Source organism: Solanum lycopersicum, chromosome 10 (assembly GCF_036512215.1).
Source record: "Solanum lycopersicum chromosome 10, SLM_r2.1".
In the NCBI taxonomy this organism is placed as follows: domain Eukaryota; kingdom Viridiplantae; phylum Streptophyta; class Magnoliopsida; order Solanales; family Solanaceae; genus Solanum; species Solanum lycopersicum.
In genome coordinates, this window is record NC_090809.1 from 62,649,774 (window position 1) to 62,760,412 (window position 110,639).

Consider the following 110,639-nt stretch of genomic DNA (forward strand, 5'->3'; position numbering starts at 1 on the left):
AATTATCTCTTATTCATTTGATTAAATGTTGTTGTTTCCTTTTTGTTCTTGTTTTATAAATGATAATGACATTAATATATATTTATAAGCTTGACATATAAAACATTCAATTATTTGGCTTAATTAAATATATAAATGTTATAGTAGTTATTATAACTAGTAATTATGGAACAAGATCCATGTCCTATGAATAATAATATTTTTCCTAAGTCTGTCGGTTCTAATTAAATAATGTACAAAATCTTCTTTGATAATTCAGGTCATTTATTATATATTTTGTAATCGAATTAGGTAAAAGGTGTTTAATTTAGAACTAAAATGCAATACCAAATATCGGAAAAGATTAGTCATTGACTTTTTTTTTTTATTGACAAAAGGATAAAAATTTGCTATAAAATGGACTATTTATTTATGAACTTCTTACCTACTTTTTTCAGGCTCAATATCGGAGATTATCTAATCAGAATTCAAAATTCAAAATTCAAAAAGATTCATGTTAAACGTATAGAATATTATTTATTAAAAAAGTAACTTCATTGTTATAATTTAAATCTAAATCTCACTACAAAATTCACCACTTTATCACCACAACTTTTGATGAAACTATATTTATACTTTGCTTGGTTACATGTCATTTTTAAATTGTATCGTACTATATCAAATAGTATATTTTGTGGTAATTACATAATGTCAAAAAAAAAATCAAAAAGATAAACACACCAGAAAAATAGATTCGAAGTAGATTTACTATAGAAAAAAAGTAAAAAATAAATAATTATTAAATAGTAAGTAAAACAAAATAAAAAAAACTAATCATACGATCATACATTCGTACTAAATCAGTCATTACGTAAAATAAAAAATCATGTTATTATCTAGCATGCAATAAATTTGATGATACAAATTAAGTTTAACTTATCATCAAAGCAAACATTATATTTAAATAAAAATATCGCAATATAACAAGTACCACAGGTCATTTAAACATTTTTAAAAAAAACCAAGCTTAAACAAGTGTCATAAGAACTATATAGCTTCACCCCTAATATGCATACGTGTGTTGAAATGTGCATTACTTACAATTTATTTATTTAAATTTTTTTTGCATTATCAAATTAAGCTTACGGTCAATAGAAATCCTAATCTGATAACTCAAAATGCAAAAAAGAAAATTAAAAATAACCGACTAAAATACATTGTATTTTTGTTATAAAAAAAAAGGTATTGCATTTAGATAAAATTTAAAAAGTTGGATGATTTAACATCTCAACTATATAGTCAGATTTTTTTATTTATCTAACAAAAAAAAAGAAAAGAATGAGCGGTCAGTTTGCAAACGTGTAGCCTTAAGGACCGAACACCATAAAACTAACATGTGCCCTTGGAAGCTCGTCTAATCATATCTGATATTCGTATTAAAATTTAATTAACTATAAATTTATATATGTATATTAAATATTGTCGCTCTTATTTCTTTTATCGCAAGTACGAAGCATAACAACAATGTTTGTATAACTTAATTTTTAAGAAAACAATCCAATAAAAATAAAAGAGTTTCAGTCATTCATCACAATTCATTTTAATTTATGTGTGTTAAAAGTTAGTAAGGAAAATAATATTTCTTTTTATATATATATATATCAATAAACATAATTATTAGTAGTAAATTAAGGTATCGATTTAAAAATCTATTCATAAGTAGGGATATTAAATGAGCTTGTTAAGTTAAATTTGAGTGAGTTGAAACAAATTGAAATAATTAATGAGTGGGTTAGTGATGCACACAATATTAATTGAAACAAAAATGTGCTAAAAAGCGGGCCCTAATTTAGTTTTTTCGTTTGTTCTTGTATGATTTTATCGTACTTAATAAAATTATTATTTTTTATTATTATTTAAAATATAATATCAAATAAAAAACTATTTTTTAAAAATATTTTGATAAAATTTCTGATTAATCAATTTTTTTATTGCAGATTAATTTAATTTTGTAAGAACTGATTTTGTTGTTGGGAAAACGCGGACAAGCACAAAAGTATATATGGTAAAAGTATTGGAAATAAAATGAGAAAATAACGACACCAATAATTTTACGTGAAAACCCTTCTGAATAAGGGAAAAAACCACGGGCCAAGAGGAGCAACTGATATTACTATAGTAAGGAATTTTACACTGTGTAGTCACGAATACAACACTCAAAGTGACTACTACACACTCAAAAAGAACAACACTCTTTTGGTTTTCGTCTTACTAAAATATCGCTCACACTCTATTTTTCTTCACAAACTATTTTCTTATATAGTCTATGGAATACCTCACTTTGCTCTCAAAATGGTTAGTCTCTCTAACTTGGTGTGTTCTACAAATGAGCAAGAATGCTCTATTTATAGAAGGATAAAATCATATCTATGTCACTAATAACATATATAAACATAGCAAAGTCAAAAATGGTTGCAAATCTTATCAATTTGCCAACTATCAAATCTTTTCTTTTCAACTCCAATTACTATTTATTTTTAACAATTGCTTGTACCAATTGAATAGCTAAAGTTGACAAAAATAATGGGATGGATTCAACATTTGTCTCCTATTTATGAGCTCGCAGAACTCGACAATTTTGCCATAAATTTTGCACTTTTTTTCTTTAAAATGTACAAATAATTAATCCCCTAATAATTTTTTTTCAAAATTCATAAAGATAAAATCTTAAATAAAAATATACGTAATTTTTAATAAAAAATATATATTATAATAACATGGAAGTGATGAAATTGTTCTTAATATTTTAATTTTTTGGGGGCAGGTAGGATTTTGGGGATGTGGTTGGTTGGTTCAAAATACCCCAAACAGACATGGAATTGATGTCTCATCTAACTTGACCCTTCCTAAATTCCCTTAGCAAATTCCATTACTTCTTTGAATAGTTTAAAAGTTTGATATTGACGAAATTAAGATTTAAAATTTATAAATATAATTTTATTAAATTTTGAACTGGAAATAAAGAGTGTCGTATTTAAAAAATCATTGGAGATTTACTTTTAAAATGTGTTTGATGGATAGGAAGTGTATATTTAAAACAACTGTTCAATTAACTTATCGTGTCAAATAAATATTACTGAAATTAGAAATTGAGATTTAGCTCACTGGGTGATTATTGTGTTTATTGTACCTTCATGATATAGGAGAAAATTAAAATTCTATGTAGCAAAAAAAATAGTTCCAGCTTCATTTAAATTTCTCCTAAAAAGTGATTGAATAAAATAAGCAAAAAAATTGAAAAAAAAAAAAGGAAAAACAAAAGTAATAGTAGTTAATTTGTATTTTGTACATATGAATGGTCATTATATTCTCATTCAAAATAATATGGGCACCATTCAACAATTAGTCAATGTATGTTTTATCTATCTTAGCTAATAATCTAGGCTAATAAGTAGATTTTCAATCTAATAAACAGTTAGGCTATATTGAGTCAGAATTTTTAGCAAAGAGATTCAAAATATGAAAAAGTAAATAAATGAAATAATAAAAGAGAATTCAATATTTATTATATATACGTGAAAAATAATTAAATCATGTATAAATAATATATTATTTCCCGTTGAAGTGATTGAGATGAAATTCCTCGATCCTACCTAACTCCATTGTTGGTTACCGATATCTGTAGTAGGGACATGGTTAAATTCCCTCTATCCTTAATCGAAGGTCTCAATTTTAGCTCCTAGGAATGTAAAAAATTATATTGAGAGCGTCACACTAAAAGATAAGCCTCTTACACTGTGCTAATTCAAATTAATCGAACCTCAATATAAATACCGAAACTAAATATACAAGAAAAATAATTGGCTATGTTAAATGCTCTTATCATTTATAAGTTACTCTCTTTAGTTAAACCATTTTCAAATACAGTTTGAGTTTACCAAGGAGTTCCCATATCTACCTCAGATAAGAAACATTGAACCTAATTAAACTCAATAATCATCATTGTTAAACAAGTTTAATTAATCATGAAAAAGACACATAACATTTTTAGTAAGTAACAAAAACAAAAAGAGATGGTTGCATGTCTATTTATCAGAAGACTTGTCAATTTTTTTCTTAAATAACTAGAAGAATAATATTGTGGAAAAGTTAATTTCATGGTATATTAGATTTTATCTTTGATTTTTTTTAAGTGTAAATGATCAAAGTCATGGTTTGTTCCACCCACTCCCCCATCTGCCCCAACCCCTTTCAAAGAAAAAAAAAAGATACATTTTGAATATGGTTCTATAAAATAATATTTCTTTTGAAAAAACATCTTATCAAGTAAAAAAAAAGAAGAGCTATAAAAAATACACAATCGAAAAAAATTAATGAGAAAAATGATCTCGTTTGATCACTTACAATTTATACAAGGAAAAACGATTCTTAAGAAAAGTTAACGTATTATATCTACTATTTTCAAATTGCATTTTATTATCGAGTTATGTAACTCAAATAATATTTTTACGTTGCAAGAAGAAGGAAACGAATTGAAAGTCACTTGACTATAAAAAAAAAAAAGGACTGACAAACGAAATTCAAAGTTGCTCAAGACATCATCAGCCCTTGACACAATGATTAGGTCAAACAAAGCTATATTATTTTCGAATCATTTTTAAAGCTCTCAAAATATTAAGAAGTCCGTTTGAATCTATTTCCATTGCAAATAAAACGGCACATAGGGAATATATATAAATAAATCACGAAATCAATCTTCTTAAAAATAATGACAATCTTTTACGAGAGATCATCTTTTTTCAGGCCAACTAGTTTTTTATTTCTAATCGACTCAACTATTTCTTTATCAATTTATTTGAATTAAATATTATATTTTATCTAAATGTTTTTTCTACTTTAGAAAATGTAATATATAGAAATTAAAAACAACATATCGGTAAACTAAAAAAAAAAACTGAGATATACATTGTTATATACCATCTGACACTTGGTCCAGAATTTTATTTAATAAGGCTAATAATCACCTAGACAGAAGTAGATTTTCAGTCAAGGAAAATAATTTGTAAATGTGGAGACTCTCTTTATAAGTAGGTTATATATATATATATATATATATAAAATCATATGTACATAACATAAATTTTTGATAACGAATATTTTATTGATTACTCTAGACTATATGAAGCTATGTACCAGTTCGATTTGAATATCTATACCAAATCAATATACATATGTTATATGTTTAGATATAAAGTTTTTTAATTTCACTTATAATTCATTAATATATACTTTTATGAAATTATTCTTGTTCTTATATGAATGATGGACTAAACTAAAATTCCTTTAAAAGGAAAAGATCGAAGTTATACGTTTTTGAGAATTTATTTATTTTAATCAAAATTTAATACATATAAAAAAATTTATAATTAATTAATTATGATTTGAGTTACACTATCATAAAAATCATAAATTTTATATTCTGAATTGCCTCATTGTATAACATAATTTTAGGATATTAATGAACTTTTAATTTTATTTTTTCTCCGAATTAATGAACTTTATATGTTATGTTATAAAATAACTATTGAATTGGATCTTTTCATAAAAAGACTATTAACTAGCCTATTAGCTAATAACCAGCGTCCATAAACTGGTCAAGAGTCACAAAAATAGTTTGTTAATTTGTTATTTATCAAAATGATTATTCTTCAAGTTTACATCCTGCAGGTGGTATATAATTTGAAACATTCCTTAAATTAAAAGAATTCGATGGAATAAAATATTAATATTACTAATAGTACATAGATGTTTTTATAGCAATTATATATTTGAAACTAATTTTAAAAGTGTTTACCCTTAAAACGGTATAGTTAAATTTAAAGAAGTGAAATATATATCAAGATAATATAAAGATACAAATAATAGAATCAAGTAATCACAATAACGAAATAGAAAAATAAGTTGAGCTTGTATACCGTCGTAGCTGGTTGATAATAAATATTATTGAAAAAGCCAAATGTTATTGTATTTTAAAAAACTATAGAGCTTTTAATTACGATGTTTCTTTATAATGCTATGGAATAAATAGAGATCTAAATCAATTGCCTTACAATAAATAGGTAATGAATTGGAATGAGTTGAATTATAATCCATATTTTAGCTAATTTCAATTAAATTTGTTTCAAGCTCAAATAACTTTTAGTTAAGTTAATGACCACCCCCACCTATTAATTATCTCAGTTCATTTTAGGCATAATATATAAATATGTTAGCCTCATTTTATATTTATGCCCTTCAATTTTGGGTGTACACAAGTAGACAATTATACTTGCATAAAATTAAACAAGTAGACACAAACGTTCTACATTGCATCCTAAATGGAAATTTGTGTCCTACGTGTATTATGACACGTAGGACTCGTGTATCTACTTGTGCACATTTAAAATCGGAAGACATAAATGTAAAATGAATCTAAATTGAAGGGTATATTTATGTATAATGCCTTCATTTTAATACGTCCAAAGTCATCCCAAACCGCCATTTGGCACCTATATATTGATATTTTTAATTCATTGGTTATGTGAAGTGAAGAATAGTTGGTGAAGCTGTTTGGGCTTTTCTTTTAATTGGGCCTAAGGCCCATATATTAGTAAGAATGTGAGCCCAAAAATAAGGTCCAAAAAGAATAAAAAAGAAATTGGGAAACAAAAATGGAGATGCGGGGTATCGATCCCCGTACCTCTCGCATGCTAAGCGAGCGCTCTACCATCGACACTTTTAGAAATTATCGACAAAGACCATTTTGTAAGGCTAAATACTTCTGGATGACCAATATCAAAATAATACCGTAAGGGAAAGGCGAGAAGAAACCTCCATCGACGAATGAAATAAAACATAAGAGGGTAGGCATTTTGGTTTATATGTTAATAATGAAGCGTTATTATGTAGTCAATTATAATACGGGAATTGTTATGTGGAGTTTATTCATGATATAGATTTAAGAAAAAATTTAACAAAAGCAATTTGAAGAAAGGGGGAAAAAGTTAGGAAATTGAAATGAAAATTAACGAAAAACATTTGACGATAAAATAGTAAGAATAACATATGTAAAAAGAATAATAAGAAGAAGAAATAAGGTAATGAGAAAGAATAATGTTAAGGAAGAGAGAAAGGAGATAAGATGGTGTAAATTAGATAAGATAATAATAACATAATACTTGTAATATCGATAGGGGGAGATAAAACAAATATTATGTTTTAAGTTAGAATTATATCTCTCGACTAAAATAAAACATTATTCAATTATATATTTAAAATTATTTTTTAAAACGCTAAAAATATATGATATCATATATAATTATCTCTCCTCCTTGTGACTATGACATAAACACACTTATCCTTCACATAATTAAATTTGATTTTAGGTCACGAAATTAATTGAGCAGCCACATCTAGAAGAACTCAAATATATTCTAACCATATCATATATGATTGACCAAAAACATGGAAGCAATTTTGCCTTTTTCATCCTTCTAGTTTTGTCATATCCATAAATGTCCACAATTGACCCAAAGTCCAAAACACAGAGAATTGATCATGTTCCCTCTTTGAATTAAATAATATCATCTTCGATTTATTTTTCGATTTATTTTAGTTGATCTTTATATAAAAATATTTCATTTTACTAGTATAAGTATATAATTAAAAGGGATTTTTTTAATACTAAATTTTACACTTCCTCTATTTTTTTTTTTTATAAAAATAGTTTATTTTACTTGTATATTTAATAAGTTAAAAAGGATTTTTTTTTCTATACTAAATTTAATACTTCTTCTATCTTATATAAGTTGAAATTTTGGTTTTTTTTCATTGTTTTAAGTTTAAGAAAGATATTTGATCTTTTTTCTATATTTATCCTTTCTATTAATGAATTTGACATGTTCTAAGCGATTACTACTCGCAAAGTTATATTTATAATTTCATAAAAGACAATAATAAAATATATAATTTAAATTATGCCATTAATTATTTTTCTTAATAAATATGTATTTCCTCACAAGTACGTACTAATTAAAGAATGACATCCAAATCCGACCTAGACTAATAGTTGCTTTTGTTCTTTTTTTTTTCTTCTTAAGTTAGATTAAATTGCGAAAGTTTAATTTATACTATGATTAGCCACTTCAATTAGTATTTGATATTAAGTCAAATAACAAAAGAAAATAGCAATAGACCAAATAGGTTGCAAAACAACAAAATATCATATCATTGATACTGCATGATGATGTATTAGTGATAATTTATCCAAAAAATTAAAAATTAATCTTATCTTTAATTTTATAAATTATTTTTAAATATTGGCCAAGCCACTTGTGTAGCGTAAAGCAAAGAAACAAGTTTTGTGGACATGATTTATCATTGACTTACAATATTTGTGAAAATCAAAGAAACAAGTTTTATGGACATAATTTATCATTGAAAAATATTAAACTAAACATAATCACACAAGCAATAAGGGTTGCCGACGCCCGGACCCCGTAGCCAAAATTGAATCATAGAATTTTAAATCGTAGGATAATAATATCAAGTGTTAAGTAATTAAGTTTCAAATTTAATTTCATACATATTCTATTAAATTTTTTTATAAAAAAAATTTCGTATTTTAAACTAATGTTACTATGTTTGGTCGAATCTATAAGATGATTTATAGCTCCCCCCTACATAGGAAAGGCGATTTCTGATGAACCCTTGCGCCTTAGATTAGAGGAAATTATTTTTCGAAACAATTTTTAAAGAAATATAAATGTTAAAAGTTATAACGAAAATATTGAAGAAAAAAAATATGACATAATATATAAACATGACCCTTAACGTGGTGTCAAATGATAACTATGGGCTTTAATTTTGGGTGTGCATAAGCATACACTTAAAATTGTATAAAATTGAGCAAATGGACATATTCGTCCTACACGCCATAATACACATAGGATGTCATGCAGAACGAATGTGTCAATTTTATACAACTTTAAGGGTCTACTTGTGCACCCCTAAAATTAATGATCATAATTACTACTTGACGTCAAATTAAGAGTCATGTATTATCTGAAATAAATTTGTAAAAACAACCAAAATAAAAGAAAACTTAATTAAAATATAAGATAATGTTAGTAGAACAAAAGTTTTTACCACTTAATCATCGATTTGCACGTTCTCTATACGTCTCCTTAAATCTATCACCATCAATCTCTTAGGCCACCTACTCTTCACATATCGAAATAAAGGGCAATTAAGATAAAAGATAATTCAAAAGTGTACATACACCCTATATATGCCAAATTAAAGGGCTATGAGGTCAATGGGAGCAATAAATAATAACATTATAAATAAGAGCTTCTATCACATAATTTATTGCAAATCAAATTAGTCAACAACAACAAAAAAAAAAAAAACTAACAGAAAGATGGAATGGGAATTGAGCTATCTGTTTTTTTCTTCAATCATCCTGTTATCAATTTTCATCCTATTTTTTTCTAAGAAAAATAGTACTTACAATTTACCTCCAGGGCCACCTGGATTACCAGTTTTTGGTAACATGTTTGAACTAGGAACAGAGCGCTACAAAAAAATGGCAGCTCTAAAACAGAAATATGGCCCTGTTTTGGGGTTAAAAGTTGGCACCTCAACAAATATTATGGTTGTTCAAACAGCTCAGGCTGCTGCAGAGTTATTCAAAAACCATGATACTTCCTTCGCGGATCGACCACTGGTCGATGTGAATTCAGCACATAATTACTATCAAGGATCTCCGGCTTTAGCTCGATACGGCCCCTTTTGGAGGTTTCAAAGACGGATATGTACTGTGGAAATGTTTGTACACAAAAAGATCAGTGAAACAGTGCGAGTAAGGCGAAAATGTGTGGATGATATGTTGAAATGGATAGAAAAAGCAGGGTGTTCTGCTGAAAAAGGAAGTGGAATTGAGGTAACGCGTTTTGTGTTCCTAGCATCGTTTAATATGCTGGGGAATTTGATTCTATCGAAAGATTTGGCTGATCCTGAATCCGAGGAGGCCTCGGAGTTCTTCCATGCTATGAAGGGAATCATGGAGTGGTCAGGTGTTGCTAATGTTTCTGATGTATTTCCGTTTCTTAGAAAGTTCGATTTACAAAGTTTGAGGAAGAAGATGACGCGAGACATGGGGAAGGCCATGGAGATCATGTCTATGTTACTCAAAGAACGAAAGAAAGGTATGGAGAAAATGAAAGATTTTTTGGATGTGTTGCTTGAATTTGAAGGCACTGGAAAAGATGAACCAGCTAAATTATCAGAACATGAGATTAAAGTATTCATACTGGTAAGTTTTTTTTTTCGGCTTCTCTTAAATCATTTTCATTACAATCAGAATGAAATTAAGTATGTTGTATATGTATGAAACAACAGGAAATGTTTCTAGCTGGTACAGAGACGACAAGCAGTAGCGTTGAATGGGCACTAACAGAGCTTTTGCGCCATCCACAAGCAATGGCTGAAGTGAAAACAGAGATATCAAAAGCAGTAGGATCAAACAACAAGTTTGAAGAAAGTGATATCGAAAATCTTCCTTATATGCAAGCTGTAATCAAAGAATCACTTCGTTTACATCCTCCTCTCCCTTTCTTGATCCCAAGAGAGACAATTCAAGACACTAAGTTCATGGGGTACGACGTGCTAAAAGGGACTCAAGTCCTCGTAAATGCCTGGGCAATTGGAAGAGATCCTGAATGTTGGGACGACCCTATGAGTTTCAAGCCTGAGAGGTTTCTTGGCTCGAAAATAGATGTAAAGGGTCAGCATTATGAGCTAATTCCATTTGGTGCAGGACGAAGAATGTGTGTTGGTTTGCCTTTAGGCCATCGAATGATGCATTTCGCTCTTGGATCGTTGCTTCATGAATTCGATTGGGAGCTTCCAGATGGTGTGTCTCCTAAATCTATTAATATGGATGAAAGCATGGGAGTAACAGCTAGAAAACGCGACTCTTTGAAAGTGATTCCAAAAAAGGTTTGACGACTTACTGGATAGTTGTTACATATTATTTCATAATATATCGTTTTAATATATATAATGTTTCGATACATAACATTGTTTTCCCATTATCACATACAATAGGTAACGTATAACTTATCTGGATATAGTTGTTACGGCCAGAAAACGCGACTCTTTGAAAATATTATCAAAAGAATGCTATATATAGTTATTGTATATCGTTTTATAATATATCATATTATTTTAATAAAAATAATGTTTGAATAGATTATATCATTTCTCCAGTTACATCGTGCTTCCAACATGACCAACGTTTTCAAGCCCTTCTAATATTTCCCCATTTAGAAAAAAAAAAAAGTAAATGCTATTCCCTCCGTCCACTTTTATTTGTCATGTTGCGCTTTTTGAAAGTCAATTTGATTAATTTTTAAAGTTGAATCAGATTACATTAATTAGATATTTTAAACGAAAAGTTTAGATATTCAAAAACTATATAAAAAGTACTATAAATTGCAATTTTTTGCGTATCAATATGATGAAAAAATATATCTTAAAATGTTAGTCAAAATTCTTAAAATTTGACTCTATAAATAGAAACCATGACAAATAATATCGGACGGAGGGAGTAAGAACCTGTTTGGCTCAGCTTAAAAGCTTGTCAAACTGACTTAGTATTAAACATCTAGAATGATACTAATTTTAGAAATATTCAATCTCATTCTCAAAGAAGTCCCGCTCCGACCGCCCGACGAATCATCTACTTAAAAAGACCTACTCTAATCTTTTATCTGTGAAAAGATGTCGTTTACATGCTTACTTACTAAAGTACGAAAAAGAAATAGTGGTGGAACCATGCATTCAATGTGTTTGAACTTTGGCAATTTTGATGGAAAATATATTTATGGGTGTGACAGAATTAAAAGGGAAAAAGCAGATTTTGCTTGGACTTTCTTTTAGAAGGAAAATGACAAGAAAACATAAATTTAACCATGTTTGGCTAGGTTTTAATGTAAAATTTTAAAAAAGTTATTATTAAAATGAAAATAATATTTAAAAGTTGGTGCAACGCTGGCCATGAATAAAATTTGGAGGTATCTTTAACTTTATATTGAATATTTAGAATGAAAATATATTTTTATTATTTTCAAATAAGGTTGAAATGAAAAAGATATTTACTCAAAGAGAAGTAAAAACATTATTTATTATATTATTTTCTATCTCCTTATCTTAATCATAGTTTTATTGATAAAATAATACGGATATACATGGTAAAATAATCAATTGAGGGAGGATTAATTATAAAAATTAAAACTTAATTTGATGCATCATAATTAATTAGTTCAATAGATAAGATTTGTTCTACATATTATTAATTACGTGTTCAATATTAATTAAATCACACATTAAATAAAATAAAAAAGTCTTTAACATTTACTCACTAGTTGTTCCATCTCCTTGTAAAGATTCATAGATCCTGATGGATATTCACATTTCGATATTATGTTAGTACATATATAAATTAATTATGATTAAATGATAAAAAAAATTATATGATCACTATGAGTGTGCAAATTATTTATTCATCTCTATGAAGTTGTATTATTACGAAGTTAAGTAACGCATAACTAGGAAATGTACTAATTTTCGCGATAAATTTGAAAATGGTGAGTTAATTAACTAGTGGTATTAATCTATAAGTTTAAAATTTTAATATATGAATCTCTCCAAATTATTAACTTCTTTAAAGATTTAGTAAATTTACATTTAGTACAAGAACTACAAATACTTAGTAGTATTACAAAGAAAAATATATAAACGTACATCATTAGAAAGTCTCAAATACTTGTTGGCTCGATAAGATTTATTTGAAGTAAATTGTTTATTATTCGAGCAACTCTCTCTTGTTGTTAATATATAACTAGGATAAATAGTAAGCCTTTTTTGGTATGACTTTCAAAGAGTCGCGTTTTCTTGCTGTTACTCCCATGCTTTCATCCATATTGATAGATTTAGGAGACACACCATCAGGAAGCTCCCATTCGAATTCATGAAGTAACGATCCCAGAGCGAAATGCATCATTCGATGACCTAAAGGCAAACCAACACACATTCTTCGTCCTGCACCAAATGGAATTAGCTCATAATGCTGACCCTTTACATCTATTTTCGAGCCAAGAAACCTCTCAGGCTTGAAACTCATAGGGTCGTCCCAACATTCAGGATCTCTTCCAATTGCCCAGGCATTTACGAGGACTTGAGTCCCTTTTAGCACGTCGTACCCCATGAACTTAGTGTCATGAATCGTCTCTCTTGGGATCAAGAAAGGGAGAGGAGGATGTAAACGGAGTGATTCTTTGATTACAGCTTGCATATAAGGAAGATTTTCGATATCACTTTCTTCAAACTTGTTGTTTGATCCTACTGCTTTTGATATCTCTGTTTTCACTTCAGCCATTGCTTGTGGATGGCGCAAAAGCTCTGTTAGTGCCCATTCAACGCTACTGCTTGTCGTCTCTGAACCAGCTAGAAACATTTCCTGTTGTTTCATACATATGGAACATGAGTTTCAGTATAAACAATTTGATGTTTCGAACAAATGTATAGTCCACCACGTTCACACTAGATCTCAAATATGAAAGAATTTACTAACGATAAATGAATACTTACCACTATTAATACTTTGATCTCATGTTCTGATAATTTAGCTGGTTCATCTTTTCCAGTGCCTTCGAATTCAAGCAACACATCCAAAAAATCTTTCATTTTCTCCATACCTTTCTTTCGTTCTTTGAGTAACATAGACATGATCTCCATGGCCTTCCCCATGTCTCGCGTCATCTTCTTCCTCAAACTTTGTAAATCGAACTTTCTAAGAAACGGAAATATATCAGAAACATTAGCAATACCTGACCACTCCATGATTCCCTTCATAGCATGGAAGAACTCCGAGGCCTCCTCGGATTCAGGATCAGCCAAATCTTTCGATAGAATCAAATTCCCCAGCATATTAAACGATGCTAGGAACACAAAACGTGTTACCTCAATTCCATTTCCTTTTTCAGCAGAATTCACTGTTTTCTCTATCCATTTCAACATATTATCCACACATTTTCGCCTTATTGGCACTGTTTCACTGATTTTTTTGTGTACAAACATTTCCACAGTACATATCCGCCTTTGAAATCGCCAAAAGGAGCCATATCTGCCTACAGCCAGAGACCCTTGAAAGTAATTATGTGCCTGATTTACATCAACGATTGGTCGATCCGCGAAGGACGTATCATGATTCTTAAATAATTCTGCAGCAGCCTCAGCTGTTTGAACAACCATAATGTTTGTTGAGGGGCCAAGTTTTAACCCCAAAACAGGGCCATATTTCTGTTTTAGAGCTGACATTTTTTTGTAAGGCTCTTTTCCAAGTTCAAACATGTTACCAAAAATTGGTAATCCAGGCGGCCCTGGAGGTAAATTGTAACAACATTTACTACTCTTTTTCTGAGAAAAAAATAGGATCAAAATTGGTAAAAAGATGATTGCAGAGAAAAATAGATAGCTCCATTCCCATTCCATTTTTTTCTTTTTGGTTGACTTTACTGTTTTGCTGCAAATTGTGTCATGATAAGCTCTTATTTATAATTATTTCTCATAACTTGGCATTATTTATTCAATGGACCCTGATTTTTATATTGTGTCGGCTCTAACTTATACAAACTTTGAAATTTAACGGGTCAAGTGGAACTAACCCTTCATTTAAAGGACCCTTAAAACAGCCAACCGAACCCTCTACGTGGGTTGCAGTCTTGCAGTCACAATATATTGACGATTCTAGTAATTTGATAACCTGTACCCTGAATGAGTGGGCGTTATTATAGCAAAATAGTCGAATATAAGGAGTAATGAATGTTAAAGAAAGACAAAAATCTTATATTGATAATGAGATGGGTGGATAGATATAAGACTTGGACGATACTTCTCTCTTTGAACTAGTTTTTTGAGGTGAGTTAGATCTAAAATCTAATTTCATGATATGATAATAGGGTCATGGCACCCAATGTTGGGTCCCTCCAAAAATATTCCATGCACCACATGCTAATTAAGCACCGGACGTGACAGGTGGACTCCTTATAAGACTTGGACGATCCTCTTTCCTTTGAGTTAGTTTCGGGGAGTGAGTTAGGTCAAAAACCTGATTTCACAACGAATACCGTTGTTCAAATGTGTGTTGAATATATTTACATTTGGGGTGTGAGTTAAGCATAAGATCTAATTTCACAATGAATATAGTAGTTCAAATGTGTATTGAACATATTTACTTTTAGGGTATGAATTAGGCGTAAGACCTAATTTCACAACGAATACTGTAGTTTAAATGTGTATTGAATATATTTAAAAATTAGAATAGATAAAAGTTTTAATATTGGCACCGTGTCCAGCTCTCCAATCATATGCCCCTTCTGTTCGAATTTAATTTCAAATAAAATTTCTATTTTTACTTGTTATTTTTGATAAATTGAAGAAAAAATTATTTTTTTCTTATAATACTCTTTACTTATTAATATACAGATAAAATAGTAAATTTATTATATTAATTATTATTTTATTAATAAATATATCAAGTCAAAAGTTAACAAGTAAATTTGAGCCAACTAGATAATGACTTCTATTTTATTTTTATTTTTTAAAAAGAGAAAATTGTATATAATAACAAACTAATAACTTAAAATAAATGAAGTACTTAGAGTTTGATTTAATTGTGCTACATAGCAAAAGTTTGCAAAAAATTGTCGCTCTCCACTCTCTTCCAATCTCTCGCTCGCTTCCTCACTTTTTATACAAATACAAGTGTATAAAAATTGTTTCTAATTGTATAAAACAGAGAAAATTGTATAAATACATATATTTTTGTTCCCCTCTTCCAGATCTCGCTCACCACTCTCCCAAATCTCGCTCGCCACTCTCGCCACTCTCCCAAATCTCGCTCGCCTTCCTCACTTATACAAACAGAAGCGAAATGTATAAATTGTGTTTCTGTTTGTATAAAGCGTGAGAAAATTGTTATACACATGCAAGTACATATACTTTCGTCCTATACACTTATAATTATACAATAAAAATACTCCCCTACCCAGTTTCTTTTGTCTTTCTCTCTTTCTCGTTTTATACAATTTTCAAATTGTATCTAATTTCTCTCTTTCTCGTTTTATACAATTCGATTCAATTTTATATTCATTGTTAAGTCTCTTTTGTCTTTTTATCTTTCTCATTTTATACAAATTCAAATTGTATATAATTGTTCTATACACTTATAATAATACAATTTGTTTTATACACTTCGTTTTTATACTGTTCTCTACCCAAATGTCTTTCTCTTTCTTGTTTTATACACTTCGTTTTATACAAATTGCTTTAACTGTATATGTATCGCGAATTATACAATTTCTATATTTGCTATGAAGCGCAATTATACAAACTTTGATATAGTATATAAATATAAATTTTTTATTTGCTATACGTGAAAATTATCCTTTTAAAAGATCAAACTGAAGGCCCATTTGGCTTGGATTTTTAGAAAACTCAGCCAATTTAGCTTGTATAATCATGTTAGTTTAACGTTTTCAGTGGCTCGTTAATATTGTTAAAAGTCAATGATAAATTATGTCCACAAAACTTGTTTCTTTGCTTTATTGTATACTATATATATGTGCAAATTACTTTGTCCATTTCCTATTATTTATCTCATATGATAACAAACAGTAGTTACTATTCGTTAAGAAAATACACTAATGAGATTGTAAAATATTCTAAAATTAAATGTAGTGGAGAACACTTATTTTAATTTAATGATATTAGACTAATACTATTTGAGAGATTTTTGGGTTCAAATTTAGATCTAGAAATTTTTTTTTTTCGAAATTGTTTCTTTTCTTAAATGGACATCACGTGATGTAAATTTAAATTAATTTCGAATAAAAAATAAGAAATTTTAAAAATTATGTAGCAAAGAGCAAGTTGATCTTCTAGAAGTCGCACATCCGACCTAAAAATAAAATAGGATAAGCTGTAGAGGTACTAATAAAAAGGACAAAAAGTAAATTATGATTATAAAAATAATAATGATAAAATAGAAAAAAAATATTAAGATAGTGACGTGATCATGCTAAATGATCGTTATATAAAATAAGTCTTACCATTATTTAATGATGAATTTAAATGATACAATATAATAAATTTAAGTAACAATCAAACAAGATTTTAGTAACTAGTACCTCCTCCATACAAAGTTTGTATAATATCACATACAAAGTTTTTTCCTATTTGGTTAAGGTAAATTTTTTCCTATTTTATTAAGTTTTAAGTACAATTTTTTCCTATGTTGGACACGATAAATCTTAATTCTTATAATATAATATTTAGATATACTTTATATATTTGATTAATTAAATTTTTTAGTTTAATTATCAAATAATAAAATAATTTATTGTAAATTGTTTATATCAATATACTAATTAAGGATAATATTTATATATACACACTATCTATATAATATATGTTAAAAATTATATAAAAATATATGTTTGACTAAGTAGCAAGTTTATTGATATTTCACGATTACTTTAAAAGAAAAATGTACTTTTTTTTTAATTTAGTTTTTGTCAAGTAAATTCAATGTGAATCAAATAATCCCCCTTTCTTCACAAAATAACGAGACTCACAGTTGAACAGTATTGACAGTGCTATAATCGAGAAGAAGAAGAAGAATTGGGGATAATGGCGATGGAGAGAGGTGAGCTGATTTACAAAATTTACAGAGCCCTAACCTATGGATTATCGCCGCTGATTCAGCTGCACCTGCGGTGGCGCAAATTCCGTGGCCTGGAACATCCTCTCCGCTGGCGCGAGCGTCTCGGAGTCCCTTCTCTTTCTCGGCCCCCTGGCCCTCTCTTCTGGTTCCACGCTGTCTCCCTTGGTAACTCTTCTTCTCTCTTCCGTATTTTTTTGGCCATGTCTTAATACTAACACACACACACACTTACATCTTCTTTGGATTGTTGTTACTTATTACATCGCATCGTGTTTTTAGTTTAAATACAATAATTGTAACTTAAATTTTATTATATCCTCTTGTTTAAGCCATTGCTACTAACTACAAGAAGTGTCAATTTATATAAGGATCCATTTGACGTAATCACGTTGTTACCTTACTCGTTTTCCTCATTTTGTGTTTATTTACTACTTAATAAGCCTATTTATCCTTTATTCTACTTATTTATAGTAGCTTAACCTATATCCTACTTTCCATGTAGGATTTATTCTTCAAATTGTTGATGTCTGACATTATGTGTCAATATCATTGTATTTATCGAAGCAATAAAATACGATACATTATGAAACTATATGTAACAACCATCCAAATATAGTGTTACTCTAGGCGCACAAGCAGAGAGAGACTCATAATGTATGCATATTAGAATTAGAGAGTAAGAATATATACATAAGACGTATTATTATTATTTTTGTGTGTATTTGTAGATATAAACTCTCTTCCCCCAAAGACACACACATATTACTTTTGTTATTGTGTAGGTATTTGTAATTTATACAATTGTATATTGTGCAATTGTTGTTCAAGTTGTTGATCGAACTATCCCTTTGTCTTAATTTATGTGATACCTTGTGAATTTGCACCAAGTTTATGATAGACTTTTGAAATTTGAGATCTAAAACAAAGGTACCCTTTGTGTGGCAATAAATCATTTCTTTAAAGGAAGGGTGAATATGAATTTTAAAGTTAAATTATATCTAATTATAGAAAAATGACATTCTTATTGGGATGGACTAAAAAAGAAAGTATGTCACATGGATTGGGACAAATAGTATTTCTTACTTTTTTTTATATGAAATTGTTATCGGTTATTTAATTTGTTTGTTAAAATGCGGAATTAGGTGAAGGAATGTGTGCGATTCCTGTGATTAAATGCTGCATAGAGAGGAGGCCTGATGTAGCTGTCTTGATGACCACAACCACCACATCAGCATTGTGAGTCTCAATTGTAATTCAAAGTTTCTTGAAGTGTTTGGTGAAAAAAAAAATTGTGGTATGATGTAGCGAGAAAACTTAGTATTTGCAATTATAGTTTAGTTTTCTACTGCAGAAAATGGAAGGTAGTGTTTGGGAAATATATAAAAAGATGTGGTTCTGCAATTATGGAGGAAAATTAATGGCACAAGATATCCTTGATATTAAAAATCTAGCTTAGTGTATTAATTGTTGACACAAGAAAAGAAAGACCTGTTTGAGAGTGCATTTACGTTGTTGATAGTAGTGGAATGCAAGTTATGTTCAAGATTCCTTTTAGTGCCCAATAGAAACAGCAGGCATATCTAACTTATTGGATCAAAAAAATGCAGGCATAATCAACTACTTTGTGATGAGAAACAGAAGATTTGTCTTAGATCAGTTAATACAAAATAAATAGATTTTACTTTGCAGTATGCAATTTACTTTAACTTGTTTACTGATGTGGATATTCCAATTTTGTCATTTTAACAACTTCCGTCAGATTCATGTGGGTGTTATTTTCACTTCTCATTTCACGCCCTGCTGAAAAGCTAATTCATATTTAATACCTAGTTTGTTTGTATTTTTCTTACAGTGAGGTAATAAAGCACCAGCTTCCAAATAATGTCCTTTATCAGGTGCTTGTTCAATTCCTTAAGACTGATGCACAACTTACATTTTGCTTGATTGACGTCACTAAGTTGAGTTATCTGATAAGACACCAACTTCCCTTTCAATGTACTACTGTTTCAATTTCGACTTTTGCAAGTGAAATCTAAAAACAGGAGATCACACCTCACCTTTTTATTTTTCAGAGTTCTTATGATGTTCTGGCATTTCTTTTTGTGCACGAATTTTTCTTCTGAATATTTTGTCTTCTGACCTGCCTGTTTCCACTTATAATACTGATTTACTTTTTCTTTTAACCCAAAATTACTCTTACCGATTTATATTTTATACATGGCTTTCTCAACAAAGTTAGAAGATAGAGAAGGAGTGTCTCTAACATGTTTACAAATTTACCAGTTTTCTCCAGTTGACACTCCTGGCGCCATTGATGCTTTCCTTTGTTACTGGAAGCCAAGTGCAATCATGTTAATGGAAAGTGAACTTTGGCCAAACCTGATTATAGGTGCTGCAAAAAATCAGGTAGGTAGACATCTTTTCTGATTGCTTATGAACTGAGAGATGCCTGTTATTGTAACTTTTAGTATCTTGACTAAAGGCTTATATTTTCTACTAAGGATTTTATGCGAATTTCACTTAATTTTTCATGAGAACACTATTTCGTGTAACCACTGTTATCGTCCAGACACCCTATTTTGTGGTTTAGCATCCATCTTGTTCTTTTTTCGTTTTAATTCTCATTGTATTCACTTGTATGTCACTGTATTAGGTTTGTTTCTCTGCTTATGCTCATTCATTATGCTACTCAGATTGCACTTGCATTGCTTAATGCTCGAATATCTGCAAAATCTTATGACAGTTGGTCTCAGCCATTTGTTAATTCTCTGACATTATTAATGCTCTCCAAATTCTTGCTGATTCTTCCACTGGTACGCATCTCATATATTTTCATTGAAGTGTCTGGATTTTAAAGACATCATTTTACCTTTAATGTTCTGATTTTTATTTCTTTAAAGAGTACTACCCAGGCAATTCGCTTTCAACTGCTGCAGTGTCCACCTTTCATCATAAATTTTTGTGGTGACCTAAAGTATGGTATGGTCAAAAACAAAGACTTATTAGCTTGCATGATACGATAGAACTACTAGTACTCGCAGTAACTTCATTTATATATTCCTTTAGGAATATGGTTGCATTTTCCACTGCTTACCAGAGAGCAGACATTGATTGTACCCTTCTTCTCACTTCCTTGTTATTTTCCCTTTAGCTGTAGGGAACATTGACACAAATGAAGGGGATCAAAGAGCGCTGGAAGAGTTGCAGGTACAGCTTATGAACAGAAAGATTTGGATGGCATCTTCTATTCATAAGGGTGAAGAAAAAGGTAGTTGCTTTTGCTATATAATGTATGTCAGTATATTAAAGACCTCTCATGGAGATGAAGAAATGAAAAGAATCTCGAACCTGAAGCAAGGGTGTTAGATAAGAGAGTCATGAAGGCCCTTTCTTTCTGTTACTTTATACCATATTGATAGTTTAAGCTTGAATTTTTGCAGGCATGTGTGTGAACAAACTTTTTTCTGTGTATGTGATTTTTTTACCTCCCTTACAATTTTTTCTAAGTTGTTCAAGAGAGGTGGAGAGGGTACTGGACCCTTAAACTCCCTCTTTATGACGTTTATTTGGTTGAATGGGTCTAGACTGTGGGAAGAGAAAACTTCTGAAGTCTGTTCGTCATACAATCACGGTTCAAGTTTAAAAGAAACTGTGTTCTGTCTATATGCTTCTTTTTAACTTACCTTGCAATTTTCTCTAAGTTGTTCAAGAGAGTTTAAGAGGGTACTGGTCAAACATTATTTATGACTTATATTTGGTTGAATGAATGTAGGACTGAGTGAAGAAAAAACTTCCAAAGTTTGTTTGTCATACAATCACTGTTCAAGTAAAAAAATAATAAAAATAGTGATTCAGCTTGACCTTGTATTCCCACTTAAGCTAACAAAGCTTAAGCCATGTGCACTTTGTTCCTTTCCAATTTAACATATGCTAGTTTTTTCCACTTCTAACTTGTTAAAAAGGAACTTTTTTCTACTTCTCTATATTTTTCTAAAAAGATGCATGTATTGATTGTGTGTTTTAAGGTAATTGGTGTTTGTTAAGTGGAAAGGGATCAGAAAGGGAAAGGGAAGAGGGGTTTCCCGTATGACCTGAGTAAGCTTCTGCTCTTGGGATAGAGTAGAAAAGCACTAAATAGAATGTACCTCATGGGCTGATGACATTGAATATAACTAAAGTTACTCTGTGCTGCTGATTGAATTTGTAATAACATTTATATGCAGTCATGTTAGGAGTACACAGCGCTTTAAAGCAAGTACATCCGGATATCATCACCATCATTGTGCCTCGGCATCCTCAGCATGGAAAACAAATTGCTTTGGTATGATTCATGTTCTCGCCTATTAGTATTTATTTATTGTCCTTCTCATATTGCCCTAACTTCTCTATCTTAAAAGCTAAAACCAAATCATTAAGTTTATTGAACCATGATCACACTCAAGTGCTTCTTCAAACTGTTAAGTGAACTTTTGAATAATCTTGATCTGTTCTTTATGCTTGTATTCATCCTCATTCTCATGTCCTCCCAGTGGGCAGTGGAGGAAATAGTTGGATGGGTTCCTGATATTGCATTATAGTTCAAGAGCAAGAAATTTGTCAAGTCAACATAAAAATACTTGAAAACAGCCATATTTTGTTAGAAAATTGAGAACAGCATGCATTTTGACCGTAAACCGTATGATTTAGTGGAATCATGATCCCAAGTTGCTAATAGGGAAGTCCATCGCCCAACAGGTTCAAACTAGACTAGGAAAACTGATGTTATACTCTTTGAGATGTATGGCTAAGGAAAGGCTTGTCAGATGGCTGTAGCTTTTCCATCTTCAGGGAATAATTACGTTGAAGCTCTTATGTGGTCTCATTGGAACTGAGAAAGGAAGGGATAATTGTTGGTCACAGAGATAGTAGAAGAAATTCCACCAAGATCAGGCAATTTTCAGCCACATTTGAACTCAAAAATGTTCCCACAGAACCCAAAAAACTAGGTTTCCTCAAAGTGCAGTCAAGCCCATTAAAGTATCTGACATACATTTAAACGCTACCAGTGACCACATGTTTTACATTCATAATGAGCCTTCCATTTCACCACTTTCTTGTCATTAAAAATGTCCTCAGGATTGATGTCAAAAGAGGCCTTTATCGCATAACATGGAACTTGTAAATTACTTCCTCTATCAAGACTGGATTTATGTTGTCTTCCTCAACTATGCAGGAATTGGAGAAAGATGGAGTAAGGGTAGCATTACGGTCTCGTCACGATAAGATAATGCCAGGGACAAACATATACGTGGTTGACACATTAGGTTAACCTCTTTGGCCTTATGATAATTCCTCAAGCTAGCTGACTCAGATTTTCAGTTTAGATCTGTTTAAGCTTTACATTCCATCTCTTTTCTAAAAAGTTAGTAGGTTATTATTTTCCTGTAGGTGAAATTGTCGAATGATCTCCATCACACGTTTTTTGTTAATTCTAACAAACTAAGATTAGCTAGAGAGAAAATCGGAAAGAGTTTAGAGTTTGTTGCTTATATGCTTTGTTCTAGTTATGGATCAAATTGCCTAGAATGACTAGGGTGCGGTGCATACCAATTAATGATCTCGTCTCTCTCTTCTTGCTTAAACTTTTTCAAGGCGTAGATCCACATACTTCAACAAGGTACAAAAAGAAGTTTCACTTCTTGCAAAATTTCCCTGAGTTCCACCTATAGAGAAGATCTAGCTTGCACATGAGAGCAGGTTGAAAATTTAACCCCCAAAGAAGCTATACCTTCATAAGAACTAAATCTTATTTGTTGAGCCACAATCCACACCATATAATAACTTTCTTATATGTATAAGATATTTGCCTAGAGAAGCTAGACGATTAAGTACAGTAAATTTTAACGGATGAAATACATCCTTTTGTTATTAGCGAGGTCATTGATATTTCTTATTATTTTGCTCTGTAGGTGAATTACAAAAGTTTTACAGACTAACACCAATTGCTGTGATTGGAGGTTCATTTCTACCAGGTTCAGCTGGTCATAATATTTCAGAAGCCGCTGCAGCAGGCTGTGCTATTTTAACAGGTCAATTCCGTTTCCATCTTTTAGATAGAACTTGGATCCAGTCTGCAGCTAGGCTGGGATCAAGGCTTCTTTCATTTGTTTCTTTGGAGTGATTGATTAGTTTGTAGTAAAATTTCATGTTTGATTCTCATCTGGTGCATATTTATATTTATCAGTTTTTTCTATTGGTTCAATTATCAGGTCCTTATATCGGTCATTTCTCTCATATGGCAACACAGATGCAACGCTTGAATCCTCTGTCAGTATTACAGGTCTGGATACTTTGATCTATACACACTCGGCTGGTGTGCATTGGACATTTGTGAATGCATTCATAATGTGCTATTTATGCTTTTTATTGCAAGAGAAGGATGACACAAATATTTTAGGAAGGGATTAGTTCAACATGTGCAAAAAACTCTTTTATTTATGTAGTCAATTTCAAGGTCAATTATGAATTATGAGAGGATCCTTGAATGTTGCATACACAAACCCTAAATTGGAGAAAGGCAGATAACTAACCTATTTTGGAGAAAAAGAAGACTCAACGTTGTTTATAACCGAAAAAATGAGAAGGTGCAACAGCAACATAACACTTGGCATTTTGAGCTTGACATTTTCTTGTTCAATAGCTCTTATTGAATGATTGGAAATGAAGAGATAAAGCTAGTCAAGACTCTTATAATAATAACTGTTCAGTGAATAGCCTTTGACTGCAAATTTTGGATGCATTAGCTCCCTGTCTTTCTCCTACAATGCGTATCTAATGTACTGGAGTTAACTATCTTTGGTACAAATTAGCATTTCAAGGTGCCTTAGATGAAATTACTTACTTCATAAAGAAAAGGTCAATAGCCTTTGGCCGATTAAAGTTTCAAGAACCAGGTTGTTATCTTCTGCAGAATTTCTAAATATTTTTGATAGCATAGACCATAGTATTGTAATAGTGAAGTATCCATATAAGGTATGTCAGATATATAAGTTGATACAGTGCCTTTTAATTTTCAGCAGTACAATCGTTACTAGAAAGATAAACCAACTACAGTGGTAGAAGCTTATGCACTTACAAGTCTGAAGGGTTGAAAGTACTCTTATCACAGAGGCATCAGCATATTTCAGTGTTTACTCTGGATTACTTTGTATATTATTTTTTGTCTCCCTTTTTGAGATCCTTGTCTGGCTCCTTTGCTCTGGCAGGTTTCTGGATATATTCTTGTTGAAGCTCTCAGCAACCTTCTTAGTGATGCAAAACTTTTGGAAGAACGCCAAGAAGCTGCTAAGCAAGCTTATCATTCTCTGTCTTGTGGGATCACTGAAAATGTTTGGAGCTTTTTAGACTTCCACATTTTTCGGGTTGCACTGGCAAACAAAGGTTTGATGCTGTGAATCCTTTCTTCAGATCATTCCCATCTATGATTGGACTGTGGTCATGTTAAAAAAAGCATTCACGAGTTCCTGCATCAATATCATGAGATCTTGAACAGAAAGAAAAATGTGAAGAATGTGAATGTTGTTCCCTCCTTCCCCTGTATATCAGGTTCTCATCTATTAATTTTTTCATTAATGTTATGAGAAACATCCCCGGATCATTGCACGCTAGATTCAGTCTTGCAATACCTCATTAATATCTGGTTGTCCCCAGTATAAATCACATTCTCCACTGTTTATTTTCATTAATGTGGTCTTCATCTAAACAGAATTCATTAACGTGACGAGAAATGTCCTCGGCCCATTGCATGCTAGATTCTGTCTGGAATTACCTCATTAGATATCTGGTTGCCCTCTGTTAATTCCTCAGCTGTTAGCTTGCTTGCTTGCCTGAAATTTCTGCAGGAACTACTGTAATGCATTTCTTTTGAATCCCACCTACACCCTTACTTGGCTAATACTCTGGACGAGTTGGATTTCCCTTGCTTCTTTTTTATAGTTCGCGGCAGTTTAATATCTACTTTTTTGCTTTCTCAGATTGTCCTTAGTGAGATTTGCCTCCCAAGATGGTTTAGGAGTAAAGAGCAGCCTAAGAGGACAAGGATTTTTCAAGGGAGACCTCGAATGGAAGTGGTATCATAAGGTATCAGGTATTGCAGATGCATTAATCATATCATTAGCTGTACTTTGGGTAGTGTTAGGTAACACCTTAGTACACCATTTGATTAAGAACTCTTTTCGCATAAACTCAATAGAGAACAATTTTGTTTGTTAGGAAGTCAAAGCTTGTTCTGCGACAAGCGACACAAAGATCTCCCACAGAATGAAGTATTCCTGGTTTAGGGATCAGTATTTGCTATTATGTTCATTATATCACATTACTACTATTAAGTTACCATAATTTAGTGTAGAAGAAGGATCTAACTGACTTCTTTAAATTATCATTGATTCAGTCCAGTGACAACAATGCTTGATTTGCTCGAGGTGATGTTACTGCTGCAATACTAACTGTTAAGGCATGTAAGAGGAATAGCTGCAATCTCCTGAGTGAGATTGCTCAAAGATTGAAATGAAGAACTTGATAATCTGAATGGAGTGCATTTGCGCTTTTGTTGATTGGACGCGATTCTTTGAAATCTCTGGACCGATTTGCTGACTAAAGTTATTTACATCTTGCATGGCTTATTGGCTTATTCTCTAGCTGCGTCAAGCAACTTTCTGAGCTTCGCGATGGTTTCAGCTTCTATTGGGATCCATCTATACATCTTTAATCAGAAATCTATTCTGGAATCACTGCCTCGAATGCTGACTGTTGTTGCTGTGGTAACAGGTAAATCCAGTCATAATATTCATCGTAGAGGCGACCTAGGTGAAAGTTTTCCAGAAATTTGTTCAGTTCACAATTTGTTACAGTTATGGCGAACTATGGCTGGGAAATGAACAATGACAACATTGACTAATGCTGAGAAGTATACAGTGTTCGACATACAAAATGCAGATTAAATTTAACTAGAACAACTGTGTTTTTTTGGGGTATAATCCTGGTATTGGGGCCAATTTGTGTGCATCACTACTAATTCACGAGTACTTACTATCTTCCACCAGAGCAGTTGTTTCTTTTAATGTCGTTACTTATTATTTTGCTTGTGGAAATGTTTATCCCTTTGAGAAGTTTCCTTTCTCGTCTTTTAGTTTAACCATTTGGAATTAAATCCATTCACTCAACTAATTCAAATTCGTATCATATAAGATCATATAAAGCAAAAACGTTGTCCATGGGAATTCCTCCGTCACCCAAGATCTTGACATTCATCGAAGATAAAAATAAAAATACATTTTATTTAATATAAGAATATGTTCGAATGTTAAATGATTATTGTTGAATGTATGCTATGTATAATTAAAGGGCTGTTTTTATATAGTTGTCTTTTGTATTCCCTAATAGCCACCACCTTAAATAAAAGATTATATAATATGAAATGACCAAAATCCAAAAAAATACGACCTTCCCCACTACAATAATTTTTTTCAAAATAATAATTACGACAAAATTAGGTATACATAACTATTTTTAACTATTTGGAATTTGTGGTATTTGTCGTACGGAGCAAATTTAAGATTTGATTTTATGGGTTTGATTCTTCAAGTTTTTATTATTAAATTTACCTTAAAAGTATAGAGTTCCTATTTATTATATCTTGAGATTTTAATAATCTTTTGCAAGTTATGTTTCATATTAAAAATACTGATTTCAAATAAACGTGAGTGATAGAATTAAGATTTGGTCGAAGTGATAAAATCAAAACGGTAATGCAAAAATAAGTCTATTGTCTTATATTCTATAAAATAAATTTTTACACTATAATCATTAATATTGTAACAAATAACCTGTCTTCTTTTTAAAATTACAATTTCACATTTTATTTCCATATCAAAACATCTTTAGAAGGATTTGAACCAAGTTTTAGTATCATGTGAAACTTATAAAAAAATCAAAAAAAGGCTTAGTACTAATTCTTTTCAAACCACTTTGAACAATTTAGAATATATTTTATTAAATTGACCTAATAATGTTGGGGGATGATGGCAAGATTAGAGCAGCAAAGCTTTGACTCATTGTATTATTGTACCTGCAGACTATATAATATATATAATTTTCTCTTTTGTCCTTTTTAACGATTAAAGTTTAATTTTTAGCTCTGTCACTTTTTAAAATATTGAAGACTCACTTTTTTTTATTTATAATTGATTTAGCTGAATAAACATGAAAAATATCGTAGTTGAATTTTGTTGAACTTGATTGTTGAAAGAAGACAAATATGTGGTCATCTGTCAAGTGATTTATGAATGTTTGGATTGCGTCTAACGTGAATAATTGTCATTTAAAGTTATTCATATCAATTTTGAAGCAAAAACATATTAAAACTACGTAGTAAGTTTATGTTAATAGATAAATTATGAAAATTCATCAAAAACTATGACATAGACAATGATTTAGTATAGTTGAAATTTTGCGCAAATTTCGGCGAGTGCGTCAAATCAAGCAAATTTTTACTTACAAGAAAAGTATAAATATATCCTGAATTATCGTAAATTATATGCAAATGTTCTTCATCATATTTTTGAGACATTGATGTCTTTATTGTCCAAAAACTAAAGCATATATACCATTTATATAAACGGACATACATGTATCATAATCTTATCCACCGATCCGATATTTATTAAAATCAAATCGATGAATAAGATTGTGTCACATGTCCCTATTTAATCTTCCGTTAGAGAGAATGACATATACTCTAGATTTTAGACGACAGAAACATCAATACCTCAAAAATGTAACAAAAAATATCTATATACCATTTACGATAGTTCAATATTCGTCATTTTCCCCCTTCTATTATAGTGCAAATGCTCAAAGGACACAAAATTATACCTTTTGGCAGAAGGCAACAAATACTTTATGAAAAGACCATAAGTTGATCGTGACACTATGTTACAAAAAGAAATAATATATATTTGTAGGCATAGCCCAAAAAGAAAAAGGACAGGCCAACAGGATAATTCTGCCCATTGATTATTTCAACATAAATTAAACTTATTTGAATACGTAATATAGCATAAATTAAACTCATTTTAACCAAAGTGTTTTAAGTTATTGTATATATAGATTTGAAATACAATATTTACATATTTTAAATTTCTTAATACAAATTCTGATCTCGTCACAATAATATTATTATTCTTTTTTTTGTGTGTTTTTATTTTTCAATAGCCAAATAATTCTAACTTGTTGCTCCAAAATATATGATTTTTCTAGAAAAAATTTCATTCGGTGTTGAGAGTCCATGTTAAAATTGTGTCCAAAGCCTATATTAAAATTTTGACTAAATTCGAATCACGCACTGTAAGGTTCATTCGATAATTGCATTTTCAACATTAATTTTCTCCATTCTTAAAATTTAAATTCGAGATATCTGATTAAAGCTGAAGCATTTCCACGAGTAGACGACGTTGGTTTATTTTTACTTTTTGGGTCTCTAGGTGACCACATGTTCCTTCTAGAACATGTTCTATAGTACGATAGGTCCCATGCTTCACTGCTTACGCCCTCCTTTTTTTCCCAATAAACACATATTTTCGATAAATTGTATTTTTTGTGGTTTTCTATATTATAGTATTCATATTTTAAATTGATTTGACTCTCGTAAATAAAGTGTTTTTTTAATAATTAAGATGGTTTTTACTTCATAATTTTTTATTTTTATTTCATATTTATTTATATAATATTATTTTATCAAATATGAAGTTTAGAAGAAAACAATAATATTTAAAATTCATATAGATTTTAAATATTTTTATGATTATTAATCGCTTTACAAAGAGTACAGGAAAAAAAATTAAGATTTTAACTTTAGAAAAATGATTATTTTTTTTAAAATAACAGTATGCTAAATTAGGATGAATGGATATCTACACTTTTAACTTGCGCTTTAAAAAATAATTTTGTCTTTTAATTTTAAACTACAGATATTTTAATCAATAGATGTTTAGCAATCTTAAAGGAAATTTACTTGTTAATATAAATTAATTTTTGGATATGTACACTAAATGTGTGCTTTATATATATAAAAATTAATTAGGATGATTAATTTTTGTATTGTTATTGATGTCATGTAATTTAATACTTTCTTTTTTATTCCTTTTTAAATCACTTTTGCCATACGTCACCCATCTTTCGTCTATATACCCAAAAATGTTCAACCTTATAAAAAATGATATTTATGTAATTACATAGTTTTAAGTAATAGTATCTAATATTTCTTGTATATACACTTATATTAAATTTATCATACATTAATGTTGCTTTACTTCTTTATCTATAATCATCTTTCGTATTGATAGTGCAATTACATTTGTTTAATAATGTCATATTTTCACAATTTTTTTAAATCTATCTCTATGAAAATACTAACATAAAAATTCATATTATATACATTTACAAACTCAAAAAGTACTTGAAATAAATATAAAAAGTTATCATCTTAGCTTAATAAATTATACATTATAATTACTATTCTAAAAAACTACACTAATTTTCAAACAACCTCTCAAAATACACAACAATTTTTTTATATTTATATTTATCAAGGGACCAGTCAATGGTTGGAAATAGATCCACAGAATATAACAAGACCAAAAAAACATATTTTTTTTTCTAAACTAACAACTAAAAACAAATTACTTGAAAAGAGGATTAAAAATAGCTATAGTCATAACATGTTTCTTGTTCACATTTAATTGTCACGATTTTCTTTGTAAAATTATAAAAATTTTAACTAATTTTTTTTATGTATTTTTTCGTTATATTAGTATGTAAATAAATTATAACTTATAAAACCTTTTATATAATTTTTAAATATTTAAAATATAAAATTAAAATAATTTAACTTTTTTATTGAACATTAATCAAATTATGTTTTGAAAAATATAATACGATAAATAAAAGTGGACGGAGAAATAGTTTTCAAACTTTCAACAAATTTCTTGAGGGAAAAGAAAACATAAGCACTTCACTTTATTCACAGCCCATTACAAAAAGAATCAAACCCTCAAAACACCAAAAAAGACTCCTTCAAACTACTAGCAAAGCACATTCTCTTCCCTTTTTCCACTTCTCTCTGTGAAGTTGTTCACTTTTCTTCATCTGGGTCTTTGATTAATTCAGCAAACATGCATTCAAATCACTTACTTCTTGAAGAACCCATCAGGATGGCCTCAATTTTAGAGCCATCTAAAGCTGTGAGTAACAAAAAGATTGAATCTTTTTGATGTATTCTACTGTTAGATCTATGTTTGCATGTGGGTTTGGTATTTATGTTTGATGGGGTTTGTTTGTTTTTGAATCTTGCAGAATTTTTTTCCGGCTATGACTAAGATTGTTGGGACTTTGGGTCCTAAATCTCGATCTGTTGAGGCTATTTCGGCTTGTCTTAAAGCTGGAATGTCTGGTAAATCTTGAAATTTTGTTACTTATTTGGTTTTTGGTTATTGGGTTTATAGTTGTATATGTATTGATTGATAATTTGTTTGTTGGTAGTGGCAAGATTTGATTTTTCATGGGGTGATTCAGAGTATCACCAGGAGACTTTGGAGAACTTGAAGGCATCTATTAAAGCTACTAAGAAGCTCTGTGCTGTATGTATCACAATTTGTTTTTTTGTCCTTTTTTTTCTGATGTAATTAATGCCTTTTTGTTTGCTTTAAAGTTTTTAACTTGCCTTTGTTTTTTGTTGAGTTTTTTGGACTCGTGGTTGTTTATACATATCTCCTGTGTGGAGAGTGGGTCAGGGGCATATGTATTAGACATGTACTGTTATGCTAAAGTCTGTACTTCTTGTTACCAATAGAGATATTGGATGACTTTTCCGAAAAGGTTTTAGTCACATTGTAAGAAAGGAACTAGCTTTTTTGACTTGTCTCTCATGGTTTTCATCCCACTTCATCGACTACTTAATCACACAATTGATGATTGACCCTTGTGTCGTATGGGTCTTAAGTTCTGGGATCTGCCTCTCATCAGTGGGTTACTAATCATAAAACACATGTCCAGAAACTTAATGCTGTCTTGAAGCATGCCGCAGTGGGTGGCGGGAGGGAGGGGTTAGGCAATTTGTAAATTTTGTTGTTTTCTTTGTCTTTGTTGAGGTGTCAGTTGGAATCATGGACTGGACTTAACAAATATTATTAGGGGTTATGTGAGTTACAAGCACAACAACACAACCAGTGTAATCCCAGAAGTGGGGTCTGGGGAGGGTATAGTGTGTGCAGACCTTACTCTATTTTAAAGTAGATACTATAGAAAGCATGACAAAGTAAAGCATGATTGTGTGAGAATCGAAGTTTCAGAGAGTAGAGACAGTGGAAGGGTTATGCAAATTAATGTGTAAGGAAGCTTTAGATGTAGATTGTGTGTCTCTACTCCAACTCAGCCGTACAGCCTCTGAATTCAAACTTATGATGGCAATGTAATCGGATATGTTGAGCATGTCCAATATAAAGGTACTAAAAATACATGCTGTTTTCTTTCTGTTCAGGTCATGCTAGATACCGTGGGTGCTGAGTTGCAGGTTGTCAACAAACGTGAGACACCTATTTCACTTAAGGAAGATGCAATTGTTACTCTGACTCCTCATCAAGGTCAAGAAGCATCTAATGAAGTGTTGCCAATTAACTTTGGCGGATTAGCCAAGGTCCGGTCCACATCTCTTGTCTTTATGTTTCCCTTTTAGACAGTATATGTTTGTAAATTAAGTTCATATGGAAGTTTGTTAAGTAATCTTTTTATAAAAGGAACCAAATGCAGCAATTTTTTGCCAATGCAATTTAAAATTTGGTGGAGAGGACAAGATATCGACATTGGGATAAGTGTATTTATTCAGGCAACTCCATGGTAATAATGTTTTGTTTGTTAATTTTGCTTGCAGGCTGTAAAGAAGGGAGACACCATTTTTGTTGGTCAGTACCTCTTCACCGGAAGCGAAACAACATCTGTTTGGCTGGAGGTATGAATTAGATGTTCTTCCCCCTCTGGCATTTGGTGAAATTTGGTTGGTAGTAGTAGATAAATTAATATCCATGTAAGATTTAACATTTTTTTTTGCTTAGCTAACTTTATAACTTATCATTATTCATACGATGTTTGCTTCCAATGTTTCTTTTTCACACAACTGTATGAGTTATGTGGGAGTGTATGTGTTATCTTATGTAGTTAGAATGTGGAATATGAGGGTACACGTATTAAACAACTGAGTGTCAAAATAACCTTTCATGTAGTAATCAATATTTTATTATGTTAAAAAAAATATTTGAAATGTGCACTGTGTTCCAATGACCCTCATGGATAAAGGCTATCAAAGAAAAGAAGAAAGAAAATTGATTGATACGTTTGTAATTGTACAATCTCTGGACTAAGAAAAGCAGTGTAAATTCATTTTTTAAACTGTTAACTAAATATTTCTGATGTGGCTTCACAGGTAGACCAAGTGAGTGGGGATGATGTCATTTGCGTGGTAAAGAACTCTGCCACTTTAGCTGGGTCATTGTTCACCCTGCATGCTTCTCAGGTTCATATTGATATGCCTACCCTCACGGATAAAGACAAAGAGGTAAGTTACTCAAAGTTCATAACAATTGATAAGAGCTATTTTTATATCACTTTTGTACATAATGAAGCTCAACTTGCATAATTAAAGATAATTTTCTCTGAGAACTTGGTGCTTAAGATAACTATAACTGCTTGCTCTTGAGTATATGTGGTTTTTGAATGTCAATGTCGATTGGATATATGGTTATTGGGACTTGTAATCGGCATATATGAGTTGTAACATAGTTTCGTTCTTGTTTCCTGCAAAACATTGACTGATATAGCCCAGGAGTAGGCACAAACCACCCGTACTACAGTTTCCTGCAAAACATTGACTGATATAGCCCAGGAGTAGGCACAAACCACCCGTACTACACTGTAACCCATACCTAGGTTAGGTAAAGCTAGCTTTGTTGGTTACTCCCTTATACCAAATGGATTTCCACATTAGCTTTCTGGTCATTCTAGAGTAATACCATTTATATAACATTTTAACTATTGTATATGTTATACTTTGCAAGTGTAAGTTGGGTGCATAACACACCAAAACTAAAAAGAGTGGGTCCCACTTTATTACTTTATTATCATTGTTCATACAGGGGTTTGCCTTGAGAAAGCTACTTTTTGCAACCTTTGTGGTTATCTTTGTAGGAACCCTTCTAAATATATGTCGAACTTTTGGTTATTTAATTTTGTTCAGGTTATAAGCACATGGGGTGTTCAAAACAAGATAGACTTTATTTCACTATCATATACAAGGCATGCTGAGGATGTCCGTGAGGTATGTACTTTCATTACTTCCCGTTTTCTCTTTTTAGATTCTTTTACTGGCATTGACAATTTGCATTTGTCTCGAGTACTGGACTGTTACAATGTGAAATTGACTTCATTCCTTTTGCTAAAATTCAGGCCCGTGAGTTCTTATCTAAGCTGGGTGATCTAAGTCAGACACAGATATTTGCTAAAATTGAAAATGTTGAGGTTAGTTGATACACTTGTATATTTAGTGAGGTTCATTGTTTCTATTTATGTTGAATATCATGAACCATGCAAGGGCATGACATTTAACTTTCTGCCTTTCCCTCTGTAATCTATATAGGGTTTGACTCATTTTGATGAGATTCTCAAGGAGGCTGATGGGATCATCCTTTCTCGTGGAAACCTCGGTATTGATCTACCACCAGAGAAGGTAACTATCTTCTCAACAGTCGGTGTTTACATGTTTGATTAGTGGGTTGGCTGGTCAGACAAGTTCCATTTCTGATTGACATTATAAGCATGTAAAAAGTGTTCTTCTAGATAATAGATATCCTTTATGGTTAATTATTTCCTTAATATTTTGAGTTTTGAGTGCGCCCAGGTTGAATTTTAAACAATATATTGATTGATTTCAAGCTGTGTACATACACTATTTCTGCTACTAAGATATAATTCAATTGCAAAATTTGTGTGCTATAGTTTTTTGTTGCTATGCTAATATCAGGCAGTTTGCAGGTGTTCTTGTTCCAGAAGGCTGCTGTTCACAAGTGTAACATGGCTGGCAAGCCAGCTGTAGTAACACGTGTTGTTGATAGTATGACTGACAATCTCAGGCCTACTCGTGCTGAAGCAACAGATGTTGCAAATGCTGTCTTGGATGGTAATCTACTTAGGCACTTTTTATTGCGATGGATTGATGTCCTCCTTTTACATCTAATCAGCCATGATAACATTGGTTTTACCATTTTAATACTTAATTGAGACAACTCTCAATTATCCACTGGGTTTTGATTTGTGCACCACTTGCCCTTGGGATTTCTCGATTATCAAAAAAGTAAAAGAAAGTTAGTTGAGAAAACTTGATTTCCTTATGAGAGTTTAACATTTAACACTTTCAGGAACTGATGCTATTCTTCTTGGTGCTGAGACTCTGCGTGGATTATACCCAGTCGAGACTATTTCTACTGTTGGCAAGATTTGTGCCGAGGTAATTTTTTCTGAAGTCTTGTTAGTTTAGGAAATTGTCTCCACACTATCTTTTAAAGAACGTATGGTAAGGCCTTAAATAGAATTGAATCAAAATAACTACATCTCAAATTCATATGACATTTTAAGAACATTCAGCTTGTTTTCTGCTTTAATTAGCTTTCTTGGGGTCAAAAATATTTGCTGTCATCAACTCTTAATATTGTTGCTTTTAGCTCTGAAAGGACATTCTCAGTGTGGTCTTTTGTTGCTAATGGCATGTTTACTGTTGGCATTAACTTTGGAGGGGCGATGGCTCCTGCCTTAGCTCATCATTTTCTGGCTAGCAGGACTAATCAGCAATAAATTTCCATGCAGGCAGGGAAGGTCTTCAACCAAGACCTATACTTCAAGAAAACAGTCAAATTTGTTGGAGAGCCCATGACACATCTGGAAGCAATTGCCTCATCTGCGGTATTTTTTAAATACAATGCCTTGAATCTTGATGGAAAAAGATATATTTCCAGAATTTGAAATCCTTCTTCTTGTGAGTCTGTGTTTACCACAATAACCCTGTAATCCTTTATCCTCTAGGTAAGAGCTGCCATCAAGGTGAAAGCATCAGTAATTATTTGTTTCACTTCATCTGGAAGGGCAGCAAGGTAGTATTATTTGCTATTACTGTACTTTGTTGGTACATTTGAGTGTCTCTCTTTGTAAGAGTTGTTATTTATGTTCATTACACAGGTTGATAGCTAAATATAGGCCAACTATGCCAGTATTGTCGGTTGTCATTCCTCGACTCAAGACAAATCAACTGAAGTGGAGTTTTAGCGGTGCATTTGAGGTACGGGTCTAAAACTCAAAAATTTCTTTAGTTATCGAATCCAACCCATTGGCCAGTTCTTATTAAATTTCTTCATGCTCAGGCAAGGCAATCTCTAATTGTCCGAGGTCTTTTCCCAATGCTAGCTGATCCTCGACATCCTGTAAGTTAATCTCATCAATTTGGTATTTCATGTTCAGTTGAATGCTGAATGTTCCTTTTGTTCCTTGTCTAATCAACTGATTTACTCTCTTCATAGGCTGAATCTAATAATGCAACTAATGAGTCGGTACTGAAGGTTGCTCTTGATCATGGAAAAGCATCAGGAGTTATTAAATCACACGATCGTGTTGTCGTTTGCCAGAAAGTTGGAGATGCATCAGTTGTTAAGATTATTGAACTTGAAGATTAGGGTGTTATAGGCTGCCTTTGTCAGCATTTATTTTGTCTTACCTTTTCTTTTGCGATGTGATGGAGTGTTAAAGCCATCACATTAAGGTTTTGGTAACTCTGATATGTGATATGGTACAGTCATAAACCGGGCGATTATTCTTTGTTGATAGAACTAGCAGTACTGGAAACTATTGAAATTAGTTTAATGGCTCCTCGTTGTGTTCATCGATAGGAGTCGGTGCTCAGTAGTTCTTCCAACTGCTTTTTCTAATGCATTGTGTTATAGACATGTCTGTAACTAATTTTTGTTCTGTTTCAGAACTTAACTCAACAGATGAAACACCACCAATGCCCATTTAAATATCAATAATAAAACCATGAAAAGTATGTTTGTGCTTTCTAGCCAATTTGAAATAGATCTTCATTTTCTATTGTGGTGGCATTTCTTCAAACCTTTGAGAGAAGGGCCCTATCTTGTATTTGTTGGTTCCCATGGTGATAGGCTTCGTTTCTACGACTTCCTTGCCTTCTCAGTTGTTGAAAGACTTAGAGTGATCGATGATCATCACATATTTGTTCTGTAACTCCTCGCAAATCATGTCATTCACTTGTCACCATTGATTGATGACTCCAATACTCTTTAAGGTATAGAGAACTTGCTTGTTCCCCAATCATTTAGGTGGTTAGTTACAACGTGTACTATCATGTCCTCTACATTTGAGAAGAAATTACTTAGGTAACTCAATTTTTGGTGTAGTATGTGTCTAATCGAAAAAATACACATAAATTGAGATGAAAAGAGACGATACATATCAGTTTAGCTCGAATTACTGGTAATTTCGAACTTGAGCTTAGCCAAACTCGATTGTTAAGCGAGCTTAGGTTGCTAAGGTCGGGCTAGACCAAGCTGACTCAGCTTTGTTAAGTTGGGTCATAAAGTTGTTACTTAATAAATAAAATTGATTTCTTATACTCAAGTGATGAATAAACTAGTTACTAATAACTTAAAATTAAAGATGTTAATTTAAAAAAAATTATATAACGACCAAACATCATATACAAATTAACAAAGTATAATAAATGAACACCGCGTAGTAAGTTTTTCTTTACCTTAATCAGATGTCTCGAGTTTGAGTCCCTTGGGTAAAAAATCACTTATGTAATGGAGCATTTTATTCATAATTTGGGATATTCCGACACAAATTCAAATTCAGACAGGCCCGATTGGAAAAAAAAAAGAAGGAAAATTATGCAGTCAAGCAAACTTATACCACTTAATTACTCATCATAGTTATAGTTTGCTATAATTACCACTCGCAACTGATGATATACATTAATTACGTGGGCTGACTTCGTGTTTGTATAATTAGTCACGTTTGTATATGTATAATTCCCAGAATATACAAATACATATGTATAATATACAATTATCTAACCAATATACAAATACAATAAACCTCTCTCCCACTCTTTGCCCAATCTCACTCACCTCTCTCCTAATCTCGCTTGCTATATATACAATTGCATATGTATAATATACAATAAGCTGACCAATATACATATACAATTCACCTCTCTCCTGCTCTTTCCCCTCTCTCGCTCGCCTCTCTCCTCCCTCTCCCAATCTCACTTGCTTCTTTCCTCCCTCTCCCAATCTCGCTTACCATATATACAAATACATATGTATAATATATAATTATATAACCGATATACCTATACAATTCACCTCTCTCCCACCCTTTGCCCTCTCTCGCTCACCTCTCTATTCTCTTTCTCCTAGTATCACTCGCCTCTCTCATCCCTATAACATGTTGCTACGAATTATAATTATCAAATTATAGCTATGAAGAGTAATTAGACTATTTTGAGTGGCTATATGCGAAAGTTCCTCAAAAGAATATGAAGTAGCTAAACCAACGAAAGAAAGGAATTTTAATAATCAAAATCATGCAATTTAATAGAATTGGCACTTAATACATCTATAACATAGTATGTACTTCTTCCTTCAATTTCAATATGAGGGGTAAATATTTTTAAATTTTTTCATATTTGATGAGTCCAAGTCTCTAACACATTTCATTTCACCACCAAACCCCATATAACCGCCACCTTAACTACCGTGCTCTTACTATATTTTGAAATAATATTTTTTTACTTACTTACGAAACATAAAATAAATAAGTAATAAAATATTCTCTTCATACGAGATACACCTTCACATTTAATCAAACATCGCATAAAGTATGATTGAACCATTATAATAGCATAGGCATAATATTAACAACAAGCGCCCATGGCCTAATGGATAAGGCGCTTGACTTCTAATCAAGCGATTGTGGGTTCGAGTCCCACTGGGCGTGTATATCTTTTTTTTTTTAGTTCACCCGATGTTTGGAATCTACGTTAATATTTATATAAAATACAATAAAAAGATCACCTTCTAGATGGAAGAAAATAATTTATTTTTTTGCTTCTTTTATTTGTTAGAAAGATACATTTCAAAAAGACCATCAAATTCCATCTAACATGATATGTTTTCAAGGAATAAGACTAGTCTTGTTATAATGTCCCTTTTTTTTTTTGGCTAGATAGGCAAGGGAACATACATGAAAGAAAATAATAATTGTAGGCTTAATTAGGACTATATTGATTGAATTTGTAAAAGAATATGTTGTATAATTTGTACATAAACTTTACATATAGAAATGACATTTCTATATCTTGTTTATTTGTACGTTTTATATACCGCATGTTCAAAATCGTTACCTTAATGACAAGAAGGGAATACCTTTGCTTTACCAACTCAACTATCCCATGTATTCCTATTGTAATATAATTATTGTTACTGATATTAATCTGTTCAAATTCAATTGAAACCGTTCATTCAATATTTTATTCAATACTACAACATCAATCACTTCATTAAAGTAAAAAAGTGGGTAACATGAAAATGAGGTCTACAACAAAAGGAGTTGCATGGTGGAGAAGTGTGAAAAACATTTGTTTCTTATATGAGAAACAAGAAGGATCCTCTTTTCATATGGTGGGGTTTAACACCATAAAGTGAGCCTTCGATTTGTGATAAAATAAATGAGATTTTTTTTAAAAAATAATTAATTCCCATAAAATTTATAAATTTAATTTGATTCAACTTGAATGAATTAAATTTTAATATCGAATGCAAAGAAGAGAAATAAACGACTATAGAGTATACGCTAAAGATTGAAATCTTCACGAGAAGAGAGATGACAATATAAGAAGCTAATTCAAATTTAAAATTGACGTATGCTTGTAATAATTCTAGTTAATATATAATAAAAATTAAATTTATAATTTATAATATCTAAATATATTTAATATATAAACAAAAGTTATTAAGTTTACGTAAAATAAAAATAAATGCTTTAAATCCGCCCCTAGTTCGATCATTACTTTATAGAAAACCAACGAATATGGGAAAAATCAATGGTCAACAACCCCACAAATGAAAAAAAGAAATATTCACAAGAAAAGATATGACAATTAACAAACAATATATGACTTTAGTTTTACGTGAGGAATTTTTATTCGAAGCCGGATTTAAAATTTAAAATTAATGTGTATTTATAATAATTTTTAATTAATATATAAAATAAAAATTAAATTAATAATTTGAAATATCAATAAACATTTTATTTATATGAACAAAAATTATTAAATCTACATAAAACAAGAAAAGACATTTTAAATTCGCATCTGATTTGATCATGATATTTTGTAGATTCATCGAATAAAGAAAAATCTATGGTTAACAACGTAACCCCACAAATGGAAAAAGAAAAAAAGAATGACGTGACTGACTATGAGTCTAACGAATAGATATTTTCACATCAATTGTGTTGCGATTAACTCCATTTAGTCAGTATTATGAACGTTCATTATATTATTTGTGTTGGCCGATATGAGATAAAAAATTCAAATGTTTTTTTTAATCATATTGTTAGTTAATACTCTTTCCTTCTCATTGTTTTTTGTTATAACAAAAATCTGTAAGGGATTAATTGTGAATATTGTTGTATGAATTACGAATATCATACATTGAATATCACACTTTGTAATAGGCAAACAAGTCTTTGTTTAATTATTATTTTTGCAAATACTTTTAATTTGTTAACTAAATAAAGTTATGGATATACATATACACGATTTATGAATCATGAACTTATGTATACTTGATATAAATATCATATGTAAGTTTATTTTAATGTTTATAGAAATTATAATTTTTATTTCTTTCTTAATTAAAAATTACAAATTTAAGTCTTGAAGAAAGATTTTCTTTTAATAGAGATCAACGTTTTACTATTTACTGACTAATTCACAATCAATTTGAATCAATTTTTTTGAATATCAATTGATTAAGAAAGAAAAGATCGGTATTTATTTATCTTCTCTTTTCTCTTTTTTTTTTTTATTAAAATTTCAATCGAGACACAAATAGAAACACTAAATAATAATCAGTTTAACTATCTATGCTAAGCTTTGACAAATAACAAATAAAGTTATCCTACGTTTATACTAATTGAAGCCAGAAAATAACATTTATAAGGTGGAATAGTTTATACTTTGGAATTATCATATGATAACGATTTTACATAAATTAATAAATTATAATACCATAAGTTCTATGTACAATTAATACTTGTCGTTCACAACAAGCAAGAAGTTAGATATATGATCCATGTTAGGATTTCTAATTCAATCATTTCAATGTAGAAAAAAGAGAAAATTTGCCATCACAAAAATCATTAAAAAGAGTGGTTTTTCCTTATTAAACGTTACTCGATACAATCTTAATATATATTAATCAGATCGATGAATTTTAACGATATTATTCATCGTATCACTAATCAGAATTATTAAACAAAAACACAGCTGCAAATTAAGATATTCCCAAAATAAAGACAAACATCAAGTGACTTGATTTTTAATGGGGAAAGGGTTTGTTATTATCTATTATCCATGTGTAAAGTACCTAATTAAATATGAATCTAATAATAGTTCTTTTAAAATACTTTTGATTTTAATTTGTATATGATATAATTTGAATTGATATTCTGAATCTTGAGTGTACTTATTTCTAAAAAGTATAAAGTAAGTAAAAATAAATTCGCACATGTTTAATTTCATTAATATCTTATAAATTTCTAGAAAAGTGATGAAAAATGATTTTTTTTTAATTATTATAATCAAACATGTAGAACAATTTCACTTATAAAAGTGTCGTTAGGAAGGTAGGGGCATCATGAAATATACGAACTATAATATAATAAATAAAAAATATGTGATTGATTTAAAACTAGATAAATTGATGTAAGTTTAAATTTAATTTATTAATTTATTTTAAAGAAAAGGAAGAATCGGAGAAAAGCTTTAGATAGAGGAAAATGTATTATTTTTTTGTTTTATCGGATAATTATATATATTATTCGAAAATTATAATTTTTATTCTTTTTTCTCACACTTGGCTTCAATTGAAATCGTTTTCCAGGACTAAATTATATCACAATGATAAACAAGCTCCATTATTGGTAAAAGCCAAAAAATTAATATATTTTGATTATTCCGAATGAGTTTAAGTTATTTATAATAATAATTATAAATAAATAAAAACTACATCATCAATGCATTTTAATATATTAAAACGGATTATATACCTTTTATTATATGTTACCAATTAAATAAAAATACCAAATTTGTAAGTTATCCAACTATATATATATAAAAAAATTTAGACCGTTATTGCTACAACTTAAACTTTAATTATTAAATTTAGGAGTCTTTATTAGATGTTGAAAAAATAATATTATTTCTTAATTATCCAAAAAATTAGAGATTGATTTTACATTTCATTTTGACCTCATTAAAATAAATTACTAATATTTTTGTCCCCATTTAGCTCAGCGTGATACACGACTTGCTAGTTCTTATACAATAGGAATTAGATTTTATTTAATTATTTATTTTATCTGGTGCATTCTATAACGGTGTTTGTAAATTCTTCCGTCAGCTTCGTTGGATCTGTTCCTTCGACATGTTTCAATTCTCAGCTTTCTTCCTCATTTAACACTTGCTTCAGATAGTTCAATCAACTGCGTTGGACATGTTCCTTTGACATGTTTCAATCGTCAATTTCTTTCTTCTTCAACAAAAAATTCAGATTTTTATCACAAAATGTTACATTGAAGGCAAATCCCTTTCTATCAAACGTTCTTTATTTTATTCAGAGTTCAAATTTAAAATATCTAAATAAAAAAGAGAAATATTTACTTTTCTAAACGGCCTTTGATAGTAATAAAAAAGGATTAATGCTGACTGCAACCAAAATTTTCCTCCGATTATTTGATTTTTCATTTTATTTTATAATATAAATTGAAAAATAAAAAGAGTGCAATTTATTTTATATGTTGAAGAAGTAGAAAGCTGACATTGGTACTGTTTCTTTGACATGTTCCAATCGTCAGCTTTCTACTTCTTCAATATTATATTCGCGTCAATATCTAATTAAATTTGAATTAATACATTTTAGAACTCATTTGATTTATTCTTTTTCATTTGATATGCAAACAAGAAAAAGTTAATTAAATAGTGTTGTGTCTCTCAATTAAAGTTAATTACTTTTCAAGATGATTGATGTGGATGTTTGGTCCCCTACTTATTAAATTGATATAATCTTTTAGATCCAAATGCATAAATAAGTACTTAAAGTTAGTATTAATGATCAAATAAATACCTTTATTAATTATGTTGGTGGTCAAATAAACATATCATGATATAAAGCTAATAAGTTTTAAATTCTAAAATTTATGAGAAATATGCTATATCTCATTTATGGAATTATATTAAATTTATTATTATTTTATTCTATATTTTAATCAATTTAAATTATTGAATTTCAAATTAATAATTTATCAACATTTAATAAAATTACACTAGGCCTATATCGATGATCACTATCATAATTGATCGCTTAGATGTCCACGGTTTTTGATACAATTTTAAAGTTTATTTATGTATATATTTGATCTAATTTTTATCTTTTTGGGTCATAATATAATTTTTATCTAGACTTAGTATATCTTTTTTAATTATATTAAATTTCGAATTAATAATATGATGATATAAGGAATTTCTCTTTTCCGACACAACTTCGTTTGCTCCCTTCATTTCAATTAAACAAATTGTTAGGCGATTTCTTTATTAAATTTTAATGAAAAAGAGCGATATCTCAATCTATTTTATATTTTATGAGGTAAAATATGGATTAATCCAAATGTTGATGAAAGCATGATGTTAAAATGCATTTGTGGGTATATATACTAACAAAAGATATAATTAGGAGTGTAATTATAAGGAGGGTCGAATGATGGAGTCAGAAATTTGATGAAGATTGTGCAAATTTTCTTCTTAATTGTATTCAGATGCTTAAAATGAAATATACACTCATAATATCTAACATTTAACTTGTGTACATCATATAATTCTTTGACTAAAGTTTCATACGGAACGAAATGACCTCTACGACAAAGAAAATGAGAAAAGCAAAACTAAAAATACTTCAACGCATGAAAATGAGCCAAGAGGTGTGTAAATGGAGCAAAATAAATCGAGAGGAATTGATAGTAATTACTTAAATAAGACTTAACATAAGTTCATTGAATTTTGCGAATCGTAAATACCTTTATATAAATAAGTTAGTCATTTAAATATCTAATAGACGATTGAGAATTTACAAATATAATTCAATAGTATAAATTAATAAAAAAAAAATCAAATTTTGAAAAGGTAGCATGATTTGACGTGATTAAACATAGATACTTTGAAAAAATGGATAAGAAAACCAAATCGTTAGAAAAAATCCTCCGCCTCCGTTGATTATAAAATCACCGGTCCATTTCCGCCGTGCACCGCCGCGACAGAACCATGACTTGACCCGAAATTGCCCTGTTTTCCGATACATAAACAGGCAAAATTGCATGGGGGCATCGTTGTCCAACACGGCGGAGAATGGTACGGTTACCGGTAAAACGGGGCTAGGCGACATACCGGAAAGTTGCGTGGCCTGTGTTTTCATGTACCTAACGCCGCCGGAGATTTGTAATCTCGCTCGGCTGAACCGGGCATTTAGCGGTGCTGCTTCTTCTGATGCTGTGTGGGAATCTAAACTTCCTTCTAATTACCACCATATGCTTGATCTTTTGCCTCCTTGGAGATACGAAGGTCTTTCGAAGAAGAGTATATTTGCCCTTCTCTCTCGTCCCTTCTCGTTTGACGAAGATAATAAGGTAAACGAATTCGTCAAAATTTTATCCAGCTATCTCTTTGATCCCTATATTGGAAGCATCTCAATTAGCTTCACTGGCTCAGCTTGGATTCGAACGATCTGTCCTTTGCTATTTAGAGAATTTATATATGATATTCTTTGTTTTGATGGTAAATGGTAGCTGAAAATTGAGTTTTGGGTCAATATTGATGTTGGTCATTTCTGGGTCGAAATTGATTATTGTCTATATGTGATTATGTGATTTTGGTTACGGCAAAGTGCTGGAGAATATCTGAGAATTTTTCCAGACATGTATTTTTTCAAATATTTTGGATTGGTTTTAGTGGGGAATGAATTATGAAATATTGAGTTAACACTGCTAAAGTAGGTTCTTGATGGTATGGATACACTCCTTTGTCTAATGCTTTTGGGTGTAAGAAATGTCAAGCTTTGATGAGTGATGGATAACACAGTGAGAATCACTCCAACCATGAGTTGGAGTCTTCAAGCCACCAGGGAATCAAAGGGATTGAAGGGCCCTATTAATTCCTTAAACGCGGGTGTGTGGGAGTGGGGGTTTGGCGCAGTTGAGTTTCATTGTGTTTTCTTATGTTTACGACTTACAAAAATTTTTAGCACTATTTATAGTGTTTCTATTTGTTTTGCTAATATATACTTCTCATTACATGGGAGAAATAACAGGATGTGTGGTTGGACAAAATAAGTGGAAGGATATGCATGTCAATCTCTTCAAAAGCAATGTCAATAACAAGTAGTGAAGACAGGAGACATTGGAACTGGTTTGCAACGGACGAATCAAGGTTAGATTGATCTGTTATGTCCAGATCATATTCAATAATATCATTTATAAGCTTAGAGTTCTTCACACTGTGGAGATTATATTAGATTCCTGAACTGGTCACATATTCTCTGTAATGCTATTGATAGATAATATTTTCCTCATTGAGCCCGTTACTTGAAACTGAGTTTCTCTTGTGCATCACGGGATAAAATTTGCGATCTTGGTAAAATGATGTTTATTTGTTGTTCTTGAGACGAAATCAGATATGAATAAGAAGAGAACAGTAAGAAATGGATCAAATTCTTTTCTGAAGTCTTTTTTCTTTCCTATTTGAAGGAATTCATTCAATTGAATTAAATTCATCACTTGACTCTTCCCTACCCAAAAGCTTCTCACAATTACTTAACAGTAAAGACACCATTACTCCATGCCGTTCATCTCCATACCTTATGGTGGTTCTTGTATAACTCTGTATGAAGCAACTTAGTCAAACTTTTGAATTCTGCGGTCTCCTGTTTGTGACAGCTTTAGTTCGTCCAAAAGTGCAGATTTTCTTCTCAGTTTTTGCTAATTTTGATTGGTTTGCGCTAATTGGAATGGATATTGTTAATTCTACTTTCCATCAACTTAGTCTTTTAATCAGTGAGCTTACTTGTGAAGAGTATAGAACCAAAACCACCAGTGCAAATTTTTTTTATGATCTCATGTTGTTAAAATGAAGCATACCTGTATACTCGCTTGCTACCTAATAAAAAAACCAAGCTTTACTGATGATTTTACCTATCCCTGTACTGGAAAGAAATTGAGTACGAAAAGTTTTGAATTTGAAAAAAGAAAAGGTATATCTCATCCACATTTCACACTTTGATTTTTGAGATATGTATATACCTATCAGTAATTTAAATATGACCGACTTGCTATTGCTCTATTCTTTGAGACAAATAGGTTTAGCTCTTTTTAAATTCTATAAAGAATGAGAATTATCAAAAGATTACATAAGAGGATGTTTGGACGTAGTTATCATTGCATAGTAGCTAGTAATGATGATCATATTATGGATAGTTTAACCTTTTTCCCCTTACTAATCTTGACTTGCAATATCCGATGGCTGTTTAACTAGTACGTATAAACCACTCCTTTTCAAATGAATTTTTCTTTTTGGATGGCTTATAAGGTGTTGTTCTGCTAATACCTAGTAGTGGAGTATTTATGTTTGTTGTTTACATTCTAATTGTTGGAGTTTCATGTTGTTTCTGACCACTTGCAAACATTTAGTTGTTGGTACACACAATGAGATATCATAAACTTCCATAGTTTCTTGCAGGTTCCAGGTCGTGGCATATTGCCAGCAAGTCTGGTGGTTTGAAGTAAGTGGAACAGTCAAGTTTCCTTTTCCTCCAGATATATATACTCTAACATTCAGGATCCACATTGGGAAATTCCTTAAGAGACTAGGCCGACGTGTTTCCAACTTTGAGCACACACATGGATGGGATTTGGGGCCAGTACGCTATGAATTGTCTACTTCTGATGGACAGTGTGCAGTTAGTGAGTGCCGCCTCCATGACATCGAACAAGATGATGCAAAAGGGACTGTTAAGCGTGGATGCTGGATTGAATACAAGGTGGGTGAATTTATTGTCAGTAGGTCAAATCCTGTAACTGAGGTTAGATTCTCGATGAAACAGATCGACTGCACACATTCAAAAGGTGGCCTGTGTTTTGATTCTGTATCAATTATCCCCAGTAATCTCAGGAGGAGGAGAAAAACAGGAAGTTTTACCAAATACTTATAGAAAGTATTAAATTAGGTTCTATAACACAGCTTAAACCACCTAAAAGTACCACGGAGGATATCACTGTATTTTTTTCGCCTTAGGTATGTCTGTACTATATCCCTCCTATCCATGTAAATTTCAATACTTTGTATTTGATCCAGTTTTGCTGCATAGTATATCTTCTGTGGAAGATCAGGATAATAGTTTTCAAGAGTCACTTAGCACCTTAACAAGCTCATTATTGAAACACATTAGTTACAACCAGCAAAATTACACAAGCAGGAATACTCTTTCATCTTTTGTAAGACCGGTGCGAAAATATATTGTTAGTGAGAACTTAGAAGAACTGCATTTAACTGCAGTCCATCAACGAATAGAAAGCAAAAATTAAAATGCAAAACCATTTGTTTTAAGAAATTGCTGTCTGCTGTTTTGACTACGATAAGACTGGTGAAATGATGCCACTTACAGTGCCGTGAAAAAAAGCTCTCAACTGACTCACAATAAAAAACAAAATGTTGCTTAACGTTTTCCACCGCCACCACCAAGCTTAGGTCCTTTCGATCCACCCTTAGATACATTACCCTTACCTCCAGCTTTTTGTGACTTGGCCTGCACCTCAGCCTTCTTGGCTTTCTTCTCATCCTTTGTCTTCTTGATCCTTTCCTTGATTTCACTACACAAATCGACAAAAAATGAAATTCAATTCACCTCCATGTAATAAAGAATCCATTGTTTAGTTCTTTTCCCCCATTTTATCTTAAGGTTTAACCAACTAGACTGAGTAGTAGGTAGTTTGCATGCATATTTGACAACTTGATACACTGCACAGGCTAAATTTAAGGGATTGGCATGACAGAAATGGTAAAAAAGTAAAAACTAACCGGAGAGCAGCCTCTCTGGCAGCATCTCGAACTTCTGGCCTTTCAGTTCTCTTCTTCTGGATAACCTCTAAGGTTGCACCTACAATGGACCTGGAGTATGGCTTCTTTGTTGTGCGGCGCCTCTTCTTAGCAGCTTCTTGGGCGATATCCTAGAGTTACCATACAAAAATGGCAAATTACTTGACATACAGTTAATCCAAAAGATGGCAACGGCGAACAGCACTATGCCATGGCAAGTGCTGACAAAACAGAAAATTGTTTAACAGACTTGGTGTGATCTCTGAGGCAGATTTTGAAGAAAAATAAAGCTTGAATATTTGGATCAATGAAGCTTTATTAACACAAACCTTCTTGTGTTGCTTCCTATACATAGCTGTCCATGTAAGTTTTGAAGGCTTCAAACGATTGTGGAAGTAGTGTTTGCATTTTGAGTTGACAAATAGGAAAACCTAAAACAAAATAAAAGTGCCAAATAGATAAGAAACATGACACTAACACTTTCATCTAAGTCACAATCATAACGAAGAAGATAGTAAGTTCTCTCAAAAGATAAAATTACCTGAGAATCTGAACGAATAAATCTAATTCCCCTCCCAGGATATATCTTGGCACCGCTAAAACGACAAAGTTCCGTCCTGAAATCAAAACCAAGAACAAAACCATTGATATTAATCACTTAAACATTACTTCTGTGTAATACGGGGAGCAAAATCCATACTAACATACTTAACCTTCAAACTTTTTTTCGAGTTTCTGTTCTGCTAAAACAGTTCATATTTTCCTATGATACTGAAAATTAGTTTTACAAATCTCTTAAGAACTAGCTTTACAAAAATGAACACTCTCAAAGCAACATTCAACCTCACCAAACGCAACAATGAAGCAGCTGTTGAGAATTTCTAATTGCTACAGATTCACATTTCATAAGAGATTCTTAACGAAGAATTAAATCTACTACTCTACTTAGAACTTAAAACTCCGATTAGCAAACGAAACGAACGAAATGGACATAAAACAGGAACTTACATGTAACTGAACAAAAACCAAAAAACGCCATAGATACAAGTTTATGTACGATAATTGATAATCAAAACGAAGTTACATTTGATCTAACTACAATCAATCTCTCAATACGCAGAATTTACAAACAAATCCAAAAAAAAATTAAATAGGGGTATCTACACATCATTCTAATATATGCATAAAACATATGAAAAAAGTCTAGAGGATTTACTTGAGCACCATTGTTGATACAGCTGCGAGCTTTCTCTGTAGTGATGTTCCAAAAATGGAGAAATTAGAACCCTAGCCAACAAACCCTTATAGTGGACAAGAAACTGTATGAAAAATTGGGCCCAAAATAACAGCAAATCTACCGTAAGCCCAATAAGTGATAAGTCACCATGTATTGGGCCAGTCCAATAACCTTTAAAGGAACTTACAAAAATAAGCAACTTAACGTATCATATTCTCTAAAATTTTCTACCATTTAAAAAAGTTACAAAAATATTTTTTCGGATACATTCTTATCCCCTCTTGGATACATTCCTCACATTAAATAATGTATCATTTGTAATGAATCGGACAATCAAAGTATGTATACAAGAGCAATGAAAAATGTGAATTTTTATAACTGTAGAAACTTTTGAGATAGGATGTAACTAGCCCCCAGATTATAGATTTATGTGCTTTATACTAATCTTTAGACCATATTATAATAGTGGTGAAGAATTAGGATCGTAAAAGTATGGGAAAAAATGTTATTGATACAGATGGTAAATATTTTTCTTAATATAGCATATCGATATAAGTTTTTCCAAAAATATTCCGCTTACATGAGACCTGACGTTAATCCCCAACCTCTTCCAAACCAAGCAAGGGATTTCTCCACGATTGCTAAGGTAGACATAGATCTTAATGCACTCGAGTTTAAAGTAAATGAATATTGATTGATCTTAACCCACTGTCTAGGCGTTTTGGCTTAAAATAAATAAATACAATTGATCTTAATTCATTTGTCTTTAGTCACTTTTCACAAATTTTATTGTTATTCGAAATGATGATTATTCCAAAAATAACTATGGCATATTCAAAAACAAGATCGTTAATTGATCAACCGTTTAACCATTTTCATCCAGTCGATCACGTAAACACAATTTAAAATCACATCAAATCAAATATAAAAGCATAATAGCTCTTATTTAGTTCATAATGGTGCACAAGTATGAAGTATAACAATATAGCAAAATCAAGAATCGTAAAAACACAACACTCCAAAAAAGAATTACATTTATACTTAAAATCAATACTTTCCTCTCTCACAAATAATTTTTTTGAATTCAAGATTCTTCAACATCGTGAACTCGAAAATTAAGTCTTCGAAGCCAAATGGAATGAAGAATCATATGAAACACATCATATCTTTTAGGAGGTGAATTAACCTCAAAATGCCTCCTCATTTGAATTCCCCTCTTTTGCATCTCCAAATACTTATGTTGAGGAATATCCATAAGAATTTTCTTAAGATTAGGAATATCCTTAACATGAATTGTAACAACAAATGTGTCCCAATCAAGTACATCACTAAAAGGTGTCACATAATTATCCTTAATTAAGACAGGCACACATCCCATGTAAAGTCCCTCAACCATTCTTGGACTTGCAACTTCATATCCACTTGGACATATACAATATTTACTCTTTCTTATCATGTCATAATAGGAAACACCTTTTGGTAAGTACTTGTGAATTTGAACATCTTCATCTTTACTATTTTCCCAATGTTGTAACAAAATTGGCCTAATTGGACCATGAACACCTCCGGCAAAGAACACGAGAACGCGGCGATCGGAGGGCGGTGGACCACCTAGTAGGCCTTTGGTTGTGCCTAGAGGGAGATGAATTTCTGGGATTGAGACATCCTTTGTTGGATTGAATTTTTCTGAGGTATTGGCATTGCATAAAGCTCTAATTGAATTTTTGTATAAATGTGGTATAGCAAAGGAAATTTCAGGGCCCTGTATAATAAACACAAAGTTAAATCAAGAATAAGATACTATCATTAAAAATAGGTCATACAGTAAGGTAGACATCAACAACATATTCAGCATAATCTCATGAATGACATCTGAAAAGGATATAAAATGTATACAGATTTTATCGCTACCTCTTAGAGAGATATAACGTGAAGTATTACACGACAATTATCTATAGAGAGGACTATTATTAAAGAATATTAGAGAGGTGAGCTTGGCACTAGTTATCGTGAATAAAATTCTCCATTCATTTCAATTTATGTGACATAAATTTCAGTAAGAAAATAATACATAATTGAAATTTATGATCTTAAACATGACATAACAGCTATAAAAGCTTATAGTTAATAGTAAAATAAGAAATTTATAGTTGAATATTCTAAATACAAAAAAAATATTTTTTATGATAAATAAATGATGTCACATATATTAAAATGGAAGAACTATAATATTAAAAAAAGTTTCAATTTATTTTAGTTTCAAATTTACAAAAGCTACCTCTGAAGACTATATCAAATGAAGAATAAAGGAAGTGTATGGTTTTACTATTAAATTTCATATCAAGTCAGTGAAAACAATGAGACGATGCTTGTAATATACTATCTATACGAATATTTTGTCTGTCGTATTTCAAATTAAATCTTTTTTTCGAGAGAATACCAACTGTTAATTAGACAAGTAACGTTCTATTAACTTATATACATATAGACGATATAAAATAAATTCAAGAAACTTACCCAATCATGACAAGCAAGCATGAAATGATCAGCACCAAGACTTGTATTCCAATAAGGATACTTTTGAGAAATGACATTAATATAATCCATTGTTGTATTCTTCATGAGACCCCATTCATGTGATTCAGCCACATATATGAATTCAATTAACATTGTAATACTTAATGGCAAGAAGTATACATGAGCTTTGTTTGGATTTTCTGTTCTGAATTTGCTTACTTCCATTGCTTGAATAAAATAACCTTCAATAGCATATGTATGTTTGCATGGACCAAAATGATATAATGGGGGATCCCCTTCTTTGTACACATATACCTTGAATTTTTTCTCCATTTCCAAATAGCTCCTACACATTTTAGAAAGGAATCAGTTAGATGGAGGCAGAATTTTAAATTTATGAATTCTGAAATCTCAATTAGTATAACTTATCGAGTTTTTGATATATTATTTAGACATATTATGTCAAATATAACTCAAACACCAAAGTTATAAGACTATTTTATACCTATCATAGGGTGGAATAATAGCATCGAGATTAGTTATCTAGATAAATTAGTAAAAATGACGAAAAAATACCCTTGAGATGCCTCAAATAAGTAGTGAAGTGAGAAATTTCGCTAAGGATGATCAAGATTTAATATATGTATAGGTACGAAAATAATAATTGACCTATATACTTCGTATAATTTTTTTTCTCTCTATATATATATATTATAATATTTTGACAAGGGTGTCCAACTGGCCACCCTAAGTTATATGTGGTTAATTACGCTATTGCCTCAAACCTTTTTTTTTTTTAATGAATAAGGTGGAGGATACATTTGTGAACGAACAATTTAGTTTCTTCTCAAAAAATATACAAATGCATGTTATTTTTATATAACAAACCAAATAGACAACAAAAAAGAAACAATGTGTGTGAGAAAAACTAATCTCAATATAACTTGTGTTTAAATCAAACGATCCCGAATTGGAGTAGTAATTTATTAATAGTGAATGGTATATATAGTATTATACAACATACCTGTGGAAGGAAGTAGCATTCAAATACATAGGACCATGTGGGATATATTCTTCTTCTTCTATATGATTGGTTTTGTTTTGTCTTGATAATAATATTGCAGCTCTAGATCTTGCAAGTCCTGCTTCCAATTTATCTATTTTGCTAAATCTTTTTGGTGTTGTTGTGTTCTTATTCACATTAATAATAGGGACCTCATCCTTCTCATTAGTTTCCTATAAGGTTAACAACAAATAAGCAATCAATTAGTAAATTTAAAGGGTTATATATGGTCATAATGAAATAGAAATAGGGCAATTCGGATTTGAAATTTATAAATTTCTACAGCAAAATCTAATTAAATTATATGTAATATATATAAATAACAAAATTCGAACAAAATTATATGCAATTTATATATCAAAATTCGAACAAAAGTAATTGAATTCATGTAAACTTATAGGTGTGTCACACTTAGATATACTCATGTTCAGCTAAACCTAACATTTCAAAAATGGAACTTAGGTATATACATAAAATTGATTTAATTATGAATATATAACTCAAAATTGCACTGGATTTTCAGCGGTAAGAATATAATAAATTCATTAAATTTAAGAGTCATTTCAACATCACAAGTCCTAATTAAGGTAAAAAAAAAATTTTGCCAAGGTCACTAATGGATAGTACTCTTGATCAAGGAATTAAAATTAGCTATTAACAGCTCTAAAAAAAATCCAATTTAATTTTATAGTAAAGGAGAAAAGATAGAATGTTTTTTTTTTTAATTTCTCAATCGGTATTTGATACCTTTATTGAAGCCTGATTAATTCAGATTCATATCGAACAAAAACCTCATTTGATAATGCATTTCGTATCGAGAACTCGAATGATTAAACATCAATATTTTAGTTACCACAATGTTTGTGGAATGAAGTATAGATCATCACTACCAGAAAAATAAAAACTAGCGATGGATAAATTCTATAGCTAAACCTCAAATATATATATATATATATATATATATATATATATATATATATATCAACAAAAGCACTACTAATAATATTTTATTTTTGTAAATAAAACTCACCTTTGTTGAAGAACCATGATTAAGAGTCTCTAAATAATGATGATGAGAAATTGATAGCCAAAATTTTGAACCTTGTGGATTATTGATAACAACAAAAGCAGCAACCAAAAATAATGGCAAAATAAACCATAAAACCTTTAAAGAATTTGAATTCATTTTTTTTTGTTTGTCTTAAATTTTCCCCTTTACTTTTCTTGTTCCTTTGTGGAAGAAAGTTGTAAAGTTTGGCTTTGGTATATATATATATATATATATATATATATATATATATATATAAAATATATGAAATTTCTTTAAAATATGGTAAAAACTTTGTAATTGTTTTTTGACTAATTTGATTGCTTACCATCTTAGTGTTCAGTGTATTATTGTAATCTAGATTTTGCTTTTTAACATTTTAGGAAAAGTGCAATCAAGATACTTTGTTTTTTTTTTTTAATTTCTCACATGATATTTGACCGTAGAAGTCTGACTAAATTTAAAGTTGCGCATTGTAGGATCCTGTTGTCAATAATTTTTTTTTTATTTTTAAGAATTTAAATTCTAGATGTTTAGTTAAAGATAAAGAAATATTAACTATTCCACGTATACGCTTAAAATATTTAAACGTAATTAAACATAACCAAGCACATGCCTACTTAGAAATGACTATGACTACTCTAATCAAGAGGAGTTGTGGGATGTTGAAAACATACCATGTTATAACTTTTAAGTTATATTGTTGTTAGACTTTTAATTCATCTTCAAATAAGTTTTATTTATCATAAGTTGCTAAGATAATTCTCCCCGCATGGAGATTTGCATATTGTTAACATAAATACATAGAATTAGGGTTGTACGTGGTCAGATTGGTTTGAATTTTTTAAATATCAAATTAAATTATTTGTGTCGAATTTTTAAATCTATAAATCATCCCAATAAAATTCAGGTTTTTCAACCTCGGGGTTTTCGGGTTTTGGGATTTTTCTGCTAAAGTATTCATACAAACATATAATTTACATGTAATTCAAATATATCTTCAGTCCTACCAAAATACAACTATCTAAGGTGTTTTACAAGAATATATCACAAATAATGATATGATTAATGACACTAAAAAATATCCATATATATATAATGAAATTGTGTAAAATAAATATTGAAATTTAACGAGTCATAATGAAAATGGTCATAATCTAAAAGTACTAAATCATATTAAAATAAGTTTAATAAGTATTAATTACATGACTAAATATTAAATGAAATTAAAATTAGATTATGTATTTCAATTGTCTAAACTAATGTAAAATCAAAGAACAAGTATTCAAAAACCTTATTGTCATTCTTATTGTTAAATTTTATTTTCTTTTTGTATTAGCATTAATTTGATTTTGATTTAAGTTTTACTATAATAAACCAATATCTGTAGACTATAATTTTTATGGAACCATCCAAAATTCTAAGTATCAAACTTGAAATAATATATTAAAGGATAAAAACTATGAAAAAATATAAGAAATATTTAAAAAATTATATCAAAGTAAACATTTTTATGTATAAAATAAATTTTCAAATTATATATATAATGTCGTGTTGGTTTGGTCTCGGGTTGATTTCTTTTAGTTCAAACTAAACCAACTCAAATATAGTTAGATTTTTTTTTTCAGGTGGACTCGATTTGCAGTTTGATTTGATTTTCGATTCGATTTTGTACACCCCTACATAGAAGGATGAAACTATCAACGTAGGTTGTCGTGGAATGATTTCGATTTTTTTCACTTTTAACTATAGGCCTCGAGTTCGTGCATCTGAGAACTGAAAAACTCATGTTGGAAGCGATAACACTAGTAATGAGTCTTGCAATGCATAAATTCAAATTTAATCGAGGCCTCAAGCTGATATCATTGGGTAAAAGAAGAAGAAATAGAAGCATGACACTAGGCAAGAAGCTTATGGTATGGATCCTTAAATATAGTGACATAAAATACTAGCAATATATTTGTTTCCTTCATTTTCACCTTTCCCTTTGTAAGTCGAAACAAAATGAACACACGCCAAGAAGTGTATATATTTAGATATTTACGTAGTATATACACAAGTTGATATGTCTTTTTTCTTTATAATTTTTGAGTTTAGTTAATGACTGAAAGATCAAAAGACTATATTTAGCCAAATTAGTTCAAAGAGACTTTTTATAGGATCAGCCTTTGGTTTCTTAGCTCTATAAGAAGGCTCAACTTTGGTTCCAAAATGTTTAACAAGAGAACGTGAACAAATCCAAACACAAGAAACCACCAGAAAACAAAGACATTTTTAATAATACAACATGATGAAGTTGGGATTTTGAAGGCCAAAGTTGAAACAGAAGAAAGAACACCTGAGATTAGCTTTAAAGTGAAATGGTTTATTCATGGAAGTAGAGGTCTTTAGATAACAACATACAAATAGCTTATGTACACAAGATAAAGACTAGCCCAAAATCATCTAGTACACTGGTTGTATATAAAACAGGCAATCTTCCATCGTCGAGGAGGATTCAGAATATCTGACTAACCAGGAGAAAGTGAAGTCGGTGTTGCAATGAGGACCCAGAACAAGCCATAACAGGCAACACCTTTTTTCAATGCATTATGAGCTGGTATGCCTCATTGAGACTCTCCATTGCATATTCATAACCAAGACTGTCTGCCCGTCCCTCAAACTCAACTACCTCATCCGGTGGAACTTGGATCCCGACTAGCACATTTGCACCAGTATCTCCCTTTCAGCACGAAGAAAAGATCAAACAAATTAATCCAATATAATAGCAGATAAACTACAGGCCAACAACAACAAAGGGTAAAGCTAAACTAGAAGAATGAGATTCTATATTACCTGTGCACGATAATGAAACAAACTTATATTCCAACGTGGGCTGAAAGCATCTAAAAACTTCATCAAAGCACCAGGCTTCTCAGGAAAAGTGAATCGACACAAAAGCTCATTATGAACATTTGTTCTACCACCCATCTGGAGAGAAAGAGATATCAATATCCAAGGAACACCACATAATCCATTAAACAAAGGAGTTAAACCTAATCTCTCCGCAAATCTACTCTTAAGAATTAAAAATCTCACGAGACAAAAACATTATTTCATTACGGTATATTGTCATCAAGTTTCTAAATAAAATAGGAAAAGCTAAAATGATCAAATGAATAGAGTAATTATATATACAGTTCTATACCAAAGAAAATAATCAACATGATAAAGGAGACCTAAAACATTACCAAATGCCTAAGATGATCTTTGACCAAGTCATTGTCTGTAAGATTAATGGTTTGCAGATCTGCTGATTCCATCCTCTCCACCATTCCTTCAAGTTCTAATATTGTGTGAAGTCCAACACTGCACATTAAGAAAAGGCCATGAAACAATGAATAAAGTTGGGCTAAATTAAATAAAATTTAGCAACCCTGGCTTTACCATAGGTTACATAACAGATTGATAGGGAGGCAAATAACTGGAAATATTTAATACTTAGTTGCTGTCCTTCCATGAATAAGTCTCTGTGTTAATAATACTAAAATTAACGCTAAAATGAACCGAAAGTAAAAGATCAAGGAGACCTTGCCTGTAAAGTACAAGAGCTCTTTCTTTATCAGAGTTGTATCTGTACTTGAATTCAGTGATATTCATTGGTCCTACCTGTAATCAAGTTAATGTTTCAGTCTGCTAGTCAAATGTGTGCAACTTTTTTTTCTTTTGGGAAACTGGTAAGCTCAAAAGTGCACTACTTTAAAATCCATATTTAAGTGCTCATGGTGACCCACCATTTCAGCGAACTTTTTGAAGCTTCCTGGGTCTTCTGGCATAAAAGTAGCAAGAACAGCTTCCCGCTGTCTACCAACATCTGCGAGTTCTGTTACCAATCTAAGCCTGTCAAAGTTCATGTTGGCTCCACTAGTTATTGCTACTACGTTTTCACCCTTGAGGCCATAATACTTGCAGTATGCCTCGGCTCCAGCAAGAGCAAGTGCACCTGCCGGCTCTAGTATGCTCCTTTTCTCTTCAAACATGTCCTATCCAAATAAGCAATGACTGTTACAAAAAAAGTTTTACAACTCATGCAATAAAAAGCTGTCTATCCAACAGTTATTAGACTTTCTGCATGAAAAATGGCCATGTATATCTCTAAGATAAAACATTTCATCGACAGAATTTCTATGTTGGCATCGACTTCATAGCTTCCTACAATTTTTTGTGTTTTTCCAGAATGTTTCTGTTTTCTTTTACAACTCATATTCTTTCTTAGACGAATCCACTCATGTCATCTTATAAAGCATTGATACATAGAATCATCATATATAGAACACAAGAGGGCTTGTGATACTTTCTTGGAAAGAAAGAGAGGTAACTGACAAAAAGTGTTCCAACTGTTAGTCTCATTTGACCGGTAGTGCTTCAGGGAGCACATATACAAGCATTAAGAAATTTAGTCCACAGTAAATACCAGTTGGCAAAAGATTTAATCCAGATGAAGACCAACATGTAAAATAAAAGATAATGGCTAACCTTTATAGATGCACATATAGCATCACGACCAACTAGGACAACGCCATCTATTAATTCCTCGCACAGACGATAAGTCTCTTCACCAACCACTTTAACAGCTACACCATCTGCAAAACCCCCAACTTGGTCCAGCATTACTCTCTGACCATGATGTAATGATAATGCCAATGCATTAGCATCAAGTGGTTCAACTCCAATAATCTTTATATCTGGGGCAACCCTTTTCAAATAAGCAGCAATACCAGCTATAAGCCCCCCTCCTCCAACAGGCACAAAGATTGCATGAATGTTATCTTTGAGTTGGCGATTTATCTCCATCCCTACTGTACCCTGACCTACAATGACATCTGGGTGATCAAAAGGAGGGATGAATGTGCGGCCTTCAGATTCAGCCCGCTTTTTGGCATATGCTTGAGCTTCATCATATGAGTCCCCAACAAGAACAACAGTAGCACCCAATCTCTTAACTGATTTCCACTGCTCAAAGAAGAACGTGGTTTCAGAAAAATGGATAACCTTAAAGTAACAGGATTCATTCAAAATGGAAGCTATTAAACCAAAAGTGTAATTCACTAATCCTAACTTTGATGTCTGGTGTAGTAACAGGCATAACAATCACAGCATCGCAGCCAAGTCTCTGAGCAGATAATGCAACACCTTGTGCATGGTTTCCTGCTGATGAGCATATAACCCCTTTTTCCAACTGCTCTTTCGGGAGTTTTGCCATCATATTGTAAGCTCCTCTGATTTTGAACGAAAACACCTGTCAATATGAGTATATCAGATTTACTGAGACAACTCTACTCAAGTGCCGAAGATATTTATTTCCAGCAATAAGAAAGTCTTTTTTCTTTCTTTCTTGTTTGTGTGTGCAGGGGGGAGAGGGGGGGGGGGGGATGACAGCCTATAGAAGTGGAACAAGTGTCAAAAATTTAGAGGAATAACAATTAGGGAACAAAAGATACCAAAGTTGATAAACCATAGGGTATACAAGTTTAAGTACTTTCACCTTTTGGCCTTGTCAAAAAAAAGGATAAAAAAGGACCTTGATCTCCTTGATCTAGGACACAGAAATTTAAGGTTGACATGAACAAGAAACCAGGCAACCTAACTAATCATACACTGATCAACTAATTCACAAAAATGCAACATAAATAGCAGAGAAACTCTGGTCTGAGTCCAGAATCAATTGGAAAAGCTCAAATGTGCTGCCTATTTTGCCTTTTCTTCTTTTCCAAGGTACTTAATCTAATCTAAAACCCGACAAGAGAAGCCCTAAACCATCCGAAAATTTTAACAACAGCAGATCAAGGCCAATGGACTGACAGATTAGGGTCAAATTTCCACTTTGGGTCTTAGTAACGTTTGGCTCAAAGGGAAATTATCTCAATAAAAGAAAAATGCCTAACATGCATGTTCTTAAGCAATCATATCACAGTAACTGACTTATACATTCCTTAAATTTCATATATTTGAAGCATAATAAAAATAAAATGAGACGAGCCTCAAACAATTCAGAATCTTCCAATCAAAGTTGAGCAAAAGAACAAATTAAAAGAAAATGCTCGCATAGACAAATAGTCACTGACCAAGATCCAACAACTTGAGCAAACATTCAAATAATTAAGATTTAAAGCAACTCGATCTTCCACTAGCACCAGCACAGGAGGAGGTCCACCTGCGTCACTTTCCGCAAACACTTTTAAAGGTACGACAGATACACAATAGCTTTTAGATTTCTGAATGTCTCAAACTACCTCTGCAGCCCGCCAAATTGTCACTCCATGGGAATCTCCATATTTAAGGACTCCATTTGAAAAACACAACCACTAAGACATCACTTTACCTTAGATGATTGCTCTGTACATTAAGGTATAGCACCCTATTCTTTAGTCCTAGTTTCCCAACCTTTCAACCATAAAGCAAATACCAAATTGTCAAAACTGGCTCTTAGCATAGATAGGAGGCTCAACTATTCCAGAATAGAACAATCCTGACAAATTCTTATACAGTGAAGTACATTACAACTCCACGTTGAAAGACAGAGGGTTGAAGGTACACCAGCCATTTGATAAGGTTTTTCGTCTAGAAATTAGAGTGAATAGAAATGAGAACAGTAGCTAGATCACTAAGTACTAATCGTACTTCAGCATAATAAGTTTCTGTCAAAATAACTCTGTTACGCCACAAAAGAGTCGCATAATCTTCCAGCTGAAAGTTTATGGAATAGAAAAAATAAGAAGTCAAGACACACTATTTGCCTTGGTTCCCTTATGCAGCTTTGGAACTTCTCTTTTCTTTTGGGGGATGGAGAAAGTGAGATGTCAGTGTCTTCAACATCTTCCACCACAAGTGAAGGTAACCAAACACTATGAAATCGTTTCATCAGATGATATTTTGACATACTACCTACCTCCGTCTCAATTTCTTTTCTTACTTTCCATGTTAGCTCATTTCAGAAAAAAAAATGTTCTTTTTGCATTTTTAGCAACTCTTTAATTTCAATTTTTCACGTGACATGTTTAAGACAACAAGATTAAAGGACATGACTACAAAATTCAAAAGTCTATTTCATTTTCTTAAAACTGTGTGTCAATTAAAAATTAAACAAACAAATTAAACCAGAGAGAGTACCAAATTCTCTCTTAGTAACAAAGATTACTCAAAGAACAGGATATTTCAAAAATACGTAGTTCTAAAGATATTCCTTTTACACTAGCAACTACTATACCTTAATCCCAACCATAAACCTTCAGCGGTTAAAGAGTGACATAAGGCCAATATCAGTGAATAAACCTATGAATTGGCACAGAAATGTTTTCACAAAGACAGAACCAAGGAAATCCATCAGAGAAACAGAAAAAGAACTTCACTTAACACCAAATATTCGAACTTTTAACAACTTATGCAATATTGCAAAGAACAAAACCAATAAAAAAAATACATACCGGCTGAAGATCCTCTCTTTTTAGCCATACATTAACTCCCAATCTTTCTGACAGCTTAGGAGCTTTCTGCAAAGGCGTCTCATAAGCTACATCATAAACTTTCGATGACAAGATGTTCGTCAGATACTCATACCCGGTCACACCACCCGTACCTAAAACCGGACTATTCGGTAACAAATATCCCGGCTCACACTGCAACGAGCTCGGAGAAACTCGTAGCAACGGAACCGGTGCCTCTGCCGGCTCCGCCTTCAACGGTTCCGTTACCGTAGCTGGCGATGACAAGATCTCCGTCGCCTTAGCACAAATAAACGCCTTCTTTTTGCTTTTCCTCGTTCCAGAAACTTTCACAGTGCTAATAGGAACAATGACGGAACTCATCGCCGTGAATTCTGGACGGACGCATGAACTCAATGATTTCACGGCGGTAAACCGAAGAACCTCCATTTCCTACGTTCGGATGTATAATGAAGATTAAATACGTTATACAAATCCGTCGGTAGCCGGAGATGTAAATATTTCCCGGCGGCGGAGGTCGTTGGCCAAGGGTTACTGCAGATGAAGGAGGACTGAGGAGGGGGAGAAATGGCCAAAATTGTGAATATTTATACAGGTAAGGCCTTGTTTGTTTTCAGAAATTGAAATTCTCATTTATGAATTTATGATTAAACTCATTGAATGCCCATTAAAACTGTGGGGACATGAACTATTTCAATGGCGAGTAAATAAAACTATACTTCATCGAATCTATTAAAAATATACTTCTCAATTTTACGATTTATATATATATATACACTTTTCTTTTACGTTTTTGATTAATATAAGTAATATTCTTCTTCAACTTTATAAAATATTTTTATTATAAAAATGATTTTAATATGTTTATATTTAGTGATAGAATTAGAAATTTCATAAATAATATTTAAAAATAGCAGTTTATTATATTAAAAATATTCAAAATATGTTATTTAATCATTTCATATATTATTTTACTTGTATATATATGTTCTTTCATTCCGACAAAGAGTGACACCCTTTCCATTATGTGACTATGCCACTGTTTATACCATTATACAAATGACTTCTATAAACATCATATGTTGCTACTTTTATAACAGTTATTTTCATGATAGTAAAAATATATGTGTATCATTTTCACAACTTATATCAATTCTAAATAATAAAATTGAAAATATGTCAAATCATTTTCCATTTAAAAAAATTAAAATGATTTTCTGTAAAAATTATTTTGCTCGTTGTCTTTATCATTCTAAATTCAGTTCAAATGTGACCAAACTGATAAAAGGGCATATTTGAGTAACTTTAATAACAAATTAAAATGATTTTCTTAGTTTCAAAACTAAAAATTACTTTGCTCCTTTTCTTTATCATTCTAAATTCAATTCAAATATGACCCAATTTATAAAAAGGTATATTTGAATTACTTTTACAATAAAAATATTTAAGTTATTTTTATAACAAAAAATATATAACTCTAAATAATAAAATTGAGAGGTATATAAAGTTTCAAGCAAAGCACATTACGCTACGATCCTGAACAGAACAAACATATATATAGCTGTAAAGTGTTGTATTAATATCAATAATAGAATATTAATTTGTTAAAGGAATAGTTTTAAACGTTTAAGCACTAAAAATTTAAATAGTTTGTTATAAGTAAGTGGAGCATGTGTAATCTTTTAGTGGTATATCAACTTTCTTCTTTGAAAAAGAAAGATTATTTTGATAAGATTGTTTAATTAAGTAACGACAATTAGGTAAATATTTTGATTTTTCATATGTTTTAGACTAGAAGTAATTAAATAATTTTAATATATCAAAAGATTTGATATATCAAGAAGAGTTCATATTCAAATTTTGAAATAATTTAGAGGAGATTAAGTTATGAGAGAGAAAAAAAATTGTTGAAATATGTAATTTTTATATAAACTATATTTAGAAAAAATATTATTAAAAATTATACAAACAGATGTAAAAATGGTGCAAATGGAGAGCAATATACCACTCTCAAAAGCATATATAATATAATTCTAAATTCTAAAAAACGTGGAATTTAGAGAAAATAGATTGAATGCTAATTTATTGTAATCTTATATGATAGAAAAATTATTTTTGGGAGACTTTCGATTCAAAAAGAGAATTACAAACGACATCAGCTTATTTAGATAAACAAAATGAAAGAAACATACATATAATACTATATAAATTTAAGAATAAGCAAGTGTAAGAATAAAAGTAATATTATTGGACGGAAAAAGAAAACACTCTACGACCTACGATCCTTAATCCTAATATTCGATCTCCTCATTCTTCGTATTAAGCATAACGTTTCCAATAAAATTGACAATCACCTCTTCGTCAGATAAATATAAAAATAATTAAAAAAAATGGAGTATAGTATGACACAATTTAAACATAACTATTCTCAACTTTACTGGTAGATTATAAGTTATATTATTATAATTAAGTTTTTGGCAAAAAAAAAATATTTCTTTTTTAATATTTGGTGATTTATGGAGTTTTGCTGAGAGCAATATGAATTACACATTATTTTGTATGAATTTTATTAATTTTTTAAATCAAATTTTAACAGTAGGATTTTAAATTGATAAGTTTAAAATACTTGAAGGATATTTATGTTAAAAAGAATAATTTAATAATATAATTTAAATTTATAAAAATAATTTAAAGATATTTTTGACCGATAAATATTAGATGACCATTTACTCTTAATGTTTCAAATAAATTATTATTAAAATAAATTGACACTTTCCCTTCTGGACATGTCTCTTAATTAGTAGGGTCAAGATATCTTGTCATAAAGAGTATGGTAAGAAAATTACAAGATATGTTTTGTCAAGTGTCAATAATAACATAAACATTACTATATTTTATTTATTTGATATATGATATCTAAAATATAATTAATTTAAATTTACTCAAAAAAATTCACTTTTAGGAGATAGTGTATTTTTTATTAAAGACAATTAGACTTAAGGATAAAAAAAAATTATCTTCGAAAAAATACTTCAAAAATAAGATTAATGCAACATTTAATAATATTTATTAGACTTAAACATGATAACATCATGTGCCACTCCTACTAAATGTGGTGAGAAATAAACAATGAGGACAAATGCTTGTAAATATTTTTTTAAAAAAAATTTATTTGTTTGATTTTTTATCAGCGTAAAATTTTTTGTTAGATTCTGACTTTTAATTTTATAATAGAACAGTCTAATATATTTACACCACGTAAAAATAGTCTAAGATGCACATTTCAACCTACAAAAATTTTAGTAGTTTCAAAACTTTACAACACTTACCATTTCATTCCAAACATTTGATGCTAAATATTACAAAGTATTTTTCAGATTATAATTTTTTTCAAAAAATAATATCTAAAAGTTGTGAATCAATGAATTTATTGTACTACTTATTGAACTTTAATTGTGTTATTAATCATGATATAATTGTAGTTATTATTTTATTTATCTTCTTTTTTATATATTGTTATCACTTATAAATAATTTTGTGTACATTATTGATCATAAAATATATTTTTAGAAGCATTGGCGATAAGATTGTTAAGATAATCGTAATGTTATTTATTTTTGTTAAATCAATTTGAAATAAGAAATGGAAGATTTTGAAAAAGAAAAATCATATTTAGTAGAAAGGTCATAAACGTTACAGGATTTTTTTGTGAATATATTTTGTGATAATTCTATTAAAATCTATTTTCAAAAATGCAATAATAATGATTGGTATTTTTGTCAAAAAATGAAAGCTATTGACCATGATATTTTAATGTCAATATCAAGTTATTAACTTAAGAGTGTAACATTGATGTATTATGATTATTAATATTAAAAACGTGCTCAGTATCAGGTGAAAAATTGAAAAATATTTATATTTTTTTTATGTTCAAGTGATTAAAATAAATTGAAAATAAGTTTTTACGGTAAAATAATTTTTTTTTAAATAAAAATAAACGAAATAAGATTTTTATGTGAAAATAAAAAATAAAGAAATTTAACTAATAACATTTAAAATTAATTGTGTAAATTATATACAATTATTTTTAAATAAAAACTTTTAACTTACAAATTCTATTATTTTTCTTTAAGTTTTTTTGTTCCGACCACGTTTTAGTGATTGTGATTGTATAGAAAAAATAATTCTGATTGTGAAATGAAATATAAATTATATCGCATTTCATCAAAGATCTGTTGATATGACATTTTATTTAAGAAGTATATTACGTATAATAAAGAATAATGTTTTCTAGAAAAGTAATAAAACTTTTTTTCCTGATAGTTTTTGTTGAAAAAATTATACAGAGGATTCATTTTATTAATTTTTATCTTTTATTTTTGTTTTATCATTTTTTTGGTTTACACCAGTCTAGAATGTGAAGCCATCATGCTTGACCAAATATGATCGACGTTAGAATAATATTAATTGCTTTATAAAAATATATAAATAATTTGTTTAAAATACTTTTAAAAACTTAAAATACGAAAACTTAACTCTGAAACACAAATATAAGTCCCATGAATTTTTGGACGTATATCTCATGTATTTTTTTTTAATTTATCATCACAAAATTATTTTCAATAATTCTGTAAATAAACTCAAAGAATTTACTATAATATAAAAAAAAAAATTTAAAAAAATAACAACATAAAAAATATGATAATTAAGAAATGCTAATTATGTATCCAGACAAGTAAATTAAGTCAATTAAACAAGTCAAACGTACGACCCAATTCACAACAAAATAAGATAAGTTGTTTTTGCCATGTGCCATTATATTATTTCAAAATAATCATGGGTTTAAATCTTTTTTAAATAGGGTATGTATTTATTAAAATTATTTTAAAAATTAAAAAAAAACATATTATCTATTGTAGTTGAATTTTCTAGTTTATGTGACTTTTGTGTTAGTAAACTCAAAATTTTATGATTTTTGTGTTGGAAATTAAACATACTTTTATGTGGAATTTTTGTATTTTAGTTTTAGATATAATTACGTAGGATAATATTTGAGCCCGTTGAGTTAAATTTAGATAAATTATAATGAATTAAGACAATAATTGTATGAAGACCACATCCAAATTTGTTTGGGTTAGATTGTGTTAGGTCAAAATGGATTAGGTAATGAGTTACATTACGAGTCAAGACCCAATTCAACTTAATTTTTATTAAGTTTAATTGTGTAATTTGTTCTTTTAAACTATTTTAGTACTTAAAAAAAAATCGTTATTATGACTTATATAGAACATATTAATTTGAAAAAAAAAAGTTTTAGAAATATTTTGACAAGATTTTTTCACAATTTAATTCAGGTTACATATCAACTCAATTTTAATGAACCGAAATGAGTCAAGCTAATAAATATCAAGTTAATAAATCATCCTAACTTAAATGACTTGAGTTTAAGTTGCTATCAACTTATAATATACACTTGACGAAATCAAAATATATTTTATAAATTTTATTGAAACTCTTATTCAAATCCGACAAACATATAAGTAAATAATATTAAAATACTTATTATTTGCATTTAAATTCAATTATGATTACGACACGTACAACAACATGTGAAAATAACCGTGTTAATAGCCTTAGCTAATGTTTCGCCATAGTTGAAATATGAAAAAAAAAATTAAAGTTGAAAAGTCAATTTTTTAAAAATTACAAATTATATTTTAAATTTTAATTTAAGATGACCCATGGTCTAAATAAACTACGCAAATCCACCAAATAAAGTCAAATAATGCGGCTGTACTAGAAAGTAAGATGCATTTTTAATATAAATATAATTATTTTATTATTTTTCACTTAATAATTAATATTTATATTAGAATCTAATTTAATTCAAATATCGAAAAATCCTAAAACACTTTCTAACTTTACAGTAGTACTTGATTTAAATGAAAATTTATTTTTTACAATACAATTTTTAATACTAAAAAAAGACTTTATCAAACGAACACATATTCTCCTTCAATTTAATCATTGATTTTGAAATTGAAACTTAAAAAATTAAATTTCTTAAAATTATAGTTTTGGATAATAAAGGTTTATTTAAACATATATTTTACTTGATTTTTTAAAATTAAAAACATATGTCATTTTACTTTTTTTTAAAAAAGAAAAAAGATTTTGTGAATAGAAGTCAAAAAATTGAGACACTAATTTGAGCCGAATATTAGAACATAAAAATATCTAAATATTAAAATTTTAAAATCAAATCAAATCTATTAGCTAAATAGAGTAAATATTAAAAAAAAAATAAAAAATTCCAAAGCCTAATCTAAAAGGGCCAAACACTAGCTTAACCTAATACGTGTTAAAATATACTTTGTATTAAAGATACCAATTCGTCAAAGAAACTATTAATGCATTTAATCTACATAAAGTAATACTACACGCATAATAATTATAATAACAGTTGGTAGGTATATTTTTAGATCTCGATTAATCTAAATTTATGTCAAGAAGTTTATTTTAGAGGTAATTAAAATATTTTTTTTATTATTAAAAAGACTTTATTTTCAACGTTTTAACTTAGAGATTTGCATATTAATAATCTCTTTTCTTTAACAAATATATTATAATAATTCAAATTTAAGATATAACTAATAATGTGTGTGTATATATTATTTAATAAAATTTATTTGCACTTATTAACACCTAATTTGAACAAATTTTAGGCTTCCTAACCTGAGCAATTAGTCAATACAACAGAATGACAAAATGTGAGCAAATTAAACCTAATTAATGGTAAAGCAGATTGTTAAATTGTACTCGATCATCTTTATTTGTCATATTATATTTTTCAAAAATTAATTTGATATATTTAAAATTTAAATTAAATTACTTAATTTGATTTTTTTTTAAAAATAGATTTTATAAAAATTAGATATTAAAAAAATATATAAAAATTACAATTTTTTATATTAATACGATGAAAAATACACTGTAAAATATTAATCAAAAATTTTTATAATTTGACTCTAAAAAAGGAAACTATAACAATTAAAAGTGGACGGAGTTAGTAAATCACATAACTTTGGACATAACTATAATTATTACTCATTATGTTCACTTTTATTTGTCGAGTATTAAATATATATTAAAATATCATTTGTCAATTTTAACATGTCAAGATAATTTTTTAAAAATATTTTACTCTTTAAATTAATTACTTATTTTCTGAATTATCTCCTAAAATCTAATATTATACTTCCAATTGATATGAATTAATAATTTTTCAACCAAACATTACACGTAAAGTAACCTTTAATACAAGTATAAGGTCTCTTTGGACCTCCAATAAAATTGAAACCATACAAAAGAAGATTAGTCTTGAGTCATAACCCTAATAAATAGACTTACTTGAAATTATAATATATGATAATTAATGACAAAACATATTCAAAGCTCGATTTCATCCATGCTAAAAACTTAAAGTATTGACCATACATTATAATATTTATTGCACTAACATGCGTATATGGTGCAGGGAGATTGATAACTTATTATTTTTCATCACATATAATTATTTTTTATATTTACTACTGCATTTGAAAACAGTTGTTCGTCGATATGCCTGCTTCTCTAGCCAGGGGCAATTTTGGTATAATTATTTTTATTATATGCTTGCACATAGTGTACTTCACTTTTAAAATGATAATTTTATCGAAATTTGACTTAAAAATCAACGGTTATATTTCTTTTTGCCATTTTGCTTCAGCTAAAAAGTAGTACACTCTTTGGCCATAAATACAAGTTATAGTTGTTTTTATATTTTTTATTAGTTATTTGAACTTAAAAAGGAAAAATAATTTTTGGGTGTTTCTTGAAATTATAAATTTCAATTCAATTTAAATTTTAAACTTTTTTTAATAAATTAAAAAAAGTAAAATAATACAAATAAATTAAAATGAAATAATAGTACAAATCACAATAATTAAAAACTTAATATATTTACAATATATAGAAATTGGAAAGACTAGTCCACCACATCAATTGCAACAAAGGAAGTAACATTTAGAAGGACTAAAAATTACTACAAATCATAGTAAATAATAATTCAAAAATTTAAAGACATACAAAAAATTTAGGTTATTCTCAAAATGTTACGAGTGTCACTTGAAATAAAAAGAGAAATAATCTTATTTAAAAATGCCGTAAAATATTTTATAAATCACAATAATTAACGTAAAATACTTAAAGACATAAACATTTGATTGATTATCGAAATTTCATCAATATTACATAAATTTGAACAAAATGAATAATATTATCTGAAAATTAGGTAAAAAGTCACATAACTTTGGACATAACTATATATAATTATTACTCATTATCTTCACTTTTAGTTGTTCGATTATACAATTAAGATAATTTTTTTAAAATATATTATTCTTTAAATTAATTACTCACTTATTTTTAAATTATCTACAAATTTAATATTATACATCAATTAATATGATTAAATGATTTTCATGTCATACGCAAGTTTAATTTATATAAGTACATGTATGTGTTATATAAGTACATGTATGTGCAAGTAAAATCATACTAATATGTATAATTGATCAATGCGTCTAAATAGTACAAAATCATGACCCTAATAAATTTGACTTATCTGAACTTATAATTAATGATTAATGACGAAGGCATATTCAAAACTCGATTCCATCAGTAATTAAAATTTTAAAAGTGTTGATCATACATTATAATATATTTCTTGTAAATGCGTATTAAAAAGAAAATCACTGCAATTTTGAGTTGCGACCAATTCACCTGCACATTCAACACTTTTAGTACCATAACACATCCAATCACATTTATTTATAACCATATCCATGAATTTTTTAATCAAATTTATCCATGAATTTTTCAATCAATTTTACATTTGTTTTCATCTTTATACCATATACGTGATTTATTCTCGATAGTTTCATTTGTCAGACTCAAGCAAAAAGTAAACTCGAAAATCATTCTTGATAGAGTCTTTAATTTGCTTGCAATCACGACGCAAGGCATGGCATCCATATCAATATGTTTTCTAAACGAAACAAATAAATTATCAAAAAATTTCTCAAAATTCGAGTTATTTTTTGAAGTTATTCGATTCGTATAGTTGCACAATGAGTAATAGATATTGTATTATTATCGATCAATAAAATCTCAGCAGTTCTATTCTTCATTAAAATTATCCATATATCATACTTAACTTTTTAATTCTAACGCTTTCTTCAAAATATTATTTGTTTCTTTGTCCTAAATTTTCTCAGTTTTTTTTCGTTTTCAACTCCAAATTATGGAAAGTTCTAAAATTTACATATTTGTTTGACGTAATTGTACGTCATGAATTCGTATAGTTGAATAATCTTTCGCATAATCAACGTTAATGATATTGATTTCAAGCTGAACTTGAACCTTAGAACTGTTCTTATTTTTCGTTCAGTCGAAAGTTAATTGAATTTTACAAATTGTGTTAACAGAAACGACATCAGATTTGACAATGAAATTGTAATTGTTCCTAATTATTGATTTTGAACTATTTTCACCTGAAAGTTTCATTGATAATTTTTTTTTTTTTTTGAAATATTGCTATATTTTGTTTCTTTGCTAATGTTTTGTGTTGTTTATATAGTTTGTATTGATTTTTAAATTTTTACATTTTCCTTTTTACTCGTGGGATTTGAATTGTTTATAGTTATCCCTTGCCATTTTTTTGTTTTGAATTGTAATTTCTCTTTTTTTTTTCTTTCTTCTTATTAATTCAATTTTAATGCAAAGGAAAACATTACTATTATATAAAATTAAGAATTTTAGTGGTGTAAGTTGTATGCACTATTTTTAAGGCAATTTATTATTAAGATTTTTATTTTATAAAATAAAAATATCAAATATAACATTTCTTTTTCAAAGTTATGATTCCTTTTTTGTTATAATTTTTTAATAAAACAAGTGTTTCTTTTTTATTATGGGACTATAAACTTTGGATTTTGAACAATTTATGTTATACTCGTGTGAATCCACTATAGCATATGGGATGTGGTCTCTTTGGTGAATTTAAGACCATGGGATTTAACTTTAGATTGATTTTTAGTATTAAGAAAAACAAAATGTATGCTTGAAGAAAAGTATATTTTAAAATGTAATAGAAAATATCAAATTATCAATAACCTAATTATAATTATTTAATATATATCTGTGATTTGATTCAAATTGTTGTAATAATGTGAAACTTTGAAAATGACTTTTTATATTCCTACATTATTTAATAGTGTATTTTAAAAATATATATGTATTCACGTGGACATCATAAATATTGCATTATTATAAATAGTAACAACAACTTTGATTAAAATTAAAATATTTTTCAGACCCATTTTCTTATTTTTAACAAGAAACAATGTATTTTAAATACCCGATATACCCCGTAATAGAGGATGTTTACTATCACATATCGAGGGGCATTATGAATTTTTGCAGCAATTTTAAATTAATGTATTAGTTGATAGTTAAATATTTAGTAAATTTTTTTATACGTATATTATTAATTAATTATTGATAAAATATTAGAGAAAAGTTCATCTTCAATTCGTTTAGAAATATATCAAAGAATTGGGTGAAGTGCACTAATACTCAATTTTGATATCGTCTTTCTACACCTTTTTAAAGTTTGTTACACATGTGAGATGTATTCCCTTTGAATTGAATAACTTTAGGTATATAATATTTATAAAGTTAGTCTTGATATATTTAATTTTGAATTCAATATATGAGTTTCGTATGGACGAAATTCAATCATTTTAAAATTATTTTAGTCATTCTTACTTCAAATTCAGTCATATATGATTGATATTTAGTTTTCTCAAATTTAAATTCGGACGCTATATATCCGAAGTAGACAAGTAGTTATACATATAAAAAAAATAAGGAAAAATGATAGAAATTTTACCTTTAGATTCTCTTGTTACTATTATCTCCTATTAGCTTTACAAATTTCTAAAACCTCTCATTTTCACGCATCAGATTAATATATCATCACATCAAATTAATGTATCTTACGCATCAGATTAATGTATCTCGCGTATCAGATTAGTGTATCATGTATAAAATGTACATCAGATTAGATTAGTGTATTATGTATAAAATGTAATGTATCTAACTGAATCATTAATGAATCTCGCGTATCATATTAATATATCAACACTTATATTATTGTATTAGTTTGAGAGATTTTTGAAATATGAACTTATAAAGGACAAATAGTAATTTTTTACCTTAAAATCTCTGTCCTTTGTCCTTAAAATAATCAAAAAATAAAGTACAATTAAACGACGATAATTGAATTTTTACAAAATTTTGGACAAAGAAAATTCCTAATCTAAACGGGCTAGTTTTGTGGGCTTGGTAGAGATCAGTCAGTTAATTGGGCCTTCACAGCCCATGATGTAATTAAAAGACAAATACTTTTAGAGTTGTATAAATAATTTTTATACATTTTCTAAAATTTGATATATTTATTTATATCAAACACAAAATCATGAAATAGGTGGTGGTGGGTAAGTGTCAAGACCAAAAATTTTATCAAGTACATTCAAAATTTAATATCATAAAATTATATAAATTTTGATAAAGAGTGTTCAATTGACTATCGTGCTGGCTGGCTGCACGACTACACTAATGGATGGGGTGGGGGAGGGGATGGGGTAGAGCTAATTCTAAATCGAATCGAAATCGATAACCAATTATTGATTTAGTAACTTTAATAATGATTATTATTTTTTAAAATTATCGAATTATCAATGCTTAACGGTTTAAGATTTTCTTTTAATGAGTTAAATAATAATTTGATAGTAAATCAATAAATTAGATTAATAACATTCGATATATAAAGTCTCTGACTTAGAATTAAGTTTCATACTTTTATTTCTAATTCTCTCAAACTTTTGATTGTTCAACTTCATGCTTCTGTTTGCTTTTGAGCAAATATGCAATCTTAAAGCTCATATACATAGATCATTAAATTTTTCATCTTGCTTCTGAATAATTTTTAATTAAAAAAATATGTGTTTCATATATTAATGGTTAAACTAATAATACCTTATCTAAACAAATTTTTTGCTACCTAAACAGTTAGCCAATAGAACAGAATGACAAAATATGAGTAAATTAAACCCAATTAATTGGTAAAGCAGACTGTTAAATGTAAGTCACATATAACTTTCGACATAACAATATATATTACTCATTATCTTCATATTTATTTGTTGAATATACTAAGATAAGTTTTTAAATATTTTATTTTTTAAATAATCTCTTAGAATCTAATATTATATATCAAATAATATGAATAAATAATTTTTAACATAATATTACTCGTAAAGTAACATTTAATTCAAATAAAAGATTCCTTTAATTTGGACATTTAATAAAATTGAAACGATACAAAAAAGTATAACATAATCTCTGAATTCTTGAACAAGCATAATATACACAAACTAAGAAATGACTCATTTATTATTTTTTAATATACACATGTCTGATATGATTTGCGGGCTATTTACTAAAATGAATATATATTATGCGCCAAGTTTAATATATATAAGTACATGTATATGCAAGTAAAATTATACTAATACGTATAATTGATTAATGCGTTGAAATGGTACAAAATCATAACCCTAATAAAACTTTGACTTATCTAAACTTATAACTAATGATAAATGACGAAAGACATATTATTCTATTTATAATTAAAAATTTATATGGCCATACATTATAATATTTCTTGTAAATGCGTATTTAAAAAAATTCACTACAACACCAAGTCATCAATATTAGGAATAGGAAACCTCAAAATTGCAGCAATTCCAGTCATCTGAGCCAGTTTGTCTCCTTCGACATCACTAAATTGTATTACTTTTCCACCAGCTTCTTGCACTAATTTCTTCAACTTTGAGTATTTTTTTCTCAATTTAATATCCTTCTTCTTTGACAGTTCTTCTGTGATCAAAAGTGTATCAATTGCAAGCAATTCATGTGCATATTCAACACTTTTAGTGCCATAACACACCCAATCACATTTATTTATTACCATATCCATGAATTTTTCAATCACCTTTGTGTTAGCGTTCATATTTTTTATCACTTTATCACTCAAAACATCTTTTATATTGTTCTGATGAATCATAAGAATACGCGATTCGTTTCTCTCAATGGATTTTATCTTCCGTTTTTGAGCCTCAAGCAACAAGTAAGCTCGAAAATCATCCTTGATAGAGTCTTTGCTTGCAATCACCATGTTAGGTATGACATCCATATCGATATGTTTTCTAAACGAAACAAATAAATTTTCGAAAAATTTCTCGAAATTCGAGTTGTTGTTTTTCAAAGTTTTTTCGTTTCGTATAGTTGCACAATGAGTAATAGATGTTGTATTATTATCCGTCAATAAAATTTCAGCAGATGTATTATTTATTATAATTATCCCCAAGTCATACTGACCGTTTTGATTCAATCCTTCCTCCAAAATCTTAATTGTTTTTTCGTCCCAAGGATTCTTTGTCAGTTTCAACTCTCTATTCGTTTCCAGCTCCAATGTATGGAAAGATCCAGAACTTACATATTCGTTCGACGTAATCGTCCGGCCACGAACACGTATAGTTGAACAGTCTTTCGCATAATCAACATTTATAACTTTTATTTCGAGCTGCACCTGAACCTTAGAACTGCTCTTCCTTTTCGCTGTCAAATCAGAAGAAAATTGAATTTTGCGAGTTGTGGCAGCAGAAACGACATCATCTTCGGCAATGAGATTGTATAAAAGCCATAAATCATCTGGTTTTTCAGGAATTATTTTGATTGTAGCTGGTTGATTTGGGATTAATTTTTCACCTGAAAGCTTCATAACTTTCGTTGAGTTACGTTTTCTTGTTAAGTTTTTTTTGTTTGTTTGTTCTGTTTAGTGGGGTTTATATAATATGTATTGATTTAAAATATTTCCTTTTCCTTTTGGGATTAAGATTGTTGAAAGTTATTATTTATCCTTTTTGAATTATTATTATTCTCTTTTTTTTTTATGGAAAGGAAAGAAGTTAATTTATTTTCATTATTAATAATTTTATTTAATAAAATATAAATATCAAATATAATGTTATAAGTTAATTAACATTCTATTTTTATTTTACCTATTAATTTAAAATTCTCTTTTCTCATTTAACAAAATTACCATGTTTATTTTCGACATTGTTTTAGAAGAAATTCACATGCAAATCCTTCCACTTATTCTGTCCAACCATACTTCAAGTTATTTCTCCCATGTAATAATAAGTATTTCGGTTTTGGGTTTTGTCAATTTCGGATTGATTTTATAAAATAAAAATATCAAATATAACATTTCTGTTTCATAATTATGATTTTTTTTGGTTATAATTTCTTAATAAAACAAGTTTTTCTTTTTTATTATGGGATTATAAACTTTGGATTTTGAACAATTTATGTTATACTCGTGTGAATCCACTATAGCATATGGGATGTGGCCTCTTTGGTGAATTTAACACCATGGGATTTAACTTTAGATTGATTTTTTGTATTAAGAAAAACAAAATGTATGCTTGAAGAGAAGTATATTTTAAAATGTAATAGAAAATATCAAATTATCAGTAACCTAATTATAATTATTTAATATATATTCTAAATGAAAAAGGTTTTAAATATATCCGTACTTTGATTCAAATTATTGTAATAATATTAAACTTTGAAATGACCTTTTATACCCCTATATTATTTAATAGTGTATTCTAAAGGTATATATATCTCCACGTGGACATCGTAAATATTGCATTACTATAAATAATAACAATAACTTTGATTAAAATTAAAATATTTTCCGACTCATTTCCTTTTTTTTTTTTACAAAACACAATGTATTTTAAATACCCGATATACCCGTAATAGTGGATGTTTACTATCACATATCGAGGGGCATTATGATTTTTTGCAGCAATTTTAAATTAATGTATTATCATAATTGAGTTGATATTTAAATATTTAGTAAATTTTTTTATATGTATATTATTAATTAATTATTGATAAAATAATACAGAAAAGGTCATCTTCAATTCGTTTAGAAATATATCAAAGAATTGGGTGAAGTGCACTAAAACCCAATTTTGATATCGTCTTTCTACACCTTTTTAAAGTTTGTTACACATGTGAGATGTATTCACTTTGAATTGAATAACTTTAGATATATAATATTTATAAAGTTAATCTTGATATATTTAATTTTGAATTCAATATATGAGTCCGTATGGACGAAATTAAATCATTTTAAAATTATTTGTCATTCTTACTTCAAATTCAGTCATATATAATTGATATTTAGTTTTTTCAAATTTAAATTCAGACGTCATACATCCAGAGTAAACAAGTAGTTATACATATAAAAAGAATAAAGAAAAATAACAGAAATCTGACATTTAAGTTCTCTTATTACCGTTATCCCCTATTTGCTTTACAAATTCCTAAAACCTCTCATTTTCACGTATCAGATCAATGTATCATCACATCAAATTAATGTATCTCGCGCATCAGATTAATATATCTTGCGCATCAGATTAGTGTATCATGTATAAAATGTACATCAGATTAGATTAGTGTATCATGTATAAAATGTAATGTATCTTACTTAATCGTTAATGAATCTCGCGTATCAAATTAATATATCAACGCTTATATTATTGTATTAGTTTAAGGGATTTTTGTAATTATGAAAACTTATAAGAGAGAAATGGTAATTTTACTTTTAAAATATGTGATTTTCTGTCCTTTGTCCTTAAAATAATCAAAAGATAACTACAATTAAATTGAATTTTTACAAAATTTATCCAAAGAAAATTCCTAATCTAAACGGGCTAGTTTTGTGGGCTTGGTAGAGATCAGTCAGTTAATTGGGCCTTCACAGCCCATGATGTAATTAAAAGACAATACTTTTAGAGTTGTACTTCAACTAGTACCGATTGATGGGAGAGAGACATAATTTATATATATTTTTTAAAATTTGATATATTTATTTATATCAAACACAAAATCATGAAATAGGTGATGGTGGGTAAGTGACAAGACCAGAAATTTTACAAAGTACGTTCAAAATTTAATATCATAAAATTATATAAATTAATTACTTACTTTTTAAATTATCTCTTAGAATCTAATATTATATATCAAATAATATGAATAAATAATTTTCAACATAATATTACTCGTAAAGTAACATTTAATTCAAATAAAAAATCCCTTTAATCTGGTCATTAATAAAATTGAAACGATACAAAAAAGAATAACGTGATCTCTGAATTCTTGAACAAGCATAATATACACAAACTAAGAAATGATTCATTTATTATTTTTTAATATACACATGTCTGATATGATTTGCGGGCTATTTACTAAAATGAATATATATTATGCGCCAAGTTTAATATATATAAGTACATGTATATGCAAGTAAAATTATACTAATACGTATAATTGATTAATGCGTTGAAATGGTACAAAATCATAACCCTAATAAAACTTTGACTTATCTAAACTTATAACTAATGATAAATGACGAAAGACATATTCAAAGTTCGATTCTATTTATAATTAAAAATTTAAATGACCATACATTATAATATTTCTTTGCAAATGCGTATTTAAAAAAATTCACTACATCACCAAGTCATCAATATTAGGAATAGGAAACCTCAAAATTGCAGCAATTCCAGTCATCTGAGCAAGTTTTTCTCCTTCGACATCACTAAATTGTATTACTTTTCCACCAGCTTCTTGCACTAATTTCTTCAACTTTGAGTATTTTTTTCTCAATTTAATATCCTTCTTCTCTGACAGTTCTTCTGTGATCAAAAGTGTATCAATTGCAAGCAATTCATGTGCATATTCAACACTTTTAGTGCCATAACACACCCAATCACATTTATTTATTACCATATCCATGAATTTTTCAATCACCTTTGTGTTAGCGTTCATATTTTTTATCACTTTATCACTCAAAATATCTTTTATATTGTTCTGATGAATCATAAGAATACGCGATTCGTTTCTCTCAATGGATTTTATCTTCCGTTTTTGAGCCTCAAGCAACAAGTAAGCTCGAAAATCATCCTTGATAGAGTCTTTGCTTGCAATCACCATGTTAGGTATGACATCTATATCGATATGTTTTCTAAACGAAACAAATAAATTTTCGAAAAATTTCTCGAAATTCGAGTTGTTGTTTTTCAAAGTTTTTTCGTTTCGTATAGTTGCACAATGAGTAATAGATGTCGTATTATTATCCGTCAATAAAATTTCAGCAGATGTATTATTTATTAAAATTATCCCCAAGTCATACTTACCGTTTTGATTCAATCCTTCCTTCAAAATCTTAATTGTTTTTTCGTCCCAAGGATTCTTTGTCAGTTTCAACTCTCTATTCGTTTCCAGTTCTAAAGTATGGAAAGATCCAGAACTTACATATTCGTTAGACGTAATCGTCCTGCCAAGAACACGTATAGTGGAACAGTCTTTCGCATAATCAACATTTATAACTTTGATTTCGAGCTGGACTTGAACCTTAGAACTGCTCTTCTTTTTCGCTGTCAAATCAGAAGAAAATTGAATTTTGCGAGTTGTAACAGTAGAAACGACATCATCTTCGATAATGAGATTGTACAAAAGCCATAAATCGTCTGATTTTTCAGGAATTATTTTGATTGTAGCTGGTTGATTTGGGATTAATTTTTCATCTGAAAGCTTCATAACTTTCGATGTGTTACGTTTTCTTGTTAAGTTTTTTTTGTTTGTTTGTTCTGTTTAATGGGGTTTATATAATATGTATTGGTTTAAAAGTTTTCCTTTTCCTTTTGGGATTAAGATTGTTCAAAGTTATTATTTATCCTTTTTGAATTATTATTCCTCTTTTTTTTTTAATAGAATGGAAAGAAATCCTAGTTTATTTTCATTAATAATATTTTTATTTAATAAAATATAAATATCAAATATAATATTATAAAGTAATCAGAATTTTATTTTTATTTTATCTATTAATTTAGAATTCTCTTTCCTCACTTAACCAAATTACCATGTTTATTTTCGACGTTGTTTTAGAAGAAATTGACATGCAAATCCTTCCACTTATTCTGTCCAACCATACTTCATGTTATTTCTCCCATGTAATGATAAGTATTTCGGTTTTGGTTTTGTTATATTTTAGTTTTGATAATTCGGTAATTGATAGTTAAAAATAGAGATTAAATTTTATAATTTTGAATTGATGATTCGAAAACATATGGTATTTGATAATACAGTATTAAACTTATATTTAATTGTATTACAAAGTTAATACTATTTCTCCAATCATTTCTATTTTTTATGTGAACGCACAATAATAAAATACCAACAAGTAAAAATACATCAATAAAAACAAGTTGATACAAAGACATGTATTTGGATTATTCATGCTTATACTTTAACTTTCTCTTTTGGACTTGTACTAATGAGTAATGCATATGCTGATAGATTGACATTTATTAAGTAAATATTTTGGCATTCGAGATATTTCGAGTACCAAACATACTCATGTCTCATACCGAACACAAATTCGAATACCGTAATTCTAAAATTTTATTCTAGAATACCATTTCAAATAGCGAAAAATTTGTTATTTTATGCCCAACCCTACTTTTAAGTAAAAAAAAAAAAGTAGGCGTTTTTGATTTTTTACTTATTTTAAGACCTCTTTTATCCTTGTCAAACATTTTCTAATTTATTTTAAATTATTTTTGACATATTTTAAATTATTTTTATATTTGCCAAACATTTCTAAAACTCAAAAACCAACTTAAAAGTAGGTTTGACCAATTTTTACGCCAATCCAAAAACCCTCTAATTTATCCTAAATATATATCATATAGTCTTCGACAAAGAGTGTTCAATCGATCAACCTACCTTACATGTGATTATAAGACTACAACAATGGGTGGGGCGACGGTGGGGTGAGACTGTTCTAAATCGAATTGAAACCGACAATCAAGCCAAAAAAAACTTGTTGATTTATTGATAATGGGACTTCAGATTTAGTTTCGTACTTTTATTTCTGACTTAAACTTTTGGTTGTTCTACAACATGATGGTGTTTGCTTTTGAGTAAGATGAAATAACTCATATGCATAATGTATTTGTTTTTTTTTAAAATTTTATTTCTAAGTGAACTTTAATATTTTTTTTGCGTGTCAAATGGTTAAATCAACAACCAAATCAATCACAACCAATAACTGATAAATCAGTATCTTAATGGTTCCATAACGCTTTAACATATCTACGAATCAATAATCATTAAATCAAAAATTGAGGGTAGATGGTGGAAAGGAAGTGTTTAATTTCAAAAAGCTTATTTTCTTATAAAAAAATATATTTTTTTCATAAGTTGTAATCAATAAACATTGATAAAATATGTTTTCCATATACAACACACCAAAAGAAGAATAAAACAGCAGTAATAATAATAAAAAAATTGTGTGAGAATTTGTACAGAGTTTATTCAAGTTTTCGGCAAAGAAGAAAAGGGAAGTCAATTGAAAAAGGATATCTTCTCTGCTAAGTTTCCTGATTGTTCGAAGCCATGCTCAATAAAATCTGGTAATATTTCTTTGATAATCGCCGTTTTTCTGTTTCGTTTGTATGATTCCATTGTTAAATCCTGAGATTATCGCGTTTAATTGTTGAAATTAGGGTTCGTTTACTGTAATTCATCTATTGAGATCTTCTCTTTTGTTTGTTGGATGATATATTGCTTAATTTGTTGAAATTCGTTTGTTTCTACACTTGCATCAGTTCTAGGAAGTTTTTTTTTGGGTGATTTGGATGTTGGCTTAGGGTAGTGTGGAATTTTAGAAACTTCTAGTTTTGGAGAAGTTTTAGTTTGTTTAAAAGTACAAGTTATAGAGTATTTCCCTGTAATTAGTCGAGTTGGATAGAGTTACCTGGTACTTGTTGCTCTGGGAGGTAACAAGTATCCCGTGAAATTAGTCTAGATGCACGAAAACTGGCCGGACATCACAATCATAAAAAAGAAGAAGAGAATCTTAAGTATTTGAATAAGATGTGCAAATAGAGAGTAATTTGGGATTGAAGCGGCAAAGATGTTGTTATTGTTACGAAGTAGGAGAAATTCATTATGTTAGAACTTGGTGATAGCAAAATTTTTAGTTTGTTAGATTGGGGCTTGGGATCATTAGCTACTGTATAATTGGAGGAACTACAATTCTCTTGTTTGTCTTCACCTAATGGACTTTTAATAAGAGATCTTATTGGTGTCTTGTACTGCACTATGGAAAGTTCAGGTGTTTTAGGGGGTTGGGGTAGATCTGAAATTACATGGGAGCGAGTTGTATTGAAAGACCTTAAATGTTTGGTATCAATGTAGATTTAGCAAAAGATAGGGCATAATGAAGGAAAAAGATTCATATAGGTTATTATTGTTTATACATTTAATTATGTTTTACTTTTATTTTTACTAGTATGATGATGATAACTTAAATGAAGAAGTGGAGGTTCATGTAGCCCCCAACTTGTTTTTGGGATTGAGGTGTAGTTACTGTTTGTTCTGTACTTTTACTAGGCAGATCTAGTCAATGTTTTTGAGTTATGCAGTTCATGTCAGGCCTCAGGGAGCATGAGACATGCTCTATGCAGCAGGCATGATTTGTACTCTTCTAGGGACAGCAGATTATGTCAGAAGGAAATTCCTACTTGCATTTTCTGGATATCTGTCAGTAAAAGAATGATCGATGTTTTAATGAGAGGAGAGAGAGTATCTTACAATCTTATGTCATTGCATGCTAAATCTAGACATTTAACGAGTCTGCACTTCACAGTGTAGGAAGAACATTGTATCTGATATGAACTCTATGCTAGATCTTTTGTATTCCTTCAAGACATTGAAGGAAAGCATCTCTTTTTGTAATCCTTTTCGGTACCTTCTTAATACTATTAGATGAAATGTTTACCTTTATCATTAAAAAAAGGGTTTGGTGTCTTGTATTCATTTTCCTATAAGCATTCAGAAATTAGACAACTCAATGCATGTTATTTGTATAGTTTATTGTCATAAGACTTGGTAGCTCACTAGCTTGTATTGGCTTGCTTACTGACATGGTATGCTCTAATTGGCAACTAGGATGCATAAGATTAGCTTATGTAAATTGGTTATTTTAACATATATACCTTTTTAAAAATTCTTGCAGGGGTCTGCACCAACCTCAGCAACGTCCACAGGAGGGTAATAATGAATCATTTTATCCACCATCTGTAGGAAGTTCCCAGTCTCCTGGGTCTTCCCGCCCCGGAACTCCTAGTCCAAGCTCTTCAGGCCATTTTGGTGTCCAAAGACCAACAGATAGGGCAAGCTCAGTGTCACGTGTTTCCCCTGCAGAGGCTGCAGGCATTATTACTGCTATAAAAGATAAGAGGTGGGTGTTGGTGGATGTATATTATTAATCCCCCCCCCCCCCCCCCCTCCTTTGTATCTGCATTTTTTTAAAACTGAACAAACTTTTGATACTCACGAAATTTATTTTGACCAAGTCTGTAGAGCGGTTTCACGTCGATCCGCTAACTTGTAGTTGTAGGATCATATAGCTCTCTGATCCCAATAGATTATTTGCCGAACTCCTGATAAACCTTGAAGCTGTGATGATACTATCGTGCACTTGGAGTAGTATAGTTAGTTCTCTTTGTAACAGAATTTTGGTCTGTGTTCTTAGGAGTTTCATGAAATGCAAATTTTAGCGATGAATGGGAGCACTTACAATAAAATCTGCTGCTGGTACAAGTTTTATTATTTGATAGCAGAGCCCTTCGGTGTTGCGGTTAAAAACTACTAAAGTACATTGTGGACAATTGATGCTAATAGGGGTCTTTTCTAGAAATAATTGGAGTAGCTTTCCAGATATCTTTCTTTATGAACTAAGAAGATTTTATTAGAAGGCAGTAGCTTTGCAGATATTCTGTTTTAAGAAAACAATTTGGAAACCCAACAAGAAAGAACACATAGTTGGTTCTCAGGTTTCTTAATAGGTGAGAAACACCTGTCTCTGCATCTTTGCAAATATATAATTTACTCTTGATTGTTTTCTGGAACAAGAGCTATTGTTTTTTGGGTTAATAGAGAAGTCGGAGAACAAAGCAAAGCAAATTCTTGTTTTCCACCCAAAAACTGCATGTCCATAAAATCACATGAATGAAATAGTTCTCCCAAAATTATGTCCAAACACTCGCATGAAAATGAAACAAATGAAAAGTAACACAGTTATCTAGATCAACTGCCGTCTAAGTTTGTGGTAGAAGTTGTCATCAGGTTTGCTCCGTATGTGAGAAGCATCTCTGTGTGCATCTTGCTAAGCATATATAGTTTCTTTTGTGCCTTTAGTTTCTGTGGAAGATCTTGGTTAATCTTTTTATGGCCAGCAGTGCATATTTTGACAATGAGACGAGATAAACTGTAAGAGATCGGTAATAAAATAATTAAGGGAAGTGCTAAGCCTCTTTCTTCATTCTGCTTCACTTTTAGTGTCTGATTATCGATCTGCCTTCTTGTTAAAATTTTCAGCCTTGAGGAGCTTAGGGACCTTCTATGTCACCAGGATGGATATCATAACCTATTACTTTCACTTGAGCCTGTCAAAACTCAGAATAAAGTAAGGTTAATTTTTTCTGGTTTACCATTGTTTGTTTGCCAGTTCTGCATGTTGAACTGATAAGTTCTTATTTGTACTCCATCCGTGTACCTAGTTGAATGAACAAATTGTTTGAGGCAGCAAGGATTCAAGTTATTTGTGGGACAAGTATTCTGGAAATGGTTAAATTTAATTGTTCTACATTTGTGTGTGGGGTTATTCTCCATGAATGACAAGGATTTAAGTTGCAATAAAAGAATGCATTGAAGCTGTTACAGTGTTTCACCATCTTGTTGAGAGTTACTGTAGTAGTTTCATCTAATGTGCTTTATTGGGTTCTCTATTCTTTCACTCATGCAATTTAAGTATCTTAAGATTCTTGCAGATTTGGAAAGTCAATGAATTGTTTCTTGTTCTTTCTTCCATTCCTTCCCTTTCCTTTTCTTTGCCCAAAATGATCCTCTAGTACTTCTTATCTTTTGCGTAATTTATGTGAGACAGCGCTGTTTTCTATTAAAGTCATCTTAGTATAGCTAGCCTCTCTTCTCACTTGATTTGTGAGGATTATATTTGACTGTTTTCAAATAAATTATCTAATCAGGTTAGAGATGACCTTCGGAATGAAACTCTGCAACTTGCTAGTAAGTCTTGATACTTCTTTGTGACTAGAGGTTTTATTCATTAAGCAGATAGATTCTGAATCCGCTTTCTTTGCAGGGGAGAATTTAGAAAAAGAACCGCGTATAATGGAGCTTAGGAATCAGGTCAGCTATTACTTCTTTTTTTCTTCCTCTGTGTGTTGCTTTTTTCAATTTTATGAGAACTTTGACCTTTTAGCATCAAATTATTCATTGGGAAAGGTCTTATTGGTTGATCCTATGTTGCTGATTACAGTGCAGAATCATCCGCACCACTGAATTGGCTGCTGCTCAAGAAAAGCTGCATGAACTGGAAAGGAGGAAAGAAGAACTCTTAAAATTCTACTCTCCTGCATCACTCCTCCATCGGCTACAAGGTAAAGAAATGGATTACATAATACTTTTTTTTTAGGTTGGGGGGCAGGGGATGACAAGACAGCTGGAACTAGATATATAATTATATATCAGTAGAACAAAAATTAGATCTTTGGTTTTTGGGGGTTCTTAATGCTGCAATTTCAACAGAGTTGAGGGCCTATCAGAAGTTCAATCTTGTCTTATTTGGACTTTAAGTAAGGAAACTGTTCAAATATGTTTCATCATAAAAAGGGAACTTTTTCAAATATGGAAATAGTAAGGATCTGATGCATTGGGGAGCTTTCTTGACTCAGCAGGTGGTGCTGCATCGTTAGATCTAAAGTTGTGTAGTTTTCTGTTCCATCAAATTGATTTGATGATTTCTGCTAAGCTTTGGAACAGTCAACTGTATTAATGCTTGTGCATTCACAGGTTTTTATATATTTGCATGGCTAAAATCTATCGACTTGCCTTTGTATATATATCTTGATGCCTTATTACTTACTACTGGAAACAGTTTCTCATTGTCCTCCTATCATTTAATTCTCACAGTATAGACATGACTTCAGCCACTAGAAATTTTGGTAACTCTACTCCATAGCGTTTGCTCTATAGAGTGCCTTTCTTGAATGGTGGTACCTTGTTCTACTTTGACTATCATGGGTTTATAAGTTTCCTACAATATGAAGCTAATGTTTTCGGCAATAAAAAAATCTACCATGGCGTGGGGGTGGCTTTACATTCCTTAAGCTTTGTTTCTTTCATGCTCATTTTCCTTTTGGTTGTGCTAGTTTTGGGGACGGGAGGGGGTTTAAATCGAACAGTTTTTCCTAACCTTGGGAACTCATATTATATCAAACCATTCTTGAGAAGGCCTGACTGTGTGAGTAAAAGGAGGATAACATGGGCATATAGATTATTCTGAGCTTATTGTATTAGGAAACACTATTTAACCAGACAAGCAAAGACAGAAAACCATAAGTATCTGATGTTTTTTCTCTTTATACAGATGCCATGAGAAAAACAGACGAGGAATCTGAAAATCTAGACAAACAGCTTCTCGAGGGGCAAATCGATCTTGCAACATTTGTGCAGAAGTACAAGAAGCTACGACAGAGTTATCACAAACGCGCACTTACACACCTTGCTGCAAAGACATCTATAACTGGCTGAATGTTTTGCTTAATAGAATATGATGTGTGTGAATATTATATAGCTGAGTCTTCCTTTGCTTCGAAACCGGCGTGTATCATAATATTGCTTCAGATGTAATTTTGTGACAAATTTATGCCAAGTCTGGCCTCCACTGGGTATAGCCTGCTTGATATAAGAGGACTAGTTAAGTAACCATTTTATAAGACAATCAGTTATATTTACTGTGGTGTAGATCTCAGAAAATGGCCTGCTTTGCCTTTTCTGATGACAGGTATATGGATCAACTTGCGTGTGTACCTTTAATTTGTTGGATTGGCTTATTAAGAAATCAATTTAATGTTATGCACGTGTCATGTTCTTACATTTTTTTTAAAATTTATTCTTTTAGGTTTTAGGTTTTTTATCTAGCGTTCGATAGCCGACTATTTTGTATGCGTGTTGTATAGGGTTTCATTCAAAAGGAAATATTTTTATATTTTTTATAGTAAGAATTTTTTCACATTTAAGGCTTGAACCCAGCCGCCCTTAAAGAATTAGTTCTTGCTAGACATAGACATGACTTTTAAAGACAAAAAAATTTACTCATTTAAAGAGCAAATTATGTCGTTAAATAAAAATAAGTTAAACAAGTATTTATGTGACTGTTTATGTGGCTATTCACATCTTAGTGTTTATGTAAGTTCAAAATTGATCTATCTGACAATTCACGTCTTAATATTCTATGAACTAAATATAAAATTAAAAGGATATTAACAAATAAAGCTAAATTAAAGTGCATATATTTGCTTGTACGGCTAGCTGATAATGTGGATAATATTTCTACCATATATCTAACATATGAATGTCTGAAAATCCACTTTACATATTTGCTTCTCCTTCACCATCACCATGCCAGTTTCGGTCACCATTTCTTCCTTCTCTCTTCTCACTGACCCTCACCACCGGACCACCGTGATCCGCCCAAAAAACCCACTTCAAAATCGTTCACAACTCACCATTAAATCCTCCATTGACAACAAGAAACCACCTTCAACTAAGCCTACTTCATGGGTCAGTCCAGATTGGCTTACTAAACTTACCAGGTCACTTACTTTAGGCCAAAATGATGATTCTAACATACCCATTGCGAGTGCTGAGCTTGATGATGTTTCGGAACTTCTGGGTGGTGCTCTTTTTCTTCCATTGTATAGATGGATGAATTTGTATGGACCTATTTATCGTCTTGCTGCTGGGCCGAGGAATTTTGTTATTGTTAGTGATCCTGCTATTGCTAAGCATGTTTTGAAGAATTATGGGAAGTATGGGAAAGGGCTTGTTGCTGAAGTTTCTGAGTTTTTGTTTGGTTCTGGTTTTGCTATTGCTGAAGGTCCTCTTTGGACGGTAAATTATCCTGCTTTTTTTTTTGTTTTGTGTATCACTTCATGGTTATTCGTTTACTTTTTAAAATTAATTGTGGAACTTTGATTTACTCCCTCCGTTCTAATTTATGTGATAACGTCTTACTTGGCACAGAGTTTTGATTAAAAAATAAGGCTTTTGAAATTTGTGGTCTAAAACGGACTGAATTGAGAAAGGGGGAAAGTATTTCCTTATGAAATAGGCCCAAATATAGCAGAGGGGATGTAGATGATTCATGTAGCCAACTTCAATTAGTTTGTGTTAACGGATAATGCAGTGTTAAATGGATTTGTATCGGAATGAAATGAGTCCAACAAGAGCGAAACAGATGCATAGGCTTCATATGGCTGACCTCCAGTTAGTTTGGATATTGAGGGGTTGGTGTTGTTGAACTATTACAACATTTTTATTGGTATTGCAATGAAATGAGTCCACATAGAATGGAAGTGATATAGAAGACAGACCTAACAAGTTGCAAGTCTAAACTGGCACATAGCAGTTGATGTCGTTGGATTTTGCAGCATGAAACCTTGTGGTTTTAATAGAGAGTTTGAAAGTTCCATTTTAGTTGATGCCTCACAAATGAGAGCCCTTTAGTAGATTATCAAAATAAAAGGATAACTTTTATGGAGCTTTAATTTGGAAATTAGGGTCAATACTTCTGTATCTTCTATTTATGTGGAATTTGGATTTAATCTGGTGAATGCTAATATGAAATCTAGATGTCCCCAAGATTCTCATTTTTCCTGTTTACTTTGAATTTTTATAATTTGTAAATTTAGTGTGTGGGGGAAAAACATTGTCGATTCTAGTCTAGCGAAAACTAATGTAATGTCAAGGTGACCTCTTGTTCTGATAATGTATCCAATGATTTATTTGTTAGCAGTTTATAGTTATAATTGATGGAAAGTACAGTACCCTAGTATAACATTATTATGGTCACCAATGTGTTGTTTTGAGCTTAAAAGCCTAATTTGATATAGGCAAGGCGAAGGGCTGTGGTTCCATCTCTTCACAAGAAGTACTTGTCAGTAATAGTTGATCGGGTCTTTTGCAGATGTGCTGAGAGAATGGTGGAGAAACTTTTACCTGATGCAATTTCTGGCTCTGCAGTGAATATGGAGGCAAAGTTTTCTCAACTAACACTTGATGTTATTGGCCTTGCACTCTTCAATTACAATTTTGATTCCCTTACTACTGACAGTCCAGTTATTGATGCAGTTTACACTGCACTAAAAGAAGCAGAACTCCGTTCAACTGATTTGTTGCCATATTGGCAGGCAGGTCCTTCCAGTACTTGAATGGTTTTTGCTGAGCTTAATCTGTCTGATAATTTGACTGAAATCATCGATGTTTTTTGTAGATCAAAGCTTTATGTAAGTTCATCCCACGACAAATAAAGGCTGAGAATGCAGTGTCATTAATCAGACAAACAGTTGAAGAACTTATTGCGAAGTGCAGAGAGATTGTAGAAACTGAGGGTGAGAGGATTAATGAAGATGAGTACGTGAATGATAGAGATCCAAGCATCCTTCGATTTTTGCTTGCTAGCCGTGAGGAGGTTGGCCAAGATTTTAACTCATTTGATACTTAACTGATAGATTACAAAACTTCTTCGAAATTGAACCTCTTTTAGGTAAATAGCATCATCTATGGTATGTTAATGTGAATCACAGTTAGTACCACTGTTTTAAGTTCTCATGCAATCAAAGTCATAGTCATAGCTCCCGAGGGTGTGGCCTAGTAGTCAATAAAGTGGGTGAAAAAAGAAAATCATAGGAGATCAGGGTTCAAATCTCAAACGAGACCAAAAACGCTCGGTGATTTCTTCTTCAAGACAAAATACTGCATATTTAGCTTTATATGCAGTCTCAGTACATGTTAACTTTCTGAATTTCAGGTTTCAAGTTTACAACTTCGAGATGATCTTCTGTCAATGCTAGTTGCTGGGCATGAAACCACAGGTTCAGTTTTGACTTGGACGGCATACCTGCTGAGTAAGGTACCTTGGATTGACCTTCATCTTGAATCCTTAGTTCCCTCTTAAGTTATCATTCTATATTTTTCCAACTTGAATGACAACCAATAATTGTACAAAGAAGTGCAAAGTTGCTTTTTTTTCTTAGTACTTGGTGCATATTTTAGTTGTATTTTCCATCTTAAATTAAGCCTTTAGAACCTTTTACATTTAAAATATTGCACTGACTTTTTTGGAGGTAAACACTCACTCCCACAAGTACACTGAGAAATAACCCTACTCTTCTGTGTGTTTATGTCAAAGTCATGGTTTTAGCATTTGATTTTAAAATGTTGTTTTTCAATGGGTGAGAAATTATTCATGCAAGACAATCCTTTAGCTTGGTTTTCAACCATATCTTTGGACATTGGTGTTCATTCATGTAAGTTGAAAAAGATTTCTTTTAATTTTTCCTTTTTTTGGCTTGTCAGAGGAACAACTATTTGAAGTCAACTTAATTGTTGTGGCCTGTGGGTTCTGTCTCTTATCTCTATGATATTTACGCTGACTTAAATTCCTCCCCATCCACAAGAAAGTACATTATGGCTCAAAGAGAAGATGACTTAGCCTGTGACATGTGTTGACTTATCTAAAAAGAGATAAAAAAAAAAGAACTTGTAAAATATGGTACTCGGCAACTAAAAGAAATGCCAGTTAAAGAGCTTTTTCTTACCCTAGGACAATACCGGTTGGACGTCTTACTAAGAATTGTTCTATCCGTATGTTTCTGCATGATGTCACTTATGGTAACACATATTAATCATGTTTCATCTCTTTCAACCATTATTCTTCTGTTTAGGAATTCTTGACAGGTTTCATTTTCCTTTGACAAATGCAGTTGCTTCATTCTAGTTTTCCTCTTGGAAATCTTTCGGTCTTTCTTTAGAAGAAATGGCGATCCCGTGAGCATATGTTTTTCTGATATAATTCATAATCTTGTATTCAATAAAAACACGGTGCATGACGGAAACTATGCAGACTGTAGAAAACCTGTTCTTCCATCATATTTTATGTTCTTAATGCAGGACCCTTCCTCTTTGGAAAAAGCACATGAGGAAGTAGACAGAGTTTTGGGAGGACGCTCTCCGACTTATGAAGATATGAAGAATCTCAAGTTCTTAACACGGTGCATAACTGAGTCACTCAGACTCTATCCACATCCACCTGTAAGTTAGTCAACTTTTGGATGACTTTATAGTGATGCATTATCTTCCGATAACCTAATTTTTTAGAGAACTGGTTTTATTAGGTCCTGATAAGACGAGCTCAAGTAGCTGATGTCCTCCCCGGGAATTACAAAGTCAATGTTGGTCAGGATATAATGATTTCGGTATATAACATTCATCATTCTTCAGAGGTAAAATCTAAGGGTTTTTTTCTGATCTTTCACACTTTTTCTTGTTACTGTTGAGATTGTCGGAAATTGTTCTATTTAACTTTTGCATCCACCTCTCAATGTTAACTCTTGCTCAGTAAGGTCTATGTCACCAGTACAGAAAATAACTTGTCCTTGCTGTCTTTTTTTCCAGGTATGGGATAGAGCTGAAGAATTTGATCCTGAAAGATTCGACTTGGAAGGTCCCGTCCCAAATGAAACAAATACTGACTTTAGGTACTCATTTCAGCCATTAGTTTTTCTCTGTTCATAGACAGCTTTTTTGAGTAGAATATTATCATTCATATGTTTACTCGTTGCAGATTCATCCCGTTTAGTGGAGGGCCACGAAAATGCGTTGGTGATCAATTTGCCTTGTTGGAAGCTACAATTGCTCTCGCAATATTTGTACAGAACTTCTCATTCGAGTTGATTCCAGATCAAACTATTAGCATGACTACTGGAGCAACCATTCATACGACAAACGTAAGATTCTCACCTCGAGAGCTAGCTATTTTCTTGTTCTAACATGAGTAACAAGTTATCCCCATATAAACCGTTTACATCATTTTCGATTGCAGGGTTTATACATGAAAGTGAAGCAAAGGGAAAAAGTATCTGTTTTGGCTGCTGCACCGTAAATTTAGTCACAGGAGAAAGAAATCTTGATTCTTTGAACATTATATACATCTTTGGTAGACTATGAGAATCATCATTATTGCATTATGTTCTATTTTTTCTCTGGCATTATTGCCTTCTTTTCTTTCTTTCTATATATTAGAACATATTGCGCATCTTTCAAAAATAACCTCTCTATATCTACGAGGTATAGGGGTAGAGTGTAGCGTACACATCAAACTCTCTGCGCCCAAGATCCTACCTTGAAAATATACTGTATGTATTGTTGTATATCAGAATATGCCTTTAAAGTTGTTGGAGATGCATCGATTGTTTTCGGTTGAAGTTTGAACTCTAAGAGAATATTCGTTTGCTAGTGTATAAAAATAATGTTCAATAGAGTGTATTAGTGATGTTTGTATTAGTTATGCATAGATTATTCTTATGCATTGTTTGATTTGGTGTATTAAAATAATATGCATTGTATAAAAATATTTGTTTACTAAAATATTCTTTACAGTTATGGTGAAAAAGATGTAAAAGTGCTTTTGAAGGTAATCTTTAATCATGCTAATGTATATATTAATTCCCTTTGCATTACGAATACCAATAAAACCCATGATATTAGAAACACACTTCTTGATGCACAATAGAGTACATAACATAAAAAAGTGTAACAAACAAGTTACTACCAATGCGCAGTACTGTGTATTGAATATTTTTGCTAATATATTTTACGAAAAGACGCTAAGTTTATTTAAAATGAAAAAATAACTTTTTTAATTGATATAATTTTTTTTTATAAGCGATATAATATATGAAATTTCTGATTAAAGATGAAATTAAGACTGGTTTGACATGATTATATCAATTATAATTTAGAAGAACTTTTGACCAAATTTACTGATGGTTATTAAATGAGTCATCGATCTTTCATCGAAAAGAGGATTACGCAATCAAATTAATGCTACAACAAGTTTTAATTAATCTATACTGCTTTTGCCACCTAAAAGTAGCATTAATAATATTTTTCAGATAAAAAAAATATGTACAAACAAAATTACTACTAATATTGAGCCCACCTTGGAAGACCATATGTCACAAAATTTAAAACTTGCTGCATAGACCATTTCAATATTATTATGACTTTGAAGTTCAAATGATCGATAATATATAGTATACTATTAATCAAACATGTAACAATATGGTTGGTGGAAAATGAAAAAGTTAAAACTTTCCTCCCAAAAAAATAATAAATTACTATGACACATTTTGAATATCAAGATTTAAACAAGTCTATTTTTAATTTAGGTATGAATTATACACAATAATAGGTATAATCTATACTGCACAACTCCTTAACTTGTGTATGTTTATAATTAGAGTTTTCTAATTAGTATACATATTGATTAATACGATATTACGTTAAAAGAATTTTTACACTATCAGATTTCGAAAAAATTTAATTCCAATAAATGTTATATCAAGTAAAATTAGTCAGTAACTTGATAAAAATACAATAAGTTAAAAGTGAGTTTTATACATATACATATGATGAATTAAAATTCTAGTAATTATTATAGTACTTATTAAGTATTTAGGATAAGCAAAGGGTGGCAATATAATTTAGTGGAAGTGCCAAAGGCATATCCTTTGGTAGATGCTTAACTTGCTTTCTTTTGCTCTAACTTTACCCTAAAGTGGCCACACATTCACTCAAGTCAATTCACTCTTTGTTGCCCACCTGACCAACAACAAACAACAACACTCCCCCCCCCCCCCCTCCCCCCAACCAAAACAAAAAAAAATCACGCTCAAAGGCGGATTCAAAATTTAAAGTTATCATAATTTTGATGAATTTAAGATTGTTACTAGTTGAAATTACATGAGCTTCTACTCATGAATGTATGTTTCGCGTAAAAAATATTAAGTTCAGATGAACTGAATACTACAACATTGTGTGTACTCATATGTAATACATATTGTCGCTTAGATAAGCAGTACCATGATGTGACAAGTGAAGCTTGCTCAAATAATTGATAGTATGCACCTCTATTAACTTGTATATTCAAGAGTTTGAGTCGATCAAGAAAGTAAATAAAAAATATTATTGATCCTAATACAAAAAAAAAATAACAAAAACACACGCCATGATGTCCACATGCCTCTATAAACAAGAAGCCAAACCTTCCTAACAAAACTCTCCATCCCACCTCTCTCTCTCTCTCTATATCTCTCTTTGGACTGTTCCTTTGTGTTTGAGTTCTTTGATGAGCAACATCCACCCCTTTGCCACCAAACACTGGTGGCAACGGGGTGGCTTGCACGCATCCCAAGACACTCTATTTTCGCGAAATTCAATTCTCGATCGAGCTCGAAGGCACGTTATTGGTCTAGAGGGAGCTATAGTCCCACGGTAAGGGATTATTGCCATTTTAATACTTTGATGGTGATTTTCTAGTTATTATGAAGGGCAACTTGTATCCTTTGGCATTTTTCACTTCCATATGATCATTTCTCAATGAGCTCAAGGAAGTTATATATTATAGTTTGAATAAGGATTTGTTTCTAATCCAACTTTTTACTTGTTAAAAAAATATGTTTAATCATTACTATTATGTATTGATTAATAAATGTTGTGTAATTTGGGAAGAATTTGTGGAACATGTATTGTGTATATTAGGCCTTTGGCTATAATAATGATGATGAAATTAAGTATTGTTTGTGAGAGTTCTTTTATTAGTGTTTACTTGGTATATATGTTGTAATATAATCCATAAGTATTAAAGAGGAAATGTAATTTATTTTTTTTTAATAATAATTGAAGGTTGAGTTTTCATGTGTACTCTTGAAGTGATGAGTTTTGTTTTAGCTATGTTAGTCACTATCAATATATCATAATTTGTAGTTTGATACTTAATTAAGCTAATTGTATTTCATGTTGTCGTAAAATACCTTAGGGTATATTAACTTTGAATGGAATTATTCTCTTTATCTTTTGATTACAATCATGAATTTTTTATTTGTGTCAGATGTTAGGTTTATTTTTTCTTCAATGTAATTATTACGTTGAGACTTAAGAATGGACATTCACCTTTAATTATGTTTTTAAGAAAAAAAAATAATATAATGAAATGAATTAACCAGTATAAATGAGTGTATAGCTCATTTGTGCAAACATGATTAGAAGGTGACCTAATCTAAGTTATTAGTGGCGAAAGAGGTATTATGTATAGTTTCTCGAGGGAAGATAGGTGGATTATATATATAGAGCTAAGATAAGAGGAAATCGAAGGTTTTGCCCATCGAAATTGGACAAGACAAGCCTCAACTGAGCCAATATTTCCGTTAACCCTACCCCATCCGACCGCTATCAGTCCACCACACACATATAATACACACATTTTTTTTTGTTTGTGTCTAAGAATAATTTTGTTGCTAATTTGTATGATAAAACGTTACGATCGATTTAAGCATTTTCCCACGTAGTTATAATGTTGTCATAATGTGCTGAAATGACGGAGAAAGTAAAGGTAATAAATAACAAGTGCTATATGTCTATGTCACATAACTAAAGTATTTGTTTTACTTGATATATAGTTTTAATAAATTGCGGTTTTTATTTTTATCTTTACTGACATGAAAAGTTAGAATTAAAGAATTATAAAAAATATTATTCTTTTACATATACTGAAAAGAAAAATAGGATAAATAAATTAAAGCGGAGGGAATATTAAATTATCCATAATCTCGTATAGTTTATAATCACCTAATTTTTATTTGGTACCTATAATCACCTAAATGATAATTTCATTTTGTGTTGTAAAAATATATTATTGACTAATTTATATATATATATATATATATATATATATATATATATATATATATATATATATATATATATATATATAAAATAAAGACAAGAAAATATTTTCCCATTCACATGTATTTATCATGTTGCGTTTTTTGAAAGTTAATTTAACTAATTTTCAAAGTAAATTAGATCGCATTAATACAATATTTTAAACAAAAAAATTGATATTAAAAAACTATATGATAAGTACTATAAATTACAATATTTTACATATCAATATGATAAAAATAAAAAAAGAAAAATGACAAAAATCCCTCCCCTTAAGTTCACTTATTACCCTTATCCCTTATTAGTTTTAAAAATACTTAAAATCCCTCATTTTTAAGTCAAATGAGGCGGATACAAATGACAAAAAAAAGAGGTTGATACAAAAATGTGACAAAAAAATAGGCGGATATCAAAATGAGACGAATACAAAAATGTAAAAATGAGATGGATACAAAAATGTGACAAAAAATAAGGCGGATATTAAAATGTGATAAAAATGAGGTGGATACAAAGATCTAAAAATGAGGCGAATACAAAAATATAACAAAAAATGAGGCGGATACAAAAATGTGACAAAAAATATGTAAATGTATCCGCCACCTTTTTATTGTTTCAGCCTCATTATGTATCCGTTTTTTTGTATATTTTTTAGGGATTGTGGTCATTAGAAACTTACAAGGAACAAATGGTTATTTAGCCCTAAAAGTATGTTATTTATGTCATTTGCCCAAAAAAGGAAAAATAACTTTCACATATAGCAAACATAAAAATCATATTTCTATGTTATGACTATAGTTTGTATAATTGCGCTCCATAACAAATTTATGTTGGTAACAGAACTTTTGATTTGTACAATTCGCTTCAAACATCCAATTTTATACAAATTGTTCAGTTTTGTATAAATTTATTTATACATAATAATTTGTATAATAAAATCTGTATTTGTTTAATTATAAATGTATAGGAGGAAAATATGTATTTATATGTGTTTATATAGTTTTATCTCACTTTATACAAATACAAATACATTTCATATTGAAATATATAAAATGACTAATTGTATATCAAAAATGCCTAGTTATATATCAAATTAGATGGCAAAAAAAAATGATATTTACTGCGAATTACAATGAAAATAAAGAACTATAAAATTTAATTTGAATTAATAATTTATTATTTCATATAATTTCTCTAAAAAAATACATTATAAAATATTACTCATAATATTATAATTTAAGTAGAAAAAAAAAGACTGACAACTAATTTAGTCAAAGTAATTATAACAACAATCTTAAATTATAGCAACAATCTTATCTCATTTGCCTTATACAAGTAAATTTTTCCTATAAATACAAATCTACATCAATTAGTGAAAATCAATCCTTAAAACATTTTTTCCTTCATAAAAAAATTGACTTTGAAAATTAATTTAGTCAAAGTAATTATAACAACAATCTTATCTCATTTGCCATATATACAAGTAATTTTTTCCCTATAAATACAAACTTACATCAATTAGTGTAAATCACTCCTTAAACATTTTTTCTTTCATAAAAGAAAAAAATGGCTTTGAAAATCAACTCTTTTCCCCTTACAATGTTCTTAATCCTAGTATTTTTTTCTACTTTCTTGCATATTTCTTTAGCAAAAAATAATTTGAAAAATATCAATCTTAGCCAAATTGTTGATCCAAAAGATCCTAAAGCGATTGAAATTGGAAAATTTGCTTTAAATGAGTACAATAAAAAAAAACAACACAATTGTCAATTTAAACAATTGGCTGAAGTAACAACTTCTCCTAGCGGCGATGGTGTGTTATATGACTTGCTTATCATAGGCAATGAATGGGATACAATTTATACACATTTGGCGCAGGTTCTCGTGCGTTCGAATAATGTTATGGAAGTTATTACCTTTGATGGATCTCCTTTTTCTGAAATCTAAATCTGTATCTTATAATTATTATTATTGGTGATAATGAGATCGTTTATCTTTAATCAGACTTTTCATCTTTGATGTTTTTCCTTTAATAGATCTTATACATCATCATCTCAAATTAGTCCAATCTTAAAAATATATATATGTACTTAATAACAAAATTAAAGTTGAATCAAATTCGTGGAAATTAATTAAACATAAATAAGGATCACTTGACATATCTCAAAGTAACGCCTAATATTTTGAATTTGGATTCAAAATATTAAAATAAGACATGAATCCATTATAATATTAATAAATATGTGATCATTATTGTATAATTTTTTTGCGAAAAATATCAAATAATACTTAATAAAAACGAAAAATGATAATATGATTACCAAGGACATTGATCAATTAACTGATGTGAAGTAATAATGTTATGTTATTTTTTTTTTTTTGGAATATATACAATATACTCCATTTTCTTTTTAATTATACTAAACTTCAATTATTTAATATATAGATTTTAAAAAGGAGCTTTTAATGCATTTTCTTTACTATGAATTATGATTTATCCATCCGCCATAAGTTTTTTTTTTTTTAATGAAATTATACGATGATTAGCGAATATATACTAGTTAATTAGCTAGTATAGTTATAATTTGAATTGGGTTCCATTCACAATCTCTTTTTAGCTACAATTTTGTGCGCCTCTCTCCTCTTTTGTGCATATACAAATAGTACAAATTATACATATATATATAAAATTTTATGACATATATACAAATACAATTTTTCTATCATCATTTTCTCCCCTCCCTCTTGCAATCTCGTTCGCCTCTCTCTTCTCTCTCCGAATCTCGTTATATATATACAATTATCTAACATATATACACGTATAACTCGACAGATATACAAATGCAATTCATCTCTCCACTCTCTCGGTCTCCTCTCTCATCTCTCTCTTCTAGTTTTGCTCACCTCTCTCCTCCCTCTAACATGTAGCTAGGAATGATAGTTAGGAAACTATAGCTATGGAGTTATATGAATTATTTTTAGTGTCTATTTGCGAAATTTTTAGTTTTTACGAATTATGAAAAAATCATATTTTACGACAGTTTCACATATATTAACAATGACATATGCAGTGAAAATTTTACAAATGAAATATAAGAAGACTAAAATATTTGCAAATATCACCATTACCTCATAGAGACAGAGAAATTGTTTCAAAGAGACTCTCGACTCAGATCGACAATTTTACGAGAGTTTGGCTCTAGGAATCAAATTTGATTAGGGGTGTTTTTGGTATTCCAAAAAAATAAAATGGATTACAAAATTAACTCCGATTTCTCACTTGCTACTTCTTAACTCTCCAATCCCCATTCGTCTTCCTTATTCCATCGGCCGAAGGGTTATATAAATACTGTTCCTTAGCATAAACGCCCATTTCATGCTTTTGAATTCTCTCTTCTTTTACAGATCCATAGTTCAATTCTCTCTCTTTGAGTTGTTGTTGTTGTGTTCACACTAATCGGAACACATCAGAACCAATGACGGCAAAAACAAACCGTGAATTTGACATTTCATCGCCGGCGGAGGAAAAACCGCCGGCTCAATATCGGGTACCAGAAACCGAACCGGAAACCGGTGATCTGAACCGGCGTAAGCCGGACGAACCTCAGGTTAAGGTTAGTGGTAGTAACGGCGTCGTTGTATACAGGAGGAACAAGAGGCGGAAGACGGCAGATTCAAACCGAAATTCAAGTGGTAAAGTTGTAAATATGGATGTGACGAAGGGTAATTTAGGAATTTCAGCGAATAACGGTGATGTTGTGGAGGTTGAAGTGAAAGAAGAGACGAGGAGTAAGCGGTTAACACGGTCCGCTTTGGGGAGGAAGAGGGAGCTGTTGGAGATTACGAATGGGAACTCTGGAGGTGAAGTTGATGAGGGAAGTGGTGTAGTTATCTCTGGTACACCTACGAAGAAACTAGAAATGAAAATGTCGAAGAAGATTTCAATTACGGTAATACCTGAAACGGTGAAGGAGCTGTTTGAGACTGGTTTACTGGAAGGCTATCCTGTTTTCTACAACGGTGGGAAGAAGGTATCATTCTTTTACAGTGTGGCTAATATTCTGTTTCCTTTTGTATTAGATACTCTTTTTATTTTGATTTGAATTTGCCGGAGCTAGTCCTTCAGTGGTATTTTCTACTCAAAGTACCAAAATTTGACTGATTCTTTATATTCAGTTCCCCACGACAGGAAATTGGAGAAATGAGAATAGCATAGAGGCAGTTCTAGATTCTCTGTTTATTTGTATAGAGTTACCCTTCAAATATACTAGTTAAGAAAATGAGTTACCTCAATTATTGAAAATAAGCCAATCAGTTCAAAACGTTGAAGCAGCATAACTAATCTCAGTAAGCAGTTGTCTAGAAGAAAAAAAATGAAACTTGTTTCATCACTTTGATATTATGAAATGGAAATCACTTTAATATCATAACACCACAAAAGCAAGCTAAGGAGTGAACAGGTAAGTTTTACTAGAATTACTAGAGATGCTAAATTTACTAAAAATGCGGTTGGATAATATTCTTCTTTTGGTTGGATATGGCTTCCTTCAGTTGTCGCACATTTCCACGAAGGGGTAGAGTGGGTGTACACATAAATTTCTAAATGAATCATTATGCTATTCTTTTTTATCGGCAGTACCTGTTCTAAATTTGTAAAACCATTATTAATGTATATGTGCATAAATTTCTAAAGGTGGCATTCATGCTAATCCTTTTCGGTCAGCAGCATGCATGCCAAATTTATTAAATCATTAATTTTGTAACTACATGAAGGCTCATGAAACTTGCTGTTGATCCACTTCCAGTTTCTTTTTGCATATGACACCCACTGACCCAACTAGCCTAGATTCACATTGTGTATGACACATTATGAATTTCTTTTTTGGTATCTAAATCAGTTAAAATGAAAAAAAAATTATGCGGAGCGGATTGAAAACATAAATTTTTGCTATGCTGGGCAGGCTGAATCTTTGCGGGTTTGTCTCGCAACTGCTGCACCCTGTTTTCTGTTCCTATTTTTAAATGCTTTGATGGATTCAGTAGTTATGTGTTTCATCTTTAGGTTAATATTGTCTTGATTGTAGGGAATTCCACTCCGAGGAACAATTAAAGATACTGGAATTCTTTGTTCTTGTGAACTATGCAAGGGAGCTACAGTGAGTATTTAGTTTTTTCTATTTCTTTTAGTTCCTTTTATAACACTTTACTACTTTAGTCGTCTTAATAAACAGTAATCTTAATGGACTTGACTATTTCACATTCACAATGTTAGGTTGTGCCTCCTAGCAAATTTGAGATCCATGCTTGTAATTCATATAGACGTGCGTCAGAGTATATCTGCCTAGAAAATGGCAAGAGCCTCCTCGACGTGGTCAAAGAGTGTAGAAAAGGTTCCTTGAAAACATTAGAAGAAACAATTCAGAGTGTCATCGGTCCAGTTCCTGTGAAGAAAAGTCTTTTTTGTCGGGATTGCAAGGGTGAGCTTTCTCATGCAAACTTGAATATAGAGACATGTCCTCTGACAATCGTAATTAAGAGATATGTGCTTACTGCTATTGCTAGGGTCTTTTGTTGCAACACTAGCTGGAAATGATGAACAACTTTGTGATTCATGCATAGTTTCCTTAAGATCAGAAGCCACTCCAACACAGTCGATAAACACTGAAAATGCGTATGTTTTTCTTTTCAAGTCTCAGGATCTTATTGCTGATGTTTGTTCCTTTTTCTTTTGTGCTGTAGTGGAGCCTGATTCTTAAGATCAGTTTAGCACCAACCAATGTAGATTATTTTAAGGATTTAGGCAACAACTTAAAAGTTTGGATCCAGGGATGGATATTTCTAATTCAGGGTTGGCGGAACCCAAAATCGTGTTATTTTGTGAGTTTGTGTTGAGAAACAAACTTAGTATTAATTTATTTTTTACCTAATAGGTTGCATTTTATCGAATCTAGAACCCACAAACTCAATTCTGGATATGCCACTGTAATGGGATTGGAAGACGTGATATGATGTATAGTAGATCTTACATATGTCTTTTTTTTTAGTTTCAGAAAGACATGATGTGCAAGTCTACTATGCATCACCATAGTGCTTCTATTGTGCTATAGACTAGCATGATCCGCTTCTTCAGTACATGCTCCTTGCCATCTTTCTTTGTCAGTAGAACTGTAAAACCACATAAAATATGTGAAATGAAACTAAACAGCACAATAGAATAGGTTTAACATGTTTTTTTGAAGAACAAAGCCAATCAACAACATAAACATGGTAGGTTTTTTTTATGTAAGACTTTGAGAGAAACAATATTGGTTGGGTCAAAGTTATCAGAAATGTCGGCAGACAGTTACATAGACAAGTATATACAATCAGTTGTTTTGTTACTACTCCCTTGTATTGTTTGTACTACTCCCTCTGTCCCAATTTATGTGACTTACTTTCCTTTTTAGTCCGTCCCAAAAAGAATGATTCATTTTTATATTAGACCATAAAATGTCTATTTTACCCTTAATCAAATGTTTACAGCCACACAAATTTCTATCATTCATTTTGGACCACAAGTTTTAAAAGTCTTCATTTCTTTCTTAAACTACGTGCCGAGTCAAAGTACCTCACATAAAATGGGAAGGACGGAGTAATAGATATCCAAAAATTGTGTTGAGAAAACCAATGTTAACCTAAAAGCGGTGTCAAATAGATTATTCCTAACTGTATTTAAGAAAAATCAAGACATCACTTGACTATATGTTATATGTAACAGTAAGATAGTCTATAGTTTGTCAATAAACCTATAGTTTGTAGTTTCTGATAAAGGACCCTCCAAAGCCCTGATGTTAAGAAAATGGATACTGGTTTTATCAAAAGCTGCCTAATAAGATGACAATTGCTCAAGACCAATGTGAACTGTGAGATACTTAACACCTCTCATTAGGAGAAAACCCCTAATTCCCACAAACAGATTTGGATGCTTAAAACCGATAGGCGCACATGATTGGACATTTGGTGTGTGGATAATATAACGTGGAGACCCAATATTGGAAGTCAAGACTAAGGATTGGTCTTGCTCTAATACCATGTTAAAAAATGTAACATGGTATGAGAACAAGTTAGATCTTTACTTCAAGTTTCACTTCCACTCATTATCAAAAAGAATTTTACATGCTCCATGAAAAAACATTAAAACCTCACATGAAGGAGCGTGTTGAAAATATAATTTTAAACAAAGAAAAGTATGATCTCTCCTTAAGCTTTTAGATGGAATGGTCAAGCACCTCAAGAAATGAAAAAGATATTATTGATAATTATGAAAAGTTTCTGAGGAATAAAGAGAGACATATGAGGTAGCATGTAACCAGTGGAACAGTCGATGTGCACCACAAGTTGGCCCAGGCCCAGGTGTCCAAAAAAGAAAGAAGATAAAAAATGACACGTTGCTTTCCAAGAGTGTCAGAGAGTACCATAATACTGTACATCTTTCTCAGATAAATTGGTTGCAGCTGGTCCAGAATATGTTATTTTGACGAATGAAAATGAACTGCTTTGTGATTTTAGCTCACCAGTTCATCAGATAGAATTATTGTAGAAAAACAGAAGTGGTGAGTGGTTGAAGACATGATACTTGTCATGGATTTAGACTTCGTTTGCTGACTAAGCAAGGTGTGATTATCTTCCAGTCTTGTTCTTTTATTGTTGAGTTCTTTTTGTTGGCTGTTGGTTCCTCTATTTGTTTAATTAGTAATGCATGTGTCCTTTCGAAGAGATGGTCATCTGGCAAATTTGTTGTTTTTCGGTTTGCATACTTGAATATCTTATCAGTCTTTCTTTTTTGTTATAATAATCGTTCTTAATCTTGTTTTTTTTTCTTTTTCCCAAATATAGGGTGTTCGAGCCAGTTCTGAACTTAAATTCCTCTGGAACTTCAAATATGTCGTCTGTTTCACTAAGAAGCGTTAAGGGAAGGAAAAAGAAAAAGTTGGTATCAATATACTTAATTGGTTCTTTGTCAAAAAAATATAGTTGATTTCTGCTTGATATTTGTGGTCATTGAACTTCTGCTCAATGTGAGTAAAGTGGGTTTATGAACATGTGCTGATGCTGTTTTATTTGCATATTAAGGGTCGCGATAAAGCATTCGCGTAGACAGTCTCCTTCAGCGCATACTCTCTCCAGAAAAAAGTGGAAGACACCAAATAAGTGTGCTATTTCCCTTATTGTTCTTCTGTTTATTTTTCTTATTTTACAAATGAAAATATAGTTCTTTTTTTGTTGTCTCTTCTTCTAACCTACTTTTACTTGGTCCTTCAAGGGTAACGAAGCCAGTTTTTGCTCCAAAGTCGGATGAAACGTCTATAACGTGCAGTTCATTCAGAAACAACATGCAGGGGAACATCTCAGAAAAGTTGGTGAATATTACTGTATTTGTCATTAGAGATTTTTGTAATAACTTACCTACAACTCATGTGGTGGCTTTTATGTTTATGTCAGATTGTCAAAATCAGTTTTAGTTACAAAGTATTCTAAAGTTGCTTCGCCTGGTGTCTCGGTGCACTCTAGGACCCAATGGAAAATGACAAAAAGGTTGGTACTTGTCTTCTGTATTACTTATACTAATTGTGGATTCTTTTTTCATGAAGAATTGTGGTTTCTTCTGATGGCAATGTTACTTATATTGCTTGGTTCTGTGATTCACTTTGTTCAGGGATCAAAAGATGCATAGATTGGTTTTTGAGGAAGGTGGACTGCCTGAAGGAACTGAAGTAGCTTATTATTCTCGTGGAAAGGTTGCTGAGCATCTCCTTTACCACTTTTTAAATATAGTCCTTGATCCATTGTATACACTGGATTTTTTCTCTGCTTTATTTTGTTGATATCTTAATTGGTCGTTTGTGATTGGCAGAAATTGCTTGTTGGTTATAAGAAGGGATCTGGTATATTCTGTTCTTGCTGCAATACTGAGGTATAACCCCTAGCTTAGGGTCTCCCCAATTGTCCTGCAAGATATTCTGATGGCATTTCATTTTATGGTTAGGTTAGTCCATCTCAGTTTGAAGCTCATGCAGGTTGGGCATCGCGCAAAAAACCGTTAGTCTTCATCGTACTTATCATCTCTCGTTCAAAGAATATATATCATTAATGACTTTAAGCAAAACCTAGTTCTGCTGATGCAGTTCTAATGTGGGTACTTGACTTTGTCAATGTCTGCTGCAGTTATGGGTATATTTACACGTCTAATGGAGTTTCGCTACATGAATTTGCTATATCTCTATTAAAAGGCCGCAAGTCTTCAGTTAAAGACAGTGATGACTTGTGCATCATATGCGCAGATGGTGGTAAACTAGTGCTTTGTGATGGATGTCCTAGGGCTTTCCATAAAGGTTTAAGTTGGATTTTTCTTGATTGACAGTTTCAATATTATACAAGATACTTTCTTCTTCTCTTCTTTTTCCCTGGTGAATGATGATTGAGTTCACCATGTTCTGTTTGATCATCAATGCATCATATTGCTTTCCTTTCTTCCCTTTCTTGGGTTTTCTGAGGTGAGGGTGCTTGTGTTGAATGGAGGTAAGATAGGAATAAGTGAATAAGAACCTAATTTATTGTAGCTGATTTAAGGATGGGGACACTAGGTGAGTTCAGGAAATAGCTCGTAATTGTGAATTTAATTAACACTATGATAAAAACAAATATAATAATCAAGGATTTGTTACGTGGAGTGAGTTCTATTGACTGACAATGAACCTGTACATAATATTTTTATGTTATTTTTTCTGGACTTTTTAAATTGGAACTACTTTAGTTTCTGAACCTGTCAAACTGTAAGATCTCAAAACATGCTGAACCAGCACCTAGTTGGTTAACTTGAAATTTGTACCTTCATCTTCTTTGGTTAGTCCAGTTTGCATTAGCTATTTTCAGCTAATTGTAATTTAGTACATATTCCTCCTGCTGCCTTAATCTTGTGATAGTGTTTGACTTCGCACAGAGTTTAAGAAATTAAAGAAATCAAAGAAGACCTGATCAAATATTTGCAAAGTTTATAACCTTCCCTTATTTCCCCCCGTAGTTCATGCCAAAAAATATATGCAAAGTACCAAAAGCGCCTGACTAGTCTAGTCATAAGGGTGAAATGAGGATGTGCTCAATTTTTTTGGGACATAGTGAAGGGAAGCGTGTTATATAGAATGGGACCGATGCAGCTGATGGAATAGAACAAATATGGCAGAGGTTGACTATGCATCCTTGGGCTGGTGTCCAGTCAACACAGGAAGTTTTTTTTGGGACATAGTGAAGGGAAGTGTGTTATATAAAATGGGACCGATGCAGCTGAAGGAATAGAACAAATATGGCAGAGGTTGACTATGCATCCTTGGGCCGGTGTCCAGTCAACACAAGAAATTGGAGCTGTTTGCAACCCTTCTTCTTTCCCCTACCCTTCATCTGTCCATGTCTTTAAATCTTTGTTCTTTTTAGAGCATATAGAGGAATTGGCTTTGCTGTTTATGAAATAAGAGTTGAGCCTTCAATCAGATCTATGCACCACTATGAAATGGGTCTGGAAGATAATTATCTTCTGTTAAGTTTCTTGTCGACTGATATAATTAACCACCTTTGGTATGAACGATATATAGCCATCAATGTGTTTTTTACTGCACTTACTTTGTAATGGTAAATTTAAATTTTCAGTTTGTTCTGCTTGATATCACATTTACACCATTTAGTTGATGTTGGCCTGTTGCTTGCTGGTGCTGGTCATGATATCATGTTTCATCGATAAGCATTTGATGTGTAATTCCAATGGTCTATGCAGAGTGTGCATCATTATCAACTATCCCTCGTGGTAAATGGTACTGCAAGTATTGTGAAAGCATGTTACAGAGGGAGAAGTTTGCGGAGCGCAATACGAATGCCTTAGCAGCCGGCAGGATCTCCGGCATTGATCCTATTGAGCAAATAACAAACCGTTGCATTCGTTTTGTCAAGAATGCAGAAGAGGCAGAATTTATTGCATGTGTTTTATGCAGGTAGTATTTTTTGTTTGGCTAAGAGCACATTGTTGCTGAGCATCTTAGGTTTGTCAGTTTGATCCAGTATGTCTTATCTTTTCTGTCTACAGAGCTTATGACTTTAGCAAGTCTGGTTTTGGTCCACGGACTGTCATTCTTTGTGACCAGGTTTTCCTCTTCATTCCTTATATCTGTGTCTTATTCAACTAAATATATGAACTGAAATGCTTTATCCATCATTTATTTTTCAGTGCGAGAAAGAGTATCATGTTGGCTGCTTGAAGAAAAGCAAGATAGCAGATTTAAAGGTGCATGCATTTGCATTTTAAGATTATTTCATGAATTGGTTCTTTTCTTAGACCTATGTACTTGCTTTCGCTTTCCTTTATTAATATATATTTTTAATTATTATTTTCGGTTTGGTTGGAGAGTGGGTTGAGACTTTTAGCATTAAAAGCTAATGTTTGTTGCATCACAGGAATTGCCTAAAGGAAAATGGTTCTGTAGTGTGGATTGCAAGAGGATCTATTGTGCCCTGCAAAATTTGCTTAACTCAGGAGAAGAGAGGTTGCCTGATTCTTGTTTGGATGCAGGAAGAGTTAAGGAAAAACATAACAGTTTGGTTGCTGTTGGTGAACTTGATGTTAGATGGAGGCTTCTTAGTGGCAGAATTTCCTCCCGTGAAACCAGAAGGCTACTGGCAGAAGCTGTTTCTATCTTCCATGTAAGCATTATCCCTGATCATTTATTTCGATGATCACCAAAAGCTTGCTCTCCACTTGATATTATGGGGTTGGGGTTGGTTGGCAAATATATATCTCATGCTCTTTTTTGTGTCAGTGCCTTTTGTCATTCTGTGACTGTTTTGTGAATGGTATGAACATATTCGAATTGTTGCTGTTGCGCTTCTGTGCACATCCAGAATTGCTAATGCAGGAAAGCATGTCATGATGTTATATCTGCATGTCATTTGAATTTGCTGTTCTGATATTTCCTATATCATCAAAACCGGCTTTTTGTTTGTGGAGTTTCAGATGATTTACTATTTAATTGATATGATTGGCTATTACTTTTCATTCTACCCTCATTAATAAGATGACATTCATTACATGTATTTTCTCAATTTCCTGTGGAAGTGTCTTTCAAGAATTTCTAGATTATATATTTCATTGCATGTATCAGCTTTGAGGAAAAATGTTATCATCAAGGTTTTCATTGTTGACTTCTCAGGATGGTTTCGATCCTATTGTTGATTCAGTAACTGGACGTGACTTCATTCCTTCTATGGTTTATGGGTAGGCTTTGTTCTCCTTGTTATTCAGTGTTGGTTTTTCCATTTAGTTTCATGATTTGTCTAATCATGAGGTTTTTTTCTTTACACCTTCTCTGACTTCCTGCAGAAGGAATATTAGGGGCCAAGACTTTGGGGGCATGTATTGCGCTATATTGACTGTAAAGTAAGTATTGCAGTATGTTCTTTTAATTCTTTTGATAGTTTAAATCTATTATGATCAAATAACTTAAGAAGTTCTTTGACTGATGACTGCAGCTCAACAGTAATATCAGCAGGGATCCTCCGGATTTTTGGCCAGGATATGGCAGAACTCCCTCTTGTGGCAACCCGTGTTGGTAGCCAAGGCAAGGTATAGCAACAAAACTACTCTCAGGATGTTTCTGCTGTCATGTCTTTTTGTTTTATGTTTCGCTGCTTTGCTTATTTTTTGCTATACTTCCGCTAGAATTACATCTTCCAAAGCCAGTTAATCACGGGTCAAATTCAGAAGGGTATTGCCTTATATTTATATGCATTTAGGCCTTTTGGTAGAAGAGTTGCATAATCTATGAACAGCTTTCCGACAGGAAGCAAGACAACTTTTATTGCTTGGTCATTTATTAGCAATGCTGTATTTTTTAAGAACTTGAATAAATGGTAGATGCAGTTTGAACAAGTCGACCTCAACAATTGCTGACCACTGCGAGACTGTAACCTTTGGCTGGATTGTTGGCCTGTTCTTTAGCTTTATACTTTTTCGTTTTGAACAGATGTTCCTTTTTTTATTTCTACTTTAAAGTGATGTATAGAATAAGAAATGAGGCTTTGACAAAGGAATCAACAATTTTGTGGAATCTAATATTGTAACTAGGGGTGGCAATTTCAACCCATGTTAATAAAATGAGCCCATTTTGACCATATATAATGACTTGGATCGCTCATATTATAATTGGTCAAATATGGGCTTCAAGCTATTTTAAAAGTCTCTTCAAATATGGTCAAAATGGGTTCAATATGATCCAACCCATTTTTTCTTAAACCATATTCAACCCATGCAAAATCAATCCAATCCGACCGTTTGCCACCCCTAATTGTAATTACCTGCTAAGACTCATTTAAAGAGCTACCCACTGCCCTTCGTGTCTGTCATGCCATGGATGGTGATACCGGTATTTGCAGTGTTAGCCCAGGGCTAGAAATGGTCTAGCGCACTGCTGTCGAGGACAACGAATGCAGAGTGTGGTGATTTGTTATAACCCTATTGCATGGTATGGGACGGTAGTCCGACATCGGTTAATGGGAAGCTGATCTGGGGCTTGTATAATCTTGGGCTCTCCCACCTCAATAGTTCTTTTGGGGTGTGGTCCTGTTGTCCTCCCTGGGTTGTATCAGATACAAAAAAAAAAAAAAACATTTTATTACGTTTAGTAGAAGCTTTCTTATTAAAAATGCATCTTATAAAAGATAATTTCAATGTTCACAGGGATACTTTCAGTTGCTGTTCTCCTGCATAGAAAAATTGCTTGCATTTTTGGGCGTGAGACGCTTTGTACTCCCAGCTGCTGTTGAAGCTATGTCGATTTGGACTAAGAAATTTGGATTTGAGGAGTTAACACCAGAGCAGGTTTGTTTTTTCGCATGTTATCATGCTGGTGCATCATATCCTCCCTTCGATCGCTAAGCATTTTGTATTATTTGCAGCTTGTCAGCTACAGAAAAACTTGTTGGCAAATGATTAGCTTTAAAGGCACATCTATGCTGGAAAAAATGGTTCCTAAATGTAGAATCATTAAACAAGGGGAAGGTGAAACTGATGTTCCAGATGAGTAGTTAAATCCCATTTGTAGATCCATTTTTTTCAAATTACATGTATATTTCTCATCTTATTTATCACAAAGGGCAAGTAGTTGTTAGTAGTAACTATTACAAATGAGATGTAGAGGATTATATTTGTGTAAAAAATGTTCTACAACTCGAGCATATCTTGAGTTTGATTTTATGCTCTTCTCTCCCCGTGTTTACTCGGAACTTCGTTTTCTATTTTTCTCCAAAACATCGTATTGAACTTTGAAGAAGTGAAACGTGACAACAAGGATCAGCTTCTTACTTCTCGAGCGACAGTTCCACGATCCCGACCAGCAACTTCTTGGGAGTAGGGGCATCAAAGCTTGCGGAGAGTGTACGATAACTAAGGTTTTTTTTTTCTTTTTTTGGATTTTATGGGGTTACGACCTAATTGATACTTTCAATATTTCATTATCACAAGCCTTTGAATCAACGTTTATGCTAATCAAACTCCATATTTCTTCCTCAAGAGCTTTGAAATTGTTATTATTAATATGAGAAGGTAAAATTACGTCCTGCAAAAGCAATATCGCTATACTTTAAGCAAATATAAGATCACAAATGAAGAAGCATCTCAGGTATTCGCAAATTAATAATAATAACCATTATTTTCTATATGATT

The 110,639-nt window shown here is 30.8% G+C and overlaps 13 protein-coding genes and 1 non-coding gene across 17 annotated transcripts; 8 read left to right on the plus strand and 6 right to left on the minus strand.

The window, feature by feature from the left end:
* The first annotated feature begins 9,290 nt into the window (after nt 1-9,290).
* Nucleotides 9,291-11,275, plus strand: LOC101264574 (cytochrome P450 76A2-like). Its single transcript, XM_004249414.5, has 2 exons — nt 9,291-10,333; nt 10,420-11,275. The coding sequence occupies exons 1-2, from the start codon at nt 9,440-9,442 to the stop codon at nt 11,023-11,025; spliced, it is 1,500 nt and encodes a 499-aa protein (XP_004249462.2). The 5' UTR covers nt 9,291-9,439; the 3' UTR covers nt 11,026-11,275.
* Nucleotides 11,276-12,709: 1,434 nt separating this feature from the next.
* On the minus strand, nt 12,710-14,650 carry LOC101264876 (cytochrome P450 76A2). Its single transcript, XM_004249415.4, has 2 exons — nt 13,672-14,650; nt 12,710-13,540 (listed from the first exon to the last, which is right to left on the minus strand). Exons 1-2 carry the CDS (start codon nt 14,572-14,574, stop codon nt 12,923-12,925), a joined length of 1,521 nt encoding a protein of 506 aa, XP_004249463.2. The 5' UTR covers nt 14,575-14,650; the 3' UTR covers nt 12,710-12,922.
* A 2,996-nt stretch (nt 14,651-17,646) lies between these two features.
* LOC101265184 (probable 3-deoxy-D-manno-octulosonic acid transferase, mitochondrial) lies at nt 17,647-26,952 on the plus strand. Of its 4 annotated transcripts, XM_069290645.1 has the most exons (15): nt 17,647-17,971; nt 18,949-19,042; nt 19,659-19,701; nt 20,090-20,212; nt 20,500-20,619; nt 20,707-20,785; nt 20,958-21,074; nt 22,030-22,127; nt 23,019-23,109; nt 23,755-23,874; nt 24,055-24,125; nt 24,862-24,938; nt 25,051-25,225; nt 25,819-25,924; nt 26,235-26,952. In XM_069290645.1, exons 1-12 carry the CDS (start codon nt 17,773-17,775, stop codon nt 24,877-24,879), a joined length of 1,173 nt encoding a protein of 390 aa, XP_069146746.1. In that variant the 5' UTR covers nt 17,647-17,772; the 3' UTR covers nt 24,880-24,938; nt 25,051-25,225; nt 25,819-25,924; nt 26,235-26,952. The 4 variants fall into 4 exon arrangements, with proteins under 4 accessions (XP_069146746.1, XP_019071704.2, XP_004249464.2 ...); XM_019216159.3 differs by lacking the exon at nt 24,862-24,938 and having other exon boundaries at nt 17,648-17,971; nt 25,819-25,931; nt 26,057-26,952; XM_004249416.5 differs by lacking the exon at nt 24,862-24,938 and having other exon boundaries at nt 17,649-17,971; nt 25,819-25,931.
* Nucleotides 26,953-28,914: 1,962 nt separating this feature from the next.
* Nucleotides 28,915-37,004, plus strand: LOC101265599 (pyruvate kinase 2, cytosolic). Its single transcript, XM_004249417.5, has 16 exons — nt 28,915-31,083; nt 31,196-31,292; nt 31,382-31,479; nt 32,379-32,534; nt 32,769-32,846; nt 33,318-33,449; nt 34,128-34,208; nt 34,337-34,408; nt 34,527-34,616; nt 34,922-35,066; nt 35,305-35,393; nt 35,750-35,845; nt 35,966-36,033; nt 36,119-36,218; nt 36,301-36,360; nt 36,457-37,004. The coding sequence occupies exons 1-16, from the start codon at nt 31,015-31,017 to the stop codon at nt 36,607-36,609; spliced, it is 1,584 nt and encodes a 527-aa protein (XP_004249465.2). The 5' UTR covers nt 28,915-31,014; the 3' UTR covers nt 36,610-37,004.
* Nucleotides 37,005-38,877: 1,873 nt separating this feature from the next.
* Nucleotides 38,878-38,950, plus strand: TRNAR-UCU (transfer RNA arginine (anticodon UCU)). Its single transcript has one exon. It is a non-coding gene; the product is annotated as a tRNA-Arg (tRNA).
* A 5,311-nt stretch (nt 38,951-44,261) lies between these two features.
* Nucleotides 44,262-47,643, plus strand: LOC101265878 (F-box protein PP2-A15). Its single transcript, XM_004249418.5, has 3 exons — nt 44,262-44,914; nt 45,595-45,713; nt 47,019-47,643. The coding sequence occupies exons 1-3, from the start codon at nt 44,606-44,608 to the stop codon at nt 47,488-47,490; spliced, it is 900 nt and encodes a 299-aa protein (XP_004249466.1). The 5' UTR covers nt 44,262-44,605; the 3' UTR covers nt 47,491-47,643.
* A 216-nt stretch (nt 47,644-47,859) lies between these two features.
* On the minus strand, nt 47,860-49,728 carry LOC101266177 (large ribosomal subunit protein eL24-like). Its single transcript, XM_004249419.5, has 5 exons — nt 49,591-49,728; nt 48,916-48,991; nt 48,704-48,805; nt 48,357-48,505; nt 47,860-48,148 (listed from the first exon to the last, which is right to left on the minus strand). The coding sequence occupies exons 1-5, from the start codon at nt 49,599-49,601 to the stop codon at nt 47,995-47,997; spliced, it is 492 nt and encodes a 163-aa protein (XP_004249467.2). The 5' UTR covers nt 49,602-49,728; the 3' UTR covers nt 47,860-47,994.
* An 801-nt stretch (nt 49,729-50,529) lies between these two features.
* LOC101246298 (probable glycosyltransferase At5g03795) lies at nt 50,530-54,442 on the minus strand. The gene is made up of 4 exons (XM_019216002.2): nt 54,222-54,442; nt 53,153-53,364; nt 52,129-52,474; nt 50,530-51,373 (listed from the first exon to the last, which is right to left on the minus strand). Exons 1-4 carry the CDS (start codon nt 54,375-54,377, stop codon nt 50,696-50,698), a joined length of 1,392 nt encoding a protein of 463 aa, XP_019071547.2. The 5' UTR covers nt 54,378-54,442; the 3' UTR covers nt 50,530-50,695.
* A 2,143-nt stretch (nt 54,443-56,585) lies between these two features.
* Nucleotides 56,586-62,267, minus strand: LOC100037737 (chloroplast threonine deaminase 1 precursor). The gene is given in 8 exon segments (NM_001247305.2): nt 56,586-56,961; nt 57,075-57,209; nt 57,470-57,587; nt 57,814-57,887; nt 58,013-58,261; nt 58,755-59,231; nt 59,338-59,517; nt 61,703-62,267. Coding segments are annotated over 8 exon segments (1,821 nt in total). The 5' UTR covers nt 62,150-62,267; the 3' UTR covers nt 56,586-56,820.
* A 12,309-nt stretch (nt 62,268-74,576) lies between these two features.
* Nucleotides 74,577-75,668, minus strand: LOC101246581 (protein PELOTA 1-like). Its single transcript, XM_069290079.1, has one exon. The coding sequence runs from the start codon at nt 75,666-75,668 to the stop codon at nt 74,577-74,579; it is 1,092 nt and encodes a 363-aa protein (XP_069146180.1).
* A 2,804-nt stretch (nt 75,669-78,472) lies between these two features.
* Nucleotides 78,473-79,564, minus strand: LOC138338972 (protein PELOTA 1-like). The gene has a single exon (XM_069290080.1). The coding sequence runs from the start codon at nt 79,562-79,564 to the stop codon at nt 78,473-78,475; it is 1,092 nt and encodes a 363-aa protein (XP_069146181.1).
* A 1,669-nt stretch (nt 79,565-81,233) lies between these two features.
* Nucleotides 81,234-86,975, plus strand: LOC101266470 (vacuolar protein-sorting-associated protein 37 homolog 1). The gene is made up of 7 exons (XM_004249420.5): nt 81,234-81,441; nt 83,049-83,273; nt 84,413-84,500; nt 85,081-85,120; nt 85,197-85,243; nt 85,374-85,494; nt 86,484-86,975. Exons 1-7 carry the CDS (start codon nt 81,425-81,427, stop codon nt 86,645-86,647), a joined length of 702 nt encoding a protein of 233 aa, XP_004249468.1. The 5' UTR covers nt 81,234-81,424; the 3' UTR covers nt 86,648-86,975.
* A 533-nt stretch (nt 86,976-87,508) lies between these two features.
* Nucleotides 87,509-92,087, plus strand: CYP97C11 (cytochrome P450-type monooxygenase 97C11). The gene is given in 9 exon segments (NM_001247129.2): nt 87,509-88,009; nt 89,011-89,307; nt 89,391-89,588; nt 89,928-90,029; nt 91,070-91,210; nt 91,294-91,401; nt 91,574-91,656; nt 91,743-91,905; nt 92,001-92,087. Coding segments are annotated over 9 exon segments (1,644 nt in total). The 5' UTR covers nt 87,509-87,517; the 3' UTR covers nt 92,061-92,087.
* A 7,019-nt stretch (nt 92,088-99,106) lies between these two features.
* Nucleotides 99,107-110,176, plus strand: LOC101246881 (uncharacterized). Its single transcript, XM_004249744.5, has 21 exons — nt 99,107-99,930; nt 100,984-101,055; nt 101,172-101,376; nt 101,462-101,570; nt 103,775-103,867; nt 104,012-104,089; nt 104,202-104,294; nt 104,381-104,473; nt 104,595-104,676; nt 104,793-104,852; nt 104,925-104,977; nt 105,104-105,270; nt 106,704-106,917; nt 107,010-107,067; nt 107,151-107,207; nt 107,378-107,623; nt 108,130-108,194; nt 108,300-108,356; nt 108,449-108,542; nt 109,656-109,796; nt 109,874-110,176. The coding sequence occupies exons 1-21, from the start codon at nt 99,376-99,378 to the stop codon at nt 110,000-110,002; spliced, it is 2,721 nt and encodes a 906-aa protein (XP_004249792.1). The 5' UTR covers nt 99,107-99,375; the 3' UTR covers nt 110,003-110,176.
* Nucleotides 110,177-110,639: the final 463 nt, after the last annotated feature.

Excerpts from the sequence above, each read along its gene's own strand:
- LOC101246881 (XM_004249744.5), top strand. The coding sequence starts at position 99,376 with ATGACGGCAAAAACAAACCGTGAATTTGACATTTCATCGCCGGCGGAG. Across the intron at positions 101,056-101,171 it reads AACTATGCAAGGGAGCTACA|GTTGTGCCTCCTAGCAAATT; the intron begins GTGAGTATTTAG and ends TCACAATGTTAG. Across the intron at positions 107,624-108,129 it reads AAGCTGTTTCTATCTTCCAT|GATGGTTTCGATCCTATTGT; the intron begins GTAAGCATTATC and ends TTGACTTCTCAG.
- LOC101266177 (XM_004249419.5), bottom strand. Across the intron at positions 48,806-48,915 it reads TTATTCGTTCAGATTCTCAG|GTTTTCCTATTTGTCAACTC; the intron begins GTAATTTTATCT and ends ATTTTGTTTTAG. Across the intron at positions 48,506-48,703 it reads ATAGGAAGCAACACAAGAAG|GATATCGCCCAAGAAGCTGC; the intron begins GTTTGTGTTAAT and ends TGGTAACTCTAG.
- LOC101264876 (XM_004249415.4), bottom strand. The coding sequence starts at position 14,574 with ATGGAATGGGAATGGAGCTATCTATTTTTCTCTGCAATCATCTTTTTA. Across the intron at positions 13,541-13,671 it reads AGATCAAAGTATTAATAGTG|GAAATGTTTCTAGCTGGTTC; the intron begins GTAAGTATTCAT and ends ATGAAACAACAG.
- LOC138338972 (XM_069290080.1), bottom strand. The coding sequence starts at position 79,564 with ATGAAGCTTTCAGATGAAAAATTAATCCCAAATCAACCAGCTACAATC.
- LOC101246298 (XM_019216002.2), bottom strand. The coding sequence starts at position 54,377 with ATGAATTCAAATTCTTTAAAGGTTTTATGGTTTATTTTGCCATTATTT. Across the intron at positions 52,475-53,152 it reads AATGCTACTTCCTTCCACAG|GAGCTATTTGGAAATGGAGA; the intron begins GTATGTTGTATA and ends TAAAATGTGTAG. Across the intron at positions 51,374-52,128 it reads TGCTTGCTTGTCATGATTGG|GGCCCTGAAATTTCCTTTGC; the intron begins GTAAGTTTCTTG and ends TTTATTATACAG.
- LOC101246581 (XM_069290079.1), bottom strand. The coding sequence starts at position 75,668 with ATGAAGCTTTCAGGTGAAAAATTAATCCCAAATCAACCAGCTACAATC.
- LOC101266470 (XM_004249420.5), top strand. Across the intron at positions 84,501-85,080 it reads CTGTCAAAACTCAGAATAAA|GTTAGAGATGACCTTCGGAA; the intron begins GTAAGGTTAATT and ends TTATCTAATCAG. Across the intron at positions 85,121-85,196 it reads TGAAACTCTGCAACTTGCTA|GGGAGAATTTAGAAAAAGAA; the intron begins GTAAGTCTTGAT and ends CTTTCTTTGCAG.
- LOC101265878 (XM_004249418.5), top strand. The coding sequence starts at position 44,606 with ATGGGGGCATCGTTGTCCAACACGGCGGAGAATGGTACGGTTACCGGT. Across the intron at positions 44,915-45,594 it reads CGTTTGACGAAGATAATAAG|GATGTGTGGTTGGACAAAAT; the intron begins GTAAACGAATTC and ends GAGAAATAACAG. Across the intron at positions 45,714-47,018 it reads TTTGCAACGGACGAATCAAG|GTTCCAGGTCGTGGCATATT; the intron begins GTTAGATTGATC and ends AGTTTCTTGCAG.
- LOC101264574 (XM_004249414.5), top strand. The coding sequence starts at position 9,440 with ATGGAATGGGAATTGAGCTATCTGTTTTTTTCTTCAATCATCCTGTTA. Across the intron at positions 10,334-10,419 it reads AGATTAAAGTATTCATACTG|GAAATGTTTCTAGCTGGTAC; the intron begins GTAAGTTTTTTT and ends ATGAAACAACAG.
- LOC101265184 (XM_019216159.3), top strand. The coding sequence starts at position 17,773 with ATGGCGATGGAGAGAGGTGAGCTGATTTACAAAATTTACAGAGCCCTA. Across the intron at positions 20,620-20,706 it reads TCTTGCTGATTCTTCCACTG|AGTACTACCCAGGCAATTCG; the intron begins GTACGCATCTCA and ends ATTTCTTTAAAG. Across the intron at positions 22,128-23,018 it reads ATGGAAAACAAATTGCTTTG|GAATTGGAGAAAGATGGAGT; the intron begins GTATGATTCATG and ends TCAACTATGCAG.
- LOC101265599 (XM_004249417.5), top strand. The coding sequence starts at position 31,015 with ATGCATTCAAATCACTTACTTCTTGAAGAACCCATCAGGATGGCCTCA. Across the intron at positions 34,409-34,526 it reads CTAAAATTGAAAATGTTGAG|GGTTTGACTCATTTTGATGA; the intron begins GTTAGTTGATAC and ends TAATCTATATAG. Across the intron at positions 35,394-35,749 it reads TTGGCAAGATTTGTGCCGAG|GCAGGGAAGGTCTTCAACCA; the intron begins GTAATTTTTTCT and ends ATTTCCATGCAG.